The following is a 136,235-nucleotide window of genomic DNA, read 5'->3' on the forward strand; positions in this document are numbered from 1 at the left end:
AAAGGTTGAAAAAGATTGAAAAAGTTGAAAAATGCTGCAAAAACTTGAAAAAAAGTTGAAAAGGTTTGAAAACGCTGCAAAAAGTTGAAAATCGTTGAAAAAGTTGAAAAATGCTGCAAAAAGTTGAAAAAGGTTGAAAAAGTTTGAAAACGTTGCAAAAAGCTGAAAAAACTTTAAGAAAGTTGAAAAAACAGCAGAGTCAGTGTCAGAGTAACAGAGGATCAATAGAGCTCCAGTCTGAATGGAAAAGTCCAGACTAATCAAGCAGCAGCAGCACAACAGGTGTGTCTGTTGCTGTGGAGACCAGCTGCACAGCAGCCATGACAGTGAACCAGCAGTTCTTATGGAGTGCGCATGGTTGAGAAAATGTCATTCCTCGAGGACCCAGAGGTGACATTGAAAAAGATTTGTTCACAATCAGATTCAGAAGTCTTTCATGAATTTAATGGTGCAGGAATCATGTCTGTAGGATCATCCATTCAGCCACCGCGATGGTGCGAACATGAGAGAAGCTTTGGATTTGAGTGAGAAAATCTCTCTCCAAAATGCATTGGAGCGGATGGGAGAAAATCCTGCGCTCTCCTCACAGAAATGCAGCTGGAGAGAGAACCGTTTGAGATAGAGACAAAATGACTCAATTGTACGGGTCACAAGAAAAATGGCTACGTTTAGAGAGGTAATTGTGCAGATTGAGCCAGAAATGTGGCCAGGGGGACGAGAAAAGAATTATTTTTTTGGTTTAAATCCAGAGCCTCCCGCACTCTAAATTCCTTTCTCCCACTCTAGCTTTTCCAATACACACCCATTGTAAACTCCAAAAACGGCTGAAATGCTCTCCGTACTTGAAGGCTCACAGTTTGAATTTGGTAAAAGATGTGGACATGATATAACACACCTGAATAGAGGACAAAAATGCCTACATTTTGCAAGTAAAATGACGTGTCTACGTCAAAGTATGACAAAGTTGTAAGGGGTCAAAGTTGAAGGAGTTCAAAGGTCAGTTGAAGGGTTTTCCCATTGACTTCAATGTTAAAAATAATTTTAAAAAGTTGAAATATTTGAAAAAGTTGAACAAAGTTGAAAAAGTTTAAAAAGGTTGAAGAAAGGGTTTAAAAAGTTGAATATTTTAAAAGTTGAATAGTTAAAATCGGTTAAGATTTGAAGAAGTTATAAGGTTCCAAAGTTTGAAAAAATCTCCATCCGTTAACATGGGGCAGAAAGTTGCACAAAAGTTGAAATATTTCAAAAATTTTAAAAGATATTAAAAAGTTAGAACATTGCCAGAATGTCCTTAAAAAGCTGCACAATTTGATATATGAATGGTTCAAATCGGACAAGATTTGAAGGAGTAGAAGCGTGTCAAAAAACGGCGGAAGAAGTCAGAATAATAATAATAATAATAATAAAGAAACAGGAAAATAAACGTGTGAATGCCTCAGGCATTCACACAATAATAATAATAATAATAAAGAAACAGGAAAATAAACGTGTGAATGCCTCAGGCATTCACACAATAAAGTTTGAAATAAATATTGAATGTAAACAAACAGCTTTACTTACTGTGGTTGAGAAGATGACACAAAAGACATGGCTGACTCCTTCTCTTCATCTTCCTCAACAAGTCTACTGGGGACTTTCTTATATCTAGTGCCTTGCTTTGACATTTCCTCTTGCATTCACAAAATTACCAAGAAGGAAATGTCCAAAAAATGTTGAAAAATTACAATAGCAAAAACTAGAAGAACACGGCAAAATACATGTCAAAAACGCAGCAAAAACACAGTGAAGGACTTGATCAAAAACGCATAAAAATTACAAGACACGATAAAATCACTTCAGAAAAGAAACTACAATTATTATTTACAAGATTGGGATTTATTTACACAGAATATACCTCTAAAACATTACTAAAACGCCAAGAAACCACACCAAAAACTTGACTGAATCTTCCCGCCCTGCCTCTCACTCCCCGCCTGCAGGTGAAGCTGATTTCCTCCGTCTCCTCACAGCACTCGGCCTTTACCGTAATGTGTGTAATAGCACCAGAAAGCCCCATTTCACAGGTTTCAGGGGCAGTTTGAATAATTAAAATTGCACAAAGTAGCAAGGAGTTACGGTAATTTGAAATACACTTGTTTGGCAGTGCCACCAGGTTTCCCTGCTGTTTGAAGGAAGAACGTATAGCTTAAGTTACAGCAGGCTCACTGCTGCGCTTTCTGATTAAGTGCCTCGACATTTTATCCTGCCCTGTATCCTCATGTTGTTTACTTTCTGTTCCCCTCTCTTCATCTGCAGAAGTCTGGGGTTCTGTCTTTCTTCTGTATGTCTTGCGATCTTTCAGCAGTGGAACTTCGAGAGGACGAGGTGCTTCTGAACTGCCTTCGTCTGCAGACTCTCTTGCAGGGATGTACTGATCACCGCTGCTTTCAACACAGCTGATGGATGCTTCGAAATCATCAGGTGTCCCGGAGATCTGCTCAAAGTATTCTTTAGTAAGGTGAAATTTTCCAGATTACAAAATCGTAATTTGAGCATAATGCACTCTTGAAACCTGCACAACTTAACATGACAACCGATCTTGTGTTTCGTACAATTACCAGAGCTAAGAGAAACAAGATAGATACAGGGTCATAGATGTTAATTTCACTCAATATTTGGCCTTACCTCACCTAGAAAGTGAAGCTCCTCAGGGGGTGTTTGGGTGTGTTGGTACTCCATGTGCTTGGCTAAGAATTTGTTTTGATGCTGTCTCGGGCGTTGTAACTGCTTCTTGAACCTGGAATATCATCCTGTCTGTCTGCAGTAGGAGAAACACAAATAATTGAAATTGAATTAATTAATCCAGTCGATGAAATATTTAATCTAATTGCAAATTTCTAGTGATATATCAATCATTTCAGAGGTGAGTGATTATGACGTTTAACAATGTAATAGGTTGATCAATGAAAAAAATTATATTCTACCTCCTGTGTAGATGAGGGAAAAATGTGTACTGAGACCTAAAAACAGTGACAGAAAGATCATCTTCCCTTCAATAGGTTATTCCTAGGAAGATGTACCAGCGATAGTGAGGCTCCTGTCAGCCTACCAGTGACAGTGAAAAGACTTTTTTCCTCTAACTTGTACTACTTCTGCATACTTGATGCAACAGAAAGCTTGAAGCGATCATTCTGATTATGATCTGTTTGCAGATTAGTTGAAGGCTCCAGCTTGAAATTATTTCAGTACACAAAGTATTTTATTGATTTTTTTATTGGCAGTTAATCAAGTAGTCTGAAAAAAATAATTCCATTAAATTAGTTAAGCACACTGTAGCAGTAATTTATGACTGATAATTCTAATTGACATTTTACACATTAAAACAAATGGTGAAGTGGGAATTTTCAGAGCAACATTTTTAGCATTACACTAAGACAGGTTTTAACTTCAGGTTTGTTTCAGTGTCAAAAACCAGCCGTTACCTTCACAGCAACACGACATGCTGGCTCTTTCCATGTTAACCTTGGAGCATGCCGTGTGTAATGCTAATTATGTTAGCATTGGCTAACCTGCCATGCTAATATCCACATTGGATCAGTAAAACTAGCATGAGGAGAAAAATACACACTGTGCCTTACATCTCCTTGGAGTGTGACTGAAAAGGTCACTTTAATGTACTTGCTCATTTTCCATCTCTTTTTCTGTGGATCGGTGGTCTCGCTCTGCTGCGTCCGCCATCTTGAGCTACCACGACCCTGCTTGCTGGCCGTGTCAGGGCATCGGGTTGAATGCCGTAGTGCGTGCGTTGCATGGTATTATATGCATGCTATAATATAATTTTACTTAAGTCATTACATGCTTAAACTGAAGGCAATACAGACAGAACGGTGCAGCCAGATTTATCACACTAATGAAATGTGCTGCTCTTCAGTATGAATAGCATACATAAATCCATAAATGTGATCACATATCACACAGAGTTGACCTGGCCTATGCATCTTTTTCCAGAGTTAAAAATTATCTTCTCCAGAATCGAAAATCGTATAGCAACAGCTACATCAGACCAGTCACAACAACACATTTATTTTCCTCAAAAGGCTGCTCCAGTAATAACTGTTTCAATGTCAAACTCTTTAGCTGAACAGAGATGACAGCTCTTCACCACATCACTGACTGACGAACCTTACCTTGGTCAAATGGCAGGCGCTTCATTGGCTGGTGAAAAATGATAATGCATCCAATAGTGAGTCTAGTTATGAAATGGAAATGCATTGCTTAATAACTGTAATTTTTTAGTTTTTTCATGAATTAAATGTCTTCTATATTGCAGCCTATATAGCTTGATGTGTTAAAGAGCTCCAGCGTCCCAGCAGGAGAGCAGAAGGCATCACTGCCGGTAAGTCGGGGCGGGCCGATCCAGGATCTGTATTGGGCTGTGATTCCGAAGTGCTTCAGGCATCAGAGATTTCTGATCCATGAGCCATGTCTGTCTACTGAAATGACTCCTCCAGTGATTCCTTGCCGGCTGCTCTGTGAGCTCGCTGTAAGGAATCCATTCCACCTTTTTGAGCCAGGTGTTTGAGCAGCCGGTAGCACTGAGCCCAGCTAACGTTTCATCACGTCAGCTGTTCGGGGTGTTGAATTCTTCCATGGTACATCAAACACAGCAAAGCAAGACGGTGATTTGAAATGATTGCAAGTCGCTGCACAGAGATGTGAAAACTCTGCCGCAACCTTAAATACAACAAACCTCACGTAACATTTGAAAAAGCACTTCATCAAAGAGCAGGAGGATTTGTCGCCACGGAGAGGACAGATACAAGGAGCCGACAGGAATCACTGAGAGAAAAAGAGCAGTTACAGACTCTGGAGTTCACCTTTAATGCCAAACACTTGATTCGTACTGCTCAGATTCACGCTCTGATAGTTTGTGTAAGATATTTACACTTATTTGACTTAATGTTTGGTTGTACACTGATCATTTTAAGGCTCCTGGCGTTCTGAGGAGGAGGACACTGAAAGAGCCTGGTTCCAGCACCACTGAGAACCCGGCAGCAGCTGGTCAACCGGAGGTATACATGCAGCCTAAAGCCACAGCAGATGCACGGTCAGAGCACTCTACGGATGATGGATAAAAGTTCTCTCTCATTTTCCCAGGTGTCATTTGAAGGCTGGCTTGAAGTGTGCGAGTTTGGTCCAGTGTTCGCCATTGTGCAGACTTGAAGAGGCTGAAAAGGTTCTTCCAGAGGGAGGTGTTTGGTGTTTTATTAGGACAAGTACGGCAACATCAAGACGAGGAGAGTTCTCAAAGATGATGGGATATGATTTCCTCCCCGAGATGCTGTGGCCTCATGTATAAAGACTTCTGAGGATTTCCTACTGAAGCCTGGATTAGACTCATATCCAAAAAAAACATTGTACACATGTATAAATCTCTACATACTCAGGGATACAACCACTTTTTCTTTGTACATCCCAATCAGTGTGTTGGAGTAAGGGCTGCCAAGATATAATCACATTAATCGTGATTAATTAATTAGAACTGTCAAAAGATACATTTTTCTTTCCACGATTAATCACATAATTAGGGTTAGGGCATTTCTTTAGTTTGAAAACTATTTGTAACATAGACACATTATGTTGGTCTGCATGACACTTTATTTTGAAAGAAAATCCTGCAAGGTCTTAAAGGAAGTGTTTTTTTCTCTCTGTTCGATCATCAATCAAGAGGCTTTGGTGGACGCTTTGCAGGAAGTTGCAATACTAAAATCCATCCATCCATCCATCCATCCATTTTCTACCGCTTATCCGGGGCCGGGTCGCGGGGGCAGCAGTCTCAGCAGGGATGCCCAGACTTCCCTGTCCCCAGACACTTCCTCCAGCTCCTCTGGGAGGATCCCGAGGCGTTCCCAGGCCAGCCGAGAGACATAGTCTCTCCAGCGTGTCCTGGGTCTTCCCCGGGGTCTCCTCCCAGTGGGACATACCCGGAACACCTCCCTAGGGAGGCGTCCAGGAGGCATCCTAAACAGATGTCCGAGCCACCTCAGCTGGTTCCTCTCGATGTGGAGGAGTAGCGGCTCTACTCCGAGCTCCTCCCTGGTGACTGAGCTCCTCACCCTATCTCTAAGGGAGCGCCCAGCCACCCTACGGAGGAAGCTCATTTCGGCCGCTTGTATCCGGGATCTTGTCCTTTCGGTCATGACCCAAAGCTCATGACCATAGGTGAGGGTGGGAACGTAGATTGACCGGTAAATCGAGAGCTTCGCCTTTCGGCTCAGCTCCTTCTTCACCACGACGGACCGATACAACGACCGCATCACTGCAGCCGCTGCACCGATCCGCCTGTCAATCTCACGCTCCATCCGTCCCCCACTCGTGAACAAGACCCCAAGATACTTGAACTCCTCCACTTGGGCTAGGGTCTCTCCACCAACCTGGAGGGGGCAAGCCACCTTCCTCCGGTCGAGGACCATGGCCTCGGATTTGGAGGTGCTAATCCTCATCCCTGCCGCTTCACACTCGGCTGCGAACCGCCCCAGTGCATGCTGTAGGTCCGGGTTCGATGAAGCCAACAGGACAACATCATCTGCAAAAAGCAGAGATGAAATCCTGTGGTTCCCGAACCGGAACCCCTCCGGCCCCTGGCTGCACCTAGAAATTCTGTCCATGAAGATTATGAACAGAACCGGTGACAAAGGGCAGCCCTGCCGGAGTCCAACATGCACCGGGAACAGGTCCGACTTACTGCCGGCAATGCGGACCAGACTCCTACTCCGGTCATACAAAGACCGGACGGCCCTTAACAAGGGGCCCCGGACTCCGTATTCCCAGAGCACCCCCCACAAGACACCACGAGGGACACGGTCGAATGCCTTCTCCAAATCCACAAAACACATGTGGACTGGTTGGGCAAACTCCCACGAACCCTCGAGCACCCTATGGAGGGTATAGAGCTGGTCCACTGTTCCACGGCCAGGACGAAAACCGCATTGTTCCTCCTGGATCCGAGGTTCGACTATCGGTCGGATCCTCCTCTCCAGTACCCTGGAATAGACTTTCCCGGGGAGGCTGAGGAGTGTAATCCCCCTATAGTTGGAGCACACCCTCCGGTCCCCCTTTTTAAACAGGGGGACCACCACCCCGGTCTGCCAATCCAGAGGCACCGTCCCCGACAGCCACGCGATGTTGCAGAGACGTGTCAACCAAGACAGTCCCTGCACATCCAGAGACTTGAGGTACTCAGGCCGAATCTCGTCCACCCCCGGTGCCTTGCCACCGAGGAGCTTGCCAACCACCTCAGTGACTTCAGCTTGGGTGATGGACGAGTCCACCTCTGAGACCTCAGCCTCTGCTTCCTCCACGGAAGACGTGGCGACGGGATTGAGGAGGTCCTCGAAGTATTCCTTCCACCGTCCAACAATATCCCCAGTTGAGGTCAGCAGCTCCCCACCTCCACTGTAAACAGTGTTGGCGGAGACCTGCTTTCCCCTCCTGAGGCGCCGGACGGTTTGCCAGAATTTCTTCAAGGCCGACCGATAGTCCTCCTCCATGGCCTCCCCGAACTCCTCCCAGACCCGAGTTTTTGCCTCCACAACTGCTCGGGCTGCAGTTCGCTTGGCCTGCCGGTACCCGTCAGCTGCTTCGGGAGTCCCATGAGCCAGCAAGGCTCGATAGGACTCCTTCTTCAGCTTGACGGCAGCCCTTACTTCCGGTGTCCACCACCGGGTTCGGGGGTTGCCGCCACGACAGGCACCGGAGACCTTACGACCACAGCTCCGAGCAGCTGCTTCGACAATGGAGGTGGAGAACATGGTCCACTCGGACTCAATGTCCCCAGCCTCCCTCGGGACATGAGAGAAGCTCTCCCGGAGGTGGGAGTTGAAAGCCATGCTGACAGAGTGTTCCGCCAGACGTTCCCAGCAGACCCTCACAACACGTTTGGGTCTGCCAAGTCTGTCCGGTTTCCTCCTCCGCCAGCGAATCCAACTCACCACCAGGTGGTGATCGGTCGACAGCTCTGCCCCTCTCTTCACCCGAGTGTCCAAAACACGCGGCCGGAGGTCAGATGACACGACAACAAAGTCGATCATCGACCTCCGACCTAGGGTGTCCTGGTGCCAAGTGCACTTATGGACACCCCTGTGCTCGAACATGGTGTTCGTTATGGACAAACTGTGACTAGCACAGAAGTCCAATAACAGAACACCACTCGGGTTCAGATCGGGGAGGCCGTGCGATCCAATCACCCCCTTCCAGGTCTCACTGTCGCTGCCCACGTGGGCGTTGAAGTCCCCCAGTAGAACAATGGAGTCCCCAGTCGGAGCACTGTCCAGCACCCCTCCCAGGGACTCCAAGAAGGCCGGGTACTCTGCACTGCTGTTCGGCCCGTAAGCCGAGACAACAGTGAGGCACCTATCCCCGACCCGAAGGCGCAGGGATGCAACCCTCTCGTTCACTGGGGTGAACTCCAACACATGGCGGCTGAGCTGTGGGGCTACAAGCAAACCCACACCAGCCCGCCGCCTCTCACTGCGGGCAACGCCAGAGAAGTGGAGAGTCCAGCCCTTCTCGAGAGGTTGGGTTCCAAAGCCCAGGCTATGTGTGGAGGTGAGCCCGACTATATCTAGCCGGTACCTCTCAACCTCCCTCACAAGCTCGGGCTCCTTCCCCGCCAACGAGGTGACATTCCATGTCCCTAGAGCCAGTCTCTGTGTCCGGGGATCGGGTCGCCGGGCACCCTGCCGTCGGCTGCCACCCAATCCACACTGCACCCGGCCCCTACGGTTCCCTCGGTGGGTGGTGAGCCCACCGGAGGTCAGGCCCACGTCGTCCCTTCGGGCTGAGCCCGGCCGGGCCCCGTGGGCAAAGACCCGGCCACCAGGCGCTCGCTTACGAGCCCCAACCCCAGGCCTGGCTCCAGGGTGGGGCCCCGGCTGCGCCATACCGGGCGACGTAACGACCTTTGTTCTTTTTCTTCTCATAGGGGGTTTTGAACTGCTCTCAGTCTGGCCCGTCACCCAGGACCTGTTTGCCATGGGAGACCCTACTAGGGGGCATAAAGCCCCCCGGCAACATAGCTCCTGGGATCATGCGGGCTCTCAAACTCCCCCACCACGTTAAGGTGGCAGTTCTAGGGGGAGGCAATACTAAAATTTAAGCAATTAATTTCAATTCAACAAATGTCCATTCACGGTCATTTGAACTGATTGAAATGCAAAACAACAGAATTTTAATCATGCAGTTCAAAGTGTGATTAATCACATTCAGCTCTGGAAATCCAGTGTTTGTTCGTGATTTTAAAAAATGAATCGTTTGACAGCCCTTGTTGGAGTACTCGACGTCCAAACCCCTATTTAAATATGTAAACCATTCAAATGGGCTCTACATCGGATTCCCGTCTCTGCACAATCAGAAAATTACAACTAAAAATTAGTAAGAGGGGGAAAAAAGATCCTGTGAGAATGCCAATTGGAGATGCGTGGGTGGATTAAAGAACAAGTTGCAGTTTCCATTTGTAAGATTAAGAACAGTACTTCCTGCTATTGTTCCAAATTAATGGAGAAGTGCACTGGGGGAACAGCGAGCCTGATTAAGATGGTTCCCATGGATCTCGCACTGGACACACGGTTATTGACGTGGGTACTCTGCACACAGAGAAAACAGGGCCTCGGTAGGAATGTCTGAGGTTGTAGTTTAACCAGAAAAACCTCTGATGTTCTATTTTGATGGAGGAGCTGGCCTGCAATGCCTGCAGGGAATCTGTCCAGGAGGCCGAGGAACACACCACTCGATGCTTCCTGACATGGAATGCTGTCATTAACCAGCTTAGCCCAGCCCACTGAGCTGTTCCCCACTGTTTAACTCTGGTGAGTGGTGTTGTATCATGAGCGAGTCACTTGTGCGATTTTCGGCCCTCAGATAAAGGTTTAACGGACTCTAAAGCATTGCCCAGTTGGCTTCCTGAGCTCGTGGTCAACTGGCAGCCTTCTCAAACCTACTGCAACATTCACATTAATATCAAAGTAAGAGTCGGCTGACCTTGTCCTGACCTTGGCTCCAGTGTGGTTTCCACGTTGGTCGGCGTGAAGGATGACGGCTTCCCTCTTATTTGATCGACTTCCAAGAAACTTCCAAATAGCAATGTGTCAAGAGGAACCGGCTGCACAGAACTGCCTGTCAGTGTGTGTGGACTCAGAGGCAGACCAGGACCAGAGGCTGGCGTTTGAGAGTTTATTTCCAAACGTACCATGCTATCCTTCTTACCATGCTAGGTATGTTTTTGCACTCTCTCCCTGCTTTAGCACACCTCAATATGAAACCGATATCTTCTTCATGCCTTCAAAAAGAAAAAAAGAAAAAAAAGACCATCAGTTTGTATATTTGTGAAAGACTTGGATGTAGTTGAAGTGACTTCATTTTGTCATAAAGGGACCAAAAAAGGAATTTTGATGTTTTCGAGTCGTATTGAATTCTCCCGGGTGTGGGACGGCTCGGCTCGGTGTGCTGCCTGTCCGGGCCGACCTGGGTCTCCCGCGCAGGCCTGGCCGGGTGGACTTGTCTCTTGGGAGTGGCCCCCTCGGGACTGGTTAGGTCCAGCCGGGAGACATCAGTGGATCCGGACAGTTGGTCCTTAAAAGGCGCAAAAAATCCACAGCCGCGTTCAGCTGGACCTGTACAGCAGCTTTCGTTTGGCTTCGGCAGTCATTCCTGGGTGTGAGCGCACGACGTGCTTTCTCACGTCTCGAAACGAAGCAGAACAGCCCTGCACCGGGCATCTCCCGGCGGGGATCAAGAAGTTTCCCGTGGTCAGCTCACACAATAGTTTACTCTCGTCCCTGTTTCTAACCTGGTGCACGTTCCGGAGGTGCATGGCGACGCAGTTCATGTGTTTTCCGTAAAGGGGACAGGTCCCGGGCTGCCTCGGTCTTGTCATTTTGTCTGTAGAATATGCACATTTCAGACGGTGCACCCTTGATTTCAACACAGGTGTACCACGGCCTTGTTTCACGGTTGAAATGCGCCTGAGAGAGCGTCACCCCCTTCAGGAAGGCCCATCATGAACACCGTCTCCACTCGCCTGCCCAGCGCCAGGCTCTCCCCGCCCCACATCGACTGGATCAGGTTCCGAGCCGCCGCGTCCCCCGGCGCCACGGGGACCATCATGATCAGGAAGGGGGTGGTGGATCTGCAGGTGGATGGATTGTCCATGATGAAGCTGAAGTTTCGGGGATAAGCCACATGATATGGGCCTGGATCAGACCCCACTAGTTAATCAAATAGATGAAGAGGATCACCGCTGCTCCCAAGATGAAGACGGTGTGTTTCAACTGCATCTCCCAGTTTTCCATGAAAGCTACACGGAAAACACACATCAGGATGCAGAACTCTTGATTCAGCTTCTGCTCCTGGTTTTTTAAACATATTCAAAGTCATAAAATGTATGTTCCGTGTAGTCCGACCTTGAAAAAGTTTGACTTTAATCTATCCAAAAAAGTATCTATCGATGTCTGGTTTTATTTTTAAACAGACAGTACACAGAATGACTGACATATGTTCCTTGCGACTTAAAATCTGGTGTGCATTCAAGATCGTTAGAGTAGTATTTTGCTTCCTGGATCTGTGCCACAACAGACTGATGGGTTAGTGGAGATGATGTGGATTAGCTCGAGATGGTGCATTATGGAACTTTTTACTTCTGCTCAGCACTATAACTGGTGCCTGCAGATGGACTTTGGCCTTCGTATAAAAATTTCGGTGTGCGCTGCTTCAGATTCTGAACATTCAGACGTCCACATTCAGACAGGGATTCCAGGAGGATGTTTTCCTGGTCCTGGTAGCAGCTCTGCCGGTCTATCTGCCTTCTGTAGAAAGGGTTTGTAGACTTAAAAAAGAAACCCTGGGTTTGGATTCTCATCCAGAATTGCCTTCAACTTTTGGAGGTCATACACCCAGAGCAGGGACTGCATTGCCCCGTCTTCAACAGTGGATCCTATGATGCCTCCTATTTCTGTTGGCCAGAAGTGATCTTGGCTTCTGGTTAAAGTGAATTGAAGTCTGCAGCTTGTTTTAGCTGAGAGACAATCACAACTTTAGCATTCCTTGACACCAGCAGGTGTGTGGGGTCATCAGCCTCCACCTCACTGTCTTTATTCTTGTCTGCTAGAAGCTTCTTTCTAGGCTGAGCGTCATGGTTAGGAGCACTGAAATCATCCCATGACCTGGAGAACAGGTCACTTCAAAATAAAGAGCAGGTCGAACCTGTCCTGGCACCTCTGGCTCAGGCAGTCAGAGGAAGTGGTACACCATGTGGTTCCTCCTAGAGGTCGACCGATAGTGGATTTTTAAAGGCTGATATAATAACGATAGTTTGGAGCAGGAAAAAGCCGATAGCCGATTAATCAGCCGATAGCCCTGCCCCCCCCCCAAAAAAAAAATTCAACACTTTAGGAAATTAACACTCTCTGACTTTATTAGCACTACTGAACATTATCCAAATGTATAAAATTGTGAAGAAAACATAAAAAATATATTTAATTGAAACGTATGTGTATTCAATATCTATTAAAATTGACATGGATAATTTTGTTACACTTTAATATGGGGGGGGGACTTCACATTTTGTGAATGATGATACTGTATGCCTTGAAAATAACAGTAGTTAAACAAGGCATCTAGAGTGAAGGGATTTGAACTGTGATTTTCTCATCCTCGCATAAGCTGTAACCTTTATTCTTAACTTATATACTCTAAACCAGGGGTCGGCAACCCGTGGCACCCGTGGCACTAACACTGGGCACGTTTACATGCCACCCATATAATGGCTTATAAGGCAGAGCGGATGTGTCATGTAGACGTCCGAGTGGATCTGCTTCACTCTGAGCGGATTGTATTTCGGAGCTGATTGTATGAGGTGGTGTAGACCGATCGATAACCCGCTCCGTGTCTCATATAAAAGCTGCCTGACAGCGGAGTGAAAAAAACGGATTATTTGTTCCGCTTGCGCGCCCCCGTACGTAGTGACGTGACGACGTGCGCAGTAAACGGGAAACAGGACTGTCAAAAACAAGCAGAAAAACATTTTTTTAATAAAAACCCCGAGAGAAAAAACACTGGAGAGAAGAAATGGAAGCAAATCGCGCTACAGCGAGTTGTTTAAAGAGCTCCATAGCAAAAAACGAGCGATCGCCCCGCCGGTCTTATGGATTAACTGGTTCCCGTGTTAACGAGTGACGGCGGACTTCTGTGTAAACACATGCTGATAACAGCAGCTGTTAAAGACTCATAAAAGACTTTAAACTTATACATTCACTGTAACTGTAGAAAACCGACGTTCGCTAGATCGACTTCAAGTCTCATTCATCTATTGGTCACAAGTTAACACGGGCACCAGTTAATTCGAAACATGAGCATGCAGAGCACAAAGCACAAAGTTTATGAAAGCACTTTTTGGAGTAACAGAAAAAATATCTTTAAAGATATGTTTGTATCTGCTTTATCTGAAAGGAATACATTTCCAGGTATGTTGGAAATCTTTTTGTATTTTGTGTTAACTTGCGTTTTAGTTGATAATGGCACACACACTGAGAAAATTTTTAACTGGCACTCCATGACAAAAAGGTTGCCGACCCCTGGTCTAGCACGATCACGTGACGAGTCGCACCACCGCTCGCGGAACAAATTTTTTTTTTGTTGAACCATATAAAATATCTTTATTAACATTTTAACACAATAGAAAAAAACAAAAACAAATCGCACACCAAGAACTTAAGAAAAATAACATTTTGAACCCGTTGAGAACTTATCCAAATTGTGAGAGCTGGGTTTTGTCCAGGTAACCTTTTATTGAGTGCTTGAATCAAGCTGCTCTTGTTTCTGCTCCTCCTCCTCCTCCCACGGTGGCGGTGGCGGCGGCGGCGGCGGCGCGGCGCTTGCTCCTCCTGTTCTTCCTCCTCCTCTCCAACGTGGGCTCCAAGCGTCATCGTTTTCTTCTTCCTCCTCGTCGTCTGATATCACAATGGGCTCATCAGGCCCGGGTGCCCTTGGGCGTGGCGGCTGGCGCTTCGGCCTGTTAGGATGTCCACAGTTGACTATCTCTACCACCTCCGAGTCTGAGGAGTCGGACAAAAAGTTGGCGTGTCCTGGTCTGATGTTGAGGGAGACCCCGAGACTGCTGTCTCCACATCGCTGTCGTCATTGTGGGCGTCTGCACTCCCTGCGTGGTTGACCAGCTCTCTTTCTCCATACTTCCGCTCTGCTCGCGGAACAAAATGTTATTACACGCTGAAGAACCTAGTTCCGTATAAAATGCCTCGTAATAAATAATCGGCAGGATTTTTTGCAACGAAGTTTTTGCTGTGAGCTTATAAGTATTTATGAGCTAAAGAGTGTGTAGTTCGCCAACGTCGGAGCGAGCTAAAACGATAACAGGGTTCACCTTACGGCCTATCTCTCTCTATCCCCCCCCATGCAGCCCCTCCCCTCTGTGATCAGAGACACAGAGAGCAGCAGGTGAGGGAAGGAGCAGTTCGCGCTGCCGGAAAAAGAAGAAGAAAAAACAGCCATCGGCCACTATCGGACCATTAGCCGTCAATTCCGATAGTTTGTAAAACGTCCTATCGGGCCGATTGATCGACCAAACCGATGAATCGGTCGACCTCTAGTTCCTCCCTTTCTGGACTTTGACACTGGCTGAGTTCCTGGAGAGTCAGGCTATTGCTGCTTTGACCTTTGACCTCTGCACAGCAAAAAACTGGTCAAGCCGTAGTTTGAGTTTTCTAGTCTCTGTTCAGGATGGAAGGTCCTCAAACTGCTCTTGAGGTCGATTAGCGTGCGACCTCTGGCAGCTGTGTGAAGCAGGACAGACCGTAACGCCCGAGAACACTCTAGCTTTGGTCATTGGTGATGAACTCATTAACACACTCTTGAGTTAATGTTTTGGATGGTAAAGCCAAGTTTCCTGAGTTTGGGGTCATCTACCGTCACTCTCGGCTGCACATGCTGATTTAGTAACGTCACTCTGCAGTGGTGAACTTGGAGCCTTCACTGTGCACCCATGATAAAGCCATAGCTGTTCAAATAGAGAGTACCTGAGGCAGCTCTTCCTCGAGTCCAGCTACGTGGGTTGCATAACAGTGTTTGCTGAACTTGAGCAACCAGTTTGCACCAAAGATTACTGGGCAGGATCACCTTTGGTTTGGCCAAACAGAGTTGCCCCAGCGTGCCGAGAAGAGGCTGTTGAACTGCTGGATGCTGCGGTCATGGAGGTCAAGCTTGTTCCAGGTGCTGAAAACTTTCTAGTGGAGACACTGAGAGGAAGCTTTCCCTCCTCCAGGGCAGTTTGAGGGAGCTTACTCAGCTCTACATGCTAATACCTGGAAAGATGAACCAGACCGGGTCCAGCTCAGATGCCACAACCTGGTCCATCAAGTGGAGATTTTTTTCTGACTGGAGTTGGATCACACCTCAGACTGTAAGATGTGTAGCCTGTGTCATCCTTCAGGGTTTCCTCCGCATTGTTCATGCCCCTGCATGGGGCTACGCGGCCCCTTGCAGGTAAATAACTAAATACCAATCCGGTCTTTGGAAAAGAACCTTTGTTTTTGGATTATAACTTGGAAGACCAATGAACCTTTTTGGACTATCGCCTATATTTAGCTGACCTGATTAATGCTGGCAAAGGACTTGATATTGATGTTACTGAAGGTGAACAGCCTCAGACTAAACACCAGAATGTCTATGAAATGATATAAATCTGACTTGCTCATGATCCCACCAGTTTGAGTTGCGGAGGTGGGAGGTGTAGAGGTCTGCTTGTGCTGGCATTCCTCACAGTGGCTTTTAGGACCTGCCTCCCTCCACGCTTTGGTCAATGTGTTTCCTTCCATGCAATCCCTCATCAGACAGATCAGCACACCTGAGATTACAGCAATGATACCAATGCTCTTTAGTACAAGTACACACTTTTAAAAGGATCCAAAACTACTCACCGCGATGTAACAGAGTAAACACCTCAGTGGGCTGGACAAAGCTGGCTAATGATGGTTGCAGCCCATGTCATAAAGCATCCAGTGGCGTGTTCCTCAGACTCCTTGGTAGAGCTGCTGTTTGAAAAAAGTGACACTGCAACTTTTTCTAACCCTGCAATATTTTTTTTTGCTGTGTGTGTGTGTGTGTGTGTGTGTGTGTGTGTGTGTGTGTGTGTGTGTGTGTGTGTGTGTGTGTGTGTGTGTGTGTGTGTGTGTGTGTGTGTGTGTGTGTGTGTGTGTGTGTGTGTGTGTGTGTGTGTGTGTGTGTGTGTACTCGTTTTTCTTTTCTGTCCTTGTGGGGACATTTGAACCTGGAACGACGTGCCTTGTGGGACCTTTTTCCGGTCCTAAGTAGGAGAAACAGTGTTTTCTTGACCATGTTGTTGTTACTGAAAAAAGTAAAAGTGCAGAAACACTTCTTTAGGGTTCGGCTGTGTGGTGGTTAGGATAAGGGTCAGGGTTAGGAGTTAGACATGAATGGGAGTCAATGGAAGGTCCCCACAAGGATAGAAATACGAACCTGTGTGTGTGTGTGTGTGTGTGTGTGTGTGTGTGTGTGTGTGTGTGCGCTATACTTTTTGCAACCCCTTGGAGGTCTCGTTCCAAATGGCAGTCATCTCTCTCAAAGATGTTGACTGTCACTGGATGTGGAATCTTCTTGTTCAAAGAGCGCAGGTATGCAATCAGTTACCTTCAGAGAAAGGGACATTGTGTGATCAAGTACCACTGTGATTTAAAAAATAAGAAAAAACCTTGAAGGCCCATCGAGAGCCACTTCACTCACTGGCTGTCTCCCTGGTGCCAACCCTCTGCAATCTGAAGAGTTTACATGGCCCAATTCTGGACCATATATCGCCTTTACGGGCGGACGTCCACAGTTAGATGATGTGGCAGTCAAACATGGCAATTTGAGAATGAATCCTTAAAAGAAAAAAAAAAAAAAAAAATCCTCTTGCATGCATTTCTGGATTGAAGTCTTGTTACGGGGCATTGGTGTGGCTGGAAGGGTTTCATGGGGTTCCTTTGTTGCTGTTGCCACTGCTGCCAAAGAAGAGATTTTTTTGAGCTTGCTGGGACACACTGTTGACTCTTTATATACTTCTTAAGGTGCTCAATGTTTGCAATGAATTTTTCCTCGTCTGAAGAAAGAGAAGCCGCCTTGTCTTCTGTTTTTGTTATGGTGAAAGCGCCAAGCATATCACATGCCAATTTTCTGCCCTTCTGTTCCCGTTTGACATTTTGCTTCTAAACAAGGTCCCCTACTTGAAAGTGGTTATCGATGCCCTCCCTGGACTTTCTTTTCTCTACTTGCTGCCGGTGCTTTGCAACATTATCATGGGTGGCTTTTTGGACAGTTGGCTGTGTGACCAGGCCCTGAAATTTCTCCTCATCCCCTGCTAATTGTTCAACTCTCAGTTGCCACCTGAGGTTGAAGCAAAGTTACATGTGTTCTGACAGAATTCTGGCCATTTGGCACAGAAACACTTCAAGTTTGGTGTCTTACCTCGTACTCTAGAGGCACCTGGGAGGGATACCTTGTCTCTCTCCTAAAACGGAGGAAGTAAGAACTGTACTTCATTGTTAGTTTTTTTTTTTTGTCAACTCAAACATTGTGGACTGTAGGAATTTGTCCCAGTGAGTGGGGTTGTTGTTGAGGGATCCAAAATATATACATAAGTTAGCTCACAAAATAGTCAGTCCTTTTTCTCAGCCTACCTCTGAATGGTGCCATTGAGTTTTTCCACAAAACCATTTGTTTGTGAATGATATGGGACACCAAAAACTTGCTCAGTCCAAAGTTTTTTGCAGAGGTTCTTTTTCACCTGGGGAGCAAATTCACGGGTGAGGTAGCGCATGTGCTGTATGACCTCAACAAATTAGCATGTTTCTCATAGCATGACTGAACCCGATTTTTTAACTCTATATCTTGATCAATGAGGAGTCTCTTTAGTGCACCAAATTTGTAGAAAAAGATCAAGACTACAAAGGGTGACCTCTTCGGCTAACTTGGCTTTCAGCGGGTGTGACCTGAGTCCACTGTAACACATGTATCGGTTGCTACGCTCTGTTTTCTAGAGCTTCATTAAATCCATGCCCACCATTTCAAATGGCTTAGTGACCTGAAAATAGATTATGGGCATTAAAGGTGTTTGTTCCAAGACACTTTGAGTCTCCATTTCTCCATAGAACATAGTTGGGCTGAAACTCACCCGTATAGGTTTACTGGCACTTCTCTTCCAAACTATCCGCATTGGTCAAACAGTGGCCACCAGTGCTCTCTGCTGTTTAGGTTTATTTGGGTGACCCTTCTATAGGGCCACCAAGTCAATGGAAAAACAGGTGAAAGCATTTCAGGTGAATTGGAATTGCTCTGACTACGGATAGGCCGATATGGATTTTTTAGGACAGATAACTTTTTTTTTTCAATCGCCCTTAACTGATGGCCGACTATGGATTGCCAATATTTAGGGCCAATACTGCTTTTGCTTCATCAATTGACTTAAAAAAATGACACAATATCAAATATTACATTTCTCAAGCTTAAAATAAATATTTATTGAACAGTAAAAAACTATAACAGCTTTGTTTAACTTTACGCAACATACTTTCAGATGAGCAAAAAGTGTTTGGTGCGTGTTTGTGCTCGTGGAAGCCTGTCTGTAAATCATGCCAGGGAACAAATAAAAAGGTGAATCCACACATATTGGCCGACACAATTAAAAAAAACTCAAATATCGGCACAATATATCAGCCGGCCTATGTGTCGGTGTATCCTTACCTCTGACACGTGTGTCCAATCAGTTTGTTCCACCATGTCTGGTCACTCACACCAGCCCTCTACTGTTTGATGGAAAATGCTCCGTCAGGTTATTTCAGTGTATCACTGTCCTGGTCAAACAGTTTCTGCATTCCCTCGGTGTTGGGGAACCGAACTCAGGAAAGGATTCTTTTCTGCCCTGTGCGTCACTGACATTGTGCAGTTCAGTTTTTTTTTTTTTTTTTGGTGGTTTAGTTCTAACTTCTTCATGTTATGAATAGGCCGCAAGGTGAAGTCGTTTTCCCGTCATGTCCGCTCCACTGAAGTGACTCTAACGGATCATCCTTGTAAAACGGAGGACTTTCCCCTACCTGTGTAAGAGCAGTCAGTTCGGCGCTTGTCACCCCTTCCGAGTCTTGAAATAATGGTTTTAATTCGGTACTTTACTCCCGGAACGCGCATTGATAAGTTGCTTCAGGCGTAGTAAAAAGTGGCCCAAGAGCCGCCTCACACCGTAACGTCGTCATGTTGCACCAATCCGGTGACGGCATTTAGTCAACAACAGTCACGTGACCGTGTTTTGCGGAAGCGTTGTTCCACACGGAAATCTGGGAAATGAAGTGAGCGTAAACGCTGAGAAACGCAAAGTAATGTTATTGTTTTTATTATTGTTAATATTAACACTGATAAAGCGTCTTAAATGTAAAATGTAACAGCCAAAGGCAAGTTGTTTTAATACTTAGTAGGTGCACAGCTTGAACAAAACTTATGTCGTGATAAGTCTTAATCCAAATTATATTTTCATGTAGCTGAATGGACATGCCTATTTTGTACAATGCCTTTAATTACACATAAACTGGGCATCTTGGGTGTCAATAATTTGCTCCATCAGTGTTTAAGGTGTGACACTCCCCTTAATCAAAGGCTAACTAAATTTAAACTGTGTGATAGTACAGACTTCACTTTGTGACAATAAAGAACAATGAAAAGTTGTTTACATGACCCATTACCCCAAATAAGGCAGTTATGGAAATGAAATAAAGACTTTAAAAAATAAGTTTTATTATCAAGTTTCAACAAAGCAGCAGCAACACACACAGCAATACATTCCAAAGAGAAATACAGAAGGAATTTAAAACATATCCATACACATATTTACAAAAATTTCCAGCACTCACAGCGATGTACTGGACATTTAAAACACTGTTCGGGGCTGAGTTTTGGGTCATCCATGTCACATGTAATGTTTTGTCCTCAAAGTGATGGGGCACGTATTGTGGGCAGAAGAGAGGATCTCATTATGGCAGCTTGATACTTGGCTCTTTTACAATGCTGCTGCTGCTTCAGGGCATCTTTTGTGGGGGGAATTGATAGTTCAGGAAGAGCAGATGAAGTCATGCAGAAAGCCTCGTATCTTGCCTCATTCACATCGGCCGCAGATGGCCGATCATACAGGTCACCAACAAACTGGCAGAGAACTGTGAATGTTGCATCATCCAAGTTAAAGGACAAACCGAGATGATGAAAAGCCCTCAAGCACTCCTCTTTCTCACCTGCAAGAAAAAAACGTCTTTCTCTTGCATTTTCCATACAACGCACTTGTGGAATCACATCCGGAGAAGGCGTGGATTCCAATCAGAGCTTCACATACTTTTGGTCCAAGAGCAGCTGACACTGTTGTTATAACAATGCGAGTCTTGTTTGACACGCCAGTGTAGAAAAAGAGACTGCACGGTAGTTGGCCTTGAACAGTAACAGCAATCACCGCCACATCTGTGTCTGGACTCTTTATGATGACAGTTTTATGCTCCTGAGCAGCATGTTGAGCATGAAGGAACAACCTTGTGTCACACTCCTCGTGGTCACTTCTCAGTCTCTCTACTGCTGTGACAGACTGAGAACCTTCCATGACACTAATGCAATGACATCCATCTGCATGAGTTATGAGCAGGCTGAAATTTCTGCTCACTGATCTGAGATCGGCATTTACCCAGGTTACATAAAGGAAATCAACGAGAGCTTCTTTATTTTTCCCTTCAGATAGGACCGTCTTCCACTGGGTGGGCATCCTCTGATCTGTGCCATATATTTGGAAGCGCTGTGATCCTCCAATGGCTCTTTTTTTTCGCTCCAGGTTTTTGATACTGACATCTGGGTAACGGTCGGTGACAAAATCGATGCGTGCACACTTGTGCAGCATAGCCAGTTGAACCATATATTGCAGAATGGAATCTGCAAGCTCCCCAAGTGTACTGGGCCTTGCTCGGATAGCCTGAAGGACTGCCATGCCGTCTCGTACGCTGGTTCATGTCTGAAATCATAAATGACAGTAATATTAGGTGAATTTATAGCAAACAAACACATACGGGTGGGAAGTAAACAATGCTTTTCATGTCCCATTCCAGACAGATTGACAATTTACTTGCCGTTCTGTGTCTTTCCTTGCAGGTAGCGTCAGAAAGCGTACATAATAATAATAATAATAATAATGCATTGGTTTCATATAGCGCTTTTCAGGACACTCAAAGACGCTTTACATTGCATTATTCATTCACACCATACTGGGTGGTGGTAAGCTACTGCTGTAGCCACAGCTGCCCTGGGGCAGACTGACGGAAGCGAGGCTGCCAATCTGCGCCATCGGCCCCTCCGACCACCACCAACCATTCACTCTCACAACTTTCATACTAGGCAAGGTGGGTGAAGTGTCTTGCCCAAGGACACAACGACAGTTTTACGCCTGCGGGAGCGGGGATCGAACCGCCAACCTTCCGGTTATAAGACGACCTGCTCTACCAGCTGAGCTACTGTCGCCCCATTATTATTATTATTATTATTATTATTATTAAGTCCGTGTTTACAGCAGATGAATGTCTGACTGGTGTGCGCAGAATGTGATTGACATTAATAGAAATACTACATGGGTTGCAACCAGGTTTTCTGCATAGAAATATAAAGTCGTTTTTGGGTGGATTATGCAAATATGTCCATTGGGAAGGTGTGAACTAATTACAATTACAATACCACCCTCGGTTGCAATTACACAAAAAACTGTAGCGTTACTTCTTACCTGCTGTTAATGTTTCAGCTTTTGATCGTTGATCCCTTTGATATTTGCCGTGTTTGGTGGTGAACTTAACCGCTTTCTTGCATATGATGCAAATGGAAGGAAGCACGGGACCAGAACTTGGGACGGGTAGACCAGACTTGGAGCGCAGTTTCTTGAGCGGGCTTGGGGTCACTGAAGACGTTGACAGGAGAGCTAGATGGGGTCTCCCTCTGTCTCCTCTCAGCTTCCCGTTCCAGTCGCCTGCTTGCCTTTAAGATTGCTTTTTTGTCTGTGTACCTGCTGTAGCGCGAAGGATGGTAGCCGGCATCCGCAGGAATATTTGTAAAGTCCAGGTGAAGACAGTGCTGGAAAAGGTTAGCCACCGCTCGGGAGACACCATCCAAACACAGCCAACTTTGAAGGCTATTCTTATACGTTTCCCAACGCGCCTCGGTGAAATTATGAAGACTGTCATTTTTCGTTGATGCCACGTGCATGTGGCACTGCTTTTTTGTCTCTTTAGCACTTTCTTTCGAACCTACGTTGGCCTCTTCATCGCTGCTGCTCACACTCGACGCCATCGTTCACTCGGGGCTCCCTACTTCCGTGTTTACGAAAAGCTGAAATGTTATTGGCTAGAGTTGGTCTCAACGTCACAACCGTGCCACCACTAGTAAATATGCGCTCCGGAAAGTAGTGCGGCATAAAAAGCGTCATCCTACGCTTTTGAAGGTGATCGGCTGGTTGAGTGGGGGGAGGGGAGAATGGCTGTTCACACCTATATGACAACCAGTATAGGCCAGACACCCTCTGCTGATCCACCTCCAGCATCGGTCTGGAGTTCTTGTGTTCCGGTTGTGTGCAGACTCTTGCAGACATCTGACGTCTTTCAGCTATGGCTGTCTTCACATCCTCCTGCTATACCTGCTCTTCCCTCCCCCAGCTGAAAACCCCTCCTGTTCTACTTGAAGAGGGTTTTTATCGGGAGTGACCCACAGATTGAAAACAATCTTAGAGTCTTCACAGAAATGAATGTAGTCTTTAATGCAGCTGGTAAGACTGTTGGCAGAGTTAACGTCAGTTTTAATTCCTCTTTAATTCAGAATAAAAATTAAAAAGAAAAGCAGGAAGTGGAGTTGGTTTTCTTCTGATAGACGTAATTCTGCCACTTCTGCTCTCTGTCCAATCAGAACCCTCCATCACCAGATCTTAAAGAGGAATTAAATGAATGTTTTCCATGTGAACCCCAGTTTAGAATGACTGTAAACACACAGGGGAATTCTTTAATTTCTGATTAAAAACATGTCGCCATGGCCAATGTGTCCTGACAGAAAACATCCCACTGAGTTTCAGAACAGTCTGTTGATGTCTGTGTTGTCATTTAACGTGCGTGCATGCACACAGTAACGTTACCGTTACTGTGTGCATGCAACACTGCAGATTGAAGAGGTGTGTGTGCAGAGATGATTTTTAAATGCTATAAAAATGAAGACGTCGCTGCGACTTGAAGAATGTGAACATTATGTCTACATGTTGTATTTGTACATGTTGGTCTGCATATAAATTGTGTTCAGTGGGTACGGAAAGTATTCAGACCTCTTGAAATTTCTGTCGGTCATTGCAGCCATTTGCCAAAATCAAAAAAGTTACTTCTGTTTCTCTTTAATGTACACTCAGCACCCCATCTTGACAGAAAAAAAAAACAAATGTAGAAATTTTTGCAAATTTATGGAAAGAAAAACTAACATCACATGGTCATATTGAGCTCACATGCTGTCCATTTCTTCTGATCCTCCTTGACATGTTTCTGCCTCTTTATTGGAGTCCAGCTGTGTTTAATGAAACTGATTGGACTTGATTAGGAAAGGCCCACACCTGTCTATATGAAGCTCACAGTATGTCGGAGCAAATGAGAATCATGAGGTGGAAGGAACTGCCCACGGAGCTCAGAGACAGAATTGTGGCAAGGCACCGATCTGGCCAAGGTTGCAGAAGAATTTCTGCAGCACTCAAGGTTCCTGAGAGCACAGTGGCCTCCATAATCCTCAAACGGAAGAAGTCTGGGACGACCACAACTCTTCCTAGACCTGGCCGTCCAGCTAAACTGAGCAATCGTGGGAGAAGAGCCTTGGTGAGAGAGAGAAAGAAGAACCCAAAGATCACTGTGGCCGAGCTCCAGAGATGCAGTAGGGAGATGAGAGAAAGTTCCTCAAAGTCAACTATCGCTGCAGCTCTCCCCCAGCCGGGGCTTTATGGCAGAGTGGCCCGACGGAAGCCTCTCCTCAGTGCAAGACACATGGAAGCCTGCATAGAGTTTGCCAAAAACCACAAGAAGAACTCCCAGACTGAGAAATGATTCTCTGGTCTGATGAGACCAAGATTGAACTCTTTGGTGTCATTTCTAAGCGGCGTGTGTGGAGAGAACCAGGCACTGCTCATCATCTGCCCAGTACAGTCCCTACAGTGAAGCATGGTGGCGGCAGCATCATGTTGTGGGTGTTTGTCAGCTGCAGGGAGAGGACGACTGGTCACCATTGAAGGAAAGATGAATTCGGGCAAGTACAGAGATATCCATCCATCCATCTTCAGCCGCTTATCCGGGGCCGGGTCGCGGGGGCAGCAGTCTCAGCAGGGATGCCCAGACTTCCCTGTCCCCAGACACTTCCTCCAGCTCTTCCGGGAGGATCCCAAGGCGTTCCCAGGCCAGCCGAGAGACATAGTCTCTCCAGCGTGTCCTGGGTCTTCCCCGGGGTCTCCTCCCGGTGGGACATGCCCGGAAAACCTCCCCAGGGAGGCGTCCAGGAGGCATCCTGAACAGATGCCCGAGCCACCTCAGCTGGCCCCTCTCGATGTGGAGGAGAAGCGGCTCTACTCTGAGCTCCTCCCTGGTGACTGAGCTCCTCACCCTATCTCTAAGGGAGCGCCCAGCCACCCTACGGAGGAAGCTCATTTCGGCCGCTTGTATCCGGGATCTTGTCCTTTCGGTCATGACCCAAAGTTCATGACCATAGGTGAGGGTGGGAACGTAGATTGACCGGTAAATCGAGAGCTTCGCCTTTCGGCTCAGCTCCCTCTTCACCACAACGGACCGATACAACGACTGCATCACTGCAGACACTGCACCGATCCGCCTGTCAATCTCACGCTCCATCCGTCCCCCACTCGTGAACAAGACCCCAAGATACTTAAACTCCTCCACCTGGGCTAGGGTCTCTCCACCTACCTGGAGAGGGCAAGCCACCTTGTTCCGGTCGAGGACCATGGCCTCGGATTTGGAGGTGCTGATCCTCATTCCTGTCGCTTCACACTCGGCTGCGAACCGCCCCAGTGCATGCTGTAGGTCCTGGTTCGATGAAGCCAACAGGACAACATCATCTGCAAAAAGCAGAGATGAAATCCTGTGGTCCCCGAACCGGACCCCCTCCGACCCCTGGCTGCACCTAGAAATTCTGTCCATAAAAATGATGAACAAAACCGGTGACAAAGGGCAGCCCTGCCGGAGTCCAACATGCACCGGGAACAGGTCCGACTTACTGCCGGCAATGCGGACCAGACTCCTACTCCGGTCATACAAAGACCGGACGGCCCTTAACAAGGGGCCCCGGACTCCGTATTCCCGGAGCACCCCCCACAAGACACCACGAGGGACGCGGTCGAATGCCTTCTCCAAATCCACAAAACACATGTGGACTGGTTGGGCAAACTCCCACGAACCCTCGAGCACCCTATGGAGGGTATAGAGCTGGTCCACTGTTCCACGACCAGGACGAAAACCGCATTGTTCCTCCTGAATCCGAGGTTCGACTAACGGTCGGATCCTCCTCTCCAGTACCCTGGAATAGACTTTCCCGGGGAGGCTGAGGAGTGTGATCCCCCTATAGTTGGAGCACACCCTCCGGTCCCCCTTTTTAAACAGGGGGACCACCACCCCGGTCTGCCAATCCAGAGGCACCGTCCCCGACCGCCACGCGATGTTGCAGAGACGTGTCAACCAAGACAGTCCCTGCACATCCAGAGACTTGAGGTACTCAGGGCGAATCTCATCCACCCCCGGTGCCTTGCCACCGAGGAGCTTACCAACCACCTCGGTGACTTCAGCTTGGGTGATGGACGAGTCCACCTCTGAGACCTCAGCCTCTGCTTCCTCCACGGAAGACGTGGCGACGGGATTGAGGAGGTCCTCGAAGTATTCCTTCCACCGTCCTGTGATATCCCCAGTTGAGGTCAGCAACTCCCCACCTTCACTGTAAACAGTGTTGGCGGAGACCTGCTTTCCCCTCCTGAGGCGCCGGACGGTTTGCCAGAATTTCTTCGAGGCTGACCGATAGTCCTCCTCCATGGCCTCCCCGAACTCCTCCCAGACCCGAGTTTTTGCCTCCACAACTGCTCGGGCTGCAGTTCGCTTGGCCTGCCGGTACCCGTCAGCTGCTTCGGGAGTCCCATGAGCCAGCAAGGCTCGATAGGACTCCTTCTTCAGCTTGACGGCAGCCCTTACTTCCGGTGTCCACCACCGGGTTCGGGGGTTGCCGCCACGACAGGCACCGGAGACCTTACGACCACAGCTCCGAGCAGCTGCTTCGACAATGGAGGTGGAGAACATGGTCCACTCGGACTCAATGTCTCCAACCTCCCTCGGGACATGAGAGAAGCTCTCCCGGAGGTGGGAGTTGAAAACCCTGCTGACAGAGGGTTCCACCAGACATTCCCAACAGACCCTCACAATACGTTTGGGTCTGCCAAGTCTGTCCGGTTTTCTCCTCCGCCAGCGAATCCAACTCACCACCAGGTGGTGATCGGTCGACAGCTCTGCTCCTCTCTTCGCCCGAGTGTCCAAAACACGCGGCCGAAGGTCAGATGACACGACAACAAAGTCGATCATCGACCTCCGCCCGAGGGTGTCCTGGTGCCAAGTGCACTTATGGACACCCCTGTGCTCGAACATGGTGTTCGTTATGGACAAACTGTGACTAGCACAGAAGTCCAATAACAGAACACCACTCGGGTTCAGATCAGAGAGGCCATGCGATCCAATCACCCCCTTCCAGGTCTCACTGTCGCTGCCCACGTGGGCATTGAAGTCCCCCAGTAGAACAATGGAGTCTCCAGTCGGAGCACTGTCCAGCACCCCTCCCAGGGACTCCAAGAAGGCCGGGTACTCTGCACTGCTGTTCGGCCCATAAGCTGAAACAACAGTGAGGCACCTATCCCCGACCCGAAGGCGCAGGGATGCGACCCTCTCGTTCACTGGGGTGAACTCCAACACATGGCGGCTGAGCTGCGGGGCTATAAGCAAACCCACACCAGCCCGCCGCCTCTCACCGCGGGCAACGCCAGAGAAGTGGAGAGTCCAGCCCTTCTCGAGAGGTTGGGTTCCAGAGCCCAGGCTATGTGTGGAGGTGAGCCCGACTATATCTAGCCGGTATCTCTCAACCTCCCTTACAAGCTCGGGCTCCTTCCCCCCCAACGAGGTGACATTCCATGTCCCTAGAGCTAGTCTCTGTGTCTGAGGATCAGGTCGCCGGGCACCCTGCCATCGGCTGCCACCCAATCCACATTGCACCCAGCCCCTACGATTCCCTCGGCGGGTGGTGGGTCCACCGGAGGGTCGGCCCACGTCGCCCCTTCGGGCTGAGCCCGGCCGGGCCCCGTGGGCAAAGGCCCGGCCACCAGGCGCTCGCTTGCGAGCCCCAACCCCAGGCCTGGCTCCAGGGTGGGGCCCCGGCTGCGCCATACCGGGCGACGTCACGGGCCTCGATTGTAATATATTCATAAGGGCTATTGACCTGCCCTTGGTCTGGCCCATCACCCAGGACCTGTTTGTCATGGGAGACCCTGCCAGGGGCATAAAGCCCCGGACAACATAGCTCCTGGGATCACGTGGGCACTCAAACTCCCCCACCACTTTAAGGTGGCAGGTCAGGGGGGGAGTAGTTCGTCGTGGATGTTTTGGCGCATCGCGGGACCCTCAGCCAGTCCGAGCGCTTCGAGCTGGGACACAACTGCTCCTCCAGCTCGGAGAAAGTGGATCTTCTGCTCAAGATCCTGCTGAGCAAGGACAGGGACCATTTCGCGGAGTTCTGCACGGCTCTGGAGACGACGCACCCTCACCTGCACTCCGTGCTGCTCAATGGCATCGGACCAGTGGATCATACAACCGGGTCCACTTACAGCGTCTTGTCCACCATGCCATCTGACTCGGAAAGCAGCAGCTCCCTCAGCAGCTTAGGTACTCCCGGTCAAGCCTCCTCCCCGCCGCCCGCTCACATGGAGAGCCATCAGGTGAACGAGAAGATGGAGACCGTCCTGTTCCAGCTGCGGCATGTGACGCGCGAAAGGGACGAGCTGCGCAAACGCCTTGCGCTCTCCTCACCTGGAACGACTTTCGATGACTGCAGACCAAACTCAAAAGCGGGTCACGACTATGAGCGTTTAAAGCTGCAGTGCATGAAGGCAATGGCGGACCTGCAATCCCTGCAGAACCAGCACAGCACCACCCTGAAGAGGTGCGAGGAGGCTGTGAAGAAAGCAGACTTCTACCATACGCTACACAGCCGTCTGGCAAGCGAGCACACCCAGCTGAAGGACGAGCTGGAGGCAGTGAGACAGGACAACATTCAGCTGGTCCGGGAGCACAACCACGTGAAGCAAGCCTGCGAGGAGCTCCGGAGGCTGCGTGAGGACGACCAGAGGGAGGTGGCTGATATGAGGATGCTGCACCAGCAGGTACCGGTGATGAGAGAAGGATCTCCTGATGTCCTGAACAAGCTGTATGACACAGCCGTGGACAAGCTGGACGCCATGAAGGTCGACTACGAGGCCCTGAGGAAGCGCTTCAATGAGAAGTACAGAGATATCCTGGAGGAAAACCTCTTCCAGCGTGCCCAGGAACTCAGACAGGGCCGAAGGCCGATCTCTGGGGAGATCTCAAAATGGCTGCCCACCAACGTTCACCATCCGACCTGACGGAACGGCAGAGGATCCCCAAATCCAGGCGTGAAAACTTGTTGCATCATTCCCAAGACTCATGGCTGTACCAGCTGAAAAGTGTGCCTCTACTCAGTACTCGGTACTGAGCACAGGGTCGGAGTACTTATGACCAAATGATATTTCAGTTTTTCTTTTAATAGATTTGCAAAAATTTCTACATTTCTGTTTTTCTGTGTCAAGATGGGGTGCTGACTGTACATTAATGAGAAATAAAATTAACTTTTTTGATTTGGGCAAATGGCTGCAATGACAGAGTGACGAACTACAAGGGGTGTGAAAACTCTCCGTATCCACTGTATATATGTGGTCAAACATCATGGGTCGACGAAGATGAGAATTATTTTGTCTTCCCTTAGAATAAATGTATTGTCATATTTTGAATAATGTCCTTTCTGATGGTACAGTCATATTTATTTGTAAATACTTCTGTTGGTTCTGCCAAACACCTATTGGTGCGCTATTATTGACTCACTGAGATGTCTGCTGGTTCACTATTTCATACATGTCTGAAATAAAATGGAAATGATGAACTCAACAACTCAGTTGCTGTGACAGTTCATCTTTTCAAATTGTGCACTTTCAGCATTTTAATGGCAGAATTCTGCCAATAGGTCAAGGTTCAGCTGCAGGTGGTATCTGATATCACTCACTCGTTTTGGAAAACACATCTAGGTGAAGGAAATTTCCTGATCTACTGCTCCTGCTGTCACATGACTTAAAGATTATTGGCTCTAAAAAAAAAAAAAAGGACAGAGAAAACATCAAGAACTCGGAGGAGCTGCATTTATCCAGGAACACAAGCAGCAACCCGCAGAGCCAGGAGTCTGCAACCTTTACTGAGAAAAAAAAAAAAAACACCGTTTCCACCCAATACAATCCTCCTGGAGCCAAAAAACACATTGAATCGCCGAAGACCAAACAGAATATAAAGTTATTTTTGTAGTTTTGATAAACCAGCATTGATGGCGTTACATGACCAGAACTCATTTTTGGCAGTTTCAGCTTTTGTTGCCGTTTTTAGTGGTTTTAACTATTTCAGCCATTTTAACTGATTCAGCTAGTTTATTCATTTTGACTTTTGACCTTTTTTGTCATCATGGATTTCATTTCAGCTGTTACAAACTGCTAAGAATGGAACAAAAACGGCTAAAACATTTAGGCAACTTTTGTGAGCCAGTTGATCCCTCTTCTTTTTCCAGGTTTCTCGCAGTTCGTCACCTCATTTTGAATTATCTCAGCCAGGACAGTCTGATAAGCTATGGATGGAAAAAAGATAATGGGATGAAAATTGTTCTCCATAATTTTCGGGAAGCTTCAGAGCACTGGGTCAGATGGCGAAAAGAGCAGAGGCAGGGGTGGACAAGCAGACATATGAGCAGGATTTCAGTTTCAAAGCTGTCTGGTTTTAAAGTCTTTATGTAAGACATGTACTGAAATGTTTCCATAAACACAGAAATGCCTTCAACAGTATTTCAGCTTTATTTCTTTAAATGCCATTTATGAAAAAGACTTGGAACCTCATGACCAGCCCATAAACTTCACTGTAGAAACGTCAGTATTTCTGAAGAAGAAATGCATAAATTGTTCAGATTGAACACCAGCAGCGTTAAATCATGTGTTCACAAACTCAGCCTCATCATTTGCTTTCGCGGCGTCACTGATGTTCAGACACTGTGTGCCTCCCAGTGGACTCCATCAAAAGGGTTCAGATCGTGTCGTCCTTCTGAACCTTTTGATTTTCCGAGTGATTCCGCGGACGGCATGTTTGACCACACACAGATGTGTATTAGTGAGCTGCTGCTTTGTGTCTTGCGTCCAGAGAAAGTAGCGAGCTTCAGCCCGTCTCGCAGTACTGCAGGGGGACGTGAAGACCGACCACCGGGCCCACCACACTGAGCCACGACAGCACGTAGTTCACTGGCCTGCACACACACACACACACACACAATACACGGTTTGATTTCCAAACAGTCCAAAAGAAACATCTTTCTCTGCATTTTCAGTGTCTTCTTGTAATTTTGCCAACCGTTTGAAATAATGCTGAAAACTTTAAACAGTGAGGAAAATGAATGACAGAGAAATGGGTGGTAAAATTACTAAATGTCTGAGAAAAACACTTTGATTTGACTGAGTGGGATTTTATGGAGGCGTCTTTAAACTGAGAGCTTCACGTGACGCAGCAGCTTCATCCTGAGTCCCTTCAGTCGTACCTGTTCTGGTCCACAGCCGCCTGCAGCAGAGGCTTCATGAACTCCTCCGTCTTACACGGGTGGAGCATGAAGAAGGGCTGACCCAGCAGGGGGTGTTCCTGAGAGACACACACACACACACACACACACACACACACACACACACACGCACACACACGAATCAAGACGACAGCGGAGCTCTGAGCAGCATGACGACGGTGGAGAACCGAGCTGGTACCTGCTGGGTGATGGTATCTAGAGGACTTTCTTGGAGACGGAGCCTGAAGTTGGGATGGACGGAGCTCCATACCTCCTCTAACGACAGGCTCCTCCCCTCTGACACAAACAGAAACAGGGCTTACACACTCAGGCAGTCTCTGTGGAACATTTTGTCCTCAAAATGGACAAAAAAACATTTTCTCACTGAACGATGATCCATTTTTGGAGCAGTTAAGGCCTTTCAGTGATGTGTTAACACACCTGGAATCATCACCCTCCCTCTCAAATGTTCTTTTTCCTACGCTGGTTTGAGTCCAAACATGAACATTTCACACCTGCTGTTGGTGAAGCTGTAGAAAGCGCTCGGTGACCGTCGGGCGCCACTCACCCAGAGTGAAGGCTCTGAAGTACAGCACAGGAGTGTTGTAGCTGCAGGAATACAGGACGTGGTACTCGTACTGCAGCGCCTGGCGGCTGCTCTCGAGCACAGTGCACGCCCCGTCATCTTCATCATCGTCATCCTCGGAGTGTCCTCTGATGCCTTCAGGAGCAGCGGCGCTCTGCAGGAAACAGAGTGACCACAACATCCAGGGGACCTCAGTGGACCAGGATCTTCTCAGAACAGGCCCCGGTGAACATGTACTGATGTAATGACATAATCTACAATAAATGAACGCTGAAATGTTTTTCTTTGACGTTTGGATTTGTTCTTGTAACAGTGTTTTGTTGTTTTTTTTCCTTTTGCTGTCGTGACAGTTCAGATTTTCGAGTGTCTGCAGATCCCATCAGCAGTGTTTTTTTTATTTTCAGCGTTTGTGGTTCTCACTTCTTCCCTGTGACATACAAAGATGAGATAACGAAGTAATTAACTGAAAATCCATTTTCAACGTTATGTTGTATTTTGAAAATGATCACCGATAGATTCACTGTGCTCTTTGTGGGACAACTTCCTGTCTGGCTCTGCACAACTTTTCGCATCCTTCTAGAGTAATCAGCTCTATCTGTGGAGCAGATCACTGAGCTGCTGCTACAGTGCACCTGCTGTGTTTGAGAGCGCCGCTGCATGTTTTCCAGATTGTTCTCTGGCTCATCCGTTTGGCCAGATTTATTGACAGAACATGCATTCAGAGTGCAGAGTAGTCTAATTCATTGCAGTTCAGAGATAAATTAGCTCGACTGACCAACTCCTGATGTTCAGTGATATGCAGTTTGGTGTGAATGATGTCTCACCTGCTCTCTTTGCTGTTCCTCAGCTGTTGGTGTAGCGTGCAGCTCTGAGTCGGATCGGAGAACAGTCTTCTTCAGGTAGCCCTCCTCTGACCCCTGAATCCAGATCACACACGGGCGTTAATCACCCTCCCGGTCTGCAGCAGGAGCGAGAACAGTTTCCCTCACTTGAACCACATTCCAGCTCCAGCCGTCTCTCAGCTGATCGGAACGCTGGAGGAGCAGACGACAGCAGAGACGAAACCTCTCCTCATCCAGCGCAAAACAGCTCATCTCTGCAAGAGAACGTGGATGTGTCAGGAAGCGGCTGGCAACAAGCACATCTAAGGCTGTTTGCACGTGTGGCAGGTGTGTTTTCATCAAGACAAACTACAGAGCGACTGTGCAAAGTTAATTTTGAAGATGCCTTTTTTCTAAACTACACTGACGTAGTCTGGGAATGTAAAAACTGAGACTGAATGGCTCCACACTAACAGTAGCTTGACTCAGTATTAATTCTAAATGCCAAGTTTAGGACTGATATTGGTTCATAAAATAACTACATGATGGAATCTCCTCACTTATGGATACAAGTAGTTGGGAATTGGCATAATCGTGCTTCAAACATGGTGTTGCAGTACAGTGGCTAACGGCCAGTTTCCCAGCAACAGATGACATTTAGCCCAAATCACAAATATCTACAACACGTGTTGAGAGGAATCCTCCGAACAGCCCCATATGTCTGCCTGCTGCTGTGAAATGTTGAAACATTACACGCATCTCAATCAAGGCATGCAAAACAAAGAAACAAATGATGGAGAAACATATTTGCCCTGTCGTACTTATGACAAGGAAAATGTGTTTCTCCATCATTCTTGTACATGTCTCCCTGCTGCAACACCAGGATCCTTTATTGGGCGTTCTTATGAGCTTATTGATGAAATAATTATTAAAATCAGATTTTTTGAAGTAGGAAGCCATCTAAAACACTCGGGAGCATGGTAATAGACCACTGCAGTAGATTATCTTTAGACAGTGAAAAGCAGATGCTAAAGGGGCCAAGCGGTTTTTATTAGACAGATCCAGACTGTCTCAAATCGACCGTGATTATTAAAAGTTTTCAGTGACAGCTGGTTTGCTCGGACGTCTTTAACGTGCTTTACTGCTCCTGGCCGCAAAGGACGCTTCTGTTTTTTAATCTGCATCAAGAAAGACGATGGTGAACAAAATGTCTCAGTAAAAGACGGTGTTGGTCAGCGACAGGAGCGGAAGCCGTAGCAGCATTAAAGCACCTCGCTTCAAACACGTTTCACGGAGTTCCGTGTTCTACTGCCAGCACTAACAGGGCCTTCAGGGAATGCACGACTTAAGAATGACTACCACAGAAACGGTTTGTTAATGTGCTGCTTTTCTTACTGATATTCCAGAGGATGTTTGGTTTCACGTGACATTTCCGAGTTTACTTCCGGAAACAAGGAAGTTGCGTCACACTACTTCCGGTAGTTCGTCCAATCAATACAATAAAACGTCTTGAGTCACAGCGAGTAATAAAAAAGACCAAGATGCAATATATGATCACTTTGAAAGTACTTGATTTGTTATTCCTAGCTACTTAAAGTATGATTTCTACAGCAGTAAAATGGATATAGTTGTTAAATACACAAGTTCAACATATTTACTTGAATAGCAGAGGGGGTAAAGTGGTGGGGAGGACGCGCACGCACACGTACACACATGTCATAAAGACTGAAATGAAAAACTGATGAAAAAGGATTATATATTCATAGATAAATGCAAATCTATCTGCAGGTGGAACGTTGGTCTGCGTGCCACAGCTTCCGGGGATACCAGATTTCCCTGACACCTGCTTGTGTCACACTGAAAGCATTCCGTGTTGGTGACGATCCGTCACTGACTGATCTCGGTGATCTGTGCTCCTCCACCAGAAGACCTCCGGCCGTGGGAGCTCCGAGGGGACACAAATACAGACGATACAGAGCCGCGGGAGCTGCGGAAGGACGGAGACACAGAAGACCTCCAGCTGAAGAGACTGGAAGGACAGACACGGAGGAAATCCAGCCGCGAAAGCTCCTGGAGGACTCAAACGTAGACCTTCAGAGGAAATCCAGCTGTGGGCAGCCTGACGGCAGCAGAGCGCTGTGCTCAGGTAAGACCTCCACAGCGTGTTTTTCGGAGATGTGGACGGTGAGCACGGGGACGTGTCTCTGACGGTCCGCCGTCGCCTCCAGTGCGGGTCATTGGATGTTTGTTACATCACCAGTCACAGCGGAGCAATAACCGGGATTTACTGAAGTCAAGTCGTTCCTGTCATGTGATTCAGGGCAGTCATCGAGGTGGGGTGATTTAGGAATGCGTGCCTCATATTTGAGCCAGTCTTCTTTATAAAGGTCAAACTAACAGTGTCCTTTACGTTATTGCTCGCTGCTGCTGCTCAGCATGTCCTTAGTTGTCGCTGACATCTGTCTGCTGTTGTCAGTCCCTGTCAGGTGTGGACTGATGTAGATGTGGAGGTATAGATACAGAGCACAGCGTACAGGAGAGGTAGGACGTCTCCTCTGGTTCCTGTCAACCATCACTCACTGGAGCATCAGCTCAAGGCTTCTTTATTGAAGACAACTGGTATTATATGGTTGTAATAGTCTGGAGGTAACAATACATGCTCTAATTTCTCAGTGTGACTCTAAATCAGGGTGTAAATCCAGGATTCGAGCTGACACCCCTGCTCTAAACCAACATTCATTACAATTCCAGAATTAAATTAGTTAAAGTATCGTGGTTGATGAAGACGATGTGTATTTGTTGGACTGTTTCTTAATGCAGTGGTTCACGCTCTCACTACACAGCCAGAACATCCAGCTGTCTGTCTGCAGTCTGCATGTTCTCCCTGTGCGTGTTTGATTTTCCTCCAGACATTTCAGTTTCCTCCCCCATTCCAAAAACATGACGTTGATTGGTGACATTGCATTTTCCCAAAGTGTGAATGTGAGCATGTGTGAGTGTGAGCCTGCCCTCGTCCAGCATTGATGATAGATTTGTCCTTTGGAGCTTCTTTCTGAAGTCATTTTTGAGCTATTGCACTATTCATTATTTATTTGAATGGCTTTTCATCCTTAGACACTGTTTTTCACACCTGTTTTATTAGTATGTCTGATATTAAATTCCAATACACACTGGTTTGTTCACTTCCTATAAAGGCTTTGTTCTTCTTTTCCCATGTTCAATGAAAAACTAACTTTTGATTGATTTGTTTTCACATGATTCCATTTACTTTCTTCAAATGTTTGCGGCTTTCTCTGCAGCTCCCCTCTAAGTGAGTCTTCTGTGTTTGTGCAGTGGGGCTGCATGCGGCCGAGGACGCCCTCCATGCAGCGTGCCCCGCCGCTCCGAGGCCGTGGGACCGCCTGATCCACTCCTCTGCTGCTCCGCCTGCATCTTCTGTGAGGATGCCAGACGCTGGGAACCAGTCATGTCTGACGGGAGCAGAGGACACCGTGTCCCTCTTGGTACGATCACTCTGCTTTAGCTTGACGCTGTGCATCTGGGAGGGGATTGAAGCTTCGGCTGTCTTCAGAAGGTATCCCTGCAGTGGAGCAGATTGGGGACATTTCTGTAGCTTTGTGTTCACCTGCCGTGCAGTTCTTCATTGATAATTCCTCATGTCTTTACAATCTTCCCAAATAAACAGGTTGGGAATCAACGTCACCGTAACATGAAATAATGTTTGATCTCATTTAGACCTGACCAGTAAAAACTAGCATTATAATATGTAAAAAAATGACTAGTTTTATTTTATTTTTATCACAAAAATGCAAATAAGTAATGATAATGAATATGTTGAGACTGAAAGCAGTTTTCACTAAATGGATATATTTAGTGGATGAACTGCCTCGGTGCTCTGGTCTCTGGGATTCTGCAGCATTTAGATAGAAGATGTTGCTTCTGCTGTCATACAATATGCTGTTTGTTTGTGAAGTGCGACCCCCAGTGGACAAACCAAGAACACAACGGTTACCACCTTCATCATCTTCACTCTGTTTTGGACTTCATGCCATGTGTGTGTCTTTTTGCCCTCTCTGGTCCACAGGTGTGTTTGTTTCACGCGTGGGAGGACTGGGCGGGGCTCGGTCATACGGAGGACTACCTCAGCGTTCTGGAGTACCTGCTGTGGGTCTTCACCCCGCTCGCCATCGTCTTCATCTTGCCCTTCCTCATTGTCATCCTCCTCTACCTCTCCATCCTCTTCCTGCATGTCTACAAGGTAAACACTCTTTTCACAGACGGAGAAGCTCCATCCAAAGGGGATTCTTGTGCTTTAGAAATGTGATAATTTGACAAATCCTGGACTGTGAATGTTCTACTTAGTTTTATTTTTGCCCTCTCTCTTAAACGAATTAATCTAAAAACGTTGATATTGTGGGATCAGATCACATTTTTTGACCAGCTGAAGCAGCAGTGACGGCCTGCCGGGGTTTTCAGTCAGTGTTCTGACTGGTCCTGTTTGTTTGGATCAGAGGAAGAATCAGCTGAGGGAAGCTTACAGCAACAACCTGTGGGACGGAGCCAGGAAGACTCTGGCGACGCTGTGGGACGGACACGGCGCCATATGGCACGGTGAGGCCTCGGTCAGGTTCGATCTGGCTGCATTGAAGCGTCACGGTGGTCTGATCGTCGTGTCTCGTCATGTGACTGACCCCGGGGGGCCGGACCAGGCTACGAGATCCACGGGATGGAGAAGATCCCGGACAAAGGACCGGCTCTGATAGTTTACTATCACGGCGCCATTCCCATCGACTACTACTACTTCCTGGCCAACGTGATCATCCAGAAAGGACGGACCTGCCACTCTGTGGCCGACCACTTCCTCTTTAAGATCCCCGGTACTGTGTGTCACACACACACGCGCACACACACACACACACTACCTGTCTTTGTGCACTGTAGAGTTTCAGCATCTGCTGGTTATAAAACCTGATCTGATTCTCACTTCTTCAAGCACAAATTATTTATGTTTCCAGTCTGACTGGAAATATTTGAGAAGTCTAACGAATCCGTTTGGATGTTTGACTCATTGCGCTCTGGTGTGGGCTGCTGCCCTCGTCCTCCCTCAGGCTTTAAGCTGCTGCTGGAGGTGTTCAGTGTGATCCACGGCCCTCAGGAGGAGTGTGTGCGCGCCCTGAAGAACGGCCACCTGCTGGGGATTTCTCCCGGAGGAGTGCGGGAAGCCCTGTTCAGCGATGAAACCTACCCTCTCCTCTGGGGCAAACGCAAAGGGTTTGCTCAGGTTGCCATTGACTCTCGAGTGGTGCGTCGCTTTAGCTTCTCTCACTCCCAAATGTAGAAATGTATGATGATCATGCCAATATGAGGATCCGCCCAGCAAAAGAAAGAAAAAAAAAGAATTCAGTGCTGTGTCCCACGTCAAAGACCAGAGAATCCTCTGAAACACCAAGCAAATGGTCTGAAGGAGTGTTAGCCTCACGGCCATGCTGCCAGGCTGAGTTGGTTAAAAACATGCAGTTTTCTCTGAATTTTTCACCAGAAAGTTTCATTAAATTGGCTTTATGTTGAGATCGGAGTCACTTTCAGTCGAAACTGTTTGTTTCTGAGAAAATTCACCCTGCCCCACCACAAAGAAACACTTTCAGGTTAAACTTATGGCATGGTTTACCAATCCAGTCCAGCCAACATGAAACTGGCCTGTTTGTGGAACCTGAACTGATGTATATCTAATCGATAGTGAAAAGTCAGAGAATCTCATTTTTCATACATACCCTCTGTTGAGTGTCTGTATGATTGAGGCTGATCTGCTGCAGCCACTAATCCAGATTGATTCCTTTAGGTGTGGAGAATCATTTTTGTGTGAAGCTGAGACGCGCACGCTCATTGTTCTTGCAACCAGAAATTACAAAACATTTCATGTTTTAGTTCATGAAAGAAAGTATTTATTTGTAAATTTCAATACTTAACTGGATTTTTTTAAAATGTAACCTGCTAAAACAACAGCAGCATCAGAATTCAGCTGTGATGTCAGTTTGTCAGTGTTACGGCCTGACTCAGAACCAGTGGTTACGTTTGTTGTCGCCTCAGTTCGACTCCAGACGGACCGTTCCATGTGACTCTGTCCTTCAGCTAAATCCAACCTCCTTCCTTCTTTCCTGGCAGCCAGTAATTCCAATGTTTACCCAGAACGTGCGGGAAGGCTTCAGATCTCTGGGAACTCTCAGTAAGTGAAGGAAGTTTCGTGGCAGACCCGATTCCGCTCGAGCAGAAGCCCTGGTCTGAGCGGCGTCTCGTCTCTCCTGCTGCAGGGTTTTTCCGTTGGGTGTATGAGAGGTTTCGTCTCCCCGCAGCGCCGGTTTATGGTGGATTTCCTGTGAAGTTTCGAACTTTCCTGGGCGACCCCATCCCCTACGACCCCGACGTCACGGCCCCAGAGCTCGCCGAGAAAGTCAGTCTCCCTCTGCTCTCCTCCTCGTCTTCATATACACTGTGGCTGCAGAAACAATCCGCAAGCAGCAAACAGTTCAGCTTGAAGTAATCCACAGAAATGCTCACACAGTTTAGTTTCACGTCTTTCTTCAACAGAAACACAAACTACTGGCAAAATACAACGAATCTCAAAAGAGCTGCTTGAAGTCAACACATCTGATTTCAATCAGTGAAACCAGGAATGGAGAAAATGATTATTCATTATCAGAGATACTGAAAGATCTGATAAACCTGTTGAACAGGAAACGCTTCGTTGATGTTGGCCTCATAAGAAGCTCGTTTGCTCTGCAGGTGCAGCAGGCGGTGCAGTCTCTGATCGACCGGCACCAGCGGGTCCCGGGGAGCATCCTGAGGGCGCTGCTGGAGCGGTTCCGGTCCAGACACCACAAAGCGCCCTGAACCTGCGGCCACAAGAGGACGGCGGGCGGCGGGGCGCCGTGCGCACGTTCGGAGGCTACGTGCACACCATGTTCTTCACCGCTCTCTGAACTCGAGCGACGGCAGCGGCTCTCCTGTTCGCTGCGCTGGTTCGTGTCGTCGTTTCTTTCATTCCAGAAGGAAGCTGATGAAGCTACTGTACGTCTGAACGTTACAGATTCATTCCTGGAAGGATGTTTTCTTTTTCCCAGCGCTCGTGAAGTGTGGAGCAACTGGTTAATCTTCTTATCGGTACGTCTGCGTCAGGAGGTTTTAATGAAGAATATATTGAGTTTATTTTCAGCAGTGCTGTCACCCGTGATGGTTTGCTTTAAACGAGCGTGTGTGTTTGTGTGAGTGTGTGTGTGTGTGTGTGTGGTGTCACGCAGAGGGGCAGCGAGCTCCTTCCTGTCTCCGCACAATTTAAAGGAAATGACGCCCCGGTTCGTGGACCCAGGTTGATGATGAAGGTCACTAGTTACTGCAGATCTCCTGTTACCTCAGTGGAGTCGCTCTTCGCCGTTCTCTTTCTCTTCACACTCGTTCTGGTTACTGTCGTCGCTCTCCTTCTGAAGATGTCCTCAAACCTTGCACACACTGAGCGGTGAGCAGCTACTTTAGAGGAAGACGGGCTGGTTAGTGTTAAACAGTGAGCTCAGTTAGCGGAGCGGAGACGTTATTCCTGGAATCCGGAGCTCAGGACGTCTCAGACACCGCGAGTAGAAACGCAGACAGCAGATCCTGCCAGGCGTAAAACAAGCGAGCACAGAGTGACAGACGCTGCGGTCAGCCCGGCATGGAGGAACGGAAGTGAGATTCTGGTTTGTGTGGGACCATGATGCTGCTCACCACAGAGTACTGATACCTCATGAGTGTGTGTCCTGTGAAGAGCTATTAATCGATGAGTGTTATCGGCAGAGAAGAGCGCCGCACGAAGACGAACTGGAGCGGCTGAAGTTCACATTATGGACCTGAAGCAAGTTTAAACGTGGATCTTTAGAGCTGCCGTGGCTTCTAATCAGTGTATGCAGAGACGTCCTGATCTGATCCGTGGTTATCGACTGTCTTCATATTTCCCTAGTTGGAAGTGAAGCAGTGGTTTTCTGCCCCCTGGGGGGCAACAGCAGGAGGCTGAGCCTCCTCTCAGCAGGAGCAAATGACACTTCTCTTTATTGAGTACAAGAGAGAAGTAGTGGAGGGTGAAGCTGTAAATACTGACCTCTGTCTAAGCTCCGCCTCCCTCTCAGATCCTGTTGCTGATGCCCAGGTCTTCAGGTCCGGCAGCAGGCGGGTACAGTTATGACGGTCCTGGATCATTGTTGAAGACAGATGTTTCACATTAAAAGCATTTAACGATGTTGAGTATTGTGTGTTCAGGATGTTACTGGAGGTTTTGCCAGCGAAGCGTTCGGACCAGCAGGACTGTGAGCTGATCGCCGCTCACTCCGCTCTTTTACTTTGTCAGATTTAAATATTTGTGCCGTTACTGCAGTGAATTCTGTCGCCGTGCTCACAACGTGCATTTCACTTGACCTTTTTCCCTTTTCACATTGTGTTGTTGTGGAAATGCCAAAATGAGTTACTGCAGTGATTCAGGTGGGAGGTGTGGAGCGTGACGTGCGGGAGGACACCAGACAAGCCATCTTTATTCTCAGAGCTCATTTTTACACACCTGAAGATGGAACAGCCTCTTTATCCTCATGTTATCTTTAAATAACTACTGAACTCAGTGGCTTCGGCCCAGAAGGCGGTCCTGGCTGTCCTTTAGGCTTTAAACAGTTCTGTTTATCAACTGGTGTTTTTTTCACCCTCGCTTCCTGAATTGAGATAATTTTCATAAATTGTAAAGGTTCAAACACCAAGCATCAAACCAAACATCTCCCACTTCTTTCTAAATCTGTGTGCTGCTTTAATTCTGACACACTGATCAAATTTCAGCTTTCACAAGATGTGAGAGCCCGTTTTGATCCTGTACTCTCTCCGGAAAGTAAAATATATCGTCTCATCGGGCATTCAGTAAAGCCTCAAAGATTTTTAGTTATTCTTTCAGACTGGGAAGAGTCTTTTTTAGGTTTTACCATGTTGTTTTTTTTTTTTTTTCAATTTAAAAGTATTTATCAAATAAAAAAAATGTCTTGTTTAAAGACATGGAAGCATAAGTGAATCTAAATGTCATTATGAGGCCAGGACATGTTGGTAACTAAAGTTAGTATCGGAGGATCCTTTTGCACGCTGGTTTTTGATGCCATCACATGATTCTGACTCGGAGCAGAGCAGTCAAACCACCAACCTCCACTTTTTATTATTCTCACTAGAATCTCCATCCTCATGGTTCTGTTTCCACATGGAGAAACTCAAATGAAGAGACAGTAAAGAACACCAGAACAGTCTGGACTGAAGCAAAGAGACTGACTGTGTGTGTGTGTGTGTGCGTGTGTGTGTGTGTGTGTGTGTGTGTGCGTGTGTGTGAGAGAGAGAGAGACAGAGAGAAAAAACACTTCAAAGCATGCCGTCTTGTGGTATTTCTGATCTCGGTGTGTGTTGGTTTGGTGCCCTGCATGTGTGTGTGTGTGTGTGTGTGTGTGTCAGTAGCCATTGTGAAGCCATCGTTTCTGGACGTGCAGTGCTCTGTCAGCGGTGTTGTAACTAAACATCTGGAACATTCTGTTACCATTCAGACGTTTAGACTCTTCCTCAGTCAGCGCTTGTTCTTTATTCTCATGAACTACGTGAATCTACAACGTAAACAGTCCGGAAAAGAAAAAGAAAATTGAATATGTGCGAACGTTTGACTGGCAGCATCATGTTGCAGTGTGAATATTCAGATCCAGTGGCACGAGGCTCGTGGCCTCTTGGAAATGTCTGATTTATCTTAATATATTAATATGATGAATTAATCTGCATCAAAGCCCCAGTATCTTTAACTCAGTGACAGTTTTCATGTTTTAAAAGTGATAATTACGGCTTCCTGGTTTGAGTCTGAAATGTTCTATTAACTATTGAAATGGTTAAAATTGTGGAAAATAAACACTAACTTCCAACTTTAGGATGTTTCACTGTCTTAGTTAAAATAAATGAACTTTTCCTGTTTTGTTTTTTTTGTTGTACTTTGGTCACTTTTTGGTTTGATGTAGCTCGGTTCACATTTTTAACTTGTCGTGCAGAAAACAGAACGTTCCTGAGCTTCCCCTCCGCTGTGTATTTCTATCTCTTTGCATGTTAAGTCTGTAAATCCGATGGTTCAAAGCGTCGCTGCCGACTCAGTTTTTTGATCTCTAACGAAGCCTTTGTGAGACTTTCTGTGTAACTGGATGCCTTTTTCCATGTTCATGTTCAGATATCTGACGTGTATTTTTAAAGTATGTCGATATAAGATTAATGTTGCACTTTTAAATATGGAGGCCCACTTTAAACTGTTAATAAATATATTTTATTAAGATGTTTCATGTGCTCTTTTCTTCTTTTTCAGCGTAACAAAGCTTAGTCAGAGCAGCATTTTGTCGTCTCAATTTTCTGCTTTTCAGAGAAACTGAAATAAAAGAATTCCTCATTGATGGCATTTGGGAACCAACGGTTTGAGGAAGACGCAGCGGACACTGACATGCTGACCTGTGGGCTCAGACACCAGCAGAAAACCTATCTGTGAAGGAAAGTCCTTCAGCGTGAGAAATAAACCTCTGGGGTGAATCCTGGACATGTCTGTGCGAATCGTTTCATGAGAACATGAAAAAGACAAAAGGAACAGAAGTGACTCCAGAAAAATTACCACAGTGTACTTTATTAAATGAATTTTGGTAGTTTGTGTTGCATTAGATTCAAATAAAAATTTACAAAAATCCCATATATACAAAAATGTCATTTTGATCATTTTTATCACTCATTTGTTTTTACAATAAAATGTTCTTTTTCCCACTGAACGCCTTTTTAGCACTTCAGACTTCCATGACACAATGCAATTTACTGAAAAGACCAATATATATTTTTTTTGTCTTAAACATTTGTATCATTATTTTTTTAATACACCACATACACCACATTTATCTTTTTTTTCTCTGTAGTATATTGTCATAGTTACAGCCATAGCGGTGGCATCAAACCTCTAAAGACACCCTTCACAGTCAGAACTTAAAAAGAGAGGAATGTTCTTTTTTCCACATGTACACTTTGCATACATTTATTTACAGAGAAGCGTTTGAGTCGATCAGTTCACTGTCTGGTGCTCCAGGCTGGGAGCGGCTCTCAGCTTTCACCTGCTCATTGACTGTGCTTGTTCTAAGGCTGGACGATCCCCTTCTGGAGCCGCTGCCCCGTCTGGTCCTGACCGCTCTGGAAGCTATTCCTCCAGGAGAGCCGGCAGTCAGCCTGCCGAGTCTCGCATTCCAACAGGAGAGGTTCAAACCAGTCAGAACAGACTCGTCTGCAGCGATGTGCTTCCGTGTCACTCTGTCTGCGGCTTTCCCACGACACAGGTGAGCTTCAGTTTTCCTCTCAGAGTCCCAAGTAGCCAATTTAGAGAAAGAAACAAACAGATTTTTGGTTTCTCTTTCATTGAAGTTTCATGTGTGCTTCTGTCGTTTTATTTTCAGACACTCGGACCTCGTGTTTCTCGGCATTCTTGGAGTATTCAGCTCTGTTCACTGTCAGAGCTTAAGTTGAACAAACACAATTCTGATTTAACGCAAATATTCTAAGCCGATTGAAACCAAACGTGTCAAAAACAGTTGTGAGATTTTCTGCTGTTATGTTGACTAAAGTCAGCAAATTAACAACATTTGCAGAATAAAGACTCTCAACATGATGGAGTCACGTAAATAAACATCAGCTAAAAACATCTGAGGCTTTTAATGTGAAGGAGCCATTCCACACCGCCAGCCAGTGTGCAACAGAGTACATGACCTCTGACCCCCAGAAGTTAAAATACTTCTCAACAATCCACATCCACAAGGATGGACTGCTGAGAAAACCCAGAGAGTGACGGGAGAATGAAGATCTGGCTCTGAGATCCAGACGCAGTTACTGTTACTGAATGTACTTAATCAGAACGAGCCTGAAAAGATCAAACCGAGCTTTCAGCTTGTTCATTTTTTAGAATTCTCTCTCAGTTACTACTAATTTTGTAAAAGAAAAACCTGGAACTTGCTCAGTTACCTGAATTTTCATTAAAAAAAGGACAGAAAAGTGTCTATTTGAAACATAAGGAGGAAGTTTAGATTTGATCGAACATGTTGATGAAGCTTTAAACCTGCAGGACTGTTGACTTCTCCCCTTGAGCTGTTCTGTTATAACATTAAAACAAGGAATGAGCCAATTTTGAGAATCTGTTTTCAAACGAAGAGAGGAAAATCAAGAGGTGAACGCACTGATTCCTGATCAGTCAGTTCAAGTAATCTGTTTTCCTCATTCTGTCTAACATCCATCAACCTGAAACCCAAATGGACTGAAACGGCTAATGAGGCAAGTCTGATCCGCTTCAAATGTGACTGAAAAAGAAGTTACTGAGTCACTGACAGATCAGCTGATCGACTCAGGGTCGGAACGTCCACCGCACTGGTCCTTGAACGTCTCATCACAAGCATAGTAACTGCATCTGACAGGTCAGGTTATTGAAACACACACACACACACACACACACACACACACACACACACACACACACACACACACACACGTTTTCAGTACAGCCTCAAACAGAGATCCTGCAGATGGGACTGAAAGAAAGATGAAAATAGAAGAATCTGTTCTCTTTAAGGCAAACGAAACACAAAAAGCAGCGAGTGGCGAGCGGACGGAGGGAAGTTCGTTCCTCTTCTCTGATGTGCTTCCTGCAGTGAGCAGAACGCCGGCCACCATTCAGAGGGCAGCGGACTGAAGTCCGTCTGGATAATCAGTTCAGGACTTTTTTTATTCTGAAAGCTTTTTTCCTGTTTGTTTTATTTGTTGTTTAGCAGCAAGAGCAGTTTAATCACCGTTTTATACCAAGAAACCATAAACTTTCCCTTCAACTCTCATTATCTCAATAAAAATACTCATTTATGGTTTAAATCCGTGAATTTCATTCATGGATACGTTTGTTTCTCATTCTTTACAGCTTTTTAAAGTAGGATAAAATCATTTATAGACTTTAAATATATCATTATTAACATTATTATCAATCATTATTGAAATGTAATACTGATCCAGATCACATATATTTCAGAGGCTAGAAGGGAAATCAAAAGCAATGTGAATTTTGTATTTTAAGGCTTTAGTCTCAGCAAAACCAGCAGAGACTGTGCGATTATAAGATTTATCTTTTTTTTTTCTTCTAAAATTCCCAAATGTTAAGTCAGGTATTCATTGTTTAACTTTTTATCTGTGAGAGAATGAGGAAATAAACCTAAAAAAGGGCCAAACCAATTTTAGAATTATAGACAAGAACTCTTTAAAAAGCTTATGAGATGCTTTTAATTTGAAATACCTAATAGGTGTATTCTGCATTAGAAAAAAAAACTCTTAATTGGCATTTCGGCCCATGCTTGCTGTGAACATGTTTCTTCTCAGACTTGTCCTGCTGCTGTCACCTTCTCTGACCTTCGTTCGGCTCGTTGTCTAAATCTGGTGTTTTGTGTGAAAAGAGGCGAGCTGCTGAGTGGTGGACGGACGGCTTCATGCTCATGAGAGACACTGAGGTAGCTTCATGTTCGGATGTTCAGTACACGAGAGTGAACTGTGTTTACCAGCGTGTGTTCAGTGTGTGTGTGTGTGTGTGTGTGTGTGTGTGTGTGTGTGTGTGTGTTAGTTTGTGAGATGGAGATGAGTCAACCTGGGTTCAAAGAGACACTGAAATGAATAATAATCTCCAGTTGTTCCATGTTTCTGGGTGTGCAGATCTGGGCTCAGGGAAGAGCTTTAACATGTTACCGGTTTTCAAAGCTCATTTAAAACCTGCATGTTCAGAACATCAGCTGAGAATCTGAGCATAAAGTTTACAGAATATAAAAAAAGACATTTGGTCAGGAAATCTGGGAAGTATGAAAACATTTCAACTAAAGTTTAGCTCCCAAGAAAAATGTGATTTTTCTCTGCCTTTATTTATTCATGAAGCTTAGATTGTTCATTTCGTGCTTTTATTTATTCTAAACTGTGTCTGTGTTCTGTATTCATAGTGAATTCATTTGTGCCTTTTTCAATTTGTCCATTTTGTTAGTTGCTGTGTCTTTGTGTTCTTTGACTTATATCAAAGGAAATCTTTCAAGCTTTTAAATGTTTTCTCCATCATGTGCTTGGATTTAGTTTGTAAAACCGGAGCAGAACTATTTCCTCGACAAAGAAAAATAAAGAAAACAGAAGCCCGTCTTTTGGCAATTAATGATTCTTAATGACATTTAAGGCCCTAATTAAATAAAAAAATCATTTAATGACTTTTAGTGATTTTAAATGCCCCATAAAAGTCCTGTCATAATTCTATTTACTTATTAATCATCATTTAATTCATTGTTCGATTCATTCAGTCGTTATCATGCTGGACTTCCTGCAGTTTTTTGCTTCATAAGACGTTATTTTATAGCAGCTTCCAGCCAGAAGAGAGAAGTGGTGGTGGGAAAGGCAGCCCCCTGACCCCCCCTCACTGATTCAGCCCTGCAGCAGCTCCCTGACCCCCCCTCACTGATTCAGCCCTGCAGCAGCCCCCTGACCCCCCCTCACTGATTCAGCCCTGCAGCAGCTCCCTGATGAGACACACTTTGAAAAGCACTGATGTGCAGCTGAGAGGAGAGATTCAGGTGGATGCAGTGTGTGTCGTCACTAACAGAGTTGTGCTTTTTCTCCTCAGTTAAACACTTGAGAAACCCGGTTCCTGCTGCAGAGGCTTGAAATAGCACTTCCCTTCCAGCTCCGCACCGCTTCGGATATCCAGCCCTCGGCTGCTGTGGCTCCGGCGGATTCGTCCGCCACCCTGCGGCGGCCCGACGCAGGAGACGTTCAAATGTGAAAACACACCCAGACACTTACGAAAAACCCACAAGGTGCAAAAAGCAGCATAGTACTGTGAAAATACAGAGAAAAAAAACAATGTAAAAAAAAAAAAAAAGAAAAGATAAAAGAAACCTGACTGTGATCCAACCAGCTGTCAAACAGCGAACACTCACACCGACGGTTCCAGGTGAAAAACAACAAAAGAAAACAGAAATAAGGCTGAAAGCTGTTTCTAAGGAAGTGACATCCACTTCTTTATAAGCCACGTCGTAAAAGATTAAGACACTGAGAGAAAAAAACGGTCAGAGAGAAATCAAATTTGGCAAGACGAGCGTAGTTTTACTATTTTTGAATGAATGCTTCATTTTTGTTCAATTCTCCACTTTGTGTTGCTTCCTGCAGATGAAAAAAAAACCCTAAGTATCAATTATTTATGCTAATGTTGCCTTGTTTTTTGTTTAGCCTCACTCATTACTGAAGCAAAAGCAGCTGATGTGAAACTGAAAACGTGAAATGACCCATTCCCACATCCGTCACCCTTTTCAATACATGCCTGAGACGACTGGTACACTGGTGTGGATGCTGGTGTTTGTAATGAGGTTTGTGTGCACGTAACTCAGTGTGTGTGTTTGTCTAGTTGTCTTTTAGCGTGCACAGTCCAATTTATAAATCAGCATTATGTTTGATGTCTTTAATCAAGGAACTGTTTTTCTGTTTCTGTGGTCACTCCCACCTGGGAGCAGCCGCTCAGCCAGCCAGTTCTGAAGTTATATTCTATCTATGCTATTCCGCACTGCAGAGTTTTCTTCCTGTAAGGAAAGTGATATAAATAAGGAAACTCTCACAAATGTCAGAATGCACACTTCAAGCATGTTGCACACACAAATTGTAAGAGTGAAGTTAAAATTTCCCCAGAAGACAGGATACTCACACAAATCGACCAAAAGCCTTTGTCGCCTCAGTTCTAACAGTGAGAAAGTGGACCGTTGGAAATGTGTTTGTAAAAGATTTGAAGCCTTTTTGGTTTGAGTTCTATAAGGTCAGCGTGTTGAGCTGTGGAGGACGAGCTGACCCGATCCACAGGGCGAAGAAACAGCAGCTGAAGATCAGTTTTCACTCTTTTCTTCACACATATGAGAAAATAAGGCTAAACTCCATGATTATCAGCAGGATTGTGCTTTTCTCTCCTCTGGCCCGTTGGGGTTGTTGGGTGGTGGGTGTGGTGGAGGCGGAGCGCCGCTCAGCTCAGAGGCTCTTCATCCACTTCCCAAATAAAACAAACAAAAAGAAACGGCTGCAGTTTAGGCCAAAGGTGAATCAATCTGAGCTATTTCCATACGGCAGATCTTCCTTCATCCACAATATCGCCATTTTTTCTACACGACTGAGCCCAGCACATAGAATCACTCACTTGTATGCTCAAATACAGACATGAGCATTTTCTGAATGAACATCATTCAGTCAGATTTCCTGATCTCTTTCCATTCACTCAAATATCAATAAATATTGATCATTTCTGATTGGTGAACAGAGTAGGTATTGGGACAGCTGACGGAAACAACCCAGGCTTTTACAGAAATCATCGTTTTGTGCATTCATTCCCTTGGTCTGCCTGCATTTTTCCACAAGACCCAAAGTAGTTTTGAATTGTTTTAGCGAACATGTTCATTTCAGAATGTGCTTTTCCTTCGTATGTACAGTAAATCTGACATCTGATTTGATGAAACTGTTTTTACCAATAACTGGGTCCATTTTCTCTCCAACCTGGGAGAAGGCAAAGAAAAAAAACCCAAAACTGTTTGAATCTCCACAGTAAACTCAAAACAAGGACAAATCATGAACAGAAACGCAGAGCAGACAGCAGTGGTGAGGCCTGAGGTTGGATCAGAAGCCTTTGATTGTGCTGGAGCCACCGGCCGGCCACCGCTCGCAGCTCACACAGGCGGGGTAACGGTGCTTTCCATTTCCCTCGGCCCTCAGAAATCCATGCCGCACGCTTCACATCAGTATCGTCAGTTTTCAGGCTGAAATCCTGCTTAAAGCTGTGATTTAATTCTGTTTTCACGTTACATTTAAATAACTCTTTGATGGAAATCTCAGAGCATGAAGCTGATGTTCTGGAGAATGACGCAGCGTGATTTTCAGCCAGAGCAGCTTCCCTGGACTGTTTTCAGACTGTAATGTGATCCAGTGAATGCTACTGTCCAACTTTTCTTCTTTAAGGAAGCGAGGCCATTCTAAGTTGGGATTTCTGAGCCCTGAGACAACTGGAGAGCAGGATCACTTCTCTTTTGTCTTTTGGGATGAATGCGGCTGTACAGCAGCACATGTGATGCATCAGTCTGTGCCAAGCAACAAACTGACCAAGGCATTCACAAGTTTTCACATCATCCAAAGTATCTGCAGAGATTTCAAATCCCCTCACAAGTGCCAAAATGTCCCAATTTCATTTGGTGAATGGATTGCATGGTAGCTCCAGGGGAAATTTAACCCGACGCTCACCAGGAGTTCCACAACATGCTGGACCTGTGCCAATCCAATCCCACGTGAGAATTCCTGTGAAACTTGCACTGAATTGCATATTTCAAGTGCCAGGTGAGAGAGAGAAGCTGGAGCGTATCTGTCTCAGAGTTAGCTATCACAACATGCATGACACTAACTTGAATTGAGACGTTACCATGACGACAGGAATGTTTTCCATGGAAGGGGATGAGCGCCGCGGCGTCATCCGCCATCGATGACAGCAAAGAGCAAGTACAGGCATCCAACCACACATCCTCCTGAGCTGCTTCGCTCGACCACACACTGCACCCCATAACACACACCACACACACACGCACACGCACACAAACATGACATATTGCCAACACATACACACTGAACTACAAATACCACATAATTACAATGACTTCAGTACCCTCTATTTCATCTCTAAAGTAAAAAAATGCTGCATTTATTGGAGTCCTGTACATCCTGGTGGTTGGTTTCGTTTGGCTGAGATGGCTGCTCGTCACGTGTCGGCTCACATGCTGTCTCCCCCCGGCGACTGCTGCGTCCTCCTGCTCTCCGCTGAACGCCGTCCTCCGCAGACGAGCAGAGCCTGGCGTCAGCGCTCAGCCGGGCTCCCAGACTCCACAGCCAATCGTTGAGTTAAGCTGCCAGGAAGATTTTTTTTTTTTCTTGGCATTGTGTGAGTTTGACCTCTCGAAGGAGAAAAAAAGACAGGTGTGCTCAGGTCTTTCCAGCTTTCACTCCTTTTTTTTCTCAATTTGGGGCTTTCCATCCAGCCAAGCTTGATTGATTTCATCCAAACGGAACAGAATGACTGAGTATAGATGCTACTTTGACCAGTGTCCTCTCCGAGTTCACTTTCTGACTGTCAGTGTCGATCAGTGAAAGGTTCAGGTCGGAGAAGAGCGTTTTGGGCAACGCGGCTGACTCCGAGCAGTTCCTCAGAAGCTGGAGCGGGTTTCTAAGGAACCTTTTTTTGGCACTAAGAGAACGGGAGTGATTCCAGTCATCACATAGCTGTCATTTGAGAAACCCACCCAGCTGAAGCAGCTGAGGGGCGACGCCATCATTCCAAATGATAGGACACCTTCCCACGAGGACAGACGTGACCGTTTCCAGCTTGTCTTCATGCTGAGTGAAGGATCGCTTCCTCTCCTCATCACAGAACAACCTTTTGGATGAATTCCTCTTGGATCTTTCAGTTTAGGACTTTTTTTCTGCTCCTCAGCTGCAGCGCCGTCCAGCCATCCTGTGGTTTTTCGGAACTTAAATTAATGGTAACAACCCAAAAAAAGAAAAACCCCACATAAAAACATCCAGTGACATCAGCTGAGCCGGATCACCTGGTGGTCCTGCAGGCTTCCTGGGTGGGCGCTCACTCCAGGGGATACAAAACAAAGACGGGAGTAGGACATGAAGAGTGACGTTGGTGGTAACACATTTTTATTGCCACAGTCGTTGCTGTGTTGGTGATAGTGGGACAGCCCCCCGACGCTGAGGGGAACTATAGCGTGGTTTCGTACTCCAGGCGCTCCTGCACCAGCGCATCATCTTTATACTGCAGCCGCGGAGGAGTCAGGGAGCAATCTATGGCCAGGATTGCTTTGCGTATACTGCGGTCGAGAACGTGGCGTTCCCAGGCTGGGTAATGGTTCCTACAAAGGTCGATCTTGATGACGGTCTCGTCTAGGCGCGGAGCGCGAGACGACGGCGTCGATGGCACTGTGGGTCGAACCTGAAAGACCGGCATGCAGCCGTCTCGCTCAGAGTACTTCCCCATGTCGCGCTCCAGGGTGGTGGTGGCTCCTCGGTTGGAGCGCAGTGAGTTGGTGGCGCCTTCCGATGGGAGTGTGGAGAACTGCGCGGTGGGATCCAGGTCCAGGCCCTGTCCGCTGGGCGAGCGGCCGAAGCGGGGCCCGTTGGGATGGAAGAAGGCGTAGTACATGAGCATGAAAACCACACCGGTGAGGAAACTGCTGAAAATGACGCAGAGCGCCGGCACTGCGAAGGCGTCGGTCGTGCTGGGCAACCGGTAGAGATACCACAACGCACTGAGAGCCGCGTTTTCCACCAGGATCACCAGGTAATAGATGAAAAGTCGACACCTGCACAGAGACAAGAGAGAAACGAGTCAGTGTTTTAATGAAACGATTCACTGCCAGCGCCTGACTGACTGTCGTGTTCTCACCTCGTCCGACCCTCCTTGACGTTGAACCAGGAAAAGATATATATTATGCCCACCACCATGTCAAACACAATCTCCTCCCACTTGCTGATGCAGAAGTCTGTCTCACAGTGGACAATCCAGAAGGTCATGATGCACCAGTGCAGGACGATGAAGATCCCAAAATAAAGCTGGAACACGGAGGCGAACAGGGCGAAGGTGATGACCCTGGCTGCGATGGTGAAGAAGTGCCAGCAGAACTGGATGATGACTGCCAGGTAGCTGATGGGCTTCTTGTCATCCCGAGACTCTCGTAAAGCCTTCTGGTAGGAGGCAAGGGCCCAGGCCAGAGAGACCAGGGAGGCCGCCGCAGTCATTCCTGCAAGAAGCATCAACACAATGACTTTAGAGCTTCTTCATCACAGTCAAAGACACGAAGACAGTTTGTAGTGTCTATCAGTGTATAGTGCATGTATGCACTGTGTGTGTGTGTGTGTGTTACCTTGCACAGCCTGGAGTTTGTGTGTCTGTATGATGATGCACAGCTGCAGCACCAACTGTGGAGCACTTTCCAAGAAGGTGGCCAGCAGATGCAGCATGCTGACGTCTGCAAACTCGTACACCATCCTCCAGTGGTAACGCCAGCGCTCCGTCTCGGCGCTCTGACGACTCCGAACTCCCAGGTAGATGGTGTGTAAATACCTGCAGGGCGACACAGACACAAGGCCAGCTCTCAGTGTCTGATGGTCAACGACACTGCGCAAAACATCCATGACAAAGGAAAAACACATCGCAATTTATTTTTTAAACTTTAAGGATAAATGCCAAGGACCCAAACCCATATCATATTTGAAACAGAGATTAAAAAACAAATTGATTGTCAAAAGTAAAATATTCTACCTTGAAATATTCTCTCACTCTCCAGTTAGCACTTCTCAAAAAGCTGCACACAGAGCAAGCAAACTGGAGAGCAACACCGTCAGATCGAAATCAAGCTGTGTGAATGGTTACTAATAACTAAAAACTTTTTCAACAAGTGAAAAACGAGTTCAGTGAAAACATCCTTCAATGTCAAATTGTGAAGTTGAAAAAAGAAATCCAATATATATGGTCATGAATAACAATTCAGAGAATGCTGTAGCCAAAAACAACAAAATTCTGTCCTCTGCAAATAAGTGCTTGAAATCAGTTGAGAAAAGGTTTTGAAATGTTTCCCCAGAGATTTCAGTCCTAAAACCAAAGGGCACAAAGGAGAAGAAGAAGAAAAACAGCAGTTTGTTCTCTTTCTGCTCAAGTGTGCACGTGTGCTTTGTTTGTCTTACAGGTGCCAGTCTTACCAGAGTGGAGGTAAACAAGCACATCGGGCATATTTTAACACGAAACTGACAACAATATGCATCACTTTACCACAGTGAAATCCACAAATTCAAGTTAAAGCTGCATCAAGGATGCAGTTCAAAATAGGGAAAGAAATAAATGCTTAAAATTATACAACAGCATCTGCTCCAACCAGTAAGCATCTAACATTTCAGCAAGACAATGTCAGACCACACGCTGCGCCCTGCAGTCCACATCTTAGAGTTAAACAACATTCCAGTTAGTTTACAGCAACATATAGATCCGATTCTGGAAACGATTGCTCAGGTGGAACTGTTGGGTTTTTTCTCTGTAAAAGTAAAAACAACTGACTGAGTTGTAGGTGACGCTTTATAGATAAGATGAATTGAATTGAAATGAAATCTACAGCAAACAATCCGCATATGATATTTATTGTTGCGATCTGCTGTTCAGCTTTCAAATGGCCGTTAAATACACTGGGGAGTTGCTGGTAAAACTGTGCCGTGAAATCATTTGGATTACACTTGAAGCTTGAGCGGACTGATTGTGGCCAGGGGGCCACAGATTTCACATCCCTGGAGGTTTACAGGGGATTATATGTGTACAGGAAATATTTCTGGAATCTGTGGATATTTGCATTTACCTGAGACGCTGAAACATATATTTTTTTCTACAAGTGTTATTGTTTTCTAAAACTTTTAAACTATTGTTTGCAGCATTTTTGGTGAATCCTCATTCATCTGCAGTTCTACAAGCTACATGTGTTCATTCATGTCACTAACCTGTGGTCTGTTAGGGTCAACAACTGTCTGATCTGAAAACACACTTTCCTTTTTGGTTTGGAAACAGCTGCTTAAAATTTATACAAATCTTTTCCGGGAATCAAATTAACAACAGAATAAAACAAAATAGTAACAATTTTTTTTCAGACTTTGTGCTTCATATTTCAAACGAGCATCAGACCGTTCTGTTTTTTTTTCCCCTGTGTTTTCTCCACGGTGTGATGAGAACGGGCTGGACACAGACATTCCCCACTCCAGTCCACTCAACTCCACCTGTACTACACCTTTAATGAAGTCACTTCATTATTACCTTTCGCTAATTTGTCTGTGACCTACATTTTGTTTCTCTCTCGCTCATTCCCGTTGTCTCTCTCCGTCTCCACCTCTGAAATATCAGCAGCACAGTGCAGTCATTTAGCAGAAGGCTAATGGGCCATGAAATTAAGTTCCATTGTCAGTTAGAGTTGGAAAATTAAATCTGGGCTGACGCCATTAAAGCTGCAGCCTGTTCATGGACAGATGGACCTGAGACATCTCTCACTCGCTGTTTGTGTGTGTGTGTAATGTGTATTTCTCACTGATGTGGGGGCCAGAATCTGTTCCTCTGTTCCTACAAGATCATCCTGGCGTCCCTGGTGGGGACAGTTATTCAGTTGCTAATAAAGACATGAGTTATGCTCAGTGTCAGGAAGGTTGTGGTTCTGGTTAAGTTTAGCATCGACAGGAAATTAATGAAGGAAATTAAAAAAAGTCCAAGACTTATAAGTGTTTCTTTCCCTTTTTTGAAATCCAAGTCTCTTCAATAGTTGACAGCAGATGGAGCGTGTTGGCTTTGACCTGGAAACCCACTATGCTTACATGAATTTGAACGATTAGATAAAGACTAAAGACAATAAAGGTTGTTTCCCCTTTCATCAAAGTCACATGTAAATTATTGATCGATAGAAGAGCATGGCTAAGGCAGAAATGGGCAGGACTTCAAGTGGAAAGTCCACTGGGAGAGGAAGGGGCTGACTTGGGATGGGTTGGCAGGTTTTAATCCCACAGCAGACAGGTCCCCACTGTGACACCTTGAGCATGACCCTTGACCCCCATCAGCTTCCATAGCACGTGAACGTGGCTGCCCACCACACCTGATACCTCAGACTGTTACAAATGATACGCCCGACTTTTTGGGCTTCTAAAAAATCTATGTTACATATGATCACATAAATACTCCATGTCGTAAGAAAGGCATAAGGATTCATCCTACTGGATGGGTTAATGTAGGAAAAAATATTCTCAAGGAAAGTAAGAATAGCTCATTGGGAATGATGACTTAGTTAACGAACAGCAGGAAAATAAAACTCAATGAGACCACAGAAAAAGCAAGTTGCAGGAATGTGACGTATTTGAGAGTGACCCTGTAAGCAGATCTTAAAATAAAAGAGGTCTGGCACATTATGAAGGGGGGTTTGCTTCATGATGCGTCAAATATTGGTCATTTTGATTCCATCTTAAAGTTTTGAGAGACTCTTTGAGTCAAGCGGTGACAATACAAGAGTAAAAAAAATTTAAAGTTAAAAAAAACAGTGGAGATGGAAGCAGGACAATGCAGAAGAAATTAATGAGAGGCTACTGTGAGATTATTAGACAGACCACGGCGAAAGGGTCAACTGAAATAGATTTCTTCAGTAATAAATGAGCTATGTAATGCACACAGCATTACTGGAATGACTTCATTAATAAAATTAATGTCTTTCCACCATATAGCCTGCTTAGAAAACACAATAAAATATGAAAGAGTGAAAAGAATGATATGAATGAAGTTTGGTTGAAGTAACAAACGCTGCCAGGTTCTCATCGTCAGTGTTATCTGCATTTCATTTAAGTTAGATTTTAAACATGAGGAAAACTTCAGTGGCCCGGTGATACACAGTGTTAAAATGTTTAAGAACGACAACAATGCTCATCTTTAACACACACACACACACACACACGAGGGATAGAAGTGAGGAGATATGGAGGGAGGGGAAGGAGGTCAGCTGTATTTAGAAGGGGAGGCTGCAAATGCTGAACTTCACCCACGAAAGAGGACTGTTTTCAGAAAAGTTTTCACCTCTTTAAACTATGGCTGATTCCCCATCACAGCTGCATTATGGGAGACTACGTTTTCCACTGATCTGAGCTCATGATTACACACAACAACAAGATCAAGAGAAGCTTCATCAGCACCAACCTGGAAAGGAAGTCCACATCAAGTTCAGCACCATGGACAGTTACACTATGACAGTGACACTAAGTTCAGAACTGTACGGTGCAGTGATTAGCACTCTCACCTCACAGCAAGAAGGTCTTGCTGTGAGGCAAGGTTCAAACATTGGGGCCTGGGGCCTTTCTTTGTGGCGACTGCATGTTCTCCCTTTTTTTGTGTGTGTGTGTGTGTGTGTGGATTCCCTCCAGGTACTCCAGCTTCCTTCCACAGTCCAAAAACAAGCATGTCAGGTTAATTGGTCACCCTAAATTGGCCGGAGGCATGAGGTGTGCATAGCTGTCTGACCCTATATGCTGGCCCTGTGAAAGACTGGCAACCTGTCCAGGGTGGAACCTGCCTCGCCCAAAGCAGCTGGAATTGGCTCCAGCCCGCTGCAACCCTGAAAAAAGGACAAGCAGCTTGGAAAATGAATGAAGGCTTCAGAACCATGGACAGTCATACTGTGGCAAACATTACGGTTGAAAAGTTCAGCACCATGGACAGTTACACTGCCACACAGCGTAATGTCGAGATGTTCAGCACCATGGACAGTTACTCTGTGACACGTTGTTTACTGCAGGGGTTTCCAAACTCAGCCCTCAAGAGCCAACATCCTGTATCTATGCAGTGAGAGCTGATTGCAATGAGAGCTCATTACTGGGCTAATATCAGAATCTAATAATGCAACAAAAAGAGTAAAAAAAAACATGCGATAGATGTGTTAAAGCATTTGTTACATCAACCAAATGTTAATCAAAAGATTGTTTATTTTAACTCTTTAATTCTTTGTTGTGTTTTCAAAGCAGCCCATATGGTACAAATACATTAATTCTAATATTGAGGTTGCTATTCCAGTAATGCTATGTGCATTACATGATGCATTTATCCCAGGTGGAAATGATTAAAGCTGACCCTTTAACTCTTCTGTTGTTCTGAATCTAATAATGCCACAGTAGTTACATTATTTTCTGCTGCGATGTCTCACTTCCATCTCCACCAGCTTTTTTTTTCACTACTTGACACAAAGATTGTCTCAAAAATTTTAGGTGAAATAAAAATGACTCATATTTCACCCATCATGAAGCATACCCCCCACCGTCATTGTGTGCCAGACCTCTTGGCATTGAAAGATCTGCTGATAGGGTCACTTTCATACCTCACATTCCTGCGACTTGCTTTTTCTGTGGTTTCATTGAAACGGTGGGAGAAAAACGGGCTGCATTTGAATCCAGACGTTCTTGCTGTGAGATGACAGTTCGAACCACTGCACCACCGTGTGGTGCTGTGTGCCCAATTTGTTCCGGAACCTGATGAGGTCAAAGGTCATGCTCATGGTGCTACAGTTTTGACCTGTCTGCTGTGGGATTCAGTAACATGCATGGTCTAACATGGTTTTAGTGATTGCAGGATTAAGATGTGGTCATAGGCCAAAGGTCACAATTAGGTCCAGGGTGAAGTTTTTTAAGGGGCTGTATCATGCTGTTTTAGCTCGTCCAAACCCTAGAAATGGCATTAACATGGTAATAGTTTATTTTTGGCGATAAGGAAAAGTCATTTTGTGTGAAATAAAAGATTTTCTGGGGCTAATTCTGAACCTGGAAGAGAAAACGCTCTGTTTCACTGAAAATCCCGCCTCTCCCCCTGTGGACTTTGACTGACAGCAAACTTCAACCAATCAGCACTTCAAAACAAATACGCTAGCTAGCTTTAGCTCTTTAGCTCTAGCTTCTCTACAGCAGACACGCGAAAACGTCTTTTCCTGTTAGAAACTCACCAAGCGCAGACCCTTCAGACCCTTCAGACCCTTCAAACCCTCCAGACCCTTCAGACCCTTCAGACCCTTCAGACCCTCCAGAACCTTCAGACCCTTCAGACCCTTCAGACCCTTCAGACCCTTCAGACCCTCCAGACCCTTCAGACCCTTCAGACCCTTCAGACCCTTCAGACCCTCCAGAACCTTCAGACCCTCCAGACCCTTAAGACCCTTCAGACCCTTCAGACCCTCCAGACCCTCCAGACCCTTCAGACCCTCCAGACCCTTCAGACCCTTCAGACCCTCCAGACCCTTAAGACCCTTCAGACCCTTCAGACCCTCCAGACCCTCCAGACCCTTCAGACCCTCCAGACCCTTCAGACCCTCCAGACCCTCCAGACCCTTCAGACCCTTCAGACCCTCCAGACCCTTCAGACCCTCCAGACCCTTCAGACCCTCCAGACCCTCCAGACCCTTCAGACCCTTCAGACCCTCCAGACCCTCCAGACCCTTCAGACCCTTCAGACCCTCCAGACCCTTCAGACCCTCCAGACCCTTCAGACCCTCCAGACCCTCCAGACCCTTCAGACCCTTCAGACCCTTTAGACTCTTGCTCTTGCTTGACTGTTGCTTTCAGACGATGGTTAAAGAGTTACAAAAAGCGGCAACACTGATTGCCGAGGGCCTGCGGGGGGGGGGGGGGGGGGGGGGGGGGGGGTGCATCTTCTCTGTGTGACGTCAACATGGGGAACAGAGCGTTCTCACGGTGGGAGGGGCTGCCTCTCTGAGCAGCAGAAACAGGAGGAAAGCTTAAACACAGGCACGAAGGAAAAAAACCCTTTGTGGGTGTTTTTGGTGAGAACATAACTATATAACAAGGTTAAAACATACAAAAAGTGAATTTTGCATGATACAGCCCCTTTAAGCACTTACAGTCTGATTTATAACGTGTGCTACATCACATGTCCATGCAAACTGACTGCTGTCCTGTAAAGAACATCCAGGTCATTTAATGTCATGTTCAACCTTCCAACACATTGTCATCATCATCATCATCATCATCATCGTCATCATCATCACCACCATCATCATCATCATCAACAACACTGCCGCTGTTACCATGGTAATGCTGGTCTACTCTAACAGCATAAATCTGGCTGATCAGATGTCTGTTTTACAAAGCCCTCATTGTCATGTGATTCCAGATTGAATCGTTTCTGGATGAAAAGTCACTCGATGGCTTAAATAAGAAACTGCTCTGCTGATGTGCACCCATGAAGCTCGAGTTCCAGCTGCAACTCAAAAAACTAAAGGAAGCAAGTAGTAATTAAGTAATTTTTGACATTTTTGAAAAGTCAACAAAGAGAGCCGCCACCAGACACACAAAGTGGCTCCAGTAGAATGGGTGTCACCCAACTTCACAATGCAGCCAAACCTATAAAGTTTTAACATTCAAATAAAACATGGAGTGCACTTTGTGACACTGCAGTGAATCGATCCCCTGACAAACACGACTTTACTTATAAAACCTCCTGAGAAGTATCAATGCGCTTTACAAGGTCTGTCACATGCATTCACTTACAATTATGCACACACGCACACACTTTGGACATGACTAAACCTGCTGCATCTGAATCAGTCCGGCAGCTTTAGATTACTTCTTACTCACAGTGTCGCCCATCCTGTCTGACCGCCCGATAGTCGGCCAGGACAGTGTGAGTGTGTGAATCATGTGATTTGACTTTACAGAGCAGACGATCAACAGTGTGAGTTAAAGTTTGGCAACAATTTATTCCAAACAAGTTCAGTGTTAGTCAGAGTAACTCAGTCAGGTCACTGGACGTGACCATATGTCTGTTGAAACGCCTCCCTTCCAAGAGATACTGGATGAGTAAATGTAGCTGACCTGCTTCAAACTGGACAAATGAGAACATGCACAGACATTGATGAGTCTAAACTAAACTAAACCAAACTAAATTAAACTAAACTAAACTATCTAAACTATACTAACTAAATACTAGTTTCAATACTAAACTATCCACAAAGCTGCCCTAGGAGCTAGAATGCTGTGGGAAGTACGGTGCACTGAGCCCTGTCCTCTAATGTCTGAATGTTATTCCCTTTAGTCCGTTCATTGCTTTTCACCTGCTGTCCCCCCTTCGAGGGGGAGTCTTCTCCAGTTTCAGTTGCTGACTCCACTATTACGAGGGCCTACGAACAAGCTCCGTCCGGACCGGGAGGACACTCCTGTCGGTCCTGCCCGCGGACTGGCTTCAGTTCTACCTCTGGGATCCGTAGTTCCTGTGCTGGACCGTCCAACAGACTGTCCTCAACATAGTCCTAGGCTTTACTTCTTATTGTCTCATGCTTGCTGTTGCCAAAGCTGTCCGTCCCTGGGAGAGGGATCCCTCCATACTGTGGTTCTCCCCAAGATTTCTTCTTCTCCCACTGGGTTTCTGGAGTTTTTTCTTGCCGGATGTGAGGGTCTAAGGCGGTGGTTGCTTCGTTTTGTCTCGTTACTGTGAATTTGACATATTAATATTATGCTTATTCACTGTTTTTATTTTTACCAAGCAATGTAACATCTTGAAGCCTCTGAGGCAGCTGCTGTTGTGATACTGGGCTATACAAAAATACATTGATTGAAAATTGATTGAGGACCAGCAGTCCAGTGAAATGTAAAATGATTCTAAAGATGTTTTGTATTGTATTGTACTTATTCATTCATTTCAGGCAATTACTATACAATAATGCACAAAGAAAAGGAAACATATTCACAGGAGCAATAAACAATATAACAAGTAACCAAATAACAGGATTTAATTATGCCTGAAAGGGAGTGGGAGGAAGAAAACTTATTTAATCCCACCCCCGATTGTCCTTAATATAATTGGAAAAAAAAATTCACTTCCATAGTTTCACTTCCATATACACACATGGAGAATAATAATTCATTAATTTGGATCTATATAACAAAAAATTGAAACAAGGTGGCGTTACCATTGATAACAGATAACATATACATACTTGAATCCAAGTATACCAACAATGGTAATGAGCAGTATACCAGGAATGGTAAAGAAGCAACAGAAACACAGTCAGTGATGTTGATGTGAATTCAAGACCCACACTGTGTGTACTGCGACCAAACTCTACGTTTATATTGCAGTTTGAATCTATGAACATTTTGGCATTGCTTGTGTTGAGTGTCCAGGTTGTTCCACAACTTAACCCCACATACGGATACACAAAAACGTTTACGGGTAGATTTTGTTTCTGGTATTTTGAAATTTCCATACCCTCTTAAATTATGAACTGTCCCTTTTAATTTGAAGAACTGTTGTATATTATTTGGCAATGTTTTATTAAATGCTTTGTACATAATAATTGAGGTGTTATATTTCACAAGATCATTGATTTTTAATAACCTAGACTGAATAAAAAGATTGTGAGTATGTTCTAGAAATCTAACCTTGTGTATGATCCGCACGGCTCGTTTCTGCAGTATGACTCGGGGATTTATTGCGCACCGGTAAGTGTTCCCCCACACCTCCACACAATACGTGAGGTATGGGAGTACCAGCGTACAGTACAGAGTACAGAGGGCATGAGCATCAAGGCATTGTTTTACTTTGTTTATAATATAGAGGCTTTTGGATATTTTTGTTTATATATGTTTAATATGTGCTTTCAAGACAATTTATGATCAATTACTATACCTAAAAATTTATTCTCACAAACATTTTCAATTTCAGTACCTTCAATAACTATTTGCTGAAATGACTTTGTTGTAGAATTACCAAACATCATTACTTTAGTTTTACTTATATTTAGAGACAGTTTATTTATGTCCATCCAGTTTTTTATTTTATTGAGTTCCCTGTTCACAGTTTGTACAAGCTCATTGTAATCATTACTACTATAGAATATATTTGTGTCAGCCGCAAAAAGAATGAGTTTTAGGGATTGAGATACATTAAAAATATCATTGATGTACAAATTAAATAGTTTTGGCCCTAAGACGGATCCCTGGGGGACACCACAAACAATGCCAAGCTGCTCGGATACATGCTTCCCCATTTTTACAAACTGTACCCTTCCTGTCAAATAGCTTTTGATCCAGTCCCCAGCTACACCTCTAATCCCATATTTTTCCAGTTTATTTACTAAGATAACGTGATTGATTGTGTCGAATGCTTTTTTGAGATCAATGAAGACACCAACTGCAATTTTTTTTCTGATCCAGTGCATTAGTAATTTCTTCAGTGGCTTCAATTAGTGCCATTGAGGTGGTTCGCTTGGCTCTAAAACCATACTGACCATCATTCATTATGTTATGTTTGTCTAGGAACTTATCAATTTTTGAAAATTGTGGAAATAGTGAAATCGGTCTATAATTTGTGAACCAGTGTTTGTTACCATTTTTGAATACTGGAATTACTTTTGCGATTTTCATTCTGTTTGGAAAACGGCCAGACTGAAATGATGAGTTACAAATATATGTGAACGGTTTTGCAATATTAAAAATTACATTTTTAACTAAGAATGTGTCAATATTGTGATAGTCGGTGGAGAACTTATTTTTAGATTTCAGTACTGTATCTATAACCTCCTGCATGTTAATGGTTTCTTTGAGGAGTCCTTGGCAAATATAGGTGGCAAAAAGAGGCAGAATCCAGAATTATTTGTGATTACATGATAAATGTTGACATCTCAGTGATCTCCTGAAGCTACAAAACCCTTCACAGCCGCTCACATGATGGATTTCACCTGTTTGTGCAGAAAGCCTCATCTGGGTGCAGTGAAGACTGTGAATATGGACTTAAGACTTGTCTGTATTCTTGGTTCTGTTGTTTTCTGATTGAAAGTATCATGTTTATAAGTACTTGAACAAAGCAACATCATCTTGTTCAATGAATCTCAATCAAAATGGTTGAAACAAATTAAGGCTATCAGCAGAAGACAGGCTTGAATCAGGCATCAGAAAGTCTCACTGAAGAGAAGAGGTTTTGCACTGACAGAGCAGCTTCAACTCTGAGCTTCACAATTTCAGTTACATTCACACATCAGTGGAAACCAAGCCGGCATGCAGGTCAGCCATCAGGAACAGCAGAGTGTTGTGGGAGAACAACTTAATATATGGACTTGAGGAGACAGAGATCAAACCACTACCTCTGGACTGTGTGTGTGTGTGTGTGTGTGTGTGTGTGTGTGAGTGTAGGGTGTGCATGTGTGCGAGTCAATGAGTAAAACACTTTAAGTTAGCAGCAGAGTTCAGCACCACTCCCCTGAATGCCCCAGCAAAGTGTGCACCATGTTTTAGCAACATTATGACAACGACTGTCTCCTAAAGTTCTGCCAAAAAAAGGGGAAATTTTCCAGGTCACATAAGAACATCTTGAACAAAGAGGATTCGTGCACTGTGTGTCTGACCAGATGGAGCAGCAGCCAAGGTGGGGTGCAGCAAAGGCTGCAAGCAGCAGCAGCAGCAGCAGCAGCAGCAAGTGATTTCCATTGATAGCAAGTTCCATCAGCGGCGAGCTGGATACCACCAGGCCCAGCATCCAACAGCTAGTTTGGCAACACCAGCAGGTCCCACCTGTAGCTAGCCTGCCAACATCAACACATCCAACAGGCTCAGGCTCCAGCAGCCACCAGCAGCTCAGAGCAGCATCAGGAGGACTGTGTGGAGGAGTCTGGACTGCCTGCTGGGACACGAACAGCTGCAGTCTGGAGCCTGTCTGGTGAGGAGCAGCTGCAGAGGTTGTATCATGACACAAAGCTTGTTGAGGAAAGAGTTCACTGCACTGCTACAACAGCGGCAAGACCAGTGTTGGCAAACAAACACCTTAAGATATGTGAACGTGTCCTGCTCTCACAGCTAAAGTGGAATATCTGGCTTTGTTCAGTGACTTTGTATCAGCAGACGTAGCTCGTGTGTTGGGTGATGTTACACTTGGTAAAGCCAAAGCCATTCAAAAGCCGCATATTTGCATCTTTATGTGAAGAAATGGGAGCTGAAGTCAGACTGCTCTCACTTGATCAAGTGGATATGAGCTACAGGAAAACCTTTGAATGTTTCTGTCTGATCAAATGTGCTGTGATGCAAAGTTAACTGAAAGTTCTGAGTGGAGTGAGGCTGGCTGACCTGCCGGATAGATTTCAGCATTTGTGAGAACTCAAGGCACAAACACGAGTCTAAAATGAAAACCTACTCACAAGCACACAGTCTAAATGCATTCTGTTCAAAGGTGCACCTCTATCAACAACATCCTGGCACGTTCCCCCTCATCCAGAAATGACAAGATGTCCACACTGCTGCTCGGTGAACCCCAGGCCCTGGCTCCACGCTGAGTAAATTCAGAAATCATATTTGTCCCATTTTTTGTATCAATAAAATACTTTTACTACATAATTTTACACTTAAATATATTTGTAAGAATAGAATCTGTACAAAAAAAAAATCTAAATATTGTCATGAGATGAGCTGTATTAAGCTACAATGTGTCATCCTGTTACTTTTTTGATCGACAGTGTGCTGCCACATATTTTGACTGTAAAAAATGCACCATGGCACAAAACAGGTTGAAACAGACTGATCTAATAATAAATCAGTCTCCATGACAGGACTGTCATCTGGGAATCCAACGCAGACAGAGGACAACAAACGTGGCATGTCTAATTAGCAGGGGGAGAATCTCACAAATGTGACGGCAGGTAACGAAGACTGGAGGGAGACGCACTGGGGCAAAAGCACAGAAAATACAACTGGAGACATGAGGAGAATGACAAGCCATGAAACGATACCACAGGAACTTTATCAACAGAAAACAACCACAACAAGGTGGAAATGCAATCATATACAAAAAAAAAACAGAAAAACAAAGCAAGCAAACACAAAGTTGTGAGTGAACAGGATGTGACATTAGAAGACCCAATCATAAACAACACAAATGTTTTATGGACTTTCTAATATGTTTTGTACAATATCCATGGCGCCAAAAGCACAAAATCAATACTGTGCAATATTTTGTGCATCTGCATCCATTTTTTGCTTGTTTTAATACGTCTGGTGATGAACAGAGTTCATGATCAGCAGCAGCATGATGAAAAAAAACGAAGAGTAGTTGATTTTAACAGAAGATCAGAACATCCTCAAACTAGTTTCAATAACACTGAGGGATTATGGTTTGTAGGAAAACTCACAGTCCCACTGTAATGCTGGAAACTTGTCTGTGGCGGTGAAATAGCGTGAGAGTCTGTCCTAACCTGCAGCAGACGGAGAGATCCGATCTGTCGACCCCCCTCTCCTGCTGGCACAAAGACTCTGAATAATGCAGGACTCCTCCCAGCTGAGGTGTGTCAGTGTTGTCACGTGGGATTTGAAACATCCAGGCTCCAGTCACATGATCAATCATTCACCTCCGACTCTATCGAACCAGAGACTCCTTGGATGTGATGCAGAAATTTAGAAGAAAAAAAAGAGAATATGATTGCTAAATGTTTGTGTCTTGAATGAAGCACTGAAGTGAAAAGTCAACAAAACTGACTTGACATACAGCACAGCATTTATACAGTTATTGAGCTGTCCTGCTGTCTAAAACATGTATTCAAAAGTGAGCTAAGAACTTCGGTCGAGTCATCCCACCTATAACACCAGCATGTTATATTACGCTACACAACGTTATTATGTTGTGTAGCGTTGAGTGACAATATCATCAGCCAATCACATTCTGATGTATTATTGACACCTAAAAAACTCAGCAAATTAAACGACAATGCGAGCCGCTGAATCACTGAGCCACCTCAGAGACACTTTCCTAAAATATATCAGCAACAGTCAGTCCTTCTTCAATTTACTGTATTTCCTAAGAACCATGAAGTTAAACCATTACTTCCCCGATTCCGTGATTCTGTGGACTTCCTTTGCTACTTTCAGTAATGAACGGTGAGCTGGACAAAACAAGGACAGGAAGATAGTCGGCTTCAGCTGAAGCCTGTGTCTCATGGTGACTAAAGTGTTTATACTGTTGTCGATATCTGTGAACACGACTGAAATAAAGTGAAACTGCAACTGAACTGAAAACACATTTGTTCCCACGTTTCTTGCTGTGTAATCGTCACACAGAGGAGATCAAATTCACCAGGCTGGAGCAGAGTGTGGGACACGCCCAGGCCGAGCAGCCCCATATGACCCCAGGCTATGGTTTGACAGCAGCTGATGAACGTATAGAAGTCCGACTCAGGCTGAGCGACCGGTGCAGACTCTTGGTACTCATCGCTGGAACTGACTGATCAGAGGGAGTGTCCACCATAAATGGGTTGCCAGTCCATCGCAGTGACAACACAGAGATCAGCGACCTCTTCTCCTTCACTACAATGGGTAATTGTAGTAGTTGTTTACCCGCGGCTGCCAAACGCTCCATAAATCCGCCGAAGCCCTGCGGCCAAACCGCAGCTAATAGATCATGGATCGAGTGTATTAACGCAATGAGACAGGGCTGTCAGCGACAGCAGCTCATCCACTGACAGGAGGAGGACTGGCGCTGTGTGAGCTGATCTCTGGTCAGCACACACTCAAACCGAGACGAAATGACGTATCAGTGATGTGACTACAAAACAAACCCCACACGAGAAGCATCCGGACGATTCTGTTTAAACCTGACAAGAAAAAGAGCTCTGGAAACAAATACAAGAAAATAAACAGAACTGACTCCGTCTGCAATGTCTCAGGGATGTGTGTGTGTGTGTGTGTGTGATAATTGTAAGGGTTTCTTCTAAGCTTGTTTAAATGTTGCCTTAAACAACATACATTTCAATTTAATACCAAACCTTCTATGAGTTTTTTTTAAATATATATCAAATGATCTTCTTGTTATGGCTGTCTGAAACCCACAGGTAAAAAACATAATCAGAACTCTTCTAGAGTTCATTTATAATTTATAGTCTGCAACTGTCACAACCTTTATCATCATAATTCAACTGTTGTCATCTTTAGCTTGTTTATATAAATTCAAATCAACATAATAAACAAATATCAGCAAAACCTGTCTTTTCTCGTTCATTTGACATCAATAACCGTTACTCTGATTCTGTTGGTTGGTTTGATTACTACTCAGTTTACCGGTTGTGAATACATGATTGCTTTACTGAATGTCTTGTTTCCCGCTTGATGTCATTGTTTAGATAACTGAGTTCAAATGTGTGTATTTAATAATAGCTAAAGCTGACTATCTCATGTTCAGACCAAATCTATTCTGTGTTCCATTTTCCAACAAACTACCATGCACGCCCTAAACATCCGGATATACCTTTTACCAGTGCAGGGTTCTCTGTGTCTGATATTTAGAAGTGTTTTTTTTTTCCTCAAGGCCATTGTTTTGAAATTTCTACCTGCTCTTTGCGGCTGTACATTGAGCACTCTATGATGAGCCGCGTGGTTCGGTATTTACCAGGGATACCTCTTGTTTAAAGGACGAGCACTAACCTTTAGTGACTAGCCGATACACTCAGTACCGATACGACTACTTAATAAATGCCGTTAGGCCTGATTAATTGTCCTCGCTCAAACGATATGCAGGGGCTTTGCGATTCTACAAACCACCTCTGCACAGCTTCTGTGTTGACAGTATGAGCACCTTGAACAGCAGCAAATCGCAGTGCGCAGCGTCTATCTATGCACTGTGACATGCGTACTGCAGACTGTAGGCAGAGCTCGCTGTGTGCCGCCACCAGCTCCAGCTGTTAACAACCCAACAGTCGGTCTTTAATCATGTTTCTTTAAGCATGTAGCATCGCTGGTTGTGTGAGGACAAAAACTCTGTAGCATGTAGCATGTAGTGAAATGGAAAATTTTGATTTCAGCTTCCCAGAGACGCTGTGAGAAGGTCACACGGCTTCTCACAAACTCTGATCTGAGACACAACAAGTGCAGTTCCTGTGAATACTGTCTACATAACCTGGGCTGACTGAATGGAGGGCACAGAAGGTTGGAGTTATGTGCTGAGCAGCTGAACTACTTGCTGGATGATATCAGGGATCATTTTCCAAGTACGAGTAAAAATACTGCAGGCAGTATCGGAACCGATACCTATTATTGGTACTGGTACTGGTGCATCCCAGTGTGGACATAAACCTTGATTCAGTGTGATGTCAGGCTCGGCCTGATGAGTGAACTGGCGTGAAAGCAACCTTACCTTCTGTCATTCCCAAGCAGTACTGAGCAGTCTGAGCTCTGGGGCAGGACACTCTGCTGATGAATGAATGTGGTGTAGAAATGATACAATATTCAGAAAGCAGGGCGAAGATGCCGCGTTGTTATCAGTGGACTGACTCTGACATGACAGAAATGCAAATAGCGACTGGTTGGAGCCAAAATATTAAGCTGATCTCTGAATGCACAACATGCTGAACCTTAAAGTATCTGAACTGAATAATAAAAGACAGAAAAAAACCTTTCTGGGACTTTTGGAAACAGCATGTCAGTTTCGATCCATCCTGCCTTGAACCTGTGGTTCAGGCTGGTGCTGCTGATGTGATGGTGTGGGGGAGATTTTATCCAAACACTTATATCTTCTTTGTATGAACTCATCATTGTTTCAACCCCACATTTTACCTCAGTACTGATGCTGAGCATGTCTTCGCCTTTATGAGAGAGTGTATCGGCGGCTCCCAAGACGCCAGACTGCTTTCTTGAGCACTGCACTGAGTTTACTGGACTTAAATGACCTCCCCAACCACATGGGGTGGTGGAATGAAATGGAAATGCACGCGACAAATCTGCAGCAACTGTGTGATCCTGTCATGCCGATAAGGAGCAAAAACTGTGAAATGTTCTCTGGTGTCATTTTGAATCTATGAATGCAGACTTTTTTCTGTATTTCTGACAATAACATACGCTGCTTTCATTTTGAACTTGGTCTCTTTTTGTAAGAACAACGTGAAATTGCTCAAACGTGCAATTTGTGCAATTTCATCTTGCACATCTTGTGCGTGTGTGTGCGTGTGTGTGTGTGTGTGTGTGTGTGTGTGTGTGTGTGTGTGTGTGTGTGTGGTGGGGGGGTTCAGATTGTGTCTGACAGTGGATCGGTTATCTGTTTCTGTGAGAGAGGGGGGAGGGCTACATCCAGAGGACCCCTGTGTTTCCCACCTATGTACCTTTCTGACTGTAAGTGTGTACACCTGCTAGTGCTGTATGGCCATGGACACACACACACACACACACACACACACACACACACACACACACACACACACACTGGTAAGTGTTCATCCTGTGGGTGGGGAGCATGCACCTGGTAGCCATGATCTGGGAATCTTCCGCTGTGATGTGAAGATGACCACCAGCTGCTGGAGCAGCCCTGACTAATTCATTCACACACATCCATTCACGCACGGCACCATGTCAGCCCCCGCAGGGCCTCCCCGTCCCAGCCTCTGCCCTACCTCCATATCTGGCCCAGCTGGAGGATGTGGATGAGGGACTGTCCGAACCAGACGCAGAAGGAGTAGTACGGGGACCTCCTGGCGGCCCGGCCGCCCTGCGCCGTGCTGGCCGTGCTGTTGGTGGTGGTGTTCTTGCTGGCGGTCGACGCCTGCCTCTGCGGCGTGGCCGGGTGATGCTGGGCTGTAACGTCGCCGTGCGAGGCCGAGCCGCTCAGCAGCTTGTTCCCGTCCATGTGGGAGCAGTCGGCGGCGGGATCTGCCCCGTCGTCGGTGCTGAAGTCGTGGACGAACCACCTGAAGCTGAAGAGCTGGACCGAGAAGGAGCCGAGCACCACGAAGAAGAGCGTCAGGCCGAACCACCAGTACTCGCGGCGGAGGTAGTAGTCGACCGAGAGCCACACGTCGGTGCCGACGTCGGCTAGATACACGGCCACTGCGGCCACGATCCACAAGCAGTCCCACACCGTGTACTTCTGCTGCGCCCTGCCCAGGCGAAGGCACGTCGAGGTGGCGCCTCCGCCGCCGCAGCACCGCGACTCCCCGTTGGCGAAGTCCGCTTCCCCGGTGCCCGCAGAGTCCGGCAGGCCGCCCGGGTGGAGCCCCTGCACCGAGCCCGAGTGCTCCGAGTTCTGCAAGGGGGTGAAGGCCACGTCGCTCTTCTTCATCTTCAGGACCCCGTCCGACTTGGCGGCCATTATCGGGCTGTTGGAATCTTAGAGGGAGATGTTCGCTCCGGTCCTCCCTCCTCCTGCCGCGTCCCCCTGCCTCGCTCCGTCGACACCCTTCTGCGTGTCGCTCCTACTCCTCCTCCTTTCTGGGCAGGACTAGCTCCTCCACACGGCCGCCTGCTCATCATCCAGAATAGAGGTGAAATGGGAGAGCCAGCCTGCTCCGGGGGTTCGCTCCATATCACGGCTTTATTCTCCCGGTGCTGAGAGGGCTTCCCCGCTGCTTTCCTCCTCCCTACCGGGGGGAACCGGCGCTCTGCGGCTCGTCAGTCGCTGCCCTCGATGAGTCCTGATGCCGAGGCCGATGTTGGAGGTGGAGATGGAGACGAGAGTGCAGGGATAGGAGGAGGTGGTGGAGGAGGAGGAGGAGGACGCTGCAGCCATCTGCTTCTTCTACGCTCCGACTGGAAACGATGACATCACCTCCCCTCCTCTGCCCCCCTCTACCCCTCCTCCTTTCAACTCCTCCTCTCCCCCTCTCCCCCTCTCCTCCTCCCTTCTCCTCCTCTCTCCTCCTCCCTTCTCCTCCTCTCTCCTCCTCTCATCATCCTTCCTGTTCTTTTGTCCCCCTTCTCCTCCTCTCTCCTCCTCCTCTCTCCTCCTCTCTTCTCCTCCTCTCTTCTCCTCCTCTCTCCTCCTCCTCTCTCTGCTCCTCTTCTCCTCCTCTCTCCTCCTCCTCTCTCCTCCTCTCTCCTCCTCCTCTCTTCTCCTCCCCCCTTCTCCTCCTCCTCTCTCCTCCTCTCTCCTCCTCCTCTCTTCTCCTCCTCTCTCCTCCTCCTCTCTCTGCTCCTCTTCTCCTCCTCTCTCCTCCTCCTCTCTCCTCCTCTCTCCTCCTCCTCTCTTCTCCTCCCCCCTTCTCCTCCTCCTCTCTCCTCCTCTCTCCTCCTCCTCTCTTCTCCTCCTCTCTCCTCCTCCTCTCTCTGCTCCTCTTCTCCTCCTCTCTCCTCCTCCTCTCTCCTCCTCCTCTCTCTGCTCCTCTTCTCCTCAGCTTCTTGCTCATGCACAGTTTAAGTCCAGAGAACACCTGAAAAATATATTTTTCTTCCAACTCCAGCCAGACCCGCCGTGGATTCGGACCTCCAGCAGCTCCGGAGTCCTGCAGGGGCTCCGCTCTCTTTCAGCACCATGGACAGTTCCCTCGACCACTCCTCAGCCTCTGCAGCTGCTTCTGACAAATCTTGAAACGCTTGAAATGCACAGAAAAATAACCTGGGAAAACAGAAGGCATTTACATAAATTAATAGATTAAAATAATGGTTTGACCAAACAATTGACCTTTAAATATGGCGAAAACAGATCATGCTGTATTGAAAACAGCGGATAAACAACAACAATATGCACATTGAAGGAGTTTCTGAGAATTGCTTGGAGATATCAGAGACATAAAATATGCTCAAAACTACATGTAAATTATATTATTGGGAAGTTGGCAAGTTCTGTTGCACTTTTAGGAAAAGTAAGACACACACTGGATGCAAAAATCATTACACACCTTGCATTGCTCACTTTTTTTTTTTTTTTTTTGCATTATCTGTCTTACTATGTGGAGATCTGAGGAAGTAACTACAAAAGCACATTGCAGGACATGCATATTGATAAAAAGAACAATAAGGACAGTAAACAATGTAGGCTATAGAGTAAATACGAATCAAAGCAAACACCTCATGTGCTTCAAGAGGTCAAGTGCCCTGAAATGTCAGGAGTTGGATTTCAGACATCAGTTCAGTTTAACTTACAGTCATTTCGGGCACTTTCAAAGAAAAAAACCCAACAGTTCAACATGAGCAAGAAGAGCGGCGAGGGGGGAAAAATCCTTTTAACAGGACGAAACCTATATTGGAGGAGACGTTCTACTGTTCCAGTTGGGGTTGCAGGCTAGAGGAGAGACAGACAGACTGTGAGGAAGGATTCAAACCCTGGTTCAGGTAAAGATTCTCCATTCGGTTCAGCAAAGATCCATACACTGCAGACAGAATGGGGCAGAAAGCTTCAGGCCCTGAGCTTCAAGTTCCACTGTCGGATATCATACATGTACTGAGAGAGAGCGAGAGCAAGAGAGAGATCATTTTTAATTCTATCTTACATTTAACAGGAAACCAAGAAAGAGAAGCTAATAAGTGATGTGATTGCTCCTGTAGCAGAAAATTAAAGCTCATCCAGGCTTTGATGTCAAGACGACAAGTTTCTAATTAAACGAGTTGATAATCACAAATATTTACAGCTAGAAATAACTGGTTGACAAAAAAATTTACAGAAAATGATAATGGAAATAGAATATTTATTCAGTCTGAGAGCAGAACTAAACTGCTAACAACACAGTTGAACAACCACAATGAAAAGACTCATATTAATGGTTCTGTGGCACAAAGATCACTTTTGAAAGGGTGTGCAAACAATATCTACTGAAGAGTTACAGTATGAGACAGGAAGTGGAGGTGGTCAAATCATATGTGTGTGTGTGTGTGTGTGTGTGTGTGTGTGTGTGTGTGTGTGTGTGTGTGTGTGTGTGTGTGCGCGCGCACATTTTTCTATCCTTGTGGGGACCAAATGTCCCCACAAGGACAGGAAAACCTGACACGATGTGCCTTGTGGGGACCTTTTTCCGGTCCTAATGAGGGGAAACAGTGTTTTCTTGACCATGTTGTTGTTACTGAAAAAAGTAAAAGTGCAAAAACATTTCTTTAGGGTTCGGCTGTGTTGTGGTCTAGGTTAGGGTCAGGGTTAGGGTTAGGGTTAGGGTAAGGGGCTAGGAAATGCATTATGTCAATGAGTGTCCTCACAAGGATAGAAATACAAACCTGTGTGTGTGTGTGTGTGTGTGTGTGTGTGTGTGTGTGTAAGGTAAGGTCAGGTAACGTACTTTATTTGTCATTATACAGCGAATGTACAACGAAACACTTCATCTGCATTTAACCCATCCTTCAATGCCGCTGAAGCATTCCGTAAGGAGCAGTGGGCAGCCCGGGGACCCATCTCCAGATGGGTGTGTGTGTGTGTGTGTGTGTGTGTGTGTGTGTGGGTGTGTGTGCCCAAAATGTATCTCTAACTTTTAATAATTGCCATGTTGTAGTGATACAATGTTAATACACATGAGGACAGTTACACCAGTTTTGTTTGAAAAGGGGGCGGGGGGCAAGATCTGTTTCTGGCACATGGTCAATGGTTTTAACTTAGAAAGTGTCTGCCATCAGCCATAGTTGCAGTTGAAGCTGGGCGACAGTAGCTCAGATGGTAGAGCGGGTTGTATCTTAACTGGAAGGTTGGCGGTTCGATCCCCGCTCCCACAGGTGTAAAAATGTTGTTGTGTCTTTGGGCAAGACACTTCACCCACCTTGCCTAGTATGAAAGCAGTGAGAGTGAATGGTTGGTGGTGGTCGGAGGGGCCGATGGCGCAGATTGGCAGCCTCACCTCCGTCAGCCTGCTCCAGGGCAGCTGTGGCTACAGCAGCAGCTTACCACCACCCAGTATGGAGAGAATGAATAATGCAATGTAAAGCGTCTTTGAGTGTCCAGAAAAGCGCTATATAAAACCAATGCATCATTCTTATTAAGTTTCACCCAATATGGATAAATGTTTATGGTTGTTCAAGATTCTAGATTCAAGAGTTACCTGTTAGGTTAGTTAGTTTAGAAGTTAATTAGCCACCTGTCAAACAAACCCAACCGGTCCAGTGCACTACTGTAGAGTGATGCGCTGCTGCATTATCCCATCACATACAGCTCATCTTATTTAAAGGTGCATTAAGGAGTTTTTCAACTTTAAAAATACTTATTTTCCACCATAAATATGTTCCACATTTTTAATGCTGTGTACAATGTGCCCTGACTTATTCATTACCAGTACCTCTAACAGGCTAAACTGTCACTTGAAAGTCACAGTGCCGGTCCGGCTCCACAGTTTTTTTGGCTAGAATTTGAGAGGAATGACATAATGCACGCTCCGGCTGGCCTGACTGAGTTAAGGTTTCGTTTTGTCCACCATTACTTTGCCAGATGCTTAGTGAGCAACAACTGAGCAGGATCTTCCAGGAAGTCAGAACAGACTGGCTTCTAGCACTGCAGCTCCACACAGACTCCACCAGGGAGAAGAAACTTACATTTTACTCGAGCGCTACTAAACGAGCGAGGAAGGAGCTCCCCTCTTACGTGCACGCAAGTCACAGGCACAAGTGTTTCACTAAGCTGCATTACGCCCAAGGCCTGCAGAGGGCGCTGTTTCACATAAAACGTGCAAACTCCTTAATGCACCTTTAAAATCCTTTCAATTAAATGTTTTTAGGTTTTTATCAAAAGTCTGAAATGACTGTTACACTTAATATTTTGCTCTCAAGATTTTAAAGTAAATTCTAATTATTTTCTATAACACAATTAATTAAACATTTCTGACACTTGGTAAGCAGGTGAAATGCTTTGATTTGAATTGATTCTGCTTCGTCTTTTGATCAAATCTGTTATAGTAGTGACTGCTACACATATGAATTTGCATTTGAGTGAACTATAACCTTCTTCATTGGACGACATGGACAGTAGTGAGGCATCTTAATTTAGATGCAAATTTAAGTCATGGCGATTAAAAACGGCCAATATTGACTCTCGTATATTGTCTCTCCAAAGTTAGCCATTTGTAAAGAGGTTCTCTCTTTAGACATGCAAAGCTGTTTAAGTGTATTTTATTCTATTCTTTATTACAATTTCAATACATTTAGCTCATTAAAAGTTATTTCCAAAGTTATTGTACAGTTTTACATTTCTGCTTTCTGTAACGGATGAGGCTGAGTTGTCAACAGGCAAGGCTGGCAGCTGCTGGGGCCCACAGGCCACTAGGGGGCCCCAAAAGCTGACAAACTGTACTCCACAGTCTTAAAGAGATGTTGGATCATACAGTATTAACAGAGAAACGCTTCTGGATCTTCTGGAAACCTCAGCATCGCCTTTTGTCTGCTTCTAAATCTTCCAGTCACTGTTTCCTCAGCTTCAACAAGTAATCAAACTCTGTCTCCGGTCATCAGTGTCCCAGGAGAGACGTTCGGGAGTCGGGACTACAGAGCAGTGTGTGAAGGTCTCTGGATCTGGAGGACAGAGTTACAGCATCTGCACGAGTCAAAGCACACAAACAGCATTTGTAGGTTAAATGTTTGACTAATTTTGATGAGCATGGGTTCATAACCTGGATTTTGTCCCTTGAGAAAGTATTTGAACACTGTTTTGTATGTTTATGTTGTTTTTACTGAAGTGGGATTTACTTTTGTATATTTTAAAGGGGACATATTATGCTTTTTTTCAGTCACGTCACATAGGTCTCAGAAGCCCAAAAACATAGTATATAAGTTTGTTCACCCCAAATTCATCCCTTGTTCGTAGTTTCAGCGGTCTAAAAAGTCGCTCCGACGAGCCCTCCTAAGAACAGGAGCCTGCTTTCCGGTATGCACTTGACTTGAACGCATCTGGCCACGCCCACTCTCTCTCTTACACACACACACACACACACACACACACACACATGGTGGGGGCACACTCAGGGAGAGGAGTATATCTGCTTATTTCAGGACAAGCGGACCAAACTCAGCCTCGGCTGTTTCAGCAGGCATTTCACAAAATGTGGTGCAGCAAGACAGGGAGGAAACAGACAATTTTCAAATTTGAACATCATAATGAGGCTATGGCAACACATACTGCTATAACAAACTCTTCACAAAGTGAAAAAAGCACAATATGTCCCCTTTAAAATGATACTGATACACTGTTTAAAATGAGCTCAGTTTTCAGTTTATTTTCTGTTGATGTGAGAACAACATTATAGATGCACATGAATATGTTAGATGTGTATTTTAAAGGAATGTTAACATTTTTATTTGAAAATATTTATGGCATTTTACTGTTTTACATAAAGTTTTTTTTATTGCATGTACATTCTAATTTGAACAATTCAAAGGCTGTTTTCTTTAAAAGAGCACAGTTATCAAGTTGTTTCGTAATCATACATTTTTAAAACAGTTACTGACTTTTGTTTCTCTGTCTTGGTTTTAGATTGTTTCAAAATACCACCACAATCTAAAAGCACAACTGTACCAACTGGAACCAGGGTTTGAATCCCTCCCAAACTCCCTCCACCCTGTCCTGTCATTTTTCTGTCTGTCTATCCTCACATCCTAACACCAATAGCACAGAGTCTCCACCTCTGAGTCTGGTTCTGCAGGTTTCCTCCTGTTTAAAGGGTTTCCTTTCCACCGTCACTTCTGCTCGCTCATGTGGAATTATTTGTTTTTTAGAAATGCCTTGATGGGACTGTCCATCCATCCATCCATCCATCTTCAGCCGCTTATCCGGGGCCGGGTCGCGGGGGCAGCAGTCTCAGCAGGGATGCCCAGACTTCCCTGTCCCCAGACACTTCCTCCAGCTCTTCTGGGAGGATCCCAAGGCGTTCCCAGGCCAGCCGAGAGACATAGTCTCTCCAGCGTGTCCTGGGTCTTCCCCGGGGTCTCCTCCCGGTGGGACATGCCCGGAAAACCTCCCCAGGGAGGCGTCCAGGAGGCATCCTGAACAGATGCCCGAGCCACCTCAGCTGGCCCCTCTCGATGTGGAGGAGAAGCGGCTCTACTCTGAGCTCCTCCCTGGTGACTGAGCTCCTCCCCCTGTCTCTAAGGGAGCGCCCAGCCACCCTACGGAGGAAGCTCATTTCGGCCGCTTGTATCCGGGATCTTGTCCTTTCGGTCATGACCCAAAGTTCATGACCATAGGTGAGGGTGGGAACGCAGATTGACCGGTAAATCGAGCGCTTCGCCTTTCGGCTCAGCTCCCTCTTCACCACGACGGACCGATACAACGACTGCATCACTGCAGACGCTGAACCGATTCGCCTGTCAATCTCACGCTCCATCCGTCCCTCACTCGTGAACAAGACCCCAAGATACTTAAACTCCTCCACCTGGGCTAGGGTCTCTCTACCTACCTGGAGAGGGCAAGCCACCTTGTTCCGGTCGAGGACCATGGCCTCGGATTTAGAGGTGCTGATCCTCATTCCTGTCGCTTCACACTCGGCTGCGAACCGCCCCAGTGCATGCTGTAGGTCCGGGTTCGATGAAGCCAACAGGACAACATCATCTGCAAAAAGCAGAGATGAAATCCTGTGGTCCCCGAAACGGACCCCCTCCGACCCCTGGCTGCACCTAGAAATTCTGTCCATAAAAACGATGAACAGAACCGGTGACAAAGGGCAGCCCTGCCGGAGTCCAACATGCACCGGGAACAGGTCCGACTTACTGACGGCAATGCGGACCAGACTCCTACTCCGGTCATACAAAGAACGGACGGCCCTTAACAAGGGGCCCCGGACTCCATATTCCCGGAGCACCCCCCACAAGACACCACGAGGGACGCGGTCGAATGCCTTCTCCAAGTCCACAAAACACATGTGGACTGGTTGGGCAAACTCCCACGAACCCTCGAGCACCCTATGGAGGGTGTAGAGCTGGTCCAGTGTTCCACGACCAGGACGAAAACCGCATTGTTCCTCCTGAATCCGAGGTTCGACTATCGGTCGGATCCTCCTCTCCAGTACCCTGGAATAGACTTTCCCGGGGAGTCTGAGGAGTGTGATCCCCCTATAGTTGGAGCACACCCTCCGGTCCCCCTTTTTAAACAGGGGGACCACCACCCCGGTCTGCCAATCCAGAGGCACCGTCCCCGACTGCCACGCGATGTTGCAGAGACGTGTCAACCAAGACAGTCCCTGCACATCCAGAGACTTGAGGTACTCAGGGCGAATCTCATCCACCCCCGGTGCCTTGCCACCGAGGAGCTTACCAACCACCTCGGTGACTTCAGCTTGGGTGATGGACGAGTCCACCTCTGAGACCTCAGCCTCTGCTTCCTCCACGGAAGACGTGGCGACGGGATTGAGGAGGTCCTCGAAGTATTCCTTCCACCGTCCTGTGATATCCCCAGTTGAGGTCAACAGCTCCCCACCTCCACTGTAAACAGTGTTGGCGGAGACCTGCTTTCCCCTCCTGAGGCGCCGGATGGTTTGCCAGAATTTCTTCGAGGCCGACCGATAGTCCTCCTCCATGGCCTCCCCGAACTCCTCCCAGACCCGAGTTTTTGCCTCCACAACCGCTCGGGCTGCAGTTCGCTTGGCCTGCCAGTACCCGTCAGCTGCTTTGGGAGTCCCATGAGCCAGAAAGGCTCGATAGGACTCCTTCTTCAGCTTGACGGCAGCCCTCACCTCCGGTGTCCACCACCGGGTTCGGGGGCTGCCACCACGACAGGCACCAGAGACCTTACGACCACAGCTCCGGGCAGCTGCTTCGACTGTGTTGAATGAAAACTGAAAACCATTAAAACTTAATTGAATTTCTTCCAAGAGCCACATTGGTGCAGTGGTTAGCGCTCGTGCCTCACAGCAAGAAGGTCCTAGGTTCAAATACCGGCTGGGGCTCAGGCCTTTCTGTGTGAAGTTTGCATGTTCTCCCCGTGTGTGCATGGGTTCTCTCCGGGTACTCCGGCTTCCTCCCACGGTCCAAAAACATGCATGTTAGGTTAATTGATCACCCTAAATTGCCCCTAGGTGTGAATGGTTGTCTGTTTGTATATGTCAGCCCTGCGACAGACTGGCGACCTGTCCAGTCTACCCCGCCTTCGCCCACAGCAGCTGGGGTCGGCTCCAGCCACCCGCAACCCTGAAAAGGGAGAAGCGGTAGAAAACGAAAGAATGAATCTTCCAAGAAAATAAAGGTGTAAAATTATGGCTCAAAAACATTTGACAAACACCCCCACAGCGAAAGTAGGTCACATGAACACATTTATTTGTCTTGCATTTCGATAACTGAACAAAACGTCCTTGTCGTTCACTATCATTATGTTGACTTACATAGAATGAAATCTGACTACTCATCACACAGGCTACTGTTCAACAAATAAAGTAGATGAGGATGGAGGAGTGGAACATTAAGGAAACAATAAAAGAAGTCAAGCAGGCAGGACAGAGGAAGAAAAAGAAGAAGCAGGCGTTCAGTGTCAGGGGTTTGCCTGTTAGTATGTACAAAACTTACACGATTACAACAAATAGAAGTGAATACACGTCTGTGGAGCGGTGCATAGGGGACCCGCGTCATGGTTCTTGTGCCTGTGAGAGACCACCTTATAACACAGTTTATTAAAAAATATGCATAACAGAGCAGAATCGTCTTTCTCTGTGTGGAAGAAATGAACCGAGGAACAATTAGTCCTTACATGAAGAGAGAACACACATTTACTTGATCCAAGCATCTTAAAGTTTGTGAGGTATTTTGTTATTTGAAGCTCATATTCTCTGCTATGCAGAAGTTTTCTTTGCAGGATTTCTTTAATTCTTGTCTGTTTTTGTCGCTTCCACTCATTTTCTACTTTTGCACTTTCTTCTCCATGTAATTCAGTTTCATTGGTGCCTGGAAATGGAACGCAGGTGTGAGTGTGACCGTGTGTGTCGATGTTTGTGTGGTGGCCTGTCCAAATGCACTACCTTCACCACAGTCATCTGGCTTTGTCTAAATTCAGTCCGTATTTGGTTGAAGCAGTGTAGAAGATGGATGGATATGAATCTCTCCAGACTTTGACAATTGTGCTGAACAAAGCGTTCATTTTTCACCAAAACCGAACTGAACACTGTGGCCACAGGTAAGGTAGAGAATCAAAACTGCTTACTTTGTGCCATTTTAGATACATTGTTGTAATTTAAAACATCATCAGTGGTTTCTGGGAATAAGCTTGTGGGCTGTGAAGGATGAGGAAGGAGGTGACAAAGCCCCCAGTGTCCCATGTCTCCACTGATCCTTTCTAAATAACACCTACAAGAAGTTGTGTTTTCATACTGAATCTTACGTTCAGCTTCATGCTGCAGCACCACAGAGACCTAAGCTGAGAACTGACTCCACTAAACCACTAAAAGAAAAAAAAACCTGTGGCACTGTGAGGTTTGAGCTTTAAGCTGAGGTGTACAAAAACTACCTGTCTGATATCTACTATTTATTATAGTTTGAATGTATGGAGAAATGTGTGAGGATTTGCATAGAATTGTATCCAATACAGAAGAGAGCAAGTGAGGAGTGAGAAGAATTAACGTCCAAAAACAAAAAGAAAATGCTGGCCATATTATACAGGTTTTTTTTCCCACCTTCTCATAAATGGTCTATTTATGAAAAGGCACCTTTTTTTTTGAAGGGGTGGGTGAGTGGGGGGATGTCCAGAACAACACTCGGCCTCAAGTTCCGCTTATAAAAATGTAATAAAGTAGAATGAACCAAGAAGCCCCAAAATATTGATCTGGAACAAATTAGAACACAAATATGTGGTTTGCCTTGAAAATGCCTGTAGGGGGCAGCATAACACTATCTTTACATTACAGTCAGCATCCACACACACACACACACGCACTGCTTGGTCGTCATGTATGGACATGCTGTCATGAATGAACATGGTGTGAACAGCCACTTAAAATCAGGTGTCTGGAAAGTTCGGCGTGTGAAGACATGGTGTGGCAGACTGACCCACCTCCTCGGAGTTAGTTGCAGGGATTTGGGAGCATTGGTGACGTTGTTCTAACTTTTAAGTGCAATCAGTCACAAGAACATACAAAATATGTGAGCTGATAATTGATAAGTTCAGGTGAATCAATACAACATCCATGCAGTTTTTTTCTGGCTACTAAATACTGCATGTTAGAAAATCAGTACATCTGGACTGTAGAGTTTGATGTCTGAGAAGCAATTGTACAGTTAGCCTTTACTGTTGAACAAGCTTCCAGCTTTACAGCAACCTGTCTGAGTGTCTGACTGCTCACATGAAAGTCACCAATGTCCCACAATCATTGTCAACAACTTGTTGAGTACAGTACAAATACTGCCAATAGAAACGGTGGCCACAACTACAACCAACCCTCAATTTACAACAATCTGGAACAATCTTTTAATAAGACATTAGTCTCACAGAGACCAAAAAAGATGGTGTGCTCTTCATTCACTGTAAAAGTTGAAGGGTTGCTTGAACGCTGGTGGCCATTCATGTTCTTGATCATCTAAAGATAAATGATGAATGTTTTTTGTTTTGTTTTCAGACACGTTGAATCAAAGCCTCACTAGACCATCATGACATGAGTGGCACATGTATAATGAGCCAAAGTACTCCATCAGAGAACTTGTCCTTGATTTTGTGCGCATTCCGTTCTGCAGTGTCGTCTTTCTACATCAGATAACTTCATATTTCTTGTAAGAAGTGTACAGTGTTATGCCCTAAGCATATTTTATTGCAGTTTTCTTTAAAATACTGACTTATTCTAGAAGTGTGTGTAAACAGTGATCTAGCAGTTAAGTCAAAACCAAGGATTTCTACTCCCTTTTCAGTTTCCAGACCCTGCTTTCATCTCTGATGCTTTCAGAAAATCAGAGACTAATATTAAAAAGAAAACAAAAGCAACAAATTAAAAAAACCTGAAACACACAGAAAGTGGACAAATATTACTGAAACAAAGACAAGTGTTCAGTATACAGTGGACATGTCTGTCCTCTTGGACTATACAGTGCTATTCGTTGAGTGACCAGACATCAGAGTGAGACGACTGATCTGGTCTCACGTGCTTGTGCTTGTCGCAAAAAAAAAAAAAAAAAGGAAAAAAAAAAAGAACAAATATCTATGAGCGAGCAAAATCCACAATGTGGAATAATGTCTTGTCAATCAAGTCTTGGAAAATATATATCTTTAAAGGTTACTCTGACAAATATAAAAAGATAATCAAGCCCCTCTTGGTCCTTCCTCTGTGTATTTAGTCGATCATAATAAATAGGCCTATGCAGCAAGCAACAGGAAACTGAGAACTTATCCTGCTGTACACAAAAAAAACAAAACAACTTTTCAGGCTAATCGTCAATGTCGTCACTCCAACAAGGCTTTGTTTTTGCTCACAGGTGAGCTTGAAGAAGATGAATGACTTGTTTTGCTTTGCAGCACACAGCAGTGTCACTTCAGACTCAAAATCATCCCCAGACCAGTGAGCGTGTGCTTTTGCACTTCCTCCAGTCAGTCATAAAGTCATGTGACAACACTCCAGCGGTGTCTGTTGTGGGACAGTCTCACATAACAAAAAAGAGACAAAGATCCAAAAGCTTTGTTCGATAAGGTGACTGCTACGCTCCAGAAACATAACAACACTGTCATTTGTTTTGTTGGACTGTGTTTCCAGTGTCACCATCCGTCCATCTAAAACCCACACCACAAGTAGTTTTTCAAGTTTAAGTCTGGGGAGTTGCTGGGATTGAGCCCCTTGGCCTTTTGCAAGTCTGTGAGCATGTCTTTACTTTTTGTGCTCACATGCTAGTTTCACAGGACGGTGTCAGATTCCCATCCAGATCAATGTGGTTCTCTCGTTTTTCTGGACCCTGGTCTGCTCCGGCCCCTCCTGCTCCATCACTCACGCCTTCCAGAGTCAGCAGCTCCTGGGTGCAGTTTAGTGGGCTGCCTTTGGCCGACAGTGGGCTCGCACCACTGCCGGAGCCACCTGCAGACTTTTCCATGTGATTCCTCCCCTGGTGGCTTAAGCCTGTGAGCTGTCCTTCACCTTCTAAGCTGCGAGCTGCTGAGCCTTCACCTCCCCCCTGGGAGTTGCTGGGACTGACAGATTTCTGGACCAGGGATGGGGTTTGCAGGAGTGCCAGCGGAGACTTAGCTTCATGTGTTGCAGAAGTGGGAGACGGAGTGTACTTGGAAACCTTGTCGTCAGAAAGTAGCTGAGCGAGCTTGGCCGAGCCAGTGGAGATGGGGGTTGTCACAGGTGTCATCACCGCCATGAGAACGTCATCACTAGAACCGATGTAGTCAACTTTGAGGGAGCCCATCTTTTTCGGGGTGTATTCTTTTACACTGTCCACACTCAGGTCTTCAGTGTTGCAGTCAGCAGGGCTAGAAACAAACTCATACAGTCCCTCTTTGATAATGGACATAGGCTTGATGGTATCAGAGCCCCGACTCGCCTCCAAAGCGCTGATCTGACTTAGATCCAAGGGAGGGGGGATACGCTGCTGCTTAGTGCCAGTCTGGCTTACTTCACCACTGGGAAGCTGAGAGCCTCTTTCCCCTCTTTCTGTTGTGAAATCATCAGCTACGTTGGATAATTTCCTGACCTTACTGACGTTTGGTGAACTTTGCCGGGCCTGGGTGGTTTGTATTGCATTCATCTCTATTTGCTCCTCTTTCATTTTTTGCTGTTGATCCTGGATTTCTGCTGCCTTGTTGTAAGCATCCTCTAAGCATTTTGCACTGAGGCATTGAGGGGTGGTTTTGTTGGATGAGGGCTTGGCTCGTTCAGGGGAACCCAGCTGAGCCACCTCCTGGTAGTGTTGGGACTTCCCTGGGCTATCGGCCTCTGCGTTGGAGTAGTGCTTGTGGTAGCTCCATCGACTAGGAGACAGGTGATTGTCCACGGGACATTTACTGTCCTCCTTTTTTTCCACCAGCACATCTGTGAGTTCCATACTACGAGCAAAAGCATCCTTGAGGTTGATGGAAATAATACTTCCACTCCGTTTGGCTCTTTCCAGAGCCTCTCGTCTCTTGATGGCCTTCTCCTGCCTCTTCTGCTCTCTGTAGAACTCAGAGAAGTTGTTGACAATGATTGGGATGGGTAAGGCAATGACCAACACTCCTGCTATGCAGCAGAGCCCTCCCACAATTTTTCCCAGCAGAGTTTGTGGATAAATATCTCCATAACCGACAGTAGTCATAGTAATGGTGGCCCACCAGAAGGAGGCAGGGATGCTGGTAAATTTGGTGGCATCCTCATCCTTCTCAGCAAAGAACACCAAGCTGGAGAAGATCATAATGCCCATGGCCAGGAAGAGGATGAGCAGACCCAGCTCATTGTAGCTTCTCCGCAGAGTGAAGCCTAAAGACTGGAGTCCTGTAGAGTGTCTTGCCAGCTTCAAGATCCTGAGGATCCTCATGATACGGAAGATCTGGACCACACGCCGCACGTTCTGGAATTGCATTACGTTCTTGTTGGATTCAGTTAGACAGAGGGTCACGTAGTAAGGCAATATAGCCAGCAAATCAATGATATTTAGTGGTGCTTTGATGAAATTCCACTTGTTGGGAGCTGAGAGCAGGCGCAGCATGTACTCCATGGTAAACCAGGCTATACAGACTGCTTCCACGTGGGCTAGGTTGGGGTTGTCGTTGAATTGGCCGAATTCATCTACAACCTGCAGTTCTGGCAGGGTGTTGAGAGACAGTGAGATGGTGGAGATGACAATGAACAGGATGGAGATCATGGCCAGGACCTGGAAGACAAAAACAAGACTGGTGGTCAGTCTGTATTCTCTACACAAATCACTCAACCAATGCTGATAGAAATCACATGGAACAGCTCTGTTTTTTCTAATGTGGTACGACAACAGTCATTTTGTTCCTATGATGTTGGAATCAATCCAAATGCATGATTCATGGTTTCGTCTAACTTCCAAACATTTTGTCCCAAACCCTTCAAAATGAGTCCTAATGACAAGTAATTGGTGGATTTTTACAGTTGTTCAAATTTGAAAGGATTGTTAATGAGATTTCATTACCTTTATTCACACAGTTAGTGTTCAATGGTATTTAAACACGGTTTAAATTTAGAATGTGAATGTAAACATCAATTCATTAATCTTATATCACTATCCCCTTGTCAGTCGTCCTTTTCAAAAAGAAAAGAAAAAAAACAGTGTAAAGCTTTTAGCCAAGTGAATGAAACCAACACATTGCTCATGATAATCTTTTCTCAGAGAGCTGACTGGTGGAGACAAACCACTCCAGAGCTGATTTCAGTAGCTGGATTCACAGGAAAACAAAGAACTGTGTGATTGTGGAACATTGAGAAGTTCAATGTGCTTTCAGTGATGATTTACATTTATCCATTCATCCTCTGAATCACGCACATCAGTGGTGATGGATGCCATGCAAAATGTTCATCATCTGGGTTCCAGAGAGTTTTAAGAAAGCTTCTAAGAAAGTTGAATAAGAAATGTCTCATTGTAATCAAGTAGCAAACAAAACATGAAGAAAAAGCGCTGTCCAGTACCATAGAACCCCATTCTGCATCTGGTTTATTAATTTATACTGCATTTTATGACCATAAAAAATACACCTGGCTTGTTCTTCAACACCAACCCTGATGTCACATTGAACGATTTGGCAGTATCCTTCAGTTCTGACTCAGCACTCTGCAATAATGTCCAAATCCTGCTAGCAGCCACTCAGGGCTGCAGAATCCATTACCTTTCATTGTAACTACTTCTAAGATTAAATCAATAAAGAGCCATTACCTTGTTGGTGTGCAGTTTTTACAAAGGTTAGCAAAAGGCTTTTGACTATTACCCTGAAGATGGTTTCACCTTGACAGATCTTTCTTGAATAGTAACACAATTTCAATGTTAATTCAAATTTCAACTGAACATTTCATCCACTATTTTGCACTTACTTTAGCTCATTTTTAAAAATTTACTTTTAACTCCAGTTTGTGTTTTTGTCTGAATGAAAGTACGACTGGTATCTTAATTGTGATACGTTTTCATAAAACAGTCACAAAAACCAGCAATTGACATAATTTCATCAAGCCTTTGTAAGGCATCGTTTTTTCTTCTCTGAGTGTATTATTACCATCAGCAGAGATTCAGAAAGGACTGTTTCCTGGAATATCTAAAAGGTGAATATCTTTTTCCTTCTGCCAATAGCTAAAGGTACTTTTGTTCAGTTTTTATATTACCATTCCACCCTCTGTTTGTCTTGAAGTAAAGGTCTGGCCTTATGCTGATGACATACTGATCTACACACATGACTGTACTCTAACACTATAAAGCAGTCAGTTCAATACAAACTCACAAGTGTTACTTCTCATATAACAACTAATCCAATCGTTCTTGCAGCTTAATGTAACAAAATCTGTCAGTATTTAAAAAAAAACACCTTGCAGATATGACGATATGAAATCAAAAGCAGTTGAAACATCTTCCAGTTTATTTTCCCATTTCTTTCAAAACACAGTCAAACACAGAGGTACACAGTTATTCACTATTTGGGGTTATCATACTGTTTGACAAGCTGGCAAAAGCTGGAGATATTTACTGAATATGTGCACATTTTTGCCTGATTTTTGAAGGGTTTTACATTTTTGAACACAGTCATTTCTAGCATCTAAAAACATTTGAATTGATGTCCGATCAGCTCCCACTGCAGATACATAATTACTAGTTCGACCTGTGAATGTTAAGAAAAGGGTAATTAATATCCTGTTTGTTGTGTTTTTTCTAATGTAGGTTGACCTTTTTGGTCTTGATTTCTATTTCTATTCTTTGCTTGTGCCAACTGTTTATGTCACCTATTTTCCTATTCATTTGTGTCTGACCTTATTGCTGGCTTTTAGGTCACCAATTAAAAAAGAATCTGGGACAAAAGACAAGAAGCTTCAACTAATTCTGCCTATTAAAAGTTGTTTTCTGATTATTTATTAGCAATGTATTAAGTATTATCAAAAAAATAAATACATAATTAAAATGAATTCTACTGAAATCCTTTTTGAAGTGGCAGGGAATGTGTGAACAAAATGATTGCTGGAGTCTTTACAGCGTTAACAAAACCCAGAATGTCGCGCCGTGTCGAGGCGGCTGAAGCGTAAGTGGCCGGAGTCCTCTCCCCGCAGCCCTTCTAGGACATTTCAGGATAATTGTAATAGGATTGTGTTGCTATCAATAGAAAGGATAGAGAGAGGTTAGAAGTGGTTACTCATTCTTTCCTCCTGCAGCAGGAAGAATCAAGCTGTGTCTGGAGTCAAGTAATAAAGCTGGATTTTAATCAAAGTGGACCAATAACAATCGACATGATCGGTCACTATGAATGGTGACTTTACTCTAAACACAGCTTCTTCTCAGTGAGAGCAAAGGATGCAGGTAGATAAATATTTAACTTTTTACAAGGCAAATAATCACAAGGATGAAATCATTTATCTGCAATAACAGTTAATTGACTTGATGCTTTACTGGACACCAACACATTTAGAGTTATGTCAAATAAAAATCAAATGTATTGATGGAAAAAAATATTATTTTAATATTGATAAAACTAATAATCAAATGTAAATGTACATTAAAATTAAAGGATTTTATGTGGTTAAAGAACAGGAGCAAAAATCCAAAATTACAGTTTCACCAGCTCCCTTCACAACATATAAAGAAATTAAGACAAGCTATACAAAGAAATCCAGTATTGATTAAAGATAATTGTGGATTTGAAAAATTTAGTATCAGATATTTATAATTCAGTATACAAGGTTTGACTTTGATGACTTATAAGGCAGAATTATAAATGTTAGAAAAGTTTGAATAATTTTGATTAAACTTCGTACCGGTTTCCCTGTTTTAACATTAGAACATCTGTTGATATTTTTTTTTATATATTTTTCTATGGTATTCTTTTCTCATGTTCCATTTTATATCATTGCTTTCAAATCTATTTTCAGTGTTTTAAAATGATGAACTAATTTATGTGTTGATCAGGCCTTAAAGTTAACTAATAACTTACTTTAAATTGATTAAAACTAATTTTGAAGTAAATTGCTTTTCATTTAATAAGAATTGTCCGGAAAAGACATGAACTGAAGTGCACGTTGAGCCGTGCACCGGTTGGCTCAGGATGAAAATGACAGCAGAGATAATAGAGTGTGTTGGGTGTGTGCTGGACGGACGGAGGTGTGACTGATGAGCAGGATCAGTTATAAAGGGAAAGCCTTTATGAGCGCCATTAATCTTTCTATCTGCATCCTTTATTCTGCGCTGACAGCCGTCCCTGCCACTGGAGACGGACAGAGTTCCTGTGAAATCACATGATGGATTGTCCCGGCCATTTCCGGTGAGGTGAACGTCTGGCCCCTCCCGATCGGGGCAAAGGACACCGGGCATTAACGGCGCTACCCGGTGCTGGGTATCTGTCTTCACTCAAAACTAAAGCCAGCGCAGGAGACAGAGCAAAAAAAAAAAAAAAAAAATGTGGAAAAAACTGAGGAGAGGTGAATGAATAATAGACAGAAAGCTGCAGACAGAAGCAGAGGGCGGGTGTATCAAAGTGTGGCCACCCTGCGGCGTCTTAATGGCTTAATGGCCGCCAAACGCTGTGACCTTGGCACCCAGGGCAGATTTTAGCAGTACCAGGAACACACAAGCTGCTTTAGTGGCTGTGCAGCGGAGGAAGAATTAATTGAGGCTCCACATTTGAGATTCAGCTGATCGGTAACACGACGCGTCTGTGTCAGGGCGACTGTTTGAACCAAAGACTGGACTCAGTCACACCGAAGCAGAGAAAGGAAGTGTACGCCTTCGTCTGGACGCTTCGCCGGAACCTTAAAGTCCCAGCATGCCAGATCTCATCCACCTGCCTCCAACCGCTTCTCAAACATTCTCTTCAGGGAATATATTCACTTGGAACAATTACTTCTTCTTAAATAAAAGAATCAACTTTAATTGTTTCATAATTGTCAATTAATAATCAGTATTAATAATAAGTCAGAATTAATAAGTATTATCTACCTGATGTCAATCATTGTATGAAATTTCCATCTGTCTTTGTGTTATGAAAAGGAAAGAAAACTGAAATGTGGAAGGAATCTGAACACTGAGTCTAGGAGTAGACGTAGCATATCTTTAATTTCATTCACTTCCATGTCAATATTTCTGTTTTTACAAAAAAAAAGTAAATAAATATTAACTTGATAACTCGTGTTGAATTTTTTTCCTAGTTTTTGATGTTTCTGGGAATCTTTAATATTTTCTTTAAGAACAGAAAATACAAACAGGACGGTAAAAGCTCCAACTGAAAACTAAAAGTTTATTTATCTGTCAGCGTAAATATTTAAAGATATATCAGCAGCAGCCTTCATACAGATCACAGACCAAATCTGTTTATCCACATCCCACACATGTATTAATGATACAGAGAGTTAGGGTCAGGGGTCAGGGGTCAGGGGTCTGAGAGGTCTGGACCCCAACCCGTTACGAACTGTGAGGACAGACGATGGACGGGAGGAAGCAGAGAAAAGCCTCACTATTATTCAGCACACTCATAAAAACAGAGCAGAAGTAAAGTACGTGGCTGATTGTACTTTTCTAAGTATTGCTTTGATAATATCTTTACGGTCATACATGAACACACAAACTGAACCTACTGTGCTACTTGAAAATTACGACTAAACTCAAGAATCCAGGTTCAATTTCTTTACTATTAACTGAGTAAAACTTCTGATCATGCTCTGAAATCGTCCAGTGGTTCAAATGTCATTTACACTCTCAGGAGTTCTTGGGAAGAGCACCTGCAGTCGATTAAGACAAGTGAAGATAATACCTGTTTTCAGCACTTCTCCCAGCTTAGAGTCACTTTCATATTACAGTAATCACATTCATGAAAACAGTACTTATTTATAGCCTGACAGATGATCATCAAAAAAATGTTCCAGTTTTTAAACATGAGATGAACTTTGGCTCTTTGCGCTCTGCAGACAGGGGGAGCGAGTTTGAGGAACCACAGAAAATATGAAGCAACAAACTGTATCATCACGTTGATTCAGATAAACCTAAAAGCCTGTAACACCAGCGTGGCCTGCTTTTCCGTCAAAGTAAGATGATCTTCTGATGCAAGGAAAAAAAATGAAACCCTAAGGATCAAACTAGAAGGTTAAAATTATAGATGCGCTACAACTCTGTAATTAAAAAAACACAACAGAACACAAAGATTAGTGGGGGTCAAGAGGCCCTGTTGATTTTAAGGGGTGTAACATATTTTAATGTCATAAAATAGAAGAGTCAGCATTTAATTCACTTATGTCACAGAAAAACTAGTTTGCATTAGAAGTGAGGCATTTATTGTATTTTTTCTGAAAAGATATATATATATATATATATATATATATATATATATATATATATATATATATATATATATATGTATGTATAGCTATTTCATTTTTTTTTTAATATTGCAAAAATATGTCCGTGTTGAACGTAAAAATCCTGCATTTTACTCCAAGGTAATCTCACAAAGTCAGGCAGCAGCAGGACCCCCCCACCACCACTGGAGGCAATTAAGTGACTTACTTATTTACCGAAAGTCTGAAAGCTGAAGCAGCACCAAAGCACACGGAGATGGAGTGAAAACCCAAAGAATGACCCTCTTAATCCAACTGTCATAACTGTGCTTTAATTTAAATGTGAGATTTAAGTAACAGCACTTTTTCTTTGTAGTAAAGCACTATTTAATGGAGCTGAAGCAGTTTTGCTGTTAGTTCGGCTTCAGCATTATTGGTATTAGAATATTGATCAGGCCAGTGAGCTTGTTAACTTTGGCACATTTTCTCTGCAGCACTTTGATAGCCGTGATGCCAAACAGGAAATCAGGGATCTACAAGAAGAGAAAACATAAAGTGAGATGAAGGTATGGATTCAGTGTCTGCGCAGAGAAACTCAAGCCCTGATCAATAAGAGGAGATATTTCTGGAACAACAGGCGCAGGATCCGTCGGATGGCCAATGTTTCAACAGAGGTCAACATAGTTTATTTATAAAGCTGCTGCCTTCACCACACACTTGTCTTCCACTCAGGTCATTCCCATGCTCCTCCATTTATCTCTCTGATAATCAGTGGAGATTCTTTCTTTCTATATATTTATAAGTTCAACATGCTGACATAGCTGAAAACACTGCAGCATGTGGCATGCAAAGAAACATTTATGTATAATATGTTAATGTATTTGATTGTAAAGATTTTGGATTTTTCCCCCTGATTTACAACATCTGTGACTGACATGCTCTTCTTTTCAGTCTGCTGCTTGGCTCAGCATTTGGAGATATCAGAGACAGAACAGTTACGTGGCGGTTGGTCATGAGCCCGGACTACAGAGACTGGGACAGATCACCAGGATCAAACTGGTTTCCATCATATTTAGCAGACAGGTTCCACCTCGTTAATGTTAACAATGACTCTTCAGCTCAGACTACAGTTAAATATGGAGTTCCACAGGGTTCTGTTCTAGGACCTATATTCTTCACATTATACATGCTTCCTGTAGGAACATCATCAGGAAGCACTCCATTAACTTCCACTGTTATGCAGATGATCCACAGATCTACCTATCCCTGAAACAGACGACACAGATGAACTTGTCAAACTAGAAGTTTGTCTTAAAGACATGAAAACCTGGATGAGTCGTAATTTTCTCCTCCTAATTCCGAAAAAACAGAAATTATTACATTTGGTCCAAAACACCTGAGAGAGAAATGATCCAAATATCTAGAACTACTGGATGGTGTTGCTTCAACCCCCAGTAACACTCTGAGGAACCTGGGAGTGACCTTTGACCAGGACTGATCCTTTAACTCCCACATTAAACGGGTCAGCAGGACCTCCTTCTTTCATCTGCGTAATATTTCTAAAATTAGGAACATGTTGACTCAAAGTCACGTTGAGAAATTAATCCATGCATTTGTTCCCTCCAGAGTAGACTATTGTAATTCCCTTTATCTGAATCTCCCAATAACTGATGAAGAAATCTTCAATTGATTGATAAAGCTGCAGTGGGAGTTCTGACAGGAACTTGAGGAGGGATCACATCAGCCCAATATTAACTTCTCTTCACTGGCTTCCTGTTAAATCTAGAATAGAATTAAAAATCATTTCCTAATCATCTCAAACTTGTGTTTGATATGATTTCCATCCTGTCTTTTCCCATTAAAACACTCAGAGACACAGAGAAAGGAGAGGCAGAGAGAATAAAGACAGGCGTCCGTCTCTGTCAGAGTGACAGTGATGTTTCCCTCTCTGCTCTGTGATCACTTAAACCATGGGGTGTGATGAGGCAGTGAGAGGATGGTCACCACACGACCTGACACTGCACCACTGCTCCAACTATTTCCACACATCAAAATGTTCGCCAGCATACAACGAAAGTTCAGAGATCGTCAACAGAAAAATCTGCAGTTCAAATAAAAGTGGCCAAACCTGAATCTAAATCTCCATAGTGGCCAGAAATGGACGCCTAAACTGCAGCATCAAACTGAGCTGGACTGAACCTGCTGTTTAAAGGTGATTCCTCGTTCTGTGTCCCTGAATCTATGGCAAAAGCCACTGATATCACACAAGATGTACATGTACAACCACATCTACTGCTGGATTCCCAGAAACTCTCTGAGCACAGTGACTCCCAGACACACGACGCTTGATGCAGGTTTCCTTATTCTGGGATATTCTGTGACTGTTAGAGGAAGATTTGAAGGAAAAATATTCTAATGATGCTCAGATCATAGCTCTGACCTTTGACCCCAGCAGCATTGAAAAACACCAGAAGGCTCACCTATGTCCAAAAATTACTAGAGGAAAAGAGACTCCATCAGTCAACGCCCACACCACACACACACACACACCACACACACACACACGAGCAGTGAAGCAAAAGCAATGTTTTTTTTGTCTTTTCTTTGGAATAGAATGATTTTTTCTGTAATGCCTCACAGAGCCGTTACAGCATTCCCTCTGAGGTCGACATGAAGCGTCCCTGATAGCATTTCGAATATCTCCATCCAATGATCTGCCAGAGCAGGGCGTTGAAATGCAGGAAATGATGCAAATAAACAAAAATAAACCTCCGAGTTCCAATTCATGACCCACAGCCAGCATTACAGTGATGTGAATACAGGGTTAAATATATTTACTCCACAAAACCTCCGTGATTTCCTGCAAGCGTTTCAGGACATGCGCCAGTGTTACAGACAGGACACTGCAAATTATCCAAGGAATACTGAAATACAGAAACAGAGTTGAGATGGTTAAAAATTTGTCAAAAATTGAAATGGATATTCCCTAATTTTCCAAAAGGTCCAAAAGGTGTGATGAGGTGAAGAACTAAGATTTATAAACCTCAGAAAAACAATGTGCTCCTAAAGTGAAAATCCCCCCCAGGTACTTCCTGTCTGCTCTGAGGTGGTCACAATGACATCTGAACACACCAGAATACACTTTCCAGACCTGGGAGAGTTTTTTCTTCCTCTTAGTTGCTTTGCTTCTCTCTCTCTCTCTCTCTCTCTCTCTCTCTCTCTCTCTCTCTCTTCCTTTCTTTTATGCACCCAGCTCTGATGTTTGACTGTAAGTATTCATGGAAATGGACCTCGTTCGTTTTGTTCTCACTCTCCTCCCAAAAAAGAGAGAAAACCACAAGTTCGTATAGGAAGTTTAAGTGAGAGCATTTGTAAACTGGTTTTACCTTTGTGGAATCTCAATAAAAAAAAAAAAGAATTGAGAGATTCGTGAATGCCATGGCTGTTTCGTACCTGTAGTGATGTGAGGTTTACGTCCAGTCAAACCCATGAAGCTAATACGTTTAAGCTCCAGCTGGGAGTTTGTTAATTATTGACTTTTCAAAGTCACTTTCGCTTCAATCTGCACCTCAGTAACCAGTGATGGTCTTTGCTGTGGAATCTGAATGCTGCTGTTTCACTTCAAACAGCCGTATTATATCAAATTAAGTATTACTGATGGTGTTTCTGTTTGAGCCATACCAGACTAATTAGAAACTGGACTGTTTGGCTTAATATTACATATTCTATTTCCTTGATCTCTGAAAAAATCTGGATTTGCACCCTCTTCCTCGTTCCAACCATCAAACACCCACTGCAGTGCTGTAAAGCTTCCTTCCTGATATTGGCTTTAGAGTTCTGAAGGCCAATGAAAAATTGAAAACACAGAACCGAAATGGTACAAGCACTTCTTTTTGTGCACACCTGGGATACTACGGTGTCTTAAACAGTTAAATCAATGGTCCATGGCTAAAGAAGAGACCCACGTAGCCTGGAGAATGGCTATAAGACTGTACATGACCATACGAGGTCGTTAAAGGTCAGAAATCAATCACTGTATCCTCTTTAAGTGGTCCAGGCTGAACGCTGTGAGAAGAAAGTTTGAAACCCAGATTTGGTGTCAGGCTCTTTCACTGAATTTGACCTCAAAGAGTTTTTTAGTTTTGGTTCCAAATGTAAATTAATAGTGCACATCCTGTAGTTGTTAGAAGTCAGTAAATCTGACGCCGCTGCTGTGAAGCGAAGATCACTGCTTAGCATGACTGCTGTTCTCTGACTGTTTCACTTCTACACACAGACTACACACAGGTACCATACAGGTTCAGGTTTCATACTCCTGAACAGGACTTGTCCTACGATCCAGTGAGGGTTAAAGGTTAGACTCCCTTCAAAAGACCCAAACACACAATAGTGATGAATAAAGAGGGATGAGACACGGCTGATGCGGCTCTAACAGCAGCTGAGGAGGAGGGAAGCTGCAGCGTCGGCCCATCAGCCCAGCCAGAGTTATGGCTGACAGGAGGAAGGTGCAGACCACTTTAGACCAGCCTGTCTGCTGCTTTCTCATTTCACTTAAAGCTTTCCCAAGTGGAGAACACATCCATCTGAAGGCACGTGGCCGCAGAACTACCAACCTCCCAGTGGCCACTTAGCCGCTCGCCGCAGTCTGACATATTTCCTGCTCTGCTCTGAGAGACACACACAACGTTCTACTGTCCTGGGCCTCACCCCGCGCACTTCAAAATAAAATCCACAAAGTCAAGCCAAACGCTCACTAATGAATACACAGCAGGGTGAAATCATTCTGAAGTGAGCTGAAGTCAGAGTTCTGCCTAATCTCACTGTAATAAAGCACTAATCTCATAATTTAACTGCATTACATAAACGGCTTCTGTGGAGATCAGACGAGAGCAAAACACAACGGAAATGTTAGCTTTAGTCCGACAGTTTCAGTTTCAAAAACACAAGTCAAGAGGTGAAACAGGAAGCAGCTTTCCAAAGTTTAATGGACGGACAAGCCTTTTATTACTCAATGATGCTGCTGCAGAAAAAAACAGCATTTTAATTTGTGCACATTTAAACACGTAAAAACTGAGCTCAGCAGGAGGCATCATTAAAACTGAACTGAAACACAACTACAGTCCTAATTTTAACCACTGAGAAAAACACTGGAGCTAAAAACAGCGATCATGGTGGGAGGCACCAGAGAGCATCAGGCCGAGGTCTTACGTGGAACTGAATAAAATGTAAAGTGAGACTTTTTCAGAGCTGATTTTGTGAATAAATTTGATGGATGACAATTAGATAAAGCACAAATGTTACAGCTCTAAAATGTACAGACTATTTCAGATATTTCAAATTAAAAATATGTGAATATAACTTTATGCTTTAAAATTCTTATGAATCCCAACAATCACATCATCTCCTAGAAAGAACATTAAAATACAAAAACATTAGGAAGTTTGACATTTAGGAGAAAATTATAGCTTGGTAAGATCAGCTGCATGAAAAGAACCACTGTATTTCCAAAAAACAAGAAAACAGTGTGCTTCCTTCTTTATAAATGGTGCTTGATTACAGCACCCCCACATCATCATCATCATCATCATCATCATCATCATCAATTTGCAAATACTCACATTATTGTAACCGAGAAGTAATTTTACTTGTATTTTCATGAATATTTCTTGAACTTACTTGGATTTAATTACATTTTAAGTTTGTGAATATTTTCTAAAATAATGTTCAATTTCAACTTTTCTCTCTGTAATTTTGCAGCCACAGTGAGCGGCTGATGGACTTTATTCACAGTTTAAACTTTTACGGGTATAAAAACCTGCACAGCCTCCGATATCCACGGTTGATATGCTACAATTAACTCATTTTAGACTGAGTTTGTACTAAAGTTATGATGAAAGCTATGAAATCATTCAGCCGTCTGATTAGTGCTGATTTATAACGACTCCTCTTCCTCTGTGTGTCTATCGCTTTTGTTCAGGTTTCTTAAAATCCTCCTGTCCTCCTGTCTTCCTCTCCTCCTCTCTCCTCCTTCGGGTCAGACGGTGGACAGGACAGTCTCTCCAACCTGCCAACAGTTAGTCTATTTGCAGCAGCAGCAGTCCTGGTAAAAGCCCCAAAGGAGATTATGCCATACTCCTAAGTCATACTGTGTGTGTCTGTGTGTGTGTGTGTGTGTGTGTGTGTGTGTGTGTGTGTGTGTGTGTACAGGTGACACTGCATAAAGTCGTGCCGTCATAACTCGGTGCATGTTTCCACCTGAGCTGGACTCCCAGCTCAGCGCCACACAGAGGGAAGGAGTGTGTGTGAGTGTGTGTAGTGTGAGAGAACAAAGAGGCTCTTTTCTTTTTGTTCTGCTTGGACAAAGCCTGCGAAACGGTACATTCAATACTCCAGGAATATTTGGCAGGAGGACAAAAAGTGAGCGTGCACGCTGTGCGACTGACTACAAAAGATTTAGAGGGGTCATGTCAAAAAATATAATCTGAGCCCAAAATAAGGAGATTACACAGATTATGTAAAGTGAAGGAAACTAATCTCTATTATAGGAACATTTAATACCTCTATTATCCTATAACATGACAAACAGTGGCTGACAGTTGTCCATCTGGATTGGGTTACACGCTCCTGAGCAGCCTTTTCCTCCTCCAAATGTCCAGGTTCTACCTTTCTTTGAGGTTCTAATCGGCGGCGGCACTCAGCCGGTGGCGCGGGCCGGGCCGGGCGCTCCTATTGGCTGAGCGCTGAGCTGCATTATGGCTGTGGCAGAGTGACACACGCCCGGCGTCGGCGCTCGGCGCCCTAAGCAGCTTCCCTCCTGCTGACACTACGGTTCCTACGCAGTCACATGGACTGGGTAAAGGCCAGCGCTGCTGTGTTCCTGGAGGCAGGAACCGCTTGGAGCTGGACTTCCGTCAGGCTTCAAACCCCAGAACTACAGCGGCAGACACGTCCGCTCAGTCCCCCGTGGGCCGAAGGCAGATCCTGGACAACGCCGCTGAATTTCACATGAAAATCTGTAGCTTCATTTAAATGTGTTTCATGTCTTTGATGACTTAGAAAGTTTTCCACATTACTTACTTATATGAAAGAACAGATATGAGGATGCAAGGTGTCGTGGCAGGCTTAGGGGTCAGGGGTCAGGGTTAGGGTCTGGGTTGAGTTCTCTAATTGGCCTCTTGTTAACTTTATTGTCATCACAAACAGTTTTTTTGGCTGCGGGTGACTCGTATGTATCTGCACACACACACACACACACACACACACACACACACACACACACACAATCCTACTGTTGTTTATTTAACGCTGTTGGAAAAAGGAGCTCGATCTTCAGTTTGTTCCTTTGTTTTCTTTCAGACAAAAAAAATCAACAATGAAATCAATTTAAAGCTCTTATTTTGGAAGGACCTTTATCTCTGAAACAGTCTTAGCTTTCAAGCAGTATTGATGTAACTGGATCGCTCCTAAATTTACTTCGTACCTCCAGTATTGATAACTTTGATCCTTTCAGTGCAGCTCTGAATCAGGAAGAAGTGACGAAGCATTTTCAACACTGTTTCCCGTCTCACTGACATATCGCATCATTACTGAAATCACTAAAATAATCCAAGTGTAGGCACCTGTTCCCACCTGTACTGACATGAGACAAGCTCTTCCAGCTGTCAGCTACTTTGACAGCAGCTGAGGATGATGAGCAGAGGAGGAAACTCTCAGTCAGATTGATATACTCATGTATCGGGGAAGAGAAAGGTTTTTTTTTTTGGGGGGGGGGGGGGGTTGTTTTGTCAAAGTGAGAGAGGGATTTTCTAAGCACGATTTGTTTTCATGAATATCGGAAAAAATACTGCTTGTTTACTGCGTGTCCAGTAAATGTGTGAATTGAATTTCCCAAAACTGAATTTGTGACTGCAGAAAATGAGCCACAGGTGTACAGTTACATAAAAAAGTAAACCTTCAGGGAGTCTCCTGGGTTTTGTTCTGCCTTTCTTGTGCTGAGCGTGCACAGTCACGTGCACAGCCAGACAGGGTGAAAACCTGGAGGTCAGATTTAAAGGCACGTATGTGAAGGCTGTAAAACTTTTGTTTTTTCCTCTGAAGTAACCAGCAGTGAAACGTCTGAACTGTTTGAACCTCAGTGGACTCAGATTCAGAGTCCAGCAGTTTCCACAACTAGTCTGAGTCCAACTGGAGCCGCAGAGCATCAAACAGCAGGACTGAGGTCCTGCACAATCTGCCAAAAAGCCTTTCTTCAAATACACATACTCTTAAATATCCAGCTGTCTTGTTAAAGAAAAGAAACTAATTTTTTTTTACTCAGCAAAGACCTGAAATGTCTGAATCTTAAATGTACAGACGTCAATAACTGTTTGACACTACTACCACTACCACTACTACTACTACTACTACTACTAATAATAATAATAATAATAATAATAATAATAATAAAGTTGTTTTAAGTTTAAATGTAAAATATATCATTAAAAAAATCTATTTAAAATTGAGATGTTAAAACTAATCTAATCGGATAAATTCAGAGTGAAACTGCAGCACCTGTGGCAGCTGACAACTCTTTGTTTCAGATATTTGGTTTTTTCTCTGTAATTGGAAGCTTTCTTAACTGTCACTCTGAGGTTTTATTGCTAATAATGTTTTATTGTATTTATTTGTTTTATTGGTAATAATGAATTCTTCAAAAAGAGACTTTTTGAAAAGGCCTCTTCCTCCCCCTCTTTTGCCTCCTCCTCCTGCTCCTCCTCCTCCAGATGTTTCCTGCTGAAGCACTCCTGTGTCCCCTCACTGTCATTTCTTTAGTAAACTCTTCTGCCCAATGTTCATGTGTTTTTTTTATAATCACTGTGAAAAGAAACTGTAGCTACAGAACACCATAGATGTAAAAGTCACTTCAAATGAACACGAACATGAAGACAAACTGGACTCATGAACCTGCTGCAGGATTTAAAACCGGTTCATATCATTCAGCTAAACCTCCTTTATCTGTGTTACAAACCATAAAAGTCATTTTTCACTCTCTCGCCTGTTACTTATTTATTTTTTCCCATTAACTCCAGCAGCAGATTGAGATCTGGAAGCAGCAGCAAAGAAAACAGATCATCTGCGTTTTATATCCAAGGGATTTGTTGAGTTGATTCACGTTGATCGACTGATCGAACGGCGACAGTCGGCTCCTGTCGTCCTTCCAGCTCGGGGACACTGGGAAGACTAAATTTCACACTGAGCAGATTCCACTCATAAAGCGACTGTTTCACCCTGTGAATCACAGTCACACTCCGCTGGAGGAAGCGGCCACGCGAGGAGCTCGGTCCACTGGGAGCCGTTTTGGAGTTCAGAGTCTTGCTCAAGAACGCTCCACATGTGGACAGATGAGGGAATCAAACCTGCAACATGCCCACTGAGAGACAACTCGCTCTGCCAACCGAGCCACAGCTGCCAAACAGCTCAAGTGTGCTATCGAACAGTTTTCCTTCCACTCACTGAACAAAGTTGTTTTTATTTAAATCACATTTAGGTGCAGGACGATCTCGACACTCCTAAAACTCTGCTTCCTCCTCGGAGTGGGGGCACCGCCGTCAGCCGGGGACCATGTGTTGCACAGTCATCCATTATGAATGCAGGAATTCTCAAGAGGCCGGGCTGGTTTGACTCTGACGAAAGTGACTACGTGCCGCCTCAGGTCCGTCTTTAGAGTCCTCCCCTCTCCTCTCCCCACACGCTTTCATCCACACATGTATCATAACGACTGCTTTTGCTCGTCTGCGACACAGATTTGTTGTGTTGAGCAGCGGCAGACAGATGTGCGCCGCTGTCGGCTCATTAGTGATGCACTGATGCTCGGCTGGCGCTGCGTCTATCTGCTGTCTGCTGCAGACAATAAAACGAGCACAGTAAACAGACTGTCCAGAGCTCTGCGCTAAAGTTAACATGAAGCCTGTACGTGGCACACACACAAATGTATGCACACACACAATCATGATGCTAAATCCTCTAAAATCTCACCAAATCCCCACTGTGTTTTGGTGTTAGTATCAATTTGTTGTAGTGTTTGTGACTATTATAATGTGATTCAAATGAGGCAGCAAAGTGTTGCTGTCAGGATGTTTTTCAGCTTTTTCTGCCTCATTTCAGGTATTTTGAGTCAACATAATTGAATATAGCTGGAATTCATGCAGATATACTTTTTTAACTGTTGAGGCTTGTAGAGGCGCAGCGTAAACATTTCGTGGAGCTAATGTGAGCGCTGAGGGATTCCCACGTTGTATCTAGAAAGTGACAGGTTACTGACGAGGATGCTGGGACAGAGGTCCATCACGTCTTGTTTCACAGTCAGTGCAGCACACAGCATTACTGTGGGAGTCAGTAACAGGATCTCGGACAAACGTAGCAGAGAGCAGGGGTAACCTTTCTCTTTGAGCAGAACAGACTGACAGGTTTTATCCCTCCTGACAGGATTAGGCTGCTGGTGGTTCCTTAAAGGCCTCGTTCGGTCCTGCGTGGATCTGAGCGTCATCAGGAGACACTTCAGACCGGCAGTCTCATCACTTCATCCACAGGCTTCATTATCATTCAATCACTGATCATTTTTTTGACAGAAAAAAAGGGTTTATGGATAAAAAATAATCAAGTGCACCACAAACATTGGAATTTCCCACAGATTAACTCAAAGAAATGAAGCCAAGTTCTGTCATTGTAACTGACAGGATGGTGCTGTGAGTTTGTTCTATGAGGGTTTAGATGTAAAATCTGCAGCTGAGGTTTTCTGTTAACTTCCAACTCAATTACTTCACTGTTCAAACAAATAAAAATTATGCTTAATAAATGTAATTTCTGGCTAATGCCACAAAATCTTTGATTGATTGCAATCTAATAGAAGATCTATAGTTGTTAAAACTGGACTAATCACATGACAGACTCCTGCTTTTCCTCCATTCTGCAGGAACATTCTACAGACACACTGAGCAGAGACTCAGGCTTCCTTCAGTATCACAGTAATCCACTGACAGCGGTCACCGCTGTGCTGTAAGAGCGTGATCCTCTCAAGATGGCCGCCATATCCCAGCATGCAACGCTGCACAGACCTCAGACACACACTCATCATTTAAGCCTCACTTCTCCAGATGGATGGTGAGACTTGAAACATGACTGCACACATTTACAGTACAGCGTTTCTCCAGCATCAACCAGCAAGTTAACAACACCTGAAGTCAAGAACAAACCGCTCTCTAATATCAAATCTCATTCCAAAAGAGATCTAAAGATCAGATCTTCTAGCTTCCTTCACATATTGTCATCAGTTTTCAGGCTTTATTATTGTAAATCACTCTGTTGTCGACGCCTCACAGTGAGTCGACTCAGCTTTTATTTTGTGCCTAAGTGCGCATTTTCTCCATGGGCCTGTGTGGGTTATTCAAGGGGGGAGGGGCTCCAACCCCCCCGGAAGTGAGTGGAGACAATGAATGGATGATAACACAGTGTAAAAGACATTTTCAAAGTACATTTCCCTCACTTCCAGGACTGGACAGAATGAAGATATGGTCATCGTGATGCTAAAACTTCGCTTTGGTGATGAAACGACTGATTTTAAGGTTAATATCACCATTTTTGCAGCATTTGGTATATTAATAAGGTGATTAAAGCAAAAAATGACAGACATTTGCTTTCATTTTAAAAGTTTTTTTTTTTTAAATTGCTGCATTGCAATATACATATACAGTATGTGAAGAGTTAAGGTTAAATCTAAGGGTTAATCCTAAAGGACTCTGATCTTAAAAGCAAATTTTGAAAGGAAGAACTTGTGTTTACCACAAAAAAAAAAAAAAAAAAATCCCACTTTCAACCCTGTTTAGATTTTGTTAAGTGGTGTAATGTGAGTTTAGGTGAAGCACGGTGAGTTGCATCGTGTCTGAATGATGCTTTGTCAATGGTGATTTTTAAACAAGGTTCAACACCTGCTGAGTCTCAAATGACTGTTTTCTGTAGCCAGTGTGTGTGTGTGTGTGTGTGTGTGTGTGTGTGTGTGTGTTACCTTGGCAGCCACAGAGGAGCTGGGTTTCTCCAGCAGGTCCCAGAGCTTCTGCCTCTTGTCGGGACAGCAGCCGTGCTCCTCCTCGCCCTCCTTCTCGCGCAGCGTCTCGGCCTCCCTGCGCAGCTCCTCGTTCATCTGCTCCTTCTTCTGGTGGTAGCGGGCCTGGCAGCAGGACTCCAGGTAGATCTCGTCGATGCCCCAGTAGTCCAGCTCCTGGCCGAAGGACAGGGCGCACATCTCCTCCATCATGTGCAGCTTGCCTGTTCTGTAGAAGTTGAGGATGGAGGAGAAGGCCACCGGGTGCCGGTCGAAGAAGTACTCGTTCTCCGGCCAGCTGTAGTCGTCGCAGATCTCCAGCAGGGACTCGTGAGTGTTGCAGTCTCGTAGGCGTCCCAGCCGGGTCCTGGGCAGCCGGTCCAGCGTTCTCCACAGGACCTCGTGTGTCAGACCCCCCACGTTGAGCCTGACCCGCCGGGAGCGGGCCTTGATGCGGATGATGTCGATGGGCTCTGGGGGGAGCACGGGCCCGGCGGCGGGCCGGGGCGTGACCTTGGGCGTGCTGAAGGTCACTCTTTCCGTCATGTTTCTGCTCTGCTGTGGACTCTGATGCGGACTCGGGGCTGGATCTCCTCTGGCAGGAGACGCTGTGGTGGACTGCAGAGTCTGCAGCCTGGAGGGTTCACTGAGACGATGAGGATGAGGATGAGGATGAAGGTGGTGGAGGTTTGATGGGGGGAGGTTGTCCCAGGCCCACCAAGCTCACCTGGCTGTGTTCAGATTGCCGAGGCTCTGGTTGGATCCATGTCTGAAGAGAGGAAGCATTCACTGTTAGAACAATCGTAAAGTTTCAAGACAGCAGCAGCATTTCCTCGACCACGTTGCTTTTAATCTCACGGGGCTCGAACCACATGACGACAAAAGGCCCATATCCAGGCCTAAACCACAGATCTTCCTGCTTTACAAGAATATTTTAAATCTACTCCCTCAGGAACTTTTACAGCACAGCTTAAAAAAAGGCCCAACCCAGCCTAAAGTCTTAGCCTTGACCTGATAGTTGGGTGGCTCTCTGCTCCATGGGGCCTCTTAATCAGATTACCCAGCCAGGCCCAACTTAAAGCTCTGATAACCCTGCGTGGTGCAGTGGAAGTGAACTGTCCCAAGCACATTTTAAACCACAGAAACACTCAGATGAAAGCGTCAAGGTGGAGCGCAGCTCTGATCAGAGACAGGAAGCTCTCATTGCTTCAGAAGCTGTAAATTCATTCATGTTTGTGCTTCAGGTGCAACGAATACATCAGTATTAGCAGCTCATTCTTTCTTAAACTAGTTTCTTTACATTAAATGAAAATTGAAAATATGCTGTTTGCTTGGAACATCAAACATATTTGACTAGTTTAGGTAACATTTCCACATGTTTGCAAAAAAAAGACTGCAAGCACCAGGAAATGTCATCTTGCACAAAACCATGAGAAATACTGATGCTCAGAAATTAAATATCACCCAGAAGTCACTTAGAACATATTGTAAACCAAAATGACATAAACTGAAGCAAAAATAGGTAATATTTTAATTTTACGTGAAATAAATCTAAAATGTACAACCATCTTTCAGAGAATGTAAAATGTCACATCAGTGGAAATAATTGAAACGTTTGTTTGTTATTTATTAACATGTGTACTGAAGGGTTTTGTGGGTTTACTTCACTTTCTCATGAAAATTACAGCAACCCATCAACAGAAAATAGAAAAAAATCTGATCATATGAACTAATCCAATAATTAGAATAATTGTGCTAAAACCATACAGAAATAAAACGCTCAATTATTTTCATCTACTTGTAATAAATCCAAAAATATATGAAAGTTTCTAATTTTGAATTAAAATGTGGAAAAATATGAAATGTTTTCAGATACACCTGAGATATTGTCTAATTTTACGTTTTTTTTATTTCTTGTTACAATGTAAATTTGTTGTAACAGTAATTTAATGCTAAAACAAATATAAGCATGTATTCATGTATATTTACAGATAGGATAATTTAGTTTCCCACCAAATAACACAGGCAAAGGTGAAAATCTGCTTTGTGAGGAAGGTGTAATATTGCCCAAGAGGCTCATTTATACCCCAAAACAAGACTTTTTGTTAAGTGAAGATGATCTTCTGGGAGGAAGAAGAAAAAAAAGAAATAATGAAAGATCATTGTGCATGGATGGCTTATGTAATGAATCCCAACTTTAATCCATCCTGAGGGAGAGCAGAGTGTCAACTGCGTTTTGTCTTGCCAGCAGCTTGTTCCTCCTGTTGGGCCATGAAGGCTTATGCTGCCATTAGAAGTCCTCTGACTGCAGGACGTTTATCTGATTGTGTAATGGAGTTCCACAAATCCCAGTAGTGGCATTAGGACTCGTCTCCCCTGGCTCAAGTCTGCCTTGGTTAATTATAGACTGTCTATCTTCTCCTGGGACACTCATAGGACACACGGCTGCGTCAGGGACCCTGCTGTACGTCAACACACAACCCCCCACTGCCCACCCCCACACCTCTGAAAATACACATTTCACTCATTTCAGACACTTTCAGAAACACATCTTGCATCGATCAACCCCAATCTTTCCTTCATACCTGCCAGACTCACACGATCTACTCTTTTATTCTATTAAATCGGGATGAAGCAGGAGTTAGAGTCCAAAGTGAGAGATTTCAGCAACTCCCTTGACCAATCGCACTTAAGCACTCATGGTTTCTTTCTTATGTCTGAATTCTTGCTTGTGTTGTGCGTCGCTTTAGACAAAAGCGTCTGCTAAATGAAATTGTAGAATTGTAGAATTTCAGACACGAGATTAAAGAGACTCGAGTTAAACTCGTGATGGTCGCCTGAATCAAACTTTAAAACCAAGGCAGAAAGTGAAGTGGAGATCACACTGTCCCGTTGTGATGCTCTAATCCCAGGACCGGTCTGTAATGTGACTGGAGGAATGGATGTGATCCTACCTCTGTGGAAACTGCAGACGTTTCGGAAAAGCCGAACTTTGTTGCCTCCCTGGAGGTCCCACCATAGCCCCGTGGCCGGTAATCCCCGCTGCTGTCGCCTCCTAGCCGGCCGACGATCGGCGGAGCCTGCCGGGAACGTGCGAACCTCGGGACAGCCGCATTTTTTCAGGCGGAATGAAGAGCTGTCAGAGCCGGAGGAGAGGCGCGCTGCCCGGCGTGTGCATGAGGAAAACCCGCTACAAGGTCCCACACAGGAGGGCAGGGCTGGACCGGGATCCACCGGCTCTGGGGAAGGCAGAATGAAGGGATGAGCGAGAGAGAGAGAGAGAGAGAGAGAGAGACGAGAGAGAGAGAGAGGAGAGAGAGAGAGAGAGAGAGAGAGAGAGAGAGAGAGAGAGAGAGAGACGGAGACACGGAGATAATTGGATTGATGCGTTCAGCACCAAGGACAGCTCCAGATCAACAGCTTGTTTCCACATGAACTCCTGCTCGCCTCACTGACCCTCACTTCACTGCAGCGCTGTCGCTCCGTGAGGAGCTGAAACTTCACACACAAGACTCCAGACCCCACAAACTGCCCCACGCTGACTTTACCTGCCCTTCACAAGTCCTCCTGTGGTCTTTATTAAGGCAAGTTTACGTCTGGAGCACCGTTCATGCGCAAGGAGACTCAAGTACTTCACAAAGACAAAGAAACTCCTAAAACAAAAAATCAGCAAACCAGAGTGTTTAAAAGAAAAAAGACAATGTAATTAAAACAAGAGAATTATTACATTCAAAATTAGGATCTTAAAAATCATTTGGAATACAGGCTTCACTGATTGGGAGGCAGGAAAAAATATTTATAAAGAAATTATGTTTATGAAACATTCTTCAATCTTTTTACAGTTCAACTAGAAACACAACAGACACAAAACACAACAAGTTGTTGAGTTTATAAAGCAAATTAGTGCAGTAAATTGGAGCCCATTATTACAATCACTTTAACACTGGAAACAAAAATCCAAAGAACACAATTACAAGTTGTAACTAATAATCACAAAACAAATATAAACAATAAATCACGCCCTTGTAAAATGTATTCCACATAAAGTTTTGAAGAATGAAAATTATTAAAGTTATTCTAATTGTACATTTCACATCCCAGCCATGAAATATCATATTTAAAACCATTGTACTAAATTTAAAAACATGCAGTTTTAGAGTAAATTGTACTTGTCGATAATAACATAATAATAATAATGCATTGGTTTTAAATAGCGCTTTACTGGACACTCAAAGACACTTTACATTGCATTCTTCATTCTCTCCATACTGGGTGGTGGTAAGCTGCTGCTGTAGCCACAGCTGCCCTGGGGCAGACTGACGGAGCGAGGCTGCCAGTCTGCACCGTCTTAGGCAAGGTGGGTGAAGTGTCTTGCCCAAGGACACGTCAGTTTTACGACTGCGGGAGTGGGGATCAAACCGCCAACCTTCCAGTTATGAGACTCTGGTCTACCATGAGGCTCTACCCTCTGAGCTACTTTCACCCCCAGTATAAAGTAAATGTTGTGTTTGAGTCATGAGATGAAGAGTCAGAGTGCAGGATGCTGCCACTGTTCATGGTAAAGCCAAAAAGCCGAAAGAATCAAAAGCCAGAGTCACAGGTGAAAGACATCAGAAAACCACAGTCAAACATGGACTCTGACTCAAAAAAAAAAAAAAAAAAAAAAAAAGAAGAACATGAACTGTGACAGTGGATGTCTTTTTCTTCAGCTCCCTCAGCTCAAACTCATGGTTTCAGAATTATAAATGCATTTAAAAAGAATAGAATAAAGGAACTGTGAGGATAGTGTTTGCTCGGTGTGAGCGAGTCTGAGCTGGACAGTCTCACCTGTATTTAACAGAGGAATGTGGGTTGGTTGCAGCTTTGCGCTCCATCAGTAGGTGGCTCCTCTTCCTGTCCTGAGAGCTGCTAAACAATGATCAGGCAGTTTGAGTCACTGAACTCTACTGGAAGCACAGTGAGTGCAGAGGGAATTCAGTGAAAAGAGCAGAAACAAGAGCAGGTAAGAGCTGGGATGAACAGAACACACCAGCTGAAGCCTTCTGCACAGATGTTTGTGAAAACTGTTGGTTTACTTTTGAAGCAGTTGGTATTCTTCAGGCAATAATGGAGACAGTCCCGTCAGCATGTGACACACTGAACACTCGGATAATGAAAACAGGTCTGTGGCCAGCTTTCCTTCAATATTTGGACGATAAAATTATTTACTGCTAATGTGCAAATTGTGGAAAAACAAGTTAACTTCAGGTTTGTGGATGTGAGGTGTTGAGTGTGGAAGGTTCGTTCTTTCAGAGCCTCTGGTCACTGCAGATCTCCAAACACTGAATGAATAAGCATCGTGTAATGGGCATTTATTTTATTCTGAAATGTGTACATTGTTTTTATTCTGACAAGTTAAAATCCAAGCAAGCAGATTCAAAATAGTTCGACTTCATAACATCCTTTCAATGTTGAGGCGGTCTGGAATGAGATTTTTATTGATGACACATTTAATTGAGGCACATTTCAGTGCACGTCTGCCTCCATTCAGACTAAGTGGATGAATCATGACAGTGCAAAGCACAGCAACAATCACAGGAGAGTCTGCAGCTCAGAGTTACTGCACTCTGAATGTGGAGGAAAAACACACAACAGCAGATCACACTTCAAGGTAGCTGAGGAAACACTGCAATGGGCCAATTAGCTGCTTTTCCAACATTGGGAAGCAGCCAGCGGAGTGATGACAGAGTGAAAGGAGAGGAAGAGGACGGACATGCTGAAGCTTTTTGACCAGATTCCAGCTGAAGGTGATGCAGTTCAGTCAGATCCATGAATCTCCGGCGCGCCTCATAAAATGTGAAGTTGTGTTTGTTGAGAAGATTTTTTTTTTTTATTTCAATAAACCTTGAGCTTTATTGTGTCTCAACAGTTCTCATCGTGGTCGCTGGCGTCTTGAGAGTTTCACAGGAAGTCACAGGTGATTCACCATGGCCACTTGAAGATGGAAGCTTGAATTAGAGACCAAAGATCTGTCTGTCTTTACTTCCATTTCTACTTTCATTAAATCTGACTCCCCGTCAGACAGCAGAGTCTTTTGTCGCCTGGGTTCACAGATGGTGTGTCTGGTGTCCCGGGGACCGCAGACAGCCTCAGATAAAGTTCTGATGCTTTTAATTTGAAGGTGGCTTCTTGTTACTCCTCACTGTGTATGACCCGCAACCACTAGAAATACAAACTGAATTTTCTAATTCCTTATGACTGAAAACAGAAGGAATGTGTTTTATCTGCTCCCAATACTAGAATTAGAAAAATCTCACTTTGAATATCCAGAAAACCAGCTGCCAGGTAAAGATGACTGAATCTTTCTGAGTGAAACCACAACCAATCTCAGTTTTTTCTTATACAGACATTGTTCTTGCATTTTTTTTTTTTTTTGGCATTGGTTTTCTCCAGGTAATCCCCCATAGTTCAAAATCATATAATTAGTGATGAATGTATCCATAAGTGTGAATGTCTGCATCTGCGTCCACGTGAGCTCTCCCTTTACTCACAGTTTGAACTCTGAAATAAAAGTAATTACTGATAAATCAGCCGTGAGGACGCCATGTGAGTGGCTCCGTGAGTCCTGGACCAGAGTCCGGAGCAGCTCTCTGCAGTCCGGCAGGTCGGGTAGTGTGTCCTGCGGCGTCTCTGCAGACCTCAGCAAAATCCTGGCCAAACTCCTGATACCAATCAGCCATTAATATACATGACGCAGAACGGACAGGACGAGAATAGGATGAGATATAGGATCCCATGAATCATATATCACAGATCACAGATGGAGGATCCACCGACAGGACTGGATGGACTGAATCTTAGTCTGTAGTGGCCTTAACCACAACTCCTCCGACCGATCAGAAAACGGATGAAGCTGTGAAACTGATCAGGTCTAACAACTGATTTTGTGTTGAATTTCAGAATTAATTCCATTGAGGAACTGATTAGGATTATAATTGATCAGGTCTTAAAATGGATTAATTTGTAGAACTCAGTGGCAGACAGATTAATTCCTAACTGGGTGGATCAAATTATAGTATTGATCAGATCTTCCGACTTTTCGTGGAAGTTGTAGAAGTGATGATGGAATTCATTAGTTTAACTCAGCTTTAAAGGAAATGTACATATTACAAAATTTCTGAGTTTTTGAGTTTGAGATTTTAACGAGCCGTCAATCATGATCAGCAAACTTACAACAAATAAATGCTTTAGATATCTCACTTTGTATTGGTTTCATCTTTTACATGGAACTGCCTGAATAAAGCAACTTTTACATGGTATTCTAATTTTCCGAGTAGTATTTGCAGGTTTCACTGTGACAGATCTTTGGGAAAATCTGCCGGTGATGAGCTTCTGTAGGATAAATAGCTTTGAAAGGCCTGCTGATCGGGAGTGTAGCTCGGCTCTTCGGGGGTTTGAAATCAGCTCTCGGCTTCACGACTGCCTGAATTATTCAGCTCAACACCACGGAGCAGGTTACACAGGAGGCGACAGCTGCTGCAGGTCCGTATCCGAGCGGATATAATCACTTTCAGGAACACCTGACGGCAGGCGGGTTAGACTCACTGATACGGTCGCCATGGTAACTGATCCACTGCTTAAGTCGGTTTTAATGCTCAGGCGGGGGCGTCGGCCTTCTTCCTGGAGGCTCTCGTGGTTCATGGGACATTTACCTGGTAGCTGTTGGCCTTGGTGTGAGAGTTTTGAATGTTGCTTTAGCGTCTCGCCAAAATGAAATATATGATTTGTACTCATTCATGTGAAATTAAAAAAAAATGAAGTTATTAAATCAGTAAAAAAAAAAAAAAAAAAAAAAATCTGGATTGTGAGCGATACCTGGCGGTCATCTGCTCAGCAAAGGCAAAGTGTTCACTCAGGATGAGCTCCGAGGCCCGTCCTGGTGAGTCTCCTGAAGCGAAACCATGTCTGCAGTTTGTTTAACCGTTTAAAAGCATTTTGTCCTTTTGACGGCCCACTCCAGGAAACAGACGGTGTCCCCAGTGCAGAAAACCACCTTTACTCAGAAAGGAGACGTCAATATTTCAGTATCCTGAAAACAGGACAAAACTCAAGATTTATTGGTTTACAAAGTACACAAAACTCCTTCTCTATTCATATATCATTTATACAATGCCTTCCATCCTGTGTGCATTATAATGCAGCTTTAACATTAAGACTCATCAACAGATGTACATGCGTATTTAAATAAACAAAAAAGACAGAAGTATTAGAACATATAAAATTGCATAACTCATTCTACCAGCATTGTTTTATTTAAAGATTAAAAAAAAGTCACTAGGAAGATGTTAAACACAATAAACAGGGCGACAGAGATCACTTCAGTGATCCCGGCCCACTGTCTTTTTTTTAAAAATTTGGATGAAAAAGCCAAAAAAAAAAAAAAAAAAAAAAAAAGACCATGTTTATTGGAGTGAGGGCAGCGTGCGCTGCCTGCACACGGCGGAGTGCATACAGGAAGGTAGTGAGAGAGGTCTGGTCATCTCAGAACATCAGAACAACACTGTGGTCCCAAACACTGAAAGGAAAACACCACCCTGAGCCCAGACAGAACGACAGCTCCAGCTCAGAAACACACCGACAGAATGCATAGAGGAGTCCGCATCCGGCTGCTCCGGTGGAGCCTCCAGTCACAATGCGAGTCAGCGGGGGGGGGGGGGGGGGGGGGGGGGGGGGGGGGGGGGGGGCAAGGGAATGAACACAACTCAGGTATGTACATCAGACGGAGAACGGAGCTCTGCTGCCTCGACTTTTTGTTGCTTTTTTTTTTCCCCATTCCTTCTGAAGGAGCTCGTTTGTCGGGGTGCTTGTGCTGAGGTAACACTTCTCCAGCAGAGCTTCACACACTCTTCACTTGTGCTCCAGCCGCAGCAGCTGCTCTTTGCCGTTGATGGTTAATGAGCGCAGCCGGCCGTCCTCCTCCACCTCCACCCGCTCCTGACCGTTCTCCACGATCCTGCCGGGAGAAACAAACACCGATCAGTCCTTCACACACCGGAGAGGCGGACATGAGAACCAACATTTATTGGTGTTAATCTGACATCTGGAGCTCGTTTCCTCAGTGGTCTGACAGATTTAACAGGCACTTTTCACCAACGGAGAGGAAGTGACAGAAAGCCTTCGCCAGCAGGATGCTGAAGGACAATGGTGAGTTAGCTGCACCGAATCTACAGATTATTACAAACACAAGTCAAAAAGGGCCAAAGACAAAGACTATGCACCCACAGTGGGCGAGCCTTACACGGCCAGTGCTTGTACCGAGGACAATGGAAAGCCTTGAATCCTGAAAGCAGATGAGCAGAGAGGAAAGACGGGGCTGTCCCCCCCGGAGCTGTGTGTCTCTGACAGGAGGGACGGTGTCTGTTAGGGTTTGAGGACGAACACTCGGCGGTTTACTCCAGGCGACCCGTTTCAGCTCCATTGGTTGTCGCTGCCCAGATCACACTGATCACTGTAATTCAACTCATCCTCTGCCGAACAATGGAGGACTGTGCTCGAAGGAGCTTTCCATGCAGGTGAAACAAGCCGGCCTTCGACTCCAACAACAGAAACCTCGCTTCAATATTATGAGAGGAAAAACCTGCAGCTGACCTGAGAAAGAAAGAAAGAAACGCAAGAGAATCGTGATCGCAGAACGTTTCCACGGTGAAGAGAAACTCCTTCACAACAGAGCAACACTCCCCAAGAGGTCAGTGTGTCAATGTCCCCGTCGGCCACAAGGAGACGACTGCTTGACGGTAAATACAGCGCAAAGTGCCAACCAAAGAGAGGCTAATGAAAAAAAATAAAAATAAAATCTTAAAAAAGCCAGCAGGGAGAACACTGGTTGAACTAAGATCAACATCGACCAGAATGACGGCAAGGAAATGGTCTGGAGCAGACGTGGAGCAGCTCACAACCCAAACAATTCCACATCATGTGTCCAACATGGCGGAGGCCACGGTGTGACTGTCCACTGACGACCTGACACAGGACAGGAGTTCAGACACCGTCTGCTCAAATCCTCAAATCCAGCCAAGAGCAGGAAAGGCGACGAGGCCGACGACCCAAAACATAGAGCCGAGGCAGCGCGGGAGTTTCTCCAGAAGTACAACATTCTTCAACAATCTCAACCCAACTGAACAAAAGACAAGAGTTAAAGACTAAACTGTGGTCAGAAAGGCTGAAAGACAATCAGCTGCAGAGAAAACCTGGCAGAGATTCAAAAAGGAGGAAACGCCAAAGGGTTTCCAACCGAGGACCAGAGATGAACTCTTTATTCTCAGTTATTTAACGAGTCCACTTACCTTTGAGCTCCTGAAACGAAGGGACTGTGATTAAAAGAAAAGCTTTTGCTGCAGACAACTTCATGGAATGTTTTCCTTCAACCCACTGAACTAAAGCTGGAAGTCTGCAGCAAAAGCTCACTGTGGTCATGAATTAAACCAACACAAGAAAAAGGAAAAAAAAGTGTTAAACAGCTTTCAGTTTTTTATAGCATGATGTTTTACTTTTGTGTCTTACCATTTTGGAATGTTTTTAACCACTTATGTTTCATTCATTTTATTTGTACAATTCCCCGGGGAGTTTTGAAATGGACTTTAAAAAAAAAGCATCAAAAAAGGAACTTAATATTTAGACTTTCTTTTTTAAAGTACCTTTTAGTGGTGATCTTCCTGCCGTTGATGATCTTGGTGGACGTGGACACAGAGCGGAAGTTGCCCATGCTCCCTCCTCCTCCGCCGCCGCCGCCGCCGCCTCCTCCAAACGAGGTTGAAGAGAAGGAGGTGAAGCCCGCCCCTCCCAGACTGCCCATGGTCGCCATGTGGCCCATGTGGCCCATGGGGCTCATGTGGCCCATGGGGCTCATGGTGCCGAACGAGCCGAAGCCTGAGACGGACAGCGCCGAGAGTCAGGCCGACAGAGTTGAGGCTGAAGTGAGTCTGACACTGGCGGCATCGGCAGCTCTTACCTGGATCAAAAGGTGGGAATCCAGCGCCGAAGGGAGGAAAACCAACAAACCCCCCATAAAACGAGCTCCCCGTTCGACTGCGCCCGGCCCGGCTCTGGTGCCGCCGCCCACTGCCGAAGAACGGATCCTCGCTGAAGGGATCGGGACCTGCGGGGAGACGGAGGTCACCGGAGGAACCGGACGGAGGAGCCACCGGGGTGTCGCTGCTGCAGCAGCTGCTTCACTCCTCATCTCACCAAACAAGTCGGCAAACGGGTCTCTGCCGCCGAAGAATTCCCTGAAGACGTCTTCTGGGTTACGGAATGTGAACTGCTCGTGGAAATGATCGCCGTTGTGAAAACGTCCCCCTGAAACAAGAGACGGGAAACAAAACCGTGCAAAATCACAAACAGCGTCCAGCTTCACACACATATTTACACAAAATGGTTTGTGAAATACTGCATTGTGAAACAGTCTGAGGTCTTCTTAACAAATCCTACAAAAGCCATTAAAAACTTCTAACAGATCGGTTTGATGAAATGTTGGGAACTGACATGTTGAAACTGTCAAGAATTCAGTTTTTCTTGGAAACAAGAACCAAAAAGACATAATTGGTTATTTCTTTGTGTATAATGCAGCTCAAGTTTTTGAAACTGAAAAAGGATTTTCCACAAGTGTTTCGTTGTAGTATTTGAAGAATTCAAAGGGTTTTAAAAGAACACTGTGAAATTCTTCATATCCCCAAAATTAAATACAATACAAATGTCATCGCAGAAAAATGAAATCGAAGACATAGACACAGGTATTAAAGCGATACTTCAACATTTTGGCAAATTGGCCCATTTAGCGCAATTCATTAGTCATTTCGAACAGTATACTTACTTTTTTTTGTGAGGGCGAGCTGTTGTTTATTCAGAGATGAGTCGGGGAAGGTTTTCGGGACGGACACAATGGAAGTGGACGGTATTTTTGTTCCCCCTCGTCAAACTCATCAAATACACAATCCAACAACCCCAAAACACTTTGGTGGGCAAATTATAATCCGAACATTCACTATGCTGTGGAACACCAACAAATAATATTGTAGCGTTACGACACTAGAGCAAATACTGGGAACTACTTTTTCTTTTGAAATCACTACGCCCAGACAAGTAGTTCCGTCTTGGCAATCTTCGCATAAACAACTCAATCTGGTAATTTTGCATTAATATTTCACAGCGTAGTGAATGTACGGATTATAATTTGCCCACCAAAGTGTGTTGGGGTTGTTGGATTGTGTATTTGATGAGTTTGACAAGGGGGAACCAAAATACCGTCCACTTCCATTGTGTCCGTCCCGAAAACCTTCCCCGACTCATCTCTGAATAAACAACAGCTCGACCTCACAAAAAAAAGTAAGTATACTGTTCGAAATGACTAATGAATTGCGCTAAATGGGCCAATTTGCCAAAATGTTGAAGTATCGCTTTAACAGGTTATTCTGCTGCTATATGACGCCAGGTCAATCCTGCCCATTAAAAAACGGCTTCTCTCTTTGATATTTTGGAGATTTGTGATAAAACCACTTTATGAAACATGGCGATGAAGCAGTCATTTAGCAGGAAACACAATAGATCGTCAGGTGTGTGTCGTGACTTTACAACGGAGAAATAGTTTTGATATTTTGGGACAAAAACACTGAAGCTTTCAAAGGCCATAAAATAAGACAATGGGTCATTTTGTTACATTTTCTTTCTACATATTTCTGACTATGACAAACGTAAACCAGCACCAACCTCGTCCTCCATTATTCCCCGTCAGACCCTCTTTGCCGTAACGGTCATAGATGCTCCTCTTGTTGGCTGAGGGGGAAAGTGGAAAGTGGTGAAGCAGACTGACAGCAGGATGTGTGTCTAACTGGGCTGAAAGAAACCGTGCTCGTTATTAGGCCCGCTGCCGCCTGACAGGCGGGATACCGACCGTCTGACAGGACTTCGTACGCCTCCGACAGCTCCTTGAACTTCTTCTCAGCCTCCTCTTTGTTCTCGGGGTTTTTGTCAGGATGCCACCTCAGGGCCAGCTTTCTGTACCTGCACAGGGACACGAGGAGCACGGCCGCAGTGAGGACCGGACACCAGAACAGCTCAGCTCCGACTCTTCCATTTGCTTTCCAAATGCTGTATTAGTCTCATATAAAGTCGTGTTTTCAGCATGTGGTGTGTGAGAGCCACTTGGCATTAAACGAGGGACGCATCAATCACACTTCTTGACCCGATAGTGATCAGATTTTTCAGATTTGAGCATCAGTTGATTCAGATACTTTCCCAATGCCATACTGACATTACTGTTGCTATAGCGATATTTTATTGTGAAAAAAGCTTCACTTCCATCAGCATTTCTTTTGCTCGCTTAACTCGGACAGTTTTTTTCTCTATAAATGGTTGAGCCCTCATGGGGGTCTTTCCATACACCGTCCTGTTGTCCTGCGGCAGAATTATATTACTTAAAACCAAACTGGCTCCGTCTGGCTCACCTGACCACAGAGGGTCCTCATGTGACGCAGATCTGGATCACCAAGGCAGGACTGCTGACACCTTAGCTACTGGAATGCTAATGCAGGGTTCTTGCACCATCTTAAAAGTCAAATTTAACACTCTTTAACAAACACAGTATTTCTATGGTATAAAATACTCTATTTTATTGTAAACGCAGTCAAAGTTCCCAGCTGCATTTTCTCTCTCTTTTTCCCCCACTGTGAAGCAGAACACAGACAACATAACAGACATGAGTTGTGTTATGCTAAACAACACACTGCATGGCATTTAGGAATCATACGCAATAATAAAATAAAATTTGAAGCAGTCTCTGTCACAGTAAGCCCCGGTCAGAGCAGCACAGCAGGTTCTTCACCGACACACAGGTTTTAAAACCGGTAATGAGGCAGTTGAGGACGAGATGGACACAAGTCAATGTTGCATTGTATTAAAAAACTCACTCAAGTAGTAACTAATCATTTAGTGTTTGTCAGCCGCTTGTAAAGTTTTGTGCTCGTGCACTACATCCACTCACATCCTGTGTGTCTCCTGAGGGCAAACCCAACTACCCAAAAACAAAAAAAAAACCTAGAGACACTCCTGTGTCAACATGAACGCTCACTGATCACTGAGCAGAAGCAGAAATCATGGAATCATGTGACGGCGGTTTGGTTCTTGGCTCTGTCACGGTGATTACACAGACGTGAACCAGTAACATTCCTCGTAACGACCAGGGAGCCTCCAGCGCGCTACTGTCCGCTACGGTTTTCAGCATGAAGGAGCAGATTATTTCGTGTGTCTGATGTTCCTGGGCTTTATGACCCTTCTCTTCTCACGGTGACTACAGAGATGTAAACCACAAAGCAGCAGCATGAAGCCGGGCTGTCGGCGGACTGTCAGCGAGTCTCCCAGCTGACAGCTGTGCCCCCCCACCCCAAAAAAAAAAATCTAATAGATCGGCTACATTTGGCGAAACCTGATCGATCAAAAATCACTTACATTGGCCACGATAGGATCGGAACCCCCGGTGTAACAATGGTTTCAGAGTAATCCAAGAACAACTCACGCTTTCTTGATGTCGTCTGCAGAGGCCTCCCTCCGGACTCCTAACACCTGGTAGTAGTCCACCATGCTGAGGGGATGGGTGGAGAAACGTCAGCCTGCTGCACCTGCAAGAGGAAAGAGACCAGTGATCATCGCCGTGGCTGCAAACATTTACAAGATGTTGGTGAATCGTAGTGTGAGGATGCTCCTCTGTCCACCAACAGCCTGCAACATTTATTTTCATGTTCACTGTATTGTTAATACTGAATGAAAGCAACCTTGAAAAGCTTTGAAGTGTCTGCCTGACCTGAGGGAAAGTACAGCCATATGCTTCGCAGAAAATACACTCATTTAGAGGATGTTAAGGTCTCTGGCTTGACTTTATTTTCAGTTTTGTGGTTCTAAATTTTTTTTTAAGAATTAATTTCTGTCACAACAGTTCATTTGTACGTTTAAAAACAAAAGAAAGTGGAGTGAGATCAACAGTTGGTGATTATGGTGTTACTATTGAGGAAACTTTCAACAGTTTCAAATGGTTCAAATTAGAAGGAAAAATGGATCAAAAGTTAGAACCACAAAAAAAAACTTGTTGATAAATGATAAAGAACTTCATCGTCTCCACAGAAAACACAGAACGAAACCAACCTTACTGATGCATGTTGCTTCCTCATGACTGGAAACTGGTTAGAGTTTTGATGACTAATGAAAATTATTTGTCAACTCGTCTATATTTAAGGATCAAAATGTAAAATTGAGCCTCGCATGGCATTAACACAGTGAACCATACAGCAATGTTTGTGGCACTACGATACATCATGCAAGACATTTATTCAAAGCTTTGAAGTGAAGGAAACGCTGCCTGCTGCTGCATCAGCCTCACCATGGAAATACAGACATTAACCTCTTTATGCAAAACTAACACAAAAGCCATGAACATACATCACCTGAATAGTTATTAGACAGGGTTTTGGTTCATTACTTGACCTTAAACTCAAATCGGACCAGTTTTACTTTTGGGCTGATGCCGATATGCTAAAAAGGGACCGATAGAGGTCGATACGGATATCAATGCCAATATACTGTACATCCCTTGCTATGAGTTATATGGAACTATATCTGTGTAATATCAATACTGTCATTGATAATGTACAAAACACAGCCAAAGAAACAGTATTGTTGATCCTCCTTTCCAGAGTAATCGGAAAGAGACTGTAGAATAAATCTGTACGATGGAAAAGATGAAACATCATCTGAGGCAATCTGAATAGAAATGGACTCCATTTGGAACCAAATAAAGCGACGAAAGGCTTTGAAAAGGCTTAAAACACTTGGTTCACAAATCTAAGTTTGAATGGACAATATGAATGAACTCCCACACTGATTTTAGCAGTTTTATGTTGTTTTTCTATTTTCTATCCTGCTTTGTTGCAGTTGTTGGTGTGTGTGTGTTTTTTTTTTATTATCTGAAAACGTTAAGAAAAATCAGTTGAAGAAACAACAACAGCTCAGCAGCCCTAGACGGGCTGCAGCAGGATGATCATCGGTGTTAAAATTGATCGTGATTTGCAGCATGTTGACGTTAAGCAGGCTGTTGTGTTTCCTCTGATCTGATCTAACCCTAACCTCTGATCTGATCTGGACTGCAGTATCACAAGGTTCACGCCAATGAGGAAAATCCTGCAGCGAGAGCAGCTCTACACCAGGATGCAGCTTCCTCGTCCCTCACTGGGCGCTTCGAACTGCTCCATCCCAGGAAAATCAAATAAACCTGTGAGGATTGTACCCCCTTTCAGATCCAGCTCGTCTTCCAGAGCAGAATTGATGCGTCAGTCGGTATTTTAGCGGATCACCGACAGAGACCAGCTTAAACTGACGGTCTGTTAGCTTAGCTTCGCCATATTATTCCCGTCCAGTCAAAGCAGGCTTACCGTCCTGCTGTCCAGCTGTCTGCGGCCTCGGCTCGCGCGGGGTCTGTTCTGCGGACTGGATCACACGCACTAAAAGCGTCTGTTCATGTTGAAATATGAACGGTTTGCCAGGTTCACCGACCGTCCGTTTCTGTTCCTGTTTCTGTCGCCGCTCCAGGCTCTGTTTCTTCTTCGTCTTCTTCTTCTTCACACGGGCCGGCCACTCACAGACGCGTTCTCGCCGCACGGCGCCCTCTATGGCAGAGCCGTGTAACAACACGAGGACTCTTCACCAGGGATACGGAAACTGACAAAAGCATCTGAGTGAGGATTCACTCAAAACAGTGCAAGGGTTTTCCAATTTGTGACTTTAAATTATTGAAAAAAATTAGAAAAGAATCAAAGCAAGTCTAAGAAAGGTATAAAAATATGATATTTCTGCAACTACACAGCTGAAAAGCAGGTCCGAATAAGTCATTATTTGCATGACTCACAAGGAGACTGTAACTTTTCCTCAGTCCTCTGTACGTTTTTTCATAAATATCAAAAGAATGCCACACTTAAAGAGCACTTATAGCCATACCTTTGACTGGGGGAAAATACTTGTGGGGATAATGACATTTGAATTTTATTTTATTTTATATTCAAATTTATTTTGATTCTATTCCCATTTTATTGATGACAAACTGAATCCAATAATAGATTAGTTCATCTCAGAAATATCATTCAAATCAAAACTGTCTCTATAGCAGAACAAAAACTCAGAATAATCCAATGGGGACTCTTAAATGTCCGATCTCTCAGCCTAGAATATCTCTGCCTAATGAAGCAACCGTCACTGTATAGTGATGATCATTTTCCTGGGGAAACTGGTGGAGGAGGAAGAGCCTCCATCTAAAAGTCTAATCTTACTAATCTGTAATCTAATTTCTGTCCAGACCTGAAATCATCCTCAAATCCTCTGAAAATCTCTCCATGAACCTTGTGCACTCTGACTGGAAAACCCAGAATTCAGTTCTATTTGTGGTATCATCCTCCAGCTCCATATTCTGAGGTTTTATCTGAATTCTCAGACTTTCTCTCCAAGTTATTACTGAGTTCAGATACAATGATCATGGTGGGTGACTTTATCATGACACTGAGAGAATTTAGACACAGAAGATGAATAAATCCACTCATTATTTCAATCACACCCTTATTCTTGTTCTCACTTGTGGTGTTGGTATTGATCAGTTAACAGTTTATCCCAGCTCTGTAAAACCTCAGATCCCTCTAACCTTGAGCAGCAGCAAACTTCTTTAATGACAAAACTATAAACACTAGAGATAAAATTGAAAGCACTCTCCCCAAAGTGTTCACAGACCAATCAACCACATCCTCAGACCTGTCAGTTGAATCTGAGTCACAACTACTTAGCTTCCAGCCGATTGAATTCTCGGAGTTATCCTCAATTGTGGCCTCACCTAAACCTACAACTTGTACATCAGATCCAATCCCAACAGGACTGGTTAAAGACATTTTCCCCCTGATCAGTACATCAACATTAGATCAGATCAACTTATCCTTAGAAACAGGCTATGTTCCACAGGCCTTTAAGGTTCTGTTATTAAACCTCTCCTCAAAAAGCCACCCTTGATCCAGGTGTTCTAACAAGTTACAGACCAGTATCCAACCTTCCCTTTATTTCTAAAATCCTAGAGAAAGCTGTTGAAGTCAGCTTTGAGACCATTTATATAACAACCTTTTTGAGTCTTTTCAGTCAGGTTCAGAGCTCATCACAGCACAGAGACAGCTCTGGTAAAAGTTACTAATGATCTTCTCACAGCCTCAGATAGAGGACTGGTCTCTGTTCTGGTCCTGTTCTGGTCCCTGTTCTGGTCCTGTTCTGGTCCTGTTCTGGTCCTGTTCTGGTCCTGTTCTGGTCCCTGTTCTGGTCTCTGTTCTGGCCCTGTTCTGGTCCCTGTTCTGGTCTCTGTTCTGGTCCTGTTCTGGTCCCTGTTCTGGTCCCTGTTCTGGTCTCTGTTCTGGTCCTGTTCTGGTCCTGTTCTGGTCCCTGTTCTGGTCCTGTTCTGGTCCTGTTCTGGTCCTGTTCTGGTCCCTGTTCTGGTCCCTGTTCTGGTCCTGTTCTGGTCCCTGTTCTGGTCCCTGTTCTGGTCCTGTTCTGGTCCTGTTCTGGTCTCTGTTCTGGTCCCTGTTCTGGTCCTGTTCTGGTCCCTGTTCTGGTCTCTGTTCTGGTCCCTGTTCTGGTCCCTGTTCTGGTCCCTGTTCTGGTCCTGTTCTGGTCCCTGTTCTGGTCTCTGTTCTGGTCCTGTTAGATCTCAGTGCTGCATTCCACACTGTTGATCCTGATATTCTACTGCAGAAACTAGAATATACTGTTGGGATTAAAGGTTCAGCATTAAACTGGCTTCCATCATATTTAACAGACAGGTTCCACTGTGTTAATGTTCACAATGACTCTTCAGCTCACACTGCAGTTAAATATGGAGTTCCACAGGGTTCTGTTTTAGAACCTATACTCTTCACATTATACATGCTTCCTGTAGGAACATCATCAGGAAACACTCCATTAAAGCGATACTTCCACATTTTGACAAATTGGCCCATTGAGCGCAACTCCTTAGTCATTTGGAACAGCATACTTACTTTTTTTGTGAGGCGAGCTGTTGTTTATCCAGAGGTGAGTCGGGGAAGGTTTTCGGGACGGACACAATGGAGGTGAACGGTATTTTTGTTCCCCCTCGTCAAACTCATCAAATACACAATCCAACAACCCCAAAACACTTTGGTGGTCATGTTATAATCCACACATTCACTACACTGTGGAATATTAATGCAAAATGACCAGATTGAGTTGTTTATGCGAAGATTGCTAAGACGGAACTACTTACTAAACATGGCGTCTGGGCGTAGTGATCTCAAAAGAAAAAGTAGTTCCCAGTATTTGCTTCAGTGTCGTAACGCTACAATATTATTCGTTGGTGTTCCACAGCGTAGTGAATGTGTGGATTATAACGTGTCCACCAAAGTGTTTTGGGGTTGTTGGATTGTGTATTTGATGAGTTTGACGAGGGGGAACAAAAATACCATCCACTTCCATTGTGGCCGTCCCGAAAAAAGTAAGTATGCTGTTCGAAATGACTAAGGAGTTGCGCTAAACGGGCCAATTTGCCAAAATGTTGACGTATCGCTTTAACTTCCACTGTTATGCAGATGATACACAGATCTACCTATCCCTGAAACCAGAGGACACTGATCAACTTGTCAAATCAGAAGCTTGTCTTAATGACATAAAAAACTGGATGAGTCAGAATTTTCTCCTCGTAAATTCAGAAAAAGCAGAAGTTATTTTATTCAGCCCAAAACACCTGAGAGAAAATTTATCTAAACAAACAGTGACCCTGGATGGTGTTGTTTTAACCCACAGTAACACTGTGAGGAACCTGGAGTGACCTTTGACCAAGACTTATCCTTTAACTCCCACATTAAACACACTCAAAAAACTGACTCAAGCCCCTCTTAGAGTTCACACATTAAAATTTCATTTTCCTAATTAAAGCATATCATGTCCAACAAAACCTAAATATGTTTCATCAATGTGACCTAATTGTAATTCATTGGGCCCCCAGTACCACTCTTCAACTCAAAATAAATGTGTTTGAACAGTAGTTTTGTAGTGGTGGTAGTGCTGCAATGCATCATGGGAGTTTGGGATGAAATACTCAAGATTTAAACATTGTTTTTGTGGTTTATTTCGATGTTCTGATGTTAATACTGTTATCGGTAGTTGTGTTTTGTTGTGTTCTTTTTCTTTAGTTAAACTAAATAGTTCAGTTACTTTTCATGTCAAACCTGGAATGAGAAGTGTTGAGCATGTAATCAGGTACTGCTGCTGCTCCTGCCTCTATTGAAAAGTTCCTGATTGCCTCTGAGAGAAGAAAAGGCCTGAGGCGTCCTGTGCAGCATCAGCCCACATGAGCGATGTCAGCATTGGATTTCCAAATAACCATAATTAGTTAAAAATAATTAATCATTCTAACAACTTAGTAACGGGCAGCCATTGTATTTGACATATTTGACAAAAAATGAGTTGAACGAACTCAATTATATTGGTTTACACAGAATATTTCAGTTTTGGTTGGATCTAAAGGAATAAAACAAGTTGGACAGTCTCAAATATGTTGTCCTGAGTGGATGTATTTGATTTGAGTTGGGGCTACTTATATTTTTTGGATGGAAATCCTGCACATATTTTAATTGTGTTCATCCAATGAATAATTTTTTTGAGTGCAGGTCTGCAGGACTTCCTTCTTTTACCTGCCTAATATTTCTAAAATTAGGAATATATCGGTTCAAAGCCATGCTGGGAAATTAATCCTGTTAATAATGTTGTAACTCCCTGTTATCAGAATGTCCCAAAAATTGCTGAGGAAGTCTTCAAGATGAAAAAACCTGCAGTGAGAGTTCTGACAAGAACGTGGCGAGATCACATCACTCCTGTTAAATTCACAACAGAATTTAAAATTCTTCCTAACAACCAGACTCCATCATGTGTTAAAGAGCTGTTACTCTCATATTCTCCAGCGGAACACTTGGTTTTCAGAGTGCTGCTTTCTGGAGGTTCCTAGGTCTAATAAAAGTTAAACTGTTGGTTTGAGTCTTGAGACATTTTACTAGAAACATTTTTCACAACTGTAGTTTTATTGTTTTGTTGAAGCAAACAGGTGATCACATGACTGAACAGCTCATCTACGGTGGGAACAAAAAACGACTGATCTGCACTGAACTCTGACAAATGAACAGGGAAGCTGTGCTGCTGTGTGTGACTGAAGATCACTTGAGCAGCTTTGCAGTGGCCATGGAGGTCATGGTGGTCATGGTGGTCATGGTGATGGTGGGGACGGTGATGTCTCTGAAGATGGGCTGCGTGGGACCAGAGAAGGACACTTTGTTCTCGCTGAGAGTCCCAATGATCATCTGCCGCATTTCTCTGCTGGCGTCGCCACGTACAGCCAGCAGCGCCTGGATATGTTCCTCCCTACGGAGAGCAGGAGGGACAAAATCCTCAGCAGCGTCGGGCAATCAGGGAGTCACCAACTGAGAAAAGACTCCGATTTCATAATAGAGGCCACATCTGAACAACAGCAAGCACTCTCTGACAATTACAACAGATTGTTTCATTCACCGTCAATAATCACAATTCAACATTTTCACCCAAAAACTTTAAAAATAATCAAATTAAAGATGTGTTGTAATCCCACTTTGTACCACAGGGTGGTGCAGTGAGTCACTCTACATTTATTTCTGCATTTAGATCAAGAGCAAAAGAAGCAGATAGTAATGTCAGAAGACAAATCTTCAACAAATTAAAAGTTTTGGAAGCAACTCAATGTTGAAACTGTGATGAACAGTGACTCACTGCTGCCACCTACAGCACAGAAATCACATTGCTTCAAAATGATACGCTAAATCTTTCGAAGAGCGATCCCCAACTCGTCCAGACCAGACCCGTCGTCACCTTTCAGTGACCAGCTGAGGCCAAAATCAAGAAAAATAAAGAACGTTTTAAAATGATTGACTTAAAATTGAGGATCAGTCAAATAGGATATTAGAGCAGTCCAGCAACACAGGCATTTGGAAGCAATAAACAGATCAATCTTTTCCCTTGGACTTTAGCCTTTTAATTAAAACTAAAGCTCTGTACTCCAGTAATTTCAGGTTAATCATTTTTTTAATAAATAGATGGAAATAATAAATAAAAGTGATCTCTATTCAGATGCAGTTTGAAGATGCCGGTCCTGATCAATGGTTTCAAGCTTCAGGCCCGTTCACACCGCTAAATGATGTCCGCATTTTTGCATCCAAATGTAACTGAAAAACAATGGGGAGCGCGTGTTCACCGGCGTCGAAAATCCCGGCGGCACGTCAGACGCGTTTTTGCGGCGCGTTAGGTCATTCTGGCGTCGGCGGCGCGTTTTTGCGGCAGTTGGGAAATCTGAACTTTTGACGCAGCGTTTTTACGGCAAACCAATCGGAGAGCGTGTCTATGGTGACGCACAGCAGGTCAGCGAGCGGGCACCGGCGAAAGCGACACTCATCCTGGCGCAGCTCCTGGAGCAAATGGTAAAACTCACCAAACTCCGACCGTCTCTGGATATCATGCACCCATTCACGGCGTACTGTCCGCCGACGGCGTCGCTGTCTGGCTTTATTAAGCAAACAAAGCCAAGCCACTCACTCAACAGGGTTAGCCATGATGCTAAGCTAACACAGGAAATAAGGCCGGAAGCCCCGCCTTCCCACCACAGACGTCGTTCAGCGTCGGACCTCAAAACTGGCGAGAGTTCAACTTCTCGCGTTTTTGCATTTTTTGCCGAAAAAACGCTTCGGTCTGAACGCGGCTTTCTACTTCTGCACAAAAAAGTCAGATTTTGTCTGAAATCCAGATTTCACTTTTTTGTGTAGGGTTTGTTTTGCGTATATAAACCAACTTCATGAGTTGTCCGCAAAGTGAAAAAGCAGTTATCAACTCACAATGTGTCATGAGGCTACAACACATTCACCTTTTTATACACACTGTATATATATTGTTTTTTCTCCTGGAAAATACGTTGGACTTCCTGAAAATGCCCCACGTGTTCAACATCACTCTGTCTGCTTCTCTTCCTGTACATTATGGTGGACGCCGAGTGTGTGTACCTGATGTCGGGGTATTTGGACACCAGGGTGGAAACCTCCAGGAACAGCAGCGTGGGGTCGGTCAGCTTGAACACCTCAGCAATGGCAGCGATGGCGCCACACAGCTGGTCTGTGTCTTCACCCTGCAGACACGGATCGCATTTCATTCCCAGGAACACCTGAGCTCTTCCACCTGCTGACGGTGGTTTAACTGCATTGCTGTCACGACGCCTGATGTAATGCCACATGTGCGCACTGGGAGGCAACAGTGAGTCACTACATTTTACAATGTTTGCTGCTGGATTTAGCCAAGAACTGATCAATCTGAATTTGCTGCTTCTTCTGCTCCTGGACTGAAGGGATTGTGGAGGGATTGTAGTGGAGCGACTCACTGCACCGCCTTGTGGTGGGAAGTGGTATTACCAAATTACACAGACTTCATTAGTTCATTATCTTAACTCAATTTTAAGGTTATGAAAAGAGGCAACTCAACCATAGTAGATAAATTAGAAGCAGAGTAACAATTAACACAATCGTGAGTCAGGAAAACAAATAACATCTGAAGCACTTGAAATTTGACAGATCACATATTCACACTTGTTTAAATGAAAAAAGTTGACACAATGTCAGGACAGACTCCAAAAGTTGAAACATGGGCAGGAAAAATCTAAAAATATATCAAAAGGCTTAGTTTTTCAAAATGAGAAATATCCTGCAATCCTAAAATATCCCCAAACATCACATGAACTTCAGCTGCAGATGGACTCACCGCGGCCAGTTTCCTGAAGAGGAACTTGAACTGATCGGCTTCTTTGATCATCCTCTCAGCTCCCTCCTTCCTCTCATCGGCGTTTCTGAAGGTGATTCTCTTCTGCATCACTGCCTTGATGTACTCCACCACCACCCTGCGCAGAGCCTCGCTCGTCATCTCCTGCAGACGAGACACCCGGCAGCTCAGTCCTCACAGCTGGCGTGGCGTACGCACTGGATCCATGACGATTCGCCTGAGATCAGCGCCATCCTACCTGGTTGAAGGGCTTCTTGATTTTGTTGAAGTCGTTGAAGTAGTCCTCCACCGTCACACAGATGGTGTCCACAGCATGGGAGCCGCTCAGCCACTTCTTGGTCAGCAGCTCGTTCAAATGGTGCTGGTTAAAGTAACGCAACAGTCTCAGCAATGAAAAGCCTGTGAAGAGCTAAAAGCAGCACGCCATGCCAAGTCCAACTCAGAACACCGTCCAGGTATTCCTCAATTAGCTTGTTTTTTGATTACTGTTAACCTCCTTTTATTGTTTCCAATCCAAGATTAATAAAAACGCTTTTTGGTAACACTACCCTCCTAATGACCCACATCCATTTACTGTGTTGTTTCAGGTCCTTCTGACCCCCGATGCACACAGGATGCGGTCCGGCTCCGGTCCAGCTCCGGTCTCTTTCCGCAAGGATCCTACTGTTCCGCACGCCGCAGCCCTACCGCGTCAATTCAGACGGAAGCAGGTCGGGTGCCAGAAGGAAACGCGATACGTGTTCCAAAATAAGTGACTTCAAAATGAAATCTGTGTCGTGTTTTTGCCTTAACATTCTATTTTTTCACTTCTTCTGGTAGAAAACAGAACAAACAACGTCATGTAGTCATTATACGCTTTAGAAGAATGAACGGTTTTGTTCTTCGTCACTGCTGAAAAGTCAAATGAATCCAAAATGGCTCAAAACAGCTCTGTGACCGGAGCAGCTCCGTGTTGCCAGATTGGGTGGGTTTCTGCCAAATCAAGCATCTTTTTTGAACAAGTCGGACGGGTTGATGAAATGATTATGTGTTTCTGACGTGTTTTTTATCAGACAAATACGGTTTTAACGTGCATTTCCAACCGAGATGGGGGTTTGGGCTGCTTTCTATTGAGTAAAACGGGTTTCATATTGTCTACGGGGGATAACGACAGATCTGGCAACCTTCCCCAGCGGACTGTGGAGGCGCCGCAGGCGGTGAATCACAGTGCTGCGGTGTACCGGACCGGAGCTGGACCGGAGCCGGACCGGAGCCGGACCGGAGCCGGCCCGTATCCGGTGTGCATCGGGGGTGAGTGTTTCTCAGCTAAATCTTCAAATGAATGTATTTTATCACTTAATATCTCAAGTATTCAGTTCTTACTGTGTTTTGGTTAAACACAAATCATCACATACGTTTTCATTTATGACTATAAATAGCTGAATTTTGAACATATTTGTAAATATTAATACATTTACTGTTGACAACTACTGGTTCCTCATGGACACCTGATGCAGATAATTCTTTTTTTAATGATTATTCTAATATATTAATGTGCTTTCATTGTAATGTAGAACAGAAATACATGATGATTGACAACACGATGTTTCCTGGTTTTGTGAACTGACTCTGAATACCTGGTTCTGAAACGCTCTCGTTTCCCTCTTTTAAAGCTTGAAGTCTGTTTTTATTCATTTGAAAACTGACTTCTAATATTTGCACAGCTCCATTAGTTTCTTTGTGATATTAGATATAGACACAGCCAGTACTGTTCAATCATCATTTTGTGTTTGGTTTTTTTTTTTCACCTCCAGGTCTAAGAAGACTTCATCCAGCAGGAACTGGCATCCCTCCTTGGCCACCTCGCTGAGGGTCCTCTCTATGGCAGCGTCGCTCTCGGTGGGCTCAGATAGCTGAGAGTACTTCCTCTTCAGACTGTTGATGGACTCTCTGAGGAACACGAGTGATAATGGGAATTATAGCACGAAACCCTGTAGGTGACTGTAAAAGCATCCTTGTGGAAAAAACGATGAAAAAAGCAACTTTCGATTACTGTAAGGGTTGTGTATCAGATTTCTCCAATGAAAACCGTTTCGAAATAAATTCTGTGTCTTCACTTAATTTACAAATGTACTGTGAACTTACTGTTAACAAACCTCAAGTCTTTCATACATTCCTTCTTATCTGGACACAAGAATTCTTCTCAACACAAAACACTCGTTATGACCAGCATTACGCAAGTTCTGCAACTGGATCACACGTCTGTTAAAAGCAGCAGGATTACTAATTGGGTTACTGGAAACAAATAGCTGTGCATTAATTCTAATGGTCGCTCTGAAATCAGACTGTCCTCATAATGTGACGAAGGCCCAGTCCCATGACTCTTTCCAGCCCTCCCCTCAGCCCTCCTCCTTTCAAACGGAGTGCTCAGGGGTAGCAGCCTTGCCAGCAAGCTGAATTCTCGCAGTATTTGTTCTCACACACCATGAGAATCCTTCTTGTACCGCTCGAGCCTATGTGCTCGGGATCTGATTTTTTTCGGTCGGACCAATGACGCGTCGTTGAGGGCGGGACATGAAGCTTTGACGGAAACAGGAAGCGACAGACTGCTAATAATATTAGCATGGCTAGCGAAAACAGTGGATATCCCGACAGCGATTAAATCTGTTTTGGATGAATCCTCTATTGCGTCTTTGAAAAAATGATCAGCAGGAGGTTTTTTCTTTGCAGTGATTGGCTGAAACCAAACAGGGTTAGGCGGCGCACTGTGTCCTTCTGTCCAATGAACGCAAAGAGTTCTACAGGAAGTCCCTCCTTCCCCGAACGGATTTGCAGAGTGAAATCCCAGATTGACATGTGAAGCAATTTGTTGCTGCTCATGTCAAGATGGCTTCTGCCAGGTTAAAGGGGTCGGCCAAAAGTAAAGCCCTCCGAACTGGAACACCCCTTCGAAAATCGCGTACGTCATCAGTAGTCGCCGCTGCCGATGACGTAAGCAGATGCGACAATTGTTTGCCAAAGAATGTTTTTCTTACATTTTAAAACTTCATAAATTGACAAAATAATGACATTTATGAACTTCTGTCGTTGCGGACGCCGCCACCTTGCCGAACTTGGAGGGCTTTCTGAGAAATCTGTCATCCAGTGGCGGCCGGTGGGGAGGGGCACTTGTTTTGTTCGCCTAGACCGTGACTTGCGGGCGGGGTTAGTTCACATTGGTGGGGGCGCTCGTTTCCCACCCGCGCATTCCAGGCGGGCGGTGTTGAAGAAACCAGTTTATTGAAAATAATCGTCTATCTGTTGTGTTTGGAATGCGCCTGGAAAGCGCGGGTGGGAAAGGAGCGCTCCCACCAATGCGGAAGTGAACTAACCCCGTCCGCAAGTCACGGTCCAGGCTGACAGAACAAGCGCCTTGGCCCTACCCCTACGTCATAAGGACAATCGGGACACTCCTACCCTCCACGTGAACGTGCAAAACGAGGGGAAGGGCCAAGGGGAAGCTGAGGGGTGAAATGGGATTCAGCATAAAGCTGGATTATCGAGCTCCTTTCTGCAGTCAAACAGAATTCAGCGTAACTAATGTCGCTGACAGAAGTGAACTTATGAGTGAATGACAACAAGAGCAAACCAACAGGCAGCCGGAACAAAGACTTCAAAGAAAAGGTTCACTGACACTTATTTAAAGCTCCAAATTCATCACCGCTACTGTCGATACAGCAGAATGTAAATGTTATTGACGCTGAGCGATCTTTCATCATTCATGACGTTGTCACTTAGACGAGTCAGGATTAACGACTCTCCCTTCTGCCTGAGTAAACACGTTGAGGAAAAAAACATCTGCCAACAGGATGCATGGAGCACGACAAAAACACGAAACTCACGGCTCAAACTGAAACCCACAAGACACATTTACACACTACACATCGAGGCTGCCAGCAACGGCAGGTGCACTGAGTGTTCGTCCTGGAAACTGCTCCTATATATATATATATATATATATATATATATATATATATATATATATATATATATATCAACATCAGATTAAGCATTCTGCATTGAAAAATAAAAACAAGTGAACTTCTAAAAAGTTCAACTGAATTATCCCTCAATTCACTTTGAGAGAATTCTAAAATGTTTTACACGCGAATCAAAATATTCCAAGTTTTCTTTGTCTGATGCTTTGTAATGTTACCTTATTAAGGCAACATTATCACATTAAAACTAAAATCAAGGCAGAAACCTTTGGTTTAAATACGATGAGGGAATAACAGGGACTTTCCTGTGTTACTGAACATGACGTGACATCTGGACAAAAGGTGCTTTCTGGTGACACGAATCTTTCTGTGCAAATGGAAATGAGAGTGACGTCTTGCCTGAAGGTCTGGCAGTTGTTGATGATGGCGATCATGTACTGTACGTAGCACTGAGGCAGCTGTCGGTCTCTCAGGTGTTCATCTTTGTAGGTCACTGCCTCCTCACGGTACCTGCGGACAAAACGGAGAAACGTTCACAGAAACAACGCCTGTCGCTCTCTTGTGCCGTCCTGAATTCTGGCTTCCCGAGGAAGCATGGTGAGCCGATCGTGGCTCATATCGAAAGCTCATGAAAAATGGAGCAAAAGCACAATTGTTGCGTTTATATTTTTGTTCGGTGCATCACTGTATTCCCAAGATCCCTAAAGACGTCAAAAAACAGGAACCTGAACCGAGAATGTAGCACAAGCTGGTCAGAACAGCCACACTGATGCAGGAACAGAGCTCCGGGGAAACAGCTGTCGTCCCACTTCTGCTGTTTTGGTGGGAGGATTGCCAGAAACACACCGTTCTATGGAGGCATTGATCGCTCCCAGAGTGGGAACAGAAATTAACGCGGTTCAGGCTGTCCTTCTACGAGATGTAAATTATGGTATATGTTATTATGATTTCAACACAATGCACATTTTGATATCGCTACATCACGAACAATGTTGAGACAATGAGAGAGAACAGCAAATACCTGACGAGGAAACTGTTCATCTGCTTGAGACACAGCTTCAGGACCTGCTCTCTGAAGTCACTATCGATCTGCGCAGCAACTTGCAGGTTCTGCTCAAACATCTGAGGATGAAATTCAACGAGGACAAAGAGAGAATGGGTGAGACAAATGTTGTGTTTGTCAATGAAAGGAGCTGGAAAAACGTGCCGGCTTTGGTCCAATCGTTTCCCCGATAAATCTCCAATGATGTGATATTTGTATAATCCTCGCCACTTCCATCCATCTCTCATAGCTCTGTATCCAGTTCAGGGTCACAGACTGCTGGAGCAGATCCCAGCTGACAATTAGCTCAGAAACGCTGTGCAAAAAACCCTGAGGAGTCTCTGATCGGCTCTCGTGTGTGTGCTGACTGAAAAGCGAAGGTGTGTTACCTGGAAGACGATGGCAGGCAGCGTCGTCTGGTAGTATCCGTCCTGGTCGGCCTCGGGCTCCGTTTCCTTCTGCCAGTCTTTCTTGTCTGTTTCCAGAGCTTTTCTCAGCCAGCCTGTTATATTAGACTGAAGACAGAAACACGCTTATCGATCAGCTTCATGACGGCCTGGTCTGATGCTGAGGCGTGCGGATCTGTCTGCGTTCTCCCCGGTTGCAGTCAGACTCATGAGTTATGCTCGTGTCCATGTAAACATTAAACTCTCGCCCCTCCACTGAGAACAATTCTTGCTTACTGTAAAAGTTTTGACGTATTTGCTGAGCAGCTCGTCGACCACAGCCTGAGGCAGCAAAGGCTCCAGCTGATGGACGTCACACTCCGAGCTGAGCTCTGGATGGCCCATCATCTCCTCACTGAAACGACCACAAACACTCCGTCACCACAGGCCAGCTCCTCCTGCAGCTGTTCTCCTGTTTCCTTCAGTCTGAATGAGCGGAAGCCGGTTTTAGCAGCCTTTACTCCACGGCTTGGCTGAGTTAACAAGATAAAGTGGCACGCAGCAGTGCTTCCTCTGGCTACCTCTTGTATGTGTTGAGCACCCAGGTGAGCAGGGACACGATCTCATTGGCCTCCAGGTCTTCAGAGGCCAGTTCTGTCACACGTGTGGACACAGCATTGTGGTAGAGTAGAAAAAACCTGCAACACACACACACACACACAGTTCGGACCAAAACAAAGCTATGTGGATGGATGTGTGAGCTGCTGAAGGGACACGTTACCTGTTGTATGTGTTGTAGTGTGGCGGGAAACACTGAACCATCAGATTCTTGACGACGATCAGATCATCCTGAACGTATTTCCTGGTGATTTCCAGGAGGCGGACCAGCCACATCTTGTCGGCCTCTCTGGTCACGGCCTGGGTGCTCTCGATGCGGGTGCTGACTGTTCCCTCCAGAACCTGCTCCACAAACACAGACCAGTCCGGCTCAAAGGCGGCCCGACCCTCACACACACGACAGCCTTCTGAAAAAATTATAGTTTGATATCTATATAAAAATTCAATAGCAAGTCATTTGTTTTCATGATATTCTCATTTTTGAGATGACCTGTTCTGAGAAACACACTTCCCAGGTTTGTTTTGGCTTTGGCTCCTGTGAACCTCTGACTTTCAAATCAGGAGAACATTTCCCACCTTGAACATTTTGTCCTTCCACTGTTTGGGTCGCCCCGGAGGAATGAAGCCAGTTTGCTTCTTTCGGTCGACCATACGGCGATCGATCTTCTCCTCCCGCTCAATGATACGAACCACTGACACCAGCATGGTGGGGTCCCGGCGCACCGTCACCATGGCCCTCTGCAGCACCATCCACAGCTGCTTGGCCAGCTCGTCCGACAGGCCCTGAACCTGAGGACGAAGACGGGTGGGAAACAGCTCTGTGACTGGAATCAGATCCACACAGGCGTGAGGCTACGTCTCTCTATTTATCAACAGCGTTCATCAATTCAACTTTCAGCTACGTTTCAACAGTGTCCGACTCTGTTCTACGAACTGCGCTCACATCTTCAAGTAAATGGAGATGAGGTTCATGTCGCTGGTGTTCTTGCTGTCCATTCGGTACTGCTCGTACATGAGGTCGTCCCGAGAACACTCCAGCTCCATCAGCTTCCTGTGGGCCTGCAGCAGCTCGGCCTGCTCGATCAGCTGCTGGGTGTCTGCCACGATCTCTGGGACTGAACAAAGAGACGCACTCAGGACGCTGCGCCCGGGACCACACAAGACACGCTATTGTGAAGAGACAGGGGTGGGACTGTTCTTTGTTTTGTCTCCATGACTCATTCCATTAATTCTTGTAAAAAACAAAAAACAAAACAAAACAAAATAAAGGTGTACTTTTTTTCAACTTTTGATAACTTAATCTTAATATAAATGACATGAATGCAACAGCGGCAGGCCTATATAATGATCAGGACTGAATCAACCTACCAGAGAAAATGTTTTTGAGGTTTTCCACGGCGGAGGCCAGCTGACTGTGCTGAACCACGGCATCTTTGACATCTTTCAGGTTCTCGATGGTGTTGATGCTCTGCCTCCAGTCTTTACTCACGTCAGCCAGCGAGCTCTGGATGTCTTTGACATCCAGCAGGGCGCTGTGGAGCTGCGTCAGCCCAGTGCGAACGCCATCCAACTGAGACTGGATGGCTGCCTGCAGGGCGGAGAGGTCGCAGGTCAGGAAAAACATGAGCGTGAAGTGAAACTGACATGCTTTCTTCACACTGCTGCACAAATAAAAACTGTGGCATGAGAAGAATCCACAAGTCATGAACAGAGACTACAGTCCAGCTGTGGCAAGGTAAAGTCGGCTGGGTGATAAGACCACAATTTATGTCTCAATATTTTCTCTCAAAATGACGATATACTCTATGATATAAACTTGATGTTTGTCAATAAAGTTTTACCACAAATACAATTCTGGGTCAAATTCACAAAGCGAAACTGCAACGCAGCCACTTGCATTCACCACCAGCTGCACTAAATAAACATGGGAATTAAGGATCTGTGACTTGTGAAGTGCAATCGATAGATCGCCTCCTCTTCAACATTTGCGTTGTTTACATCCATCGCTGTCGTGTCTGTCTGCAAACTCTGAGGAGTGAACAGGGCGAGCGTGTAATCAGGGGCGGAGCCATGAGAGCTCGATGCTCCGTCACAATCTAAATAGTTAATTAACATCTCTCACATAGTTGTGCCTTGATTATGAAAAACTGAATCACACGTGAAATGGAAGCTGAACCTGAAATAGAAATGTCCAAGACTGTTCAGTGTTGGAATGAACCAGTCAATGTCCAGACCTCCGTCCAACTGAACATCTCTCCGTCCAGTCTCAGGCTCACAGACGTGTATAAAATATTCGGAGAATCAGCTGACCCCTCCCGGGCTTCAGGGTGAGCCGTTACCTTCAGCCTGGCTTCCACGGAGGCTTTCTTGCGAGCCTCTCTTCTTCTGTACTGCTCCACTTTATCCAGCTGGTCTGACCTCTGAAGCATTCCCGCCACGCGCTGCACTGCAGTGGCCACTGCCTCCCGACTCGTCTCCTCCATGGTGCTGCTCACTAATGCCGTTTTGTCCTGTCTTGTCCAAAGGAGTCATACAAGCACTTCTGGGCTGAAACGGACAAATACACACAGTCACAAGTCCGTAAAAAAGATTCAATGGGAAGGAAACTTTCTTATATTCAGGATAATTGTTCCACACAGTGCTATCAAGTAAATACCAGTGAGTGAGCTACAACAACACAAAAAAAAAAAAAAAACAATAAAATAAACATCCACGTTCACATAAGGCTAAAAAAAAAATCTTTATGTATTGCACCGTATCAAATTCAGTGGTAATCACTTCCTTGTGGAAGAAAACAGATTGTCTGAGTTCAGACCCCAAAGGCCAAGAAGACCAGGTATTTTAGACAAAGACACAAAACAAGCTGCCACAACTGAACACACAGCTAAATCAACAGAAATCTAATTTAATGAGACACAAAAAACAAGGACCAAGATCACCACAGCCTGGACACAAAGACACACAACTGCACTGTTTTTCCCTTGTGGCTGTTCAATGATTCAAACAAGCACAACGAATACCAGTATACATCTGGTGCTAGTATAGGAAGTTACATGTAGGAAGTTGTGTGTGTTTGTCTGAGTGTGACTGTTTCTTTGATATAGCGGGGTACCTTCATCAAGCCAATGTTCTGTGCAGAGAAGAGCCTGTCAGTCTCAATCTACACCAGAAAAACCCTCCAATTACATACATCTCTTGTGGAAGGAAAACAGCTCAAAGTGGATTGTACCAAAAATGTTTAAATGCATGCACAAATCTAATGACACATGCACATTAAATCTAAATACACACGGTACATATAACACAGACACAAAGTACCAAACACACACAAAATGAGATACAGATCTCTTTACACACTGCTCCTTCTGCTCTCATGTGTTATCTAGGTGTTCAGCTGTCACTAAAGCTGTAAAGCCCAGATGTGGAAAAGTCCGTCAGCCTGACAGAAATGCAGTGTCAGCAAATCTGAAAGAAACTTTATGAACAACCTTTATAGCCAATCTTTTAAGGGATTCATACAATTTATTGGTCTCTTACCAATTATTTACATATGAATACAAGTTATTCTTAAGACTCTGTAAAGCATTTCAATGAGATTATATGATTTTGAACTTCTTTTCTTCCTCTGAATGATTACTATCTCCTCACTGTTGAAATCACTCTTGTGCTTCATTCTTTTAATGTGAAAGATTCTACAAATGAATGCATTTAATGTAATTGTTCTTTTATTGTAATAATTTATTGTACATTTTACAACTGTAACATAAATCTTCAGTGGAATAGAATACAAATAACAAATGATCATCATATAGAGAATCTAAGATGAAAGGCTGAGACATTTTAAAGCACTTGGAGCAGGTTTGGACTTTCAAGAGACTAGAAGTGGGCTAAAAGGCACCCTGACCTCCGACCTCCTGTGCACAGGACCCGGGTGTCTTTAATCCGCCTGTGATCGCTATAAATCGCCGTGATGTTCAGTTTCATCGCGTTCAGACTCGGTTTAAACGGTGATTAAGATTAGCAGCATCGCCTCATTAGACAGAGATGATGACAGCTGAGTCACACAAACCTGAAGCACTAGTTCATGTATCTCACAGAAATGATGAATAA

At 44.7% G+C, this 136,235-nt stretch overlaps 6 protein-coding genes across 8 annotated transcripts; 1 reads left to right on the forward strand and 5 right to left on the reverse strand.

Annotated features, from left to right (window-relative positions):
* Positions 1 to 30,196: 30,196 nt before the first annotated feature.
* atg10 (ATG10 autophagy related 10 homolog (S. cerevisiae)) lies at positions 30,197 to 33,869 on the reverse strand. 2 transcript variants are annotated; one of them, XM_030115218.1, is made up of 7 exons: positions 33,829 to 33,869; positions 32,602 to 32,708; positions 32,437 to 32,529; positions 31,595 to 31,766; positions 31,226 to 31,323; positions 31,009 to 31,106; positions 30,197 to 30,720 (listed from the first exon to the last, which is right to left on the reverse strand). In XM_030115218.1, the coding sequence occupies exons 2-7, from the start codon at positions 32,704 to 32,706 to the stop codon at positions 30,633 to 30,635; spliced, it is 654 nt and encodes a 217-aa protein (XP_029971078.1). In that variant the 5' UTR covers positions 32,707 to 32,708; positions 33,829 to 33,869; the 3' UTR covers positions 30,197 to 30,632. The 2 variants fall into 2 exon arrangements, with proteins under 2 accessions (XP_029971078.1, XP_029971077.1); XM_030115217.1 differs by lacking the exon at positions 33,829 to 33,869 and having other exon boundaries at positions 32,602 to 33,284.
* Positions 33,870 to 34,310: 441 nt separating this feature from the next.
* tmem68 (transmembrane protein 68) lies at positions 34,311 to 42,781 on the forward strand. The gene is made up of 9 exons (XM_030115787.1): positions 34,311 to 34,579; positions 35,767 to 35,936; positions 36,518 to 36,691; positions 36,945 to 37,044; positions 37,143 to 37,310; positions 37,542 to 37,735; positions 38,596 to 38,656; positions 38,742 to 38,881; positions 39,214 to 42,781. The coding sequence occupies exons 2-9, from the start codon at positions 35,877 to 35,879 to the stop codon at positions 39,319 to 39,321; spliced, it is 1,005 nt and encodes a 334-aa protein (XP_029971647.1). The 5' UTR covers positions 34,311 to 34,579; positions 35,767 to 35,876; the 3' UTR covers positions 39,322 to 42,781.
* An 8,521-nt stretch (positions 42,782 to 51,302) lies between these two features.
* On the reverse strand, positions 51,303 to 70,400 carry xkr4 (XK related 4). The gene is made up of 4 exons (XM_030115769.1): positions 69,519 to 70,400; positions 52,470 to 52,669; positions 51,992 to 52,346; positions 51,303 to 51,908 (listed from the first exon to the last, which is right to left on the reverse strand). The coding sequence occupies exons 1-4, from the start codon at positions 70,211 to 70,213 to the stop codon at positions 51,308 to 51,310; spliced, it is 1,851 nt and encodes a 616-aa protein (XP_029971629.1). The 5' UTR covers positions 70,214 to 70,400; the 3' UTR covers positions 51,303 to 51,307.
* A 12,168-nt stretch (positions 70,401 to 82,568) lies between these two features.
* On the reverse strand, positions 82,569 to 102,790 carry LOC115405188 (potassium voltage-gated channel subfamily B member 2-like). The gene is made up of 2 exons (XM_030114688.1): positions 102,193 to 102,790; positions 82,569 to 84,546 (listed from the first exon to the last, which is right to left on the reverse strand). The coding sequence occupies exons 1-2, from the start codon at positions 102,772 to 102,774 to the stop codon at positions 82,579 to 82,581; spliced, it is 2,550 nt and encodes an 849-aa protein (XP_029970548.1). The 5' UTR covers positions 102,775 to 102,790; the 3' UTR covers positions 82,569 to 82,578.
* Positions 102,791 to 110,969: 8,179 nt separating this feature from the next.
* dnajb6a (DnaJ heat shock protein family (Hsp40) member B6a) lies at positions 110,970 to 118,853 on the reverse strand. 2 transcript variants are annotated; one of them, XM_030114690.1, is made up of 8 exons: positions 118,801 to 118,853; positions 116,774 to 116,876; positions 115,154 to 115,263; positions 114,970 to 115,035; positions 113,452 to 113,562; positions 113,216 to 113,362; positions 112,902 to 113,133; positions 110,970 to 111,220 (listed from the first exon to the last, which is right to left on the reverse strand). In XM_030114690.1, exons 2-8 carry the CDS (start codon positions 116,836 to 116,838, stop codon positions 111,115 to 111,117), a joined length of 837 nt encoding a protein of 278 aa, XP_029970550.1. In that variant the 5' UTR covers positions 116,839 to 116,876; positions 118,801 to 118,853; the 3' UTR covers positions 110,970 to 111,114. The 2 variants fall into 2 exon arrangements, with proteins under 2 accessions (XP_029970550.1, XP_029970549.1); XM_030114689.1 differs by having other exon boundaries at positions 118,680 to 118,846.
* Positions 118,854 to 122,151: 3,298 nt separating this feature from the next.
* exoc3 (exocyst complex component 3) lies at positions 122,152 to 134,671 on the reverse strand. The gene is made up of 15 exons (XM_030114691.1): positions 134,465 to 134,671; positions 133,494 to 133,713; positions 133,075 to 133,240; positions 132,702 to 132,921; positions 132,289 to 132,467; positions 132,089 to 132,205; positions 131,805 to 131,922; positions 131,511 to 131,636; positions 131,101 to 131,201; positions 130,479 to 130,589; positions 127,911 to 128,052; positions 126,362 to 126,484; positions 126,106 to 126,267; positions 125,358 to 125,479; positions 122,152 to 123,696 (listed from the first exon to the last, which is right to left on the reverse strand). The coding sequence occupies exons 1-15, from the start codon at positions 134,606 to 134,608 to the stop codon at positions 123,492 to 123,494; spliced, it is 2,256 nt and encodes a 751-aa protein (XP_029970551.1). The 5' UTR covers positions 134,609 to 134,671; the 3' UTR covers positions 122,152 to 123,491.
* Positions 134,672 to 136,235: the final 1,564 nt, after the last annotated feature.

Source organism: Salarias fasciatus, chromosome 18 (genome assembly GCF_902148845.1).
Source record: "Salarias fasciatus chromosome 18, fSalaFa1.1, whole genome shotgun sequence".
Classification (NCBI taxonomy): Eukaryota; Metazoa; Chordata; class Actinopteri; order Blenniiformes; family Blenniidae; genus Salarias; species Salarias fasciatus.

Coding starts and splice junctions, on each gene's coding strand:
- tmem68 (XM_030115787.1), top strand. CDS start 35,877: ATGCCAGACGCTGGGAACCAGTCATGTCTGACGGGAGCAGAGGACACC. Junction 37,311..37,541: donor CTTCCTCTTTAAGATCCCCG/GTACTGTGTGTC, acceptor GTCCTCCCTCAG/GCTTTAAGCTGCTGCTGGAG. Junction 38,882..39,213: donor CCCCAGAGCTCGCCGAGAAA/GTCAGTCTCCCT, acceptor TTTGCTCTGCAG/GTGCAGCAGGCGGTGCAGTC.
- LOC115405188 (XM_030114688.1), bottom strand. CDS start 102,774: ATGACGGAAAGAGTGACCTTCAGCACGCCCAAGGTCACGCCCCGGCCC. Junction 84,547..102,192: donor GCTCCTCTGTGGCTGCCAAG/GTAACACACACA, acceptor TTTGTCTTCCAG/GTCCTGGCCATGATCTCCAT.
- dnajb6a (XM_030114690.1), bottom strand. CDS start 116,838: ATGGTGGACTACTACCAGGTGTTAGGAGTCCGGAGGGAGGCCTCTGCA. Junction 115,264..116,773: donor GCAGACGACATCAAGAAAGC/GTGAGTTGTTCT, acceptor GTCCCTGTGCAG/GTACAGAAAGCTGGCCCTGA. Junction 113,563..114,969: donor GGGGAATAATGGAGGACGAG/GTTGGTGCTGGT, acceptor CTCTTGTTTCAG/GGGGACGTTTTCACAACGGC.
- atg10 (XM_030115217.1), bottom strand. CDS start 32,793: ATGAAAACACACCTGCCACACGTGCAAACAGCCTTAGATGTGCTTGTT. Junction 32,530..32,601: donor GGAGCTGGAATGTGGTTCAA/GTGAGGGAAACT, acceptor ATCTGGATTCAG/GGGTCAGAGGAGGGCTACCT. Junction 31,107..31,225: donor TAGATACCATCACCCAGCAG/GTACCAGCTCGG, acceptor TGTGTCTCTCAG/GAACACCCCCTGCTGGGTCA.
- exoc3 (XM_030114691.1), bottom strand. CDS start 134,608: ATGGAGGAGACGAGTCGGGAGGCAGTGGCCACTGCAGTGCAGCGCGTG. Junction 133,241..133,493: donor CCTCAAAAACATTTTCTCTG/GTAGGTTGATTC, acceptor CTCTTTGTTCAG/TCCCAGAGATCGTGGCAGAC. Junction 130,590..131,100: donor ATGAACAGTTTCCTCGTCAG/GTATTTGCTGTT, acceptor TTTTGTCCGCAG/GTACCGTGAGGAGGCAGTGA.
- xkr4 (XM_030115769.1), bottom strand. CDS start 70,213: ATGGCCGCCAAGTCGGACGGGGTCCTGAAGATGAAGAAGAGCGACGTG. Junction 52,670..69,518: donor CAGCTGGGCCAGATATGGAG/GTAGGGCAGAGG, acceptor GTCGCCCTGCAG/GTATTTACACACCATCTACC. Junction 52,347..52,469: donor CAAACTCCAGGCTGTGCAAG/GTAACACACACA, acceptor TGCTTCTTGCAG/GAATGACTGCGGCGGCCTCC.